Source organism: Vigna unguiculata, chromosome 9, assembly GCF_037176805.1.
Source record: "Vigna unguiculata cultivar grain cowpea cultivar isolate G323 ecotype 2 chromosome 9, ASM3717680v1, whole genome shotgun sequence".
Classification (NCBI taxonomy): Eukaryota; Viridiplantae; Streptophyta; class Magnoliopsida; order Fabales; family Fabaceae; genus Vigna; species Vigna unguiculata.
The window spans coordinates 22,344,391-22,488,569 of NC_140800.1; the positions used below are offsets into that span (position 1 = coordinate 22,344,391).

Sequence of the window (144,179 nt, forward strand, 5' to 3'; positions counted from 1 at the left end):
AGCTAAACATGGATGACCTTCGGTTAAACACTTTGTATAATAAACTTCCTTTCCTATTCCAAATCTAGATAGCCAGGCTCTGAATACCAAATGATGTGAATCCACAGGATTCGATTCGTTTGACTGATCTATCATTGTTGGAATGCTAACAAGCAAGAAATTTGAGAAATTATTTAAAACGAGAAAATGGAAACATAAAAGAAGATGGAACGGAAATTGATAGACATCACACTTCCAAGAATGGAAGATAAGCCTAAGAGTTGAAACACACAATGGGATAAAGGACCTTTGATTAAACTCATGGATTCTTGAATCACTCAAGAACTTAGGAGAATCATTCTCACTAAGATAGATGAGATAAAACTCGTTTATTTTCTGAATAAAACTCAGCTTACCTTCATTGATGAAAATGGTTCAACTTATATAGGAGCTTTAACCATCAGAATTACAAAACACACATAAATTTCAATATCATCCCGCTTAAAGCTATTAATTAATGATCCACTCAAGCTAATAACGATCCGCTACTTAATGGTTGATTGTAACTGAATTTAAGGCTACCAAAAGTCATCCACAAACTTTGAGCAAAGGTCCTCTTGATCTTCCAAAGGTTGGTTCTTAAGTTGGCATATGGACCCTTATTTCAACTTGAAGATAAAGCAAAACTAAAGCCCATTAATTGGTTAAGCACAAACACAATTTGGTCAGCCAATTTTACAAAGCATTGGGCCCTTATTTAAATAAAAGAAACTGCATCAACACGTCGCATTAGTCATCCTCCATTTGACCCATATGCAATTCACATCATACCCTCCTTCTTCGAGAAGATTTGTCCCGAATCTTAAGACACAGTTTTGATGTAAGTTTATTATGATCTTGTGAAGGACTTCTAGTTTTTCACAAGTTGAAACTTATTCTCTTCTTCCAGAATCAAATTGAACTTGATATTTGTTACTTTCCAACGGTTGCAATCCGTCGATAACATTTCTTGGCAACAGTACCCCACCTTGATATGTAACAATAAATAGTTCCATGCATTGTGTTTGACGAATTTGCTTCTTATCGACGGACCAAATGCATAATAAAGCACTATGAACAAACTTCCTTTTTAAACATGGAAGTTCGTGTGTTTCATTCACATGCATATCCTTTTGTTCGTGTAAAATGACATCACAAACTGTAGAAGAAAAAACATTGACGAATAAACTTTCTCTAGTTCCATTTCTTTTTTCTTTATTTTCCCTCCCTGCTGCAGTTTATATTACTTCTTTTTCTATTCTTTCTTTTTCTGTTTTCTCCTTCAGCCTACGTTGATCCTTACTGACATGTCTTGGTGTCATAAATTTCTACTTCTGTTGATGTCCCTCACGCTCAAATAAAGGGAACGTTCATCAAGATGGAGTGTTTTAAAACGAAGCCATGCCCATCCCAAATGAAGATGACAAGAGTCCATTGGAACAATATAACATAATACTTCTTTCACACATTGCCATGTACTGAATTTGATCCATGCTTGGTCCAGATGAAAGGTTGCTGGTAACTGGAGTTTCTCCACCAATCTTTGGCTCACAACATTGCTTTCGCTTCCGTAATCGAATGCAGCTAAACATGGATGACCTTCGGTTAAACACTTTGTATAATAAACTTCCTTTCCTATTCCAAATCTAGATAGCCAGGCTCTTAATACCAAATGATGTGAATCCACAGGATTCGATTCGTTTGACTGATCTATCATTGTTGGAATGCTAACAAGCAAGAAATTTGAGAAATTATTTAAAACGAGAAAATGGAAACATAAAAGAAGATGGAACGGAAATTGATAGACATCACACTTCAAAGAATGGAAGATAAGCCTAAGAGTTGAAACACACAAAGGGATAAAGGACCTTTGATTAAACTCATGGATTCTTGAATCACTCAAGAACTTAGGAGAATCATTCTCACTAAGATAGATGAGATAAAACTCGTTTATTTTCTGAATAAAACTCAGCTTACCTTCATTGATGAAAATGGTTCAACTTATATAGGAGCTTTAACCATCAGAATTACAAAACACACATAAATTTCAATATCATCCCGCTTAAAGTTATTAATTAATGATCCACTCAAGCTAATAACGATCCGCTACTTAATGGTTGATTGTAACTGAATTTAAGGCTACCAAAAGTCATCCACAAACTTTGAGCAAAGGTCCTCTTTATCTTCCAAAGGTTGGTTCTTAAGTTGGCATATGGACCCTTATTTCAACTTGAAGATAAAGCAAAACTAAAGCCCATTAATTGGTTAAGCACAAACACAATTTGGTCAGCCAATTTTACAAAGCATTGGGCCCTTATTTAAATAAAAGAAACTGCATCAACACGTCGCATTAGTCATCCTCCATTTGACCCATATGCAATTCACATCATACCCTCCTTCTTCGAGAAGATTTGTCCCGAATCTTAAGACACTAGTTTTGATGTAAGTTTATTATGATCTTGTGAAGGACTTCTAGTTTTTCACAAGTTGAAACTTATTCTCTTCTTCCAGGATCAAATTCAACTTGATATTTGTTACTTTCCAACGGTTGCAATCCGTCGATAACATTTCTTGGCAACAGTACCCCACCTTGATATGTAACAATAAATAGTTCCATGCATTGTGTTTGACGAATTTGCTTCTTATCGACGGACCAAATGCATAATAAAGCACTATGAACAAACTTCCTTTTTAAACATGGAAGTTCGTGTGTTTCATTCACATGCATATCCTTTTGTTCGTGTAAAATGACATCACAAACTGTAGAAGAAAAAACATTGACGAATAAACTTTCTCTAGTTCCATTTCTTTTTTCTTTATTTTCCCTCCCTGCTGCAGTTTATCTTACTTCTTTTTCTATTCTTTCTTTTTCTGTTTTCTCCTTCAGCCTACGTTCATCCTTACTGACATGTCTTGGTGTCATAAATTTCTACTTCTGTTGATGTCCCTCACGCCTCAAATAAAGGGAACGTTCATCAAGATGGAGTGTTTTAAAACGAAGCCATGCCCATCCCAAATGAAGATGACAAGAGTCCATTGGAACAATATAACATAATACTTCTTTCACACATTGCCATGTACTGAATTTGATCCATGCTTGGTCCAGATGAAAGGTTGCTGGTAACTGGAGTTTCTCCACCAATCTTTGGCTCACAACATTGCTTTCGCTTCCGTAATCGAATGCAGCTAAACATGGATGACCTTCGGTTAAACACTTTGTATAATAAACTTCCTTTCCTATTCCAAATCTAGATAGCCAGGCTCTGAATACCAAATGATGTGAATCCACAGGATTCGATTCGTTTGACTGATCTATCATTGTTGGAATGCTAACAAGCAAGAAATTTGAGAAATTATTTAAAACGAGAAAATGGAAACATAAAAGAAGATGGAACGGAAATTGATAGACATCACACTTCCAAGAATGGAAGATAAGCCTAAGAGTTGAAACACACAATGGGATAAAGGACCTTTGATTAAACTCATGGATTCTTGAATCACTCAAGAACTTAGGAGAATCATTCTCACTAAGATAGATGAGATAAAACTCGTTTATTTTCTGAATAAAACTCAGCTTACCTTCATTGATGAAAATGGTTCAACTTATATAGGAGCTTTAACCATCAGAATTACAAAACACACATAAATTTCAATATCATCCCGCTTAAAGCTATTAATTAATGATCCACTCAAGCTAATAACGATCCGCTACTTAATGGTTGATTGTAACTGAATTTAAGGCTACCAAAAGTCATCCACAAACTTTGAGCAAAGGTCCTCTTGATCTTCCAAAGGTTGGTTCTTAAGTTGGCATATGGACCCTTATTTCAACTTGAAGATAAAGCAAAACTAAAGCCCATTAATTGGTTAAGCACAAACACAATTTGGTCAGCCAATTTTACAAAGCATTGGGCCCTTATTTAAATAAAAGAAACTGCATCAACACGTCGCATTAGTCATCCTCCATTTGACCCATATGCAATTCACATCATACCCTCCTTCTTCGAGAAGATTTGTCCCGAATCTTAAGACACAGTTTTGATGTAAGTTTATTATGATCTTGTGAAGGACTTCTAGTTTTTCACAAGTTGAAACTTATTCTCTTCTTCCAGAATCAAATTGAACTTGATATTTGTTACTTTCCAACGGTTGCAATCCGTCGATAACATTTCTTGGCAACAGTACCCCACCTTGATATGTAACAATAAATAGTTCCATGCATTGTGTTTGACGAATTTGCTTCTTATCGACGGACCAAATGCATAATAAAGCACTATGAACAAACTTCCTTTTTAAACATGGAAGTTCGTGTGTTTCATTCACATGCATATCCTTTTGTTCGTGTAAAATGACATCACAAACTGTAGAAGAAAAAACATTGACGAATAAACTTTCTCTAGTTCCATTTCTTTTTTCTTTATTTTCCCTCCCTGCTGCAGTTTATATTACTTCTTTTTCTATTCTTTCTTTTTCTGTTTTCTCCTTCAGCCTACGTTGATCCTTACTGACATGTCTTGGTGTCATAAATTTCTACTTCTGTTGATGTCCCTCACGCTCAAATAAAGGGAACGTTCATCAAGATGGAGTGTTTTAAAACGAAGCCATGCCCATCCCAAATGAAGATGACAAGAGTCCATGGGAGCAATATAACATAATACTTCTTTCACACATTGCCATGTACTGAATTTGATCCATGCTTGATCCAGATGAAAGGTTGATGGTAACTGGAGTTTCTCCACCAATCTTTGGCTCACAACATTGTTTTCGCTTCCGTAATGGAATGCAACTAAACATGGATGGCCTTCGGTTAAACACTTTGTATAATAAACTTCCTTTCCTATTCCAAATCTAGATAGCCAGACTCTGAATACCAAATGATGTTAATCCACAGGGTTCGATTCGTTTGACTAGTCTATCATTGTTTGAATGCAAACAAGGAAGAAATTTGAGAAATTATTTAAAACGAGAAAATGGAAACATAAAAGAAGATGGAACGGATATTGATAGACATCACACTTCCAAGAATGGAAGATAAGCCTAAGAGTTGAAACACACAAAGGGATAAAGGACCTTTGATTAAACTCATGGATTCTTAAATCAATCAAGAACTTAGGAGAATCACTCTGACTAAGATAGATGAGATGAAACTCGTTTATTTTCTGAATAAAACTCAGCTTGCCTTCATTGATGAAAATGGTTCAACTTATATAGGAGCTTTAACCATCAGAATTATAAAAGACACATAAATTTCAATATCATCCCGCTTAAAGCTATTAATTAATGATCCACTCAAGCTAATAAGGATCCGCTACTTAATGGTTGATTGTAACTGAATTTAAGGCTACAAAAAGTCATCCATAAACATTGAGCAAAGGTCCTCTTGATCTTCCAAAGGTTGGTTCTTAAGTTGGCATATGGACCCTTATTTCAACTTGAAGATAAAGCAAAACTAAAGCCCATTAATTGGTTAAGCACAAACACAATTTGGTCAGCCAATTTTACAAAGCATTGGGCCCTTATTTAAATAAAAGAAACTGCATCAACACGTCGCATTAGTCATCCTCCATTTGACCCATATGCAATTCACATCATACCCTCCTTCTTCGAGAAGATTTGTCTCGAATCTTAAGACACTAGTTTTGATGTAAGTTTATTATGATCTAGTGAAGGACTTTTAGTTTTGAACAAGTTGAAACTTATTCTCTTCTTCCAGTATCAAATTCAACTTGATATTTGTTACTTTCCAACGGTTGTAATCCGTCGATAACATTTCTTGGCAACAGTACCCCACCTTGATATGTAACAATAAATAATTACATGAATTGTGTTTGACGAATTTGCTTCTTATCGACGGACCAAATGCATAATAAAGCACTATGAACAAGCTTCCTTTTTAAACATGGAAGTTGGTGTGTTTCATTCACATGCTTATCCTTTTGTTCCTGTAAAATGACATCACAAACTGTAGAAGAAAAAACATTGATGAATAAACTTTCTCTAGTTCCATTTCTTTTTTCTTTATTTTCCCTCCCTTCTACAGTGTATATTACTTCTTTTTCTATTTTTTCTTTTTCCGTTTTCTCCTTCAGCCTACGTTGATCCTTACTGACTTGTCTTGGTGTCATAAATTTCTACTTCTTTTGATGTCCCTCATGCCTCAAATAAAGGGAACGTTCATCAAGATGAAGTGTTTTAAAACGAAGCCATGCCCATCCCAAATGAAGATGACAAGAGTGCATGGGAGCAATATAACATAATACTTCTTTCACGCATTGCCATGTACTAAATTTTATCCATGCTTGATCCAGATGAAAGGTTGCTGGTAACTGGAGTTTCTCAACCAATCTTTGGCTCACAACATTGTTTTCGCTTCCGTAATCGAATGCAACTAAACATGGATGGCCTTCGGTTAAACACTTTGTATAATAAACTTCCTTTCGTATTCCAAATCTAGATAGCCAGACTCTGAATACCAAATGATGTTAATCCACAAGGTTCGATTCGTTTGACTGGTCTATCATTGTTTGAATGCAAACAAGGAAGAAATTTGAGAAATTATTTAAAACGAGAAAATGGAAACATAAAAGAAGATGGAACGGATATTGATAGACATCACACTTCCAAGAATGGAAGATAAGCCTAAGAGTTGAAACACACAAAGGGATAAAGGACCTTTGATTAAACTCATGGATTCTTAAATCAATCAAGAACTTAGGAGAATCACTCTGACTAAGATAGATGAGATGAAACTCGTTTATTTTCTGAATAAAACTCAGCTTGCCTTCATTGATGAAAATGGTTCAACTTATATAGGAGCTTTAACCATCAGAATTATAAAAGACACATAAATTTCAATATCATCCCGCTTAAAGCTATTAATTAATGATCGACTCAAGCTAATTACGATCCGCTACTTAATGGTTGATTGTAACTGAATTTAAGGCTACCAAAAGTCATCCACAAACTTTGAGCAAAGGTCCTCTTGATCTTCCAAAGGTTGGTTCTTAAGTTGGCATATGGACCTTTATTTCAACTTGAAGATAAAGCAAAACTAAAGCCCATTAATTGGTTAAGCACAAACACAATTTGGTCAGCTAATTTTACAAAGCATTAGGCCCTTATTTAAATAAAAGAAACTGCATCAACAAGGCGCATTAGTCATCCTCCATTTGACCGATATCCAATTCACATCATACCCTCCTTCTTCGAGAAGATTTGTCCCGAATCTTAAGACACTAGTTTTGTTGTAAGTTTATTATGATCTAGTGAAGGACTTTTAGTTTTTCACAAGTTGAAACTTATTCTATTCTTCCAGGATCAAATTCAACTTGATATTTGTTACTTTCCAATGTTTGCAATCCGTCGATAACATTTCTTGGCAACAGTACCCCACCTTGATATGTAACAAGAAATAATTCCATGCATTGTGTTTAACAAATTTGCTTCTTATCGATGGACCAAATGCATAATAAAGCACTATGAACAGGCTTACTTTTTAAACATGGAATTTGGTGTGTTTCATTCACATGCTTATCCTATTGTTCCTATAAAATGACATCACAAACTGTAGAAGAAAAAACATTGACGAATAAACTTTCTTTAGTTCCATTTCTTTTTTCTTTATTTTTCCTCCCTTCTGTAGTTTATATTACTTCTTTTTCTATTCTTTCTTTTTCTGTTTTCTCCTTCAGCCTACGTTGATCCTTACTGACTTGTCTTGGTTTCATAAATTTCTACTTCTTTTGATGTCCCTCATGCCTCAAATAAAGGGAACGTTCATCAAGATGAAGTGTTTTAAAACGAAGCCATGCCCATCCCAAATGAAGATGACAATAGTCCATGGGAGCAATATAACATAATACTTCTTTCACACATTGCCATGTACTAAATTTTATCCATGCTTGATCCAGATGAAAGGTTGCTGGTAACTGGAGTTTCTCAACCAATCTTTGGCTCACAACATTGTTTTCGCTTCCGTAATCGAATGCAACTAAACATGGATGGCCTTCGGTTAAACACTTTGTATAATAAACTTCCTTTCCTATTCCAAATCTAGATAGCCAGACTCTGAATACCAAATGATGTTAATCCACAGGGTTCGATTCGTTTGACTAGTCTATCATTGTTTGAATGCAAACAAGGAAGAAATTTGAGAAATTATTTAAAACGAGGAAATGGAAACATAAAAGAAGATGGAATGGATATTGATAGACATCACACTTCCAAGAATGGAAGATAAGCCTAAGAGTTGAAACACACAAAGGGATAAAGGACCTTTGATTAAACTCATGGATTCTTGAATCAATCAAGAACTTAGGAGAATCACTCTGACTAAGATAGATGAGATGAAACTCGTTTATTTTCTGAATAAAACTCAGCTTGCCTTCATTGATGAAAATGGTTCAACTTATATAGGAGCTTTAACCATCAGAATTATAAAAGACACATAAATTTCAATATCATCCCGCTTAAAGCTATTAATTAATGATCCACTCAAGCTAATTACGATCCGCTACTTAATGGTTGATTGTAACTGAATTTAAGGCTACCAAAAGTCATCCACAAACTTTGAGCAAAGGTCCTCTTGATCTTCCAAAGGTTGGTTCTTAAGTTGGCATATGGACCCTTATTTCAACTTGAAGATAAAGCAAAACTAAAGCCCATTAATTGGTTAAGCACAAACACAATTTGGTCAGCCAATTTTACAAAGCATTGGGCCCTTATTTAAATAAAAGAAATTGCATCAACACGGCGCATTAGTCATCCTCCAATTGACCCATATGCAATTCACATCATACCCTCCTTCTTCGAGAAGAATTGTTCCGAATCTTAAGACACTAGTTTTGATGTAAGTTTATTATGATCTAGTGAAGGACTTTTAGTTTTTCACAAATTAAAACTTATTCTCTTCTTCCAGGATCAAATTCAACTTGATATTTGTTACTTTCCAATGTTTGCAATCCGTCGATAACATTTCTTGGCAACAGTACCCCACCTTGATATGTAACAATAAATAATTCCATGCATTGTGTTTAACGAATTTGCTTCTTATCGACGGACCAAATGCATAATAAAGCACTATGAACAGGCTTACTTTTTAAACATGGAAGTTGGTGTGTTTCATTCACATGCTTATCCTTTTGTTCCTGTGAAATGACATCACAAACTGTAGAAGAAAAAACATTGACGAATAAACTTTCTCTAGTTCCATTTCTTTTTTCTTTATTTTCCCTTCCTTCTGCAGTTTATATTACTTCTTTTTCTATTCTTTCTTTTTCTGTTTTCTCCTTCAGCCTACGTTGATCCTTACTGACTTGTCTTGGTGTCATAAATTTCTACTTCTTTTGATGTCCCTCATGCCTCAACTAAAGGGAACGCTCATCAAGATGGAGTGTTTTAAAACGAAGTTATGCCCATCCTAAAAGAAGATGACAAGAGTCCATGGGAGCAATATCACATAATACTTCTTTCACATATTGCCATGAACTGAATTTGATCCAGATGAAAGGTTGCTGGTAACTGGGGTTTCTCCACAAATCTTTGCCTCACAACATTGTTTTCACTTCTGTAATCGAATGCAACGAAAAATGGATGGCCTTCAGTTAAACACTTTGTATAATAAACTTCCTTTCCTATTCCAAATCTAGATAGCCCGGCTCTTAATACCAAATGATGTGAATCCACAGGGTTCGACTCGTTTGACACATCTATCGTTGTTGGAATGCTAACAAGCAAGAAATTTGAGAAATTATTTAAAACGAGAAAATGGAAACATAAAAGAAGATGGAACGGAAATTGATAGACATCACACTTCCAAGAATGGAAGATAAGCCTAAGAGTTGAAACACACAAAGGGATAAAGGACCTTTGATTAAACTCATGGATTATTCAATCACTCAAAAACTTAGCAGAATCGCTCTGACTAAGATAGATGAGATGAAACTCGTTTATTTTCTGAATAAAACTCAGCTTGCCTTCATTGATGAAAATGGTTCATCTTATATAGAAGCTTTAACCATCAGAATTACAAAAGACACATAAATTTCAATATCATCCCGCCTAAAGCTATTAATTAATGATCCACTCAAGCTAATAACGATCCGCTACTTAATGGTTGATTGTAACTGAATTTAAGGATACCAAAAGTCACCCACAAACTTTGAGCAAAGATCCTCTTGATCTTCCAAAGGTTGGTTCTTAAGTTGGCATATGGACCCTTATTTCAACTTGAAGATAAAGCAAAACTAAAGCCCATTAATTGGTTAAGCACAAACACAATTTGGTCAGCCAATTTTACAAAGCATTGGGCCCTTACTGAAATAAAAGAAACTGCATCAACACGGCGCATTAGTCATCCTCCATTTGACCCATATGCAATTCACATCATACCCTCCTTCTTCGAGAAGATTTGTCCCGAATCTTAAGACACTAGTTTTGATGTAAGTTTATTATGATCTAGTGAAGGACTTTTAGTTTTTCACAACTTGAAACTTATTCTCTTCTTCCAGGATCAAATTCAAATTGATATTTGTCACTTTCCAATGGTTGTAATCCGTCGATAACATTTCTTGGCAACAGTACCCCACCTTGATATGTAACAATAAATAATTCCATGCATTGTGTTTGACGAATTTGCTTCTTATCGACGGACCAAATGGATAATAAAGCACTATGAACAAGCTTCCCTTTTAAACATGGAAGTTGGTGTGTTTCATTCACATGCTTATCCTTTTGTTCCTGTGAAATGACATCACAAACTGTAGAAGAAAAAACATTGACGAATAAACTTTCTCTAGTTCCATTTCTTTTTTCTTTATTTTCCCTTCCTTCTGCAGTTTTTATTACTTCTTTTTCAATTCTTTCTTTTTCTATTTTCTCCTTCAGCCTACGTTGATCCTTACTGACTTGTCTTGAAGTCATAAATTTCTATCTTTTGATGTCCCTCATGCCTCAAACAAAGGGAACGTTCATCAAGATGAGTGTTTTAAAATGAAGCCATGCCCATCCCAAAAGAAGATGACAAGAGTCTATGGGAGCAATATCACATAATACTTCTTTCACACATTGCCATGTACTGAATTTGATCCATGCTTGATCCAGATGAAAGGTTGCTGGTAACTGGAGTTTCTCCACCAATCTTTGGCTCACAACATTGTTTGCGCTTCCGTAATCGAATGCAACAAAACGTGGATGGCCTTCGGTTAAACACTTTGTATAATAAACTTCCTTTCCTATTCCAAATCTAGATAGCCCGGCTCTTAATACCAAAGGATGGGAATCCACATGGTTCGACTCGTTGGACACATCTATCATTGTTTGAATGCTAACAAGCAAGAAATTTGGGAAATTATATAAAATGAGAAAATGGAAACATAAAAGAAGATGGAACGGAAATTGATAGACATCACACTTCCAAGAATGGAAGATAAGCCTAAGAGTTGAAACACACAAAGGGATAAAGGACCTTTGATTAAACTCATGGATTCTTGAATCACTCAAGAACTTAGGAGAATCACTCTCACTAAGATAGATAAGATGAAACTCGTTAATTTTCTGAATAAAACTCAGCTTGCCTTCATTGATGAAAATGGTTCATCTTATATAGAAGCTTTAACCATCAGAATTACAAAAGACATATAAATTTCAATATCATCCCGCCTAAAGCTATTAATTAATGATCCACTCAAGCTAATAACGATCCGTTACTTAATGGTTGATTGTAACTGAATTTAAGGCTACCAAAAGTCATCCACAACCTTTGAGCAAAGATCCTCTTGATCTTCCAAACGTTGGTTCTTAAGTTGGCATATGGACCCTTATTTCAACTTGAAGATAAAGCAAAACTAAAGCCCATTAATTGGTTAAGCACAAACACAATTTGGTCAGCCAATTTTACAAAGCATTGGGCCCTTCTTTAAATAAAAGAAACTGCATCAACACGGCGCATTAGTCATCCTCCATTTGACCCATATGCAATTCACATCATACCCTCCTTCTTCGAGAAGATTTGTCCCGAATCTTAAGACACTAGTTTTGATGTAAGTTTATTATGATCTAGTGAAGGACTTTTAGTTTTTCACAACTTGAAACTTATTCTCTTCTTCCAGGATCAAATTCAAATTGATATTTGTTACTTTCCAATGGTTGTAATCCGTCGATAACATTTCTTGGCAACAGTACCCCACCTTGATATGTAACAATAAATAATTCCATGCATTGTGTTTGACGAATTTGCTTCTTATCGACGGACCAAATGGATAATAAAGCACTATGAACAAGCTTCCCTTTTAAACATGGAAGTTGGTGTGTTTCATTCACATGCTTATCCTTTTGTTCCTGTGAAATGACATCACAAACTGTAGAAGAAAAAACATTGACGAATAAACTTTCTCTAGTTCCATTTCTTTTTTCTTTATTTTCCCTTCCTTCTGCAGTTTTTATTACTTCTTTTTCAATTCTTTCTTTTTCTATTTTCTCCTTCAGCATACGTTGATCCTTACTGACTTGTCTTGAAGTCATAAATTTCTATCTTTTGATGTCCCTCATGCCTCAAACAAAGGGAACGTTCATCAAGATGAGTGTTTTAAAATGAAGCCATGCCCATCCCAAAAGAAGATGACAAGAGTCTATGGGAGCAATATCACATAATACTTCTTTCACACATTGCCATGTACTGAATTTGATCCATGCTTGATCCAGATGAAAGGTTGCTGGTAACTGGAGTTTCTCCACCAATCTTTGGCTCACAACATTGTTTGCGCTTCCGTAATCGAATGCAACAAAACGTGGATGGCCTTCGGTTAAACACTTTGTATAATAAACTTCCTTTCCTATTCCAAATCTAGATAGCCCGGCTCTTAATACCAAAGGATGGGAATCCACATGGTTCGACTCGTTGGACACATCTATCATTGTTTGAATGCTAACAAGCAAGAAATTTGGGAAATTATATAAAATGAGAAAATGGAAACATAAAAGAAGATGGAACGGAAATTGATAGACATCACACTTCCAAGAATGGAAGATAAGCCTAAGAGTTGAAACACACAAAGGGATAAAGGACCTTTGATTAAACTCATGGATTCTTGAATCACTCAAGAACTTAGGAGAATCACTCTCACTAAGATAGATAAGATGAAACTCGTTAATTTTCTGAATAAAACTCAGCTTGCCTTCATTGATGAAAATGGTTCATCTTATATAGAAGCTTTAACCATCAGAATTACAAAAGACATATAAATTTCAATATCATCCCGCCTAAAGCTATTAATTAATGATCCACTCAAGCTAAGAACGATCCGCTACTTAATGGTTGATTGCAACTGAATTTAAGGCTACCAAAAGTCATCCACAAACCTTGACCAAAGGTCCTCTTGATCTTCCAAAGGTTGGTTCTTAAGTTGGCATATGGACCCTTATTTCAACTTGAAGATAAAGCAAAACTAAAGCCCATTAATTGGTTAAGCACAAACACAATTTGGTCAGCCAATTTTACAAGGCATTGGGCCCTTATTTAAATAAAAGAAACTGCATCAACACGGCGCATTAGTCATCCTCCATTTGACCCATATGCAATTCACATCATACCCTCCTTCTTCGAGAAGATTTGTCCCGAATCTTAAGACACTAGTTTTGATGTAAGTTTATTATGATCTAGTGAAGGACTTTTAGTTTTTCACAAGTTGAAACTTATTCTCTTCTTCCAGGATCAAATTCAACTTGATATTTGTTACTTTCCAATGGTTGCAATCCGTCCATAACATTTCTTGGCAACAGTACCCCACCTTGATATGTAACAATAAATAATTCCATACATTGTGTTTGACGAATTTGCTTCTTATCGACGGACCAAATGCATAATAAAGCACTATGAACAAGCTTCCTTTTTAAACATGGAAGTTGGTGTGTTTCATTCACATGCTTATGCTTTTCTTCCTGTGAAATGACATCACAAACTGTAGAAGAAAAAACATTGACGAATAAACTTTCTCTAGTTCCATTTCTTTTTTCTTTATTTTCTCTTCCTTCTGCAATTTATATTCTTTTTCTATTCTTTCTTTTTCTGTTTTCGCCTTCAGCCTACGTTGATCCTTACTGACTTGTCTTGGTGTCATAAATTTCTACTTCTTTTGATGTCCCTCATGCCTCAAATAAAGGGAATGTTCATCAAGATGGAGTGTTTTAAAACGAAGCCATGCCCATCCCAAAACAAGATGACAAGAGTCCATGGGAGCAATGTCACATAATACTTCTTTCACACATTGCCATGTACTGAATTTGATCCATGCTTGATCTAGATGAAAGGTTGCTGGTAACTGGAGTTTTTCCACCAATCTTTGGCTCAAAACATTGTTTTCGCTTCCGTAATCGAATGCAACGAAACATGGATGGCCTTTGGTTAAACACTTTGTATAATAAACTTCCTTTCCTATTCCAAATCTAGATAGCCCGGCTCTTAATACCAAATGATGTGAATCCACAGGGTTCGACTCGTTTGACACATCTATCATTGTTGGAATGCTAAGAAGCAAGAAATTTGAGAAATTATTTAAAACAAGAAAATGGAAACATAAAAGAAGATGGAACGGAAATTGATAGACATCACACTTCCAAGAATGGAAGATAAGCCTAAGAGTTGAAACACACAAAGGGATAAAGGACCTTTGATTAAACTCATGGATTCTTGAATCACTCAAGAACTTAGGAGAATCACTCTCACTAAGATAGATAAGATGAAACTCGTTAATTTTCTGAATAAAACTCAGCTTGCCTTCATTGATGAAAATGGTTCATCTTATATAGAAGCTTTAACCATCATAATTACAAAAGACACATAAATTTCAATATCATCCCGCCTAAAGCTATTAATTAATGATCCACTCAAGCTAATAACGATCCCCTACTTAATGGTTGATTGTAACTGAATTTAAGGCTACCGAAAGTCATCCACAACCTTTGAGCAAAGGTCCTCTTGATCTTCCAAAGGTTGGTTCATAAGTTGGCATATGGACCCTTATTTTAACTTGAAGATAAAGCAAAACTAAAGCCCATTAATTGGTTAAGTACAAACACAATTTGGTCAGCCAATTTTACAAAGCATTGGGCGCTTATTTAAATAAAAGAAACTGCATCAACACGGCGCATTAGTCATCCTCCATTTGACCCATATGCAATTCACATCATACGCTCCTTCTTCGAGAAGATTTGTCCCGAATCTTAAGACACTAGTTTTGATGTAAGTTTATTATGATCTAGTGACGGACTTTTAGTTTTTCACAAGTTGAAACTTATTCTCTTCTTCCAGGATCAAATTCAACTTGATATTTGTTACTTTCCAATGGTTGCAATCCGTCGATAACGTTTCTTGGCAACAGTACCCCATCTTGATATGTAACAATAAATAATTCCAAGCATTGTGTTTGACGAATTTGCTTCTTATCGATGGACCAAATGCATAATAAAGCATTATGAACAAGCTTCCTTTTTAAACATGAAAGTTGGTGTGTTTCATTCACATGCTTATGCTTTTGTTCCTGTGAAATGACATCACAAACTGTAGAAGAAAAAACATTGACGAATAAACTTTCTCTAGTTCCATTTCTTTTTTCTTTATTTTCCCTTCCTTCTGCAGTTTATATTACTTCTTTTTCTATTCTTTCTTTTTCTGTTTTCTCCTTCAGCCTACGTTGATCCTTACTGACTTGTCTTGGTGTCATAAATTTCTACTTCTTTTGATGTCCCTCATGCCTCAAATAAAGGGAACGTTCATCAAGATGAAGTGTTTTAAAACGAAGCCATGCCCCTCCCAAAAGAAGATGACAAGAGTCCATGGGAGCAATATCACATAATACTTCTTTCACACCTTACCATGTACTGAATTTGATCCATGCTTGATCCAGATGAAAGGTTGCTGGTAATTGGAGTTTCTCCACCAATCTTTGGCTCACAACATTGTTTTCGCTTCTGTAATCGAATGCAACGAAACATGGATGGCCTTCAATTAAACACTTTGTATAATAAACTTCCTTTCCTATTCCAAATCTAGATAGCCTGGCTCTTAATACCAAATGATGTGAATCCACAGGGTTCGACTCGTTTGACACATCTATCATTGTTGGAATGCTAAGAAGCAAGAAATTTGAGAAATTATTTAAAACGAGAAAATGGAAACATAAAAGAAGATGGAACGGAAATTGATAGACATCACACTTCCAAGAATGGAAGATAAGCCTAAGAGTTGAAACACACAATGATGAAGGACCATCTCAGATTTGGGGATGAATTTCGTCTTGGACAGGAATGGTATGAACCCTAAAACGAAAAGGGAAAAATGGAAGACGTCGATTTGGGGGTTTTCGGAACGGGAGGAAATCACGCCACTTGGAGGAGGTTCCAAGATAAGTGAAGAAGATCCGCTACTTTGAATCGGAGATTGAAAGATAAGGATCGGTGGTTCTGAGGAGAACCTCGAGACTTGAGAGAAAACTCAAATTTTCATATAACTCAAATCTGCCAACAAAAGTGTCTCACAAGGGTTTATATACTATGGGCCGAAACACCAAAAGGCCCAACACAACTAAAGGTCCAATAAAGCCCAAACAAAAACATTACAAAAATTATAAAAGAGTTCCTATTCTATGATTTGAAGCTAATCCGAGATCGCTCTCTAAAGGTATTGGGCATGATTCCATCAACTGCTTTGACGATCGTGAGCCACGCCTCCATCATTGCCTCCAGGTTGGAGAAAATTCGACCTCGAATTTTAGCGTTTTATTACCTACAACCAAACACACATACATAAGTGTTGAAAGCTCACAAAACCTGAATAGTCTAAAGATAAAAATAAAGTGCTTTCTAAAAAAAATGTGATTGAAATCGTGGGAAAGGTCCATCTCTTATTATCAAGGTGGTTGGAGATTGTCCTCCAGGATCAAAGATAAACCTGCAGAACGTATCAAAGAGTTTCAACACAACTATACTATTCACAATGAAACACAAGGGAAAATAAGCCATAGTAATCATAATAGAAAAAGAGTGTCCTTGAAATCTCGTAGGATTTTCAGGATAGGACAAACACACTAGCAGATGATTAAAGTCAGCTTCATGTGTTGCCCATGTTGTTGTTGCCCTTTCTATCATCTTTTCCTCACTCCATTGCTTATGCCATTGCTCCTTAATGTATAAGTCTTCCCTAGGCATTAAGACCAAAAGAGAGGGGTTAGTAAGTGTTCCCAATGAAAATGAAAAATCATGGTGTGAATGGGAATAATAATTTAACGCATTATCATCCCCCTTTAAGGATTTCATCCCAACCATGCATGTCAAGGGTGTGACGAGAGACTCTTTCTCGTGTTTCTCTTTTTGTTCTTCTTCTTCCTTTGCTCTTTGTTCTTTCTCTTCTCGCTCTTGTAGCTCTTGCTCTTTTCTTTCTCTAAGCTCTTTCATCTTTTGTTTTCTTTCTCTCATCTCTAGCTCCTTTCTTTCTCTATGCTTTTTCTTCTCTTGCTCTCTTAGCTCTTTCTCCTTTCTCTCTTTTAGCTCTTTTTCCTTTTTCAACTCTCTCTCTTGTCTTGCCTTTTCCCACTCCCTTTCTGCTTGTTGCTCTTGTCTGACTTCGAGCTTTTGCCTAACACCCCTTTTCACCTCTTTCAAGTATACAATGTAATCTTGGAGATCTTGAAGATTCAGGTACTTTGCGTTCCAATTAGGACATTGATAATTTTCATGTCCATATCCTTCACACTTGGTGCACCTAATAGCACTTGTTTGGTTGCTTGGCAATGATCCTCTATCTTCATGGTGCTCCCTTCTAAGATTCCCAAGTTTGTTATTCAACCTCATAATTCTGGACACAATGAAGTTGATATCTTCTATCAAGGTTGAACGTGTATGGAACGTTCTGGAGTGCCCAGAGTTTCTAACTCCTGTAGTGAAAGAGAGGAAACAAGAACTAACACAAAACACAGTAAGTGGTTAGCAAAAGAACGTAGATGAAGTTATCAAATGGTCCTCACCACTCCTTAATCAACATGTTCTCAAGGAACCGAGGTCTATAATCCACAGGTCAGCCAAGGGTCTTGTACGTCTTCTCGGGGCCGGTCTTCTCTCGTCAAAGGGGGCTTGAGGGCGGCGCAGGAGACCTGCAAAAGACACTCCGATGCCTAAGTCAGCACTGGTGATGTCAGGTTTCAGGGAATAATTAATGCGTAATGAATGCATGGGATAGTGTGCTATTTATACCTTTTTACCTGTGGGTCCTACCTGGGATGGGCTTTCTGGCCCGATATTCCTTTTTTAGCCATTCTTGGATCTAGTGTAAAAGGGGAGGATTTACCAAGGGGTCCTTCATGTCCTTCAGGTGTTGGCGGCGTCCGGTACTCGGCCATGAGATGCGTAAAGGGGGGCTTTCTTTTGGGAGGGTGCCTTTCGCGTGGAAATCGGCTGTCGGGCTTCGGCTTCCCGGCCACGTGGTTTGACAGGGGGTGTGGAGCTAGATGAGGGCCGTGTTGTCCATACGGAGGGGTTCTTGTGTGGTAAGCGGCTCTGCGTGGTAGACGGCCATCACGCTCTCTGATGGTCGTCTCTCTGATGGCTGCCTGGTTCTGTGCGAAGGCGACTGTGGTAGGCGGCCATCGTGCTCTCTGATGGCCGTCTCTCTGATGGCTGCCTGGTTCTGTGCGAAGGCGACTGTGTGGTAGGCGGCCATCGTGCTCTTTGATGGCCGTCTACTTGGGTATGGTTGGGACATCAGCCTCCCAGTCTAGAGGCCAGAAGTGACGTGTAGACTATGCAAATTTCATTTGTGGTTCTTGGCCGTGTACCATACTAGCCTCCCAGTCTAGAGGCAAGAAGTGACGTGTAGACTATGCAAATTTCATTTGTGGTTCTTGGCCGTGTACCATACTAGCCTCCCAGTCTAGAGGCAAGAAGTGACGTGTAGACAATGGCCGTGTTGTTGTGATAATTGGGCCGGTATCTTTGAAGAGGTGCCAGGGGGTGGTACTGTTTGATCTGACGTTTGGTCAGGAGTTAGGTGAGGTGAAAAGACGTGACTGTTGGGTAGCCTGCTGGTGTCAGAGTTGGCTTTTCGAGGAGATTTTTGGTGGCTGGGCCTTGGGCCTTTGGGGGGTTTGGTGGTAGGTGAAGGGTTTTGACTAATGTTCTTTAAATAGGAGTGGATTCGTTGGTCATTTTCATCGCTCTTCGCTTCTGGTTTCGTTGTGGTTGCTGTGTTGTTGCTTTGCCGCTTGCTGGTGTTCGCGTGCCATCTTCTGTTTGACCAGTTTTGAGGTATGTCGACTACGTCTTCTAGTGGTTCGAATGACGGTGATTCGGGTGCGAGCTTTGGTGGGCTAAGGTTAGAGTTCTTGAGTTCGTCGGAGACGTTGCACATCGAAGTTGAACGGGAGGTGCGTGAAGATCCGGCTAACGAGCATGCGGAATCGCTCTGGCCGAGAAGGGGTGAGTACGAGTGGGTGGCTGAGGGGGTGAGGTCGTGCTCTTCGAAGTATCGTTGGTCTAGGTTGCTTAGGTCGTGGATGAATAGCATCTATCTGTTTGAAAGGGGGGCGGACCCTAGTATGGTGGCTATTGAGAGGGTGAGTGCTGTGGAGGCCGTGTGTCATGGTCGCGAGGGGTTGGAAGGTGATTTTTTCTATATGTACGCATGTATGTTTACAAAGCTTCATGTTCGGTTGCCGTTGGATGATTTTACGATGGGGGTTCTACGGCTGTTAAACGTTGCGCCGACGCAATTGCATCCTAACAGTTGGGGGAGTTTGCAAGCTTTCCGGTTGATTTGTAAGGCGCTTTATCTGACACCGACTCCCAAGAGTTTCCTGTACTTTTACATCACGCGTCCGAGGGACCCGCTGTCTTGGGTATCTTTGGTTGGCAGGTCGAAAATTAGTTTGTTGGATGGTTTCACGCAGTCGTTTAAGAGATTTAAGGATGGGTTCTTTCGAGTGCGGGTGCTGCCTGCCGGGAGGCGGGTATATTATGATGACGAGGGGCGGCCCAGGTTTCCTTTCTATTGGACGAGTGCGCCGGCGCGTAGGGATGCATTGTCGAAGGAGGCTTTGGATATGGATAGCCGGAGGGTGGTAGAGGTGTTGGAGACGTTGCCGGTTAGGGTGCCGGGGAAGTGGGTTGTTTGCTGTTATTTGACGGACAATCCTGGCCGTGACTTATATGGTATGTTGATTTATTGTTGTTGGTTTTGTGTTGGACTAATCTGAAAAATTTTCCTTTGTGCAGGTGTGATGGCGCACCATGCGAAAAAGGTTGGTGGAGAAGTGGACTTATTTGCCAAGATCAGAGACCAGATGGCGAACGCCGCGAAGGGGGAGGGGCAGTCGCAGGCTCCGAACCTCGTTGGCCCGGTTGTGGATACTTATCAACCTCCTGTTGCCAAGAGACCGGCTCCTTCTAAGATGAACGGGGTTGGGAAGGATCGTAAGAGGCTGAGGGCTCTTGCGAAGACCGGGGGTGTTGGGTCCAGTGGGTCGAGTAACCCTGATCTTGGCGGCTTTGAGAAAGTGAAGATTCAAATGAGGAAGGGTGTGGAGCTCAAACTGAGTGACGAGGAGGTGGCCGTCGTGGAGGCTGCTGACCCAGGGCTGACTATGCGGGCCATGAGCGAGTACTTGGCACGGGGTATGGTGTTGAGTCGGCGGGTGGCGACTTTGCTGCAGGGTGAGCTGGCTGCGGGTGATAAGAAAAAGTTGGCTGAGGAGGTTGCTTCGTTGAAGGTGCAAAGGGATCGCGAGCAGGCGGCTTGGGCGGATGAGAAAACGAGGCTGGAGGCTGAGGTGAAGAAATTGAAGGGGAGTGTTGCGGGTTTGGAGAAAAAATTGAAAGCTAAGCAAATGGAGTTGGATGGGGTGAACGCCGCCAAGGAAGCTGCTGCTGAGGAAGCCGCTAGTGAAGTTTTTGGTCTGCAGCAGGCCGTGTATAATGAACATGTGAACGGTTTCCAGAAGGCTTTGAGGCAAGCCGAGTTCTTGTATCGGGAGGTGTCTGTGACCGACTGCCGTTTTAACGTAAATCTGGATGTGTACGATGGTCGTATGCTGGACGTTGCGGAGATTAGCCGACTCAAGGCTGAGAAGGAGGCGGCCACTATTGCAAATGAAGATACATTGGTGACGACTCCAGCGGCCACCATGGTTGATGAGGGGGTGGAGCAGGTGGAGGTTGCTGATGAGGAAGCCGATGGCGTGGAGGGGGACGCGGCGGGCGACGAGGTGGATGAAGTTGAAGAGTGACATTGGTGTAGATATTGGGGGCGAGGACGCCGAAATTTGTTTAGTTCTTTTTTGTATGTCCATGTGGGGACTAACTTGTTTTTGTCGGTGTGTTGCCGGTTTGTTTGGAGGGCGAATGTGCCTGTATTGAACTTTGTTATTATTGTAATTATATTTGGAAATTTATGGAAATGGTGGTGTTATCATATATTTTGTTTTTAAATCTGTCAATTTTAATTTCTCGCATACCAGAATGTTTAACTTTCGTGCGTAGCGGCATGTGGTTATTAAGTTCGTCTAGCGGTATTTTGGAGTAGGGGCTAGGGGTTTATGTATTCGACCAGCAACACTTAATTGGTAGGAGTTAAGTTATTCGACCAGCGACACTTATAGCAGTGGCTGGGGGTTTACTTATTCGACCAGCGGTACTTAGAGCAGTGATTGAGAGTTTACTTATTCGACCAGCGGCACTTAGGGCAGCGGCTGGGAGTTAATTTATTCGATCAGCGGCACTTAGAGCAGTGGCTGGGTTAATTTATTCGACCAGCGGCACTTAGAGCAGTGGCTGGGTTAATTTATTCGACCAGCGGCACTTAGAGCAGTGGCTGGGAGTTAATTTATTCGACCAGCGGCACTTAGAGCAGTGGTTGGGAGTTAATTTATTCGACCAGCGGCACTTAGAGCAGTGGCTGGGTTAATTTATTCGACCAGCGGCACTTAGAGCAGTGGCTGGGAGTTAATTTATTCGACCAACGGCACTTAGAGCAGTGGCTGGGTTAATTTATTCGACCAGCGGCACTTAGAGCAGTGGCTGGGAGTTAATTTATTCGACCAGCGGCACTTAGAGCAGTGGCTGGGAGTTAATCTGTTCGACCAGCGGCACTTAGAGCAGTGGCTGGGTTAATTTATTCGACCAGCGGCACTTAGAGCAGTGGCTGGGAGCTATGGTGAATAGAGATGCATAAACTTGTATTTCATTGATGGGTGATGCCTCATTAAAACCTTCCCAGCCAAAACCCTCCTTAGGGAAAAAATGCCGGGTTAGGAAAGAGTACATCAGATTACAAGCGTTGTTCAGCTAAAATAGAATTTGAGGTGAGAGATGTTCCAAGTGTTGGGAAGCGGCTCTCCGGATAGTTTTTCCAGGCGATAGGCTCCCTTGCCGACCTCTTTAAGTACTCGGAAGGGTCCTTCCCAGTTGGGTGAGAACTTGCCTTCGTGCTTGCGGGCTTTGCTAGCCATTCTCCATACGAGGTCTCCTTTGTGCAAAGAACGTGGTTTCAGCTTGGAGTTGTACCTTCTTGCTGCCCTCAATTTGGTCGCCAAGTCCCGGATTCGTGCCTTTTCCCTTGTCTCGTAAAGGAGGTCGACGTGTGTGGCCATGCAGTCGGCGTTTATCTGTGCGTCGTGGTGTTGTTGCCGGATTGAGGGTTCCCCGATTTCCACTGGTATGACAGCGTCTGTTCCGTAGACTAGAGTATACGGTGCTTCGTGAGTCGAAGACTGGGGGGTGCACCTATAAGCCCATAGCACTTCGAGTAGTTCTTCTGGCCACTTGCCTTTGGCTCCGTCTAAGCGTTTCTTTAATTGCCCGAGGATGACCTTGTTAGCGGCCTCAGCCTGGCCGTTGGTTTGAGGGTGTTCGACAGAGCTCGTTATGTGGGTAATGTTCAGGTTGCGGTAGAAGTCAGCGAGGCCCTTGTCTATGAACTGGCGGTCGTTGTCGGTTATGATTGTGTGAGGGATTCCATAGCGGCAGATGATGTTTTTCCAAACGAAGCGCTGAACTTGGTTGGCTGTGATGGTGGCTAATGGCTCTGCTTCGATCCACTTGGAAAAATAGTCGACCGCGACAAGAAGGAACTTGACTTGGCCTTTCCCTGCTGCAAAAGGGCCGATTATGTCCATTCCCCATTTTGAGAATGGCCATGGTGAGGAGACGTGGTGCAGTTCTTCCTGGTGCATGTGTGTAATCGGCCCGTGCTTTTGGCATTGGACGCATTTTTGGACGTACGTGGTGCAGTCTTCTTCCATTGTGGGCCAGTAATATCCGGCGCGTAGTATCCTGGCGGCCATGGTTTTGGGTCCTGAGTGGTAGCCGCAGATGCCTTGGTGTATTTCTTGGATGACATAGTCGACCTTTTCCTTAGTTACGCACTTGAGCAAGGGCTTGCTGAAACCTCTTCTGAATAGTTCGCCCCCAATTAGTGTGTATCGTGCCGCTTTCCGCACCCACCCCTTTTCTTCGTTTGGCGGGATGACCCCTGTTTCTAGGTATCTGATGAAAGGCTCCATCCAAGTGTTGGTGGTAGTAATGTTTAAGCACTGGCTTTGTTGCTCAATGGAGGGTGCGGTTATGGTGTGTTGGAGGAGGGATTTGTAACGACCTTTCTTTTTGGTACTAGCGAGCTTTGAGAGGATGTCTGCCGGGTATTTTCGCTTCGTGGGACGTGTTGAATTTGGAAAGTGTCGAAGTGCTCAGCCAGGGAGATTACCATGTGGTAGTATTGTGCGAGGGTGGGATCTTTGATTTGGTACTCACCGTTGAGGTGTCCTACGGTGAGTTTTGAGTCTGTCTTGCATAGGAGTTTACGTGCGCCAACGTCTTGTGCTAAATTGAGGCCGGCAATGATGGCCTCGTATTTAGCTTGATTGTTGGATGTTTTGAAGGTGAAACGTAGAGATTGCTCTATGAGGACGTTGCCGGGTCCTTCCAGTACTATGCCGGCGCCGGCCCCTAGCGGGTTTGAGGAGCCGTCTACGTGCATGGTCCACCAGGTGTCACAAGGGGCTTGCTCTTGCAGGTCATTGGTGAAGTCTGCCAGGCATTGTGCTCGGATGGGTCCATGTGGTTCGTAGCGGATCGTAAATTCTGACAGTTCGATGGCCCAGGAGGATAGCCGACCGGCTAAATCGGGTTTTTGTAGGATCTTTTGTATGGGATGGTCCGTTCTGATGATGATCGTGTGTGATTGGAAGTACGGTCGTAGGCGACGCGCCGCTGTTATAATTGCGAGGGCTACTTTCTCTACCATCTGATATCGCGTTTCTGGGTCTTGGAGGATGCGGCTCGTAAAGTATATTGGATGTTGGGTGTTGCCCCTTTCTTGGACGAGTGCAGAGCTGATGGCGTTTTCGAACGCGGCTATGTACATAACAAGGGGGAGGGAGAGATCGGGTTTGGTTAAAACCGGGGGGGTGATGAGGAGTTGTTTCAGAGTGTTGAAATTTTGCTCGCAGTTATCATCCCAAGTAAACTTTGTCGACTTTCTTAGGAGTTGGATCATTGGTTTGATCTTGTCTGCCAACTTGGGGAGGAAGCGCGAGATGGCGGTTAGTCTACCCACTAATCGCTGCACCTCCTTGACATTCGCGGGGCTTCTCATGTCGATGATGGTTTGACATTTTTCAGGGTTGGCCTCGATTCCTCGCTGCGTGAGCATGAAGCCCAGGAATTTCCCGCCGTCTACTCCGAATGTGCATTTTTCAGGGTTGAGCCTGATGTTGTAGGTGCGCAGGGCTTTGAAGACTTGCGCTAGGTCCGAGGAGTGTTGTTGTGCGTTGGGGGACTTGACGATGATGTCGTCGACGTATACCTCTACCGTCTTGCCCAGGAGTGGCTGGAAGACTCTGTCCATCAAGCGTTGGTATGTAGCGCCGGCGTTTTTGAGACCAAAGGGCATGACTTTGTAGTAAAGGTTGGCTTCTTCGGTTATGAACGCGGTTTTGATTTTGTGTTCATCAGCCATGGGTATCTGGTTATAGCCGGAGTACGCGTCTAAGAAGCTCAGTAGGGCGTGTCCTGCGGCCCCATCAACGAGTCTGTCGATGCTAGGTAATGGGTAAGCGTCCCGGGGGCAGGCCTTGTTCAGGTCTGTGTAATCTACACACATACGCCACTTTCCACTGGGTTTCTAGACCAGCACCACGTTGGCGAGCCAAGTTGTGTACTGGGCTTCACCGACAAAACCGGCCTGTTTTAGTTTTTCGGCCTCTGCCATAGCTGCTTGTCTTCTACTTTCTCCGAGCTTCCTTTTTTTCTGCGAGATGGGTTTTGCGTTAGGGAAAACGGATAGCCGGTGGGCGGCTATCCTAGGGTGAACGCCGGGGAGGTCGGCTGCTGACCAGGCGAAGAGGTCGGCATTCTATCTGAGAACTTGCTCTATGTGATCTACCTCTTCTTCGGGAAGGGAAGTTCCAACCTGGAGGAAGTGGCCTTGTTGTTCGAGTGGGAGCTGCCTTGTTTCGCCCACGGGTTCGAGGCGTGTTTCGGAGTTTAGTCTGGGGTCCAGGTCATCGCCATACAGAGTGGGGTGGGCTTGGGATTGTTCAATGTTGTGGGTTGTCAAGGGTGGGAGTGGGAGTTTCAGGCTTGCCATGTAGCATTCTCTGGCTGCGCGCTGGTCGCCATGTACTGTGATGATGTCGCCTTCCGGGGATGGAAACTTCATTACAAGGTGTGGGGTGGATACTATGGCGCCCAGCGCGTTGATGGATGGACGGCCAAGGAGGATGTTGTAGGACGTGTGGGCGTCGACGACCAAGTAGCGAATGGGGATGGTTTTGGTCTGCCTTCCTTCTTCGAATGTTGTGTGAAGGTCGATGTACCCTTTGGTGGGGACTCTCTCGCCTGAGAATCCGTATATGGGCTCATTGTGGGGGGTTAGGTCAGCGAGGGGTATCTGCATCTTGTTGAATGTTTTCCAATACAAGATGTCCACGGAGCTTCCCTGATCAATGAGAACCTTCTTTATCGTGAAGCTTTCGACTTCCACAGTTATGACCATGGGGTCGTCTTGGTTGGGGTCGGTACCCTGAAAGTCAGAGTCCGAAAAAGTGATGGGCGGCATTCTTCTTTGCGTTCGGTTGGATATTACGTGTATTTGTTGGACGGCCCGCAGGTGCCTCTTCCTCGATGAAGAGGATCTTCCTCCTCCTGTGAATCCTCCTGATATCGTTTTGATCGTTCCTCGTAGGGGGGGTCTGTCATCCGCTCGTCGCGGCTGCGGCTGCGGTGGTTCCCTTTGTTCCGCGTTCTGTGCCCTGGCTGGCTCTCTCCTGGGCTCTCGGCGTTCGGCTCGTTGGTCATTGCGTCGCTCGGTCCTCCTGTTATCGTTCCTGTCGTAACGGGGTCTGGGTGGACCCACCCCAACTTCCCTTATATAGTGCCTTAGATGTCCAGCTCGGATGAGTTCTTCGATTTTGTCTCGTAGGGTGTCGCATTCGTCGGTGGTGTGGCCATTGTTGCGGTGGCAGTGACAATACTTGCTCAAATCCGCGTTGGGCGGGTTTTGATACTTCTTGGGTGGGGGGAGGAGCTCCGCTTGCAGGACTTCATCGAGTATACGGGACCGGGGTGCGTTGAGGGGGGCATAGTTTGAGAATTTTGCTGGTCTGCGTTCTGAGGGACGGTTATGGTCCCGTGGAACGGGTTCTTTGTTGGTCCTTTTGGTCTCTGTCCGCGCTGGGGCGGGTTGGGCATTGTTCTGGTAACGCCTCATGTCTTCAACCCTTATGAACATGGCCGCTCTCTTGCAAAGTTCCTGCATACTCAAGGGGGGGCGCATTGCCAACTCGTCGGCGAAAGGTCCCGGCCTGAGGGAGGTCATCATGTACATCAAGATGAGGTTAGGGGTGAGGTCCTTGATCTTCATGGCAATGGCCCCGAACCTATCAATGAAAACTCGTAGGGGTTCTCCTTCTTCTTGTCTGAGGTTGAGGAGGGCGATTGTGGTTAGATCATGCCGTCTGCTTGTGTCAAACTGCGTGGTGAAGGTAGAGGTGAGTGTAGCGAAGGAGTCGATGGTGTAGGGGGGGAGGCTCATGAACCATTCTAGAGCTGATCCCCTGAGGGCTACTGAGAATGATTTGCATAATACTGCATCATCAGTGGAGTACAAGCTTATTTGATTGGTATAGATGGATACAAATTCGTCTGGGTCCGTGGTTCCGTCGTAGGTGACTGTTGGTGCCTTCCATTTATGGGGTAGAGGTGTCTCCGTTATCCCGTCCACGAAGGGGTGGCGGCGATTTCTTCTGGAGGCGAAGGAGCTATAATTGCCGCCCAGGGTTGGAGCGGTGGGCCTGTATTCGCTCTCGTCCTCAGTAGGATGGGCGTCGAGTTTTGAATAGGGAGGGGGGTCATTTTTCGACTGAGGGGGGGCCTCCATCCTCAAATATGGGGGGTTTGGCTCCCCAGTCGCTTTGTCTGTTTCAATTCTCCGCCTAAGGCGGGAGTTTTCTTCCCTTAGTGCTTGCATCTCTTCCGCATTTCTCTTTTTGTACTCCGCGAACTCCTCCTGCATCCTGGCTTGAGCTTCTAGGATGCGTGATACCTCCGAGGCGGGGCCGGCGTCGCCAACCTCCACAGTCGGCACCAAGGGGGGGACCTCTGTTCTGCTTCGCGTGGACACCATCTCGCTTCTGGGGTTTACCTTGGATCTGTGAAATACTCTTCGGCTCCACGGTGGGCGCCAATTGTTCTCAAGGAACCGAGGTCTGTAATCCACAGGTTAGCCAAGGGTCTTGTACGTCTTCTCGGGGCCGGTCTTCTCTCGTCAAAGGGGGCTTGAGGGCGGCGCAGGAGACCTGCAAAAGACACTCCGATGCCTAAGTCAGCACTGGTGATGTCAGGTTTCAGGGAATAATTAATGCGTAATGAATGCATGGGATAGTGTGCTATTTATACCTTTTTACCTGTGGGTCCTACCTGGGATGGGCTTTCTGGCCCAATATTCCTTTTTTAGCCATTCCTGGATCTAGTGTAAAAGGGGTCCTTCATGTCCTTCAGGTGTTGGCGGCGTCCGGTACTCGGCCATGAGATGCGTAAAGGGGGGCTTTCTTTTGGGAGGGTGCCTTTCGCGTGGAAATCGGTTGTCGGGCTTCGGCTTCCCGGCCACGTGGTTTGACAGGGGGTGTGGAGCTAGATGAGGGTCGTGTTGTCCATACGGAGGGGTTCTTGTGTGGTAAGCGGCTCTGCGTGGTAGACGGCCATCGCGCTCTCTGATGGCCGTCTCTCTGATGGCTGCCTGGTTCTGTGCGAAGGCGACTGTGGTAGGCGGCCATCGTGCTCTCTGATGGCCGTCTCTCTGATGGCTGCCTGGTTCTGTGCGAAGGCGACTGTGTGGTAGGCGGCCATCGTGCTCTCTGATGGCCGTCTACTTGGGTATGGTTGGGACACAACATATTTTAAGCACTCAACTATAAGTCCATGTGAGGAAATTAGGTGTATGTGCACTAAACCAAATAATTCATTGCGCCGTTCTTGATGCAATTCGCATTAACGCACGACATGAGCCAACCAAATTCAACCAAACATAGGGTCATCCTAGATAAACATGAGCTGCAACCGCTTGAAACACTCTAAATTGTGCACTGAAAGGAGTCCAAGCTGCTTCACCAAATTGCCCGAATCACTTTGCTTCTAACATAAAAACGCTGCACTACAGTACCCCGCTTTGGCCACTCAACCACACCTCCAAACTTCCACAATCTGCTGCTTCTGGATGACCAAAGACCGCCCAATCACACCCCAAACAGCCCTAAAAAAAGTGTAGCAGCAATGTGGACATTCAAATAAGGACACAAATTGAATTTTCCTCTGAGATAATTTCACAAACATGTGGGCTGCATTTGTTTAAATCACACGCACAAAACACAAGGATAACACCAAAGGTTATGACTTAGAACACCAAGAGAAACCCACAACACCAAAAAGACTAGAGGCAAAAGTTTTCTTGAATTCAATCTCTGAATTATATCATGCTAATTACTCCCATGCTAGACAAGTTTTACCGAAATGCCATTGAGCCCCAAACTGACTTCTGTTTCCGTACCGTTCATTGAGTCAACATATCCTAGCCAGACCAACATAACTTGCAGCCCAAAAGCAACACTCTCATCAACCCAATTAAATTTGGTCAGCATCCTAAATGTGTTTCATGACCAACTGCGCAAGAATTTGTTTGTTGGAGCAAGAATGCGCAAGAATGACCCATTCGAATTTAGGTGCAAGATTTACGAGACGAAGACTACGAACATGAAGCCATCAATAGATGATGAATGAGAACAAAACGAAGAACGATGACAAAACCCGAAGACGAATGAGAGTTGCGAACAAACTAATGCAACATGACAATTTTTGGAACCACAAACTAGAAATTCCGAAACCAATCTTGAAAGAACAACTAACCGAGCTCTGATTACCAGATGATGAAGGACCGTCTCGGATTTGGGGATGAATTTCGTCTTGGACAGGAATGGTATGAATCCTAAAACGAAAAGGGAAAAATGGAAGACGTCGATTTGGGGGTTTTCGGAACGGGAGGAAATCACGCCACTTGGAGGAGGTTCCAAGATAAGTGAGGAAGATCTGCCACGTTGAATCGGAGATTCAAAGATAAAGATCGGTGGTTCTGAGGAGAACCTCGAGACTTGAGAGAAAACTCAAATTTTCATATAACTCAAATCTGCCAACAAAAGTGTCTCACAAGGGCTTATATACTATGGGCCGAAACACCCAAAGGCCCAACACAACTAAAGGTCCAATAAAGCCCAAACAAAAACATTACAAAAATTATAAAAGAGTTCCTATTCTATGATTTGAAGCTAATCCGAGATCACTCTCTAAAGGTATTGGGCATGATTCCATCAACTACTCTGACGATCCTAAGCCACGCCTCCATTTGACCCATATGCAATTCACATCATACCCTCCTTCTTCGAGAAGATTTGTCCCGAATCTTAAGACATTAGTTTTGATGTAAGTTTATTATGATCTAGTGAAGGACTTTTAGTTTTTCACAAGTTGAAACTTATTCTCCTCTTCCAGGATCAAATTCAACTTGATATTTGTTACTTTCCAATGGTTGCAATCCGTCGATAACATTTCTTGGCAACAGTACCCCACCTTGATATGTAACAATAAATAATTCCATGCATTGTGTTTGACGAATTTGCTTCTTATCGGCGGACCAAATGCATAATAAAGCACTATGAACAAGCTTCCTTTTTAAACATGGAAGTTGGTGTGTTTCATTCACATGCTTATGCTTTTGTTCCTGTGAACTGACATCACAAACCGTAGAAGAAAAAAACATTGACGAATAAACTTTCTCTAGTTCCACTTCTTTTTTCTTTATTTTCCCTTCCTTCTGCAGTTTATATTACTTCTTTTTCTGTTTTCTCCTTCAGCCTACGTTGATCCTTACTGACTCTTCTTGGTGTCATAAATTTCTACTTCTTTTGATGTCCCTCATGCCTCAATTAAAGGGAACGTTCATCAAGATGGAGTGTTTTAAAACGAAGTCATGCCCATCCCAAAAGAAGATGACAAGAGTCCATGGGAGCAATATCACATAATACTTCTTTCACACATTGCCATGTACTGAATTTGATCCATGCTTGATCCAGATGAAAGGTTGCTGGTAACTGGAGTTTCTCCACCAATCTTTGGCTCACAACATTGTTTTCGCTTCCGTAATCGAATGCAATGAAACATGGATGGCCTTCGGTTCAACACTTTGTATAATAAACTTCCTTTCCTATTCCAAATCTAGATAGCCCGACTCTTAATACCAAATGATGTGAATGCACAGGGTTCGACTCGTTTGACACATCTATCATTGATGGAATGCTCACAAGCAAGAAATTTGAGAAATTATTTAAAACGAGAAAATGGAAACATAAAAGAAGATGGAACGAAAATTGATAGACATCACACTTCCAAGAATGGAAGATAAGCCTAAGAGTTGAAACACACAAAGGGATAAAGGACCTTTGATTAAACTCATGGATTCTTGAATCACTCAAGAACTTAGGAAAATCACTCTCACTAAGATGGATGAGATGATACTCGTTTATTTTCTGAATAAAACTCAACTTGCCTTCATTCATGAAAATGGTTCATCTTATATAGAAGCTTTAACCATCAGAATTACAAAAGAGACATAAATTTCAATATCATCCCGCCTAAAGCTATTAATTAATGATCCACTCAAACTAATAACGATCTGCTACTTAATGGTTGATTGTAACTGAATTTAAGGCTACCAAAAGTCATCCACAACCTTTGAGCAAAGGTTCTCTTGATCTTCCAAAGGTTGGTTCTTAAGTCGGCATATGGACCCTTATTTCAACTTGAAGATAAAGCAAAACTAAAGCCCATTAATTGGTTAAGTACAAACACAATTTGGTCAGCCAATTTTACAAAGCATTGGGCGCTTATTTAAATGAAAGAAACTGCACCAACACGGCGCATTAGTCATCCTCCATTTGACCCATATGCAATTCACATCACACCCTCCTTCTTCGAGAAGATTTGTCCCGAATCTTAAGACACTAGTTTTGATGTAAGTTTATTATGATCTAATGAAGGACTTTTATTTTTTCACAAGTTGAAACTAATTCTCTTCTTCCAAGATCAAATTCAACTTGATATTTTTTACTTTCCAATGGTTGCAATCCGTCGATAAAATTTCTTGGCAACAGTACCCCACCTTGATATGTAACAATAAATAATTCCATGCATTGTGTTTGACAAATTTGCTTCTTATCGACGGACCAAATGCATAATAAAGCACTATGAACAAGCTTCCTTTTTAAACATGGAAGTTGGTGTGTTTCATTGACATGCTTTTCCTTTTGTTCTTGTAAAATGACATCACAAACTGTAGAAGAAAAAACATTGACGAATAAACTTTCTCTAGTTCCATTTCTTTTTCTTTATTTTCCCTTCCTTCTGCTGTTTATATTACTTCTTTTTCTATTCTTTCTTTTTCTGGTTTCTCCTTCAGCCTACGTTGATCCTTACTGACTTGTCTTGGTGTCATAAATTTCTACTTCTTTTGATGTCCCTCATGCCTCAAATAAAGGGAACGTTCATCAAGATGGAGTGTTTTAAAAGAAGCCATGCCCATCCCAAATGAAGATGACAAGAGTCCATGGGAGCAATATCACATAATACTTCTTTCACACATTGCCATGTACTGAATTTGATCCATGCTTGATCCAGATGAAAGGTTGCTGGTAACTGGAGTTTCTCCACCAATCTTTGGCTCACAACATTGTTTTCGCTTCCGTAATCGAATACAACTAAACATGGATGGCCTTCGGTTAAACACTTTGTATAATAAACTTCCTTTCCTATTCCAAATCTAGATAGCCAGGCTCTTAATACCAAATGATGTGAATCCACAGGGTTCGATTCGTTTGACTGATCTATCATTGTTGGAATGCTAACAAGCAAGAAATTTGAGAAATTATTTAAAATGAGAAAATGGAGACATAAAAGAAGATGTAACGGAAATTGATAGACATCACACTTCCAAGAATGGAAGATAAACCTAAGAGTTGAAACACACAAAGGGATAAAGGACCTTTGATTAAACTCATGGATTCTTGAATCACTCAAGAACTTAGGAGAATCACTCTCACTAAGATAGATGAGATAAAACTCGATTATTTTCTGAATAATACTCAGCTTGCCTTCAATGATGAAAATGGTTCAACTTATATAGGAGCTTTAACCATCAGAATTACGAACGACACATTAATTTCAATATCATCCCGCTTAAAGTAATTAACTAATGATCCACTAAAGCTAACAACGATCCGCTACTTAATGGTTGATTGTAACTGAATTTAAGGCTACCAACAGCCATCCACAAACTTTGAGCAAAGGTCCTCTTGATCTTCCAAAGGTTGGTTCTCAAGTTGGCATATGGACCCTTATTTCAACTTGAGGATAAAGCAAAACTAAAGGCCATTAATTGGTTAAGCACAAACACAATTTGGTCAGCCAATTTTACAAAGCCTTGGGCCCTTATTTAAATAAAAGAAACTACACCAACACGGCGCACTAGTCATCCTCCATTCGACCCATATGCAATTAACATCACACCCTCCTTCTTCGAGAAGATTTGTCCCGAATCTTAAGACACTTGTTTTGATGTAAGTTTATTATGATCTTGTGAAGGACTTTTATTTTTTCACAAGTTGAAACTTATTCTCTTCTTCCAGGATCAAATTCAACTTGATATTTGTTACTTTCCAATGGTTGCAATCCGTCGATAACAATTCTTGGCAACAGTACCCCACCTTGATATGTAACAATAAATAATTCCATGCATTGTGTATGACGAATTTGCTTCTTATCGACAGACCAAATGCATAATAAAGAACTATGAACAAGCTTCCTTTTTAAACATGGAAGTTGGTGTGTTTCATTAACATGCTTATCCTTTTGTTCCTGTAAAATGACATCACAAACTGTAGAAGAAAAAACATTGACGAATAAAATTTCTCTAGTTCCATTTCTTTTTCTTTATTTTTCGTTCCTTCTGTCGTTTATATTACTTCTTTTTCTATTCTTTCTTTTTCTGGTTTCTCCATCAGCATACGTTGATCCTTACTGACTTGTCTTGGTGTCATAAATTTCTACTTCTTTTGATGTTCCTCATGCCTCAAATAAAGGGAACGTTCATCAAGATGGAGTGTTTTAAAAGAAGCCATGCCCATCCCAAATGAAGATCACAAGAGTCCATGGCAGCAATATCACATAATACTTCATTCACACATTGCCATGTACTGAATTTGATCCATGCTTGATCCAGATGAAAGGTTGCTGGTAATTGGAGTTTCTCCACCAATCTTTGGCTCACAACATTGCTTTCGCTTCCGTAATCGAATGCAACGAAACATGGATGGCCTTCGGTTAAACACTTTGTATAATAAACTTCGTTTCCTATTCCAAATCTAGATAGCCAGGCTCTTAATACCAAATGATGTGAATCCACAGGGTACAATTTGTTTGACTGATCTAGCATTGTTGGAATGCTAACAAGCAAGGAATTTGAGAAATTATTTAAAATGAGAAAATGGAAACATAAAAGAAGATGGAACAGAAATTGATAGACATCACACTTCTAAGAATGGAAGATAAGCCTAAGAGTTGAAACACACAAAGGGATAAAGGACATCTGATTAAACTTATGGATTCTTGAATCACTCAAGAACTTAGGAGAATCACTCTCACTAAGATAAATGAGATAAAACTCGTTTATTTTCTGAATAAAACTCAGGTTGCCTTCATTGATGAAAATGGTTCAACTGATATAGGAGCTTTAACCATCAGAATTACAAAAGACACATAAATTTCAATATCAACCCGCTTAAAGCTATTTATTAATGATCCACTCAAGCTAATAACGATCCGCTACTTAATGGTTGATTGTAACTGAATTTAAGGCTACCAAAAGCCATCCACAAACTTTGAGCAAAGGTCCTCTTGATGTTCCAAAGGTTGGTTCTTAAGTTGGCATATGGACCCTTATTTCAACTTGAGGATAAAGCAAAACTAAAGGCCATTAATTGGTTAAGCACAAACACAATTTGGTCAGCCAATTTTACAAAGCTTTGGACCCTTATTTAAATAAAAGAAACTGCATCAACACGGCGCATTAGTCATCCTCCATTTGACCCATATGCAACTCACATCATACCCTCCTTCTTCGAGAAGATTTGTCCCGAATCTTAAGACACTAGTTTTGATGTAAGTTTATTATGATCTTGTGAAGGACTTTTATTATTTCACAAGTTGAAACTAATTCTCTTCTTCCAGGATCAAATTCAACTTGATATTTGTTACTTTCCAATGGTTGCAATCCGTCGATAACAATTCTTGGCAACAGTACCCCACCTTGATATGTAACAATAAATAATTCCATGCACTGTGTTTGACGAATTTGCTTCTTATCGACGGACCAAATGCATAATAAAGCACTATGAACAAGCTTCCTTTTTAAACATGGAAGTTGGTGTGTTTCATTCACATGCTTATCCTTTTGTTCCTGTAAAATGACATCACAAACTGTAGAAGAAAAAACATTGACGAATAAACTTTCTCTAGTTCCATTTCTTTTTCTTTATTTTCCCTTCCTTCTGCCATTTATATTACTTCTTTTTCTATTCTTTCTTTTACTGGTTTCTCCTTCAGCCTATGTTGATCCTTACTGACTTGTCTTGGTGTCATCAATTTCTACTTCTTTTGATGTCCCTCATGCCTCAAATAAAGGGAACGTTCATCAAGATGGAGTGTTTTAAAGCGAAGCCATGCCCATCCCAAATGAAGATGACAAGAGTCCATGGGAGCAATATCACATAATACTTCTTTCACACATTGCCATGTACCGAATTTGATCCATGCTTGATCCAGATGAAAGGTTGCTGGTAACTGGAGTTTCTCCACCAATCTTTGGCTCACAACATTGTTTTCGCTTCCGTAATCGAATACAACTAAACATGGATGGCCTTCGGTTAAACACTTTGTATAATAAACTTTGTTTCCTATTCCAAATCTAGATAGCCAGGCTCTTAATACCAAATGATGTGAATCCACAGGGTACAATTTGTTAGACTGATCTATCATTGTTGGAATGCTAACAAGCAAGAAATTTGAGAAATTATTTAAAATGAGAAAATGGAAACATAAAAGAAGATGGAGCAGAAATTGATAGACATCACACTTTTAAAAATGGAAGATAAGCGTAAGAGTTGAAACACACAAAGGGATAAAGGACATTTGATTAATCTCATGGATTCCTGAATCACTCAAGAACTTAGGAGAATCACTCTCACTAAGATAAATGAGATAAAACTCGTTTATTTTCTGAATAAAACTCAGGTTGCCTTCATTAATGAAAATGGTTCAACTGATATAGGAGCTTTAACCATCACAATAACAAAAGACACATAAATTTCAATATCATCCCTCTTAAAGCTATTAATTAATGATCCACTCAAGCTAATAACGATCCACTACTTAATGGTTGATTGTAACTGAATTTAAGGCTACCAAAAGTCATCCACAAAGTTTGAGCAAAGGTCCTCTTGATCTTCCAAAGGTTGGTTCTTAAGTTGGCATATGGACCCTTATTTCAACTTGAGGATAAAGCAAAACTAAAGGCCATTAATTGGTTAAGCACAAACACAATTTGGTCAGCCAAGCTAATAACGATCCGCTACTTAATGGTTGATTGTAACTGAATTTAAGGCTACCAAAAGTCATCCACAAACTTTGAGCAAAGGTCCTCTTGATCTTCCAAAGGTTGGTTCTTAAGTTGGCATATGGACCCTTATTTCAACTTGAGGATAAAGCAAAACTAAAGGCCATTAATTGGTTAAGAACAAACACAATTTGGTCAGCCAATTTTACAAAGCATTGGACCCTTATTTAAATAAAAGAAACTGCATCAACACGGCGCATTAGTCATCCTCCATTTGACCCATATGCAACTCACATCATACCCTCCTTCTTCGAGAAGATTTGTCCCGAATCTTAAGACACTAGTTTTGATGTAAGTTTATTATGATCTTGTGAAGGACTTTTATTTTTTCACAAGTTGAAACTAATTCTCTTCTTCCAGGATCAAATTCAACTTGATATTTGTTACTTTCCAATGGTTGCAATCCGTCGATAACAATTCTTGGCAACAGTACCCCACCTTGATATGTAACAATAAATAATTCCATGCACTGTGTTTGACGAATTTGCTTCTTATCGACGGACCAAATGCATAATAAAGAACTATGAACAAGCTTCCTTTTTAAACATGGAAGTTAGTGTGTTTCATTCACATGCTTATCCTTTTGTTCCTGTAAAATGACATCACAAACTGTAGAAGAAAAAACATTGACGAATAAACTTTCTCTAGTTCCATTTCTTTTTCTTTATTTTCCCCTCCTTTTGCCATTTATATTACTTCTTTTTCTATTCTTTCTTTTTCTGGTTTTTCCATCAGCATACGTTGATCCTTACTGACTTGTCTTGGTGTCATAAATTTCTACTTCTTTTGATGTCCCTCATGCCTCAAATAAAGGGAACGTTCATCAAGATGGAGTGTTTTAAAACGAATCCATGCCCATCCCAAAAGAAGATGACAAGAGTCCATGGGAGCAATATCACATAATACTTCTTTCACACATTGCCATGTACCGAATTTGATCCATGCTTGATCCAGATGAAATGTTGCTGGTAACTGGAGTTTCTCCACCAATCTTTGGCTCACAACATTGTTTTCGCTTCCGTAATCGAATGCAACTGACCATGGATGGCCTTCGGTTAAACACTTTGTATAATAAACTTCCTTTCCTATTCCAAATCTAGATAGCCAGGCTCTGAATAGCAAATGATGTGAATCCACAGGGTTCGATTCGTTTGACTAAACTATCATTGTTAGAATGCTAACAAGCAAGAAATTTGAGAAATTATTTAAAACGAGAAAACGGAAACATAAAAGAAGATGGAACAGAAATTGATAGACATCACACTTCCAAGAATGGAAGATAAGCCTAAGAGTTGAAACACACAAAGGGATAAAGGACCTTTGATTCAACTCATGGATTCTTGAATCACTCAAGAACTTAGGAGAATCACTCTCACTAGGATAGATGAGATAAAACTCGTTTATTTTCTGAATAAAACTCAGCTTGCCTTCATTGATGGCAATGGTTCAACTTATATAGGAGCTTTAACCATCACAATAACAAAAGACACATAAATTTCAATATCATCCCGCTTAAAGCTATTAATTAATGATCCACTCAAGCTAATAACGATCCGCTACTTAATGGTTGATTGTAACTGAATTTAAGGCTACCAAAAGTCATCCACAAACTTTGAGCAAAGGTCCTCTTGATCTTCCAAAGGTTGGTTCTTAAGTTGGCATATGGACCCTTATTTCAACTTGAGGATAAAGCAAAACTAAAGGCCATTAATTGGTTAAGCACAAACACAATTTGGTCAGCCAATTTTACAAAGCATTGGACCCTTATTTAAATAAAAGAAACTGCATCAACACGGCGCATTAGTCATCCTCCATTTGACCCATAGGCAATTCACATCATACCCTCCTTCTTCGAGAAGATTTGTCCCGAATCTTAAGACACTAGTTTTAATGTAAGTTTATGATGATGTTGTGAAGGACTTTTATTTTTTCACAAGTTGAAACTAATTCTCTTCTTCCAGGATCAAATTCAACTTGATATTTGTTACTTTCCAATGGTTGCAATCCGTCGATAACATTTCTTGGCAACAGTACCCCACCTTGATATGTAACAATAAATAATTCCATGCATTGTGTTTGACAAATTTGCTTCTTATCGAAGGACCAAATGCATAATAAAGCACTATGAACATGCTTCCTTTCTAAACATGGAAGTTGGTATGTTTCATTCACATGCTTATCCTTTTGTTCCTGTAAATTGACATCACAAACTGTAGAAGAAAAAACATTGACGAATAAACTTTCTCTAGTTCCATTTCCTTTTCTTTATTTTCCCTTCCTTCTGCCGTTTATATTACTTCTTTTTCTGTTTTCTCCTCAGCCTACGTTGATCCTTACTGACTTGTCTTGGTGTCATAAATTTCTCCTTCTTTTGGTGTCCCTCATGCCTCAAATAAAGGGAACGTTCATCAAGATGGAGTGTTTTAAAACGAAGTCATGCCCATCCCAAAAGAAGATGACAAGAGTCCATGGGAGCAATATCACATAATACTTCATTCACACATTGCCATGTACCGAATTTGATCCATGCTTGATCCAGATGAAAGGTTGTTGGTAACTGGAGTTTCTCCACCAATCTTTGTCTCACAACATTGTTTTCACTTCCGTAATCGAATGCAACTGAACATGGATGGCCTTCGGTTAAACACTTTGTATAATAAACTTCCTTTCCTATTCCAAATCTAGATAGCCACGCTCTTAATACCAAATGATGTGAATCCACAGGGTTCGATTCGTTTGACTGATCTATCATTGTTGGAATGCTAACAGGCAAGAAATTTGAGAAATTATTTACAACGAGAAAATGGAAACATAAAAGAAGATGGAACAGAAATTGATAGACATCACACTTCCAAGAATGGAAGATAAGCCTAAGAGTTGAAACACACAAAGGGATAAAGGACCTTTGATTAAACTCATGGATTCTTGAATCACTCAAGAACTTAGGAGAATCACTCTCACTAGGATAGATGAGATAAAACTCGTTTATTTTCTGAATAAAACTCAGCTTGCCTTCATTGATGGCAATGGTTCAACTTATATAGGAGCTTTAACCATCACAATAACAAAAGACACATAAATTACAATATCATCCCGCTTAAAGCTATTAATTAATGATCCACTCAAGCTAATAACGATCCGCTACTTAATGGTTGATTGTAACTGAATTTAAGGCTACCAAAAGTCATCCACAAACTTTGAGCAAAGGTCCTCTTGATCTTCCAAACGTTGGTTCTAAAGTTGGCATATGGACCCTTATTTCAACTTGAAGATAAAGCAAAACTAAAGCCCATTCATTGGTTAAACACAAACACAATTTGGTCAGCCAATTTTACAAAGCATTGGACCCTTATTTAAATAAAAGAAACTGCATCAACACGGCGCATTAGTCATCCTCCATTTGACCCATAGGCAATTCACATCATACCCTCCTTCTTCGAGAAGATTTGTCCCGAATCTTAAGACACTAGTTTTAATGTAAGTTTATGATGATGTTGTGAAGGACTTTTATTTTTTCACAAGTTGAAACTAATTCTCTTCTTCCAGGATCAAATTCAACTTGATATTTGTTACTTTCCAATGGTTGCAATCCGTCGATAACATTTCTTGGCAACAGTACCCCACCTTGATATGTAACAATAAATAATTCCATGCATTGTGTTTGACAAATTTGCTTCTTATCGAAGGACCAAATGCATAATAAAGCACTATGAACATGCTTCCTTTCTAAACATGGAAGTTGGTGTGTTTCATTCACATGCTTATCCTTTTGTTCCTGTAAATTGACATCACAAACTGTAGAAGAAAAAACATTGACGAATAAACTTTCTCTAGTTCCATTTCCTTTTCTTTATTTTCCCTTCCTTCTGCCGTTTATATTACTTCTTTTTCTGTTTTCTCCTCAGCCTACGTTGATCCTTACTGACTTGTCTTGGTGTCATAAATTTCTCCTTCTTTTGGTGTCCCTCATGCCTCAAATAAAGGGAACGTTCATCAAGATGGAGTGTTTTAAAACGAAGTCATGCCCATCCCAAAAGAAGATGACAAGAGTCCATGGGAGAAATATCACATAATACTTCATTCACACATTGCCATGTACCGAATTTGATCCATGCTTGATCCAGATGAAAGGTTGTTGGTAACTGGAGTTTCTCCACCAATCTTTGTCTCACAACATTGTTTTCACTTCCGTAATCGAATGCAACTGAACATGGATGGCCTTCGGTTAAACACTTTGTATAATAAACTTCCTTTCCTATTCCAAATCTAGATAGCCACGCTCTTAATACCAAATGATGTGAATCCACAGGGTTCGATTCGTTTGACTGATCTATCATTGTTGGAATGCTAACAGGCAAGAAATTTGAGAAATTATTTACAACGAGAAAATGGAAACATAAAAGAAGATGGAACAGAAATTGATAGACATCACACTTCCAAGAATGGAAGATAAGCCTAAGAGTTGAAACACACAAAGGGATAAAGGACCTTTGATTAAACTCATGGATTCTTGAATCACTCAAGAACTTAGGAGAATCACTCTCACTAGGATAGATGAGATAAAACTCGTTTATTTTCTGAATAAAACTCAGCTTGCCTTCATTGATGGCAATGGTTCAACTTATATAGGAGCTTTAACCATCACAATAACAAAAGACACATAAATTACAATATCATCCCGCTTAAAGCTATTAATTAATGATCCACTCAAGCTAATAACGATCCGCTACTTAATGGTTGATTGTAACTGAATTTAAGGCTACCAAAAGTCATCCACAAACTTTGAGCAAAGGTCCTCTTGATCTTCCAAAGGTTGGTTCTAAAGTTGGCATATGGACCCTTATTTCAACTTGAAGATAAAGCAAAACTAAAGCCCATTCATTGGTTAAACACAAACACAATTTGGTCAGCCAATTTTACAAAGCATTGGACCCTTATTTAAATAAAAGAAACTGCATCAACACGGCGCATTAGTCATCCTCCATTTGACCCATAGGCAATTCACATCATACCCTCCTTCTTCGAGAAGATTTGTCCCGAATCTTAAGACACTAGTTTTAATGTAAGTTTATGATGATGTTGTGAAGGACTTTTATTTTTTCACAAGTTGAAACTAATTCTCTTCTTCCAGGATCAAATTCAACTTGATATTTGTTACTTTCCAATGGTTGGAATCCGTCGATAACATTTCTTGGCAACAGTACCCCACCTTGATATGTAACAATAAATAATTCCATGCATTGTGTTTGACAAATTTGCTTCTTATCGAATGACCAAATGCATAATAAAGCACTATGAACATGCTTCCTTTTTAAACATGGAAGTTGGTGTGTTTCATTCACATGCTTATCCTTTTGTTCCTGTAAATTGACATCACAAACTGTAGAAGAAAAAACATTGACGAATAAACTTTCTCTAGTTCCATTTCCTTTTCTTTATTTTCCCTTCCTTCTGCCGTTTATATTACTTTTTTTTCTGATTTCTCCTCAGCCTACGTTGATCCTTACTGACTTGTCTTGGTGTCATAAATTTCTCCTTCTTTTGGTGTCCCTCATGCCTCAAATAAAGGGAACGTTCATCAAGATGGAGTGTTTTAAAACGAAGTCATGCCCATCCCAAAAGAAGATGACAAGAGTCCATGGGAGCAATATCACATAATACTTCTTTCACACATTCCCATGTACCGAATTTGATCCAGATGAAAGGTTGTTGGTAACTGGAGTTTCTCCACTAATCTTTGGCTCACAACATTGTTTTCACTTCCGTAATCGAATGCAACTGAACATGGATGGCCTTCGGTTAAACACTTTGTATAATAAACTTCCTTTCCTATTCCAAATCTAGATAGCCACGCTCTTAATACCAAATGATGTGAATCCACAGGGTTCGATTCGTTTGACTGATCTATCATTGTTGGAATGCTAACAAGCAAGAAATTTGATAAATTATTTACAACGAGAAAATGGAAACATAAAAGAAGATGGAACAGAAATTGATAGACATCACACTTCCAAGAATGGAAGATAAGCCTAAGAGTTGAAACACACAAAGGGATAAAGGACCTTTGATTAAACTCATGGATTCTTGAATCACTCAAGAACTTAGGAGAATCACTCTCACTAGGATAGATGAGATAAAACTCGTTTATTTTCTGAATAAAACTCAGCTTGCCTTCATTGATGGCAATGGTTCAACTTATATAGGAGCTTTAACCATCACAATAACAAAAGACACATAAATTTCAATATCATCCCGCATAAAGCTATTAATTAATGATCCACTCAAGCTAATAACGATCCGCTACTTAATGGTTGATTGTAACTGAATTTAAGGCTACCAAAAGTCATCCACAAACTTTGAGCAAAGGTCCTCTTGATCTTCCAAAGGTTGGTTCTTAAGTTGGCATATGGACCCTTATTTCAACTTGAGGATAAAGCAAAACTAAAGGCCATTAATTGGTTAAGCACAAACACAATTTGGTCAGCCAATTTTACAAAGCATTGGACCCTTATTTAAATAAAAGAAACTGCATCAACACGGCGCATTAGTCATCCTCCATTTGACCCATAGGCAATTCACATCATACCCTCCTTCTTCGAGAAGATTTGTCCCGAATCTTAAGACACTAGTTTTAATGTAAGTTTATGATGATGTTGTGAAGGACTTTTATTTTTTCACAAGTTGAAACTAATTCTCTTCTTCCAGGATCAAATTCAACTTGATATTTGTTACTTTCCAATGGTTGCAATCCGTCGATAACATTTCTTGGCAACAGTACCCCACCTTGATATGTAACAATAAATAATTCCATGCATTGTGTTTGACAAATTTGCTTCTTATCGAAGGACCAAATGCATAATAAAGCACTATGAACATGCTTCCTTTCTAAACATGGAAGTTGGTGTGTTTCATTCACATGCTTATCCTTTTGTTCCTGTAAATTGACATCACAAACTGTAGAAGAAAAAACATTGACGAATAAACTTTCTCTAGTTCCATTTCCTTTTCTTTATTTTCCCTTCCTTCTGCCGTTTATATTACTTCTTTTTCTGTTTTCTCCTCAGCCTACGTTGATCCTTACTGACTTGTCTTGGTGTCATAAATTTCTCCTTCTTTTGGTGTCCCTCATGCCTCAAATAAAGGGAACGTTCATCAAGATGGAGTGTTTTAAAACGAAGTCATGCCCATCCCAAAAGAAGATGACAAGAGTCCATGGGAGAAATATCACATAATACTTCATTCACACATTGCCATGTACCGAATTTGATCCATGCTTGATCCAGATGAAAGGTTGTTGGTAACTGGAGTTTCTCCACCAATCTTTGTCTCACAACATTGTTTTCACTTCCGTAATCGAATGCAACTGAACATGGATGGCCTTCGGTTAAACACTTTGTATAATAAACTTCCTTTCCTATTCCAAATCTAGATAGCCACGCTCTTAATACCAAATGATGTGAATCCACAGGGTTCGATTCGTTTGACTGATCTATCATTGTTGGAATGCTAACAGGCAAGAAATTTGAGAAATTATTTACAACGAGAAAATGGAAACATAAAAGAAGATGGAACAGAAATTGATAGACATCACACTTCCAAGAATGGAAGATAAGCCTAAGAGTTGAAACACACAAAGGGATAAAGGACCTTTGATTAAACTCATGGATTCTTGAATCACTCAAGAACTTAGGAGAATCACTCTCACTAGGATAGATGAGATAAAACTCGTTTATTTTCTGAATAAAACTCAGCTTGCCTTCATTGATGGCAATGGTTCAACTTATATAGGAGCTTTAACCATCACAATAACAAAAGACACATAAATTACAATATCATCCCGCTTAAAGCTATTAATTAATGATCCACTCAAGCTAATAACGATCCGCTACTTAATGGTTGATTGTAACTGAATTTAAGGCTACCAAAAGTCATCCACAAACTTTGAGCAAAGGTCCTCTTGATCTTCCAAAGGTTGGTTCTAAAGTTGGCATATGGACCCTTATTTCAACTTGAAGATAAAGCAAAACTAAAGCCCATTCATTGGTTAAACACAAACACAATTTGGTCAGCCAATTTTACAAAGCATTGGACCCTTATTTAAATAAAAGAAACTGCATCAACACGGCGCATTAGTCATCCTCCATTTGACCCATAGGCAATTCACATCATACCCTCCTTCTTCGAGAAGATTTGTCCCGAATCTTAAGACACTAGTTTTAATGTAAGTTTATGATGATGTTGTGAAGGACTTTTATTTTTTCACAAGTTGAAACTAATTCTCTTCTTCCAGGATCAAATTCAACTTGATATTTGTTACTTTCCAATGGTTGGAATCCGTCGATAACATTTCTTGGCAACAGTACCCCACCTTGATATGTAACAATAAATAATTCCATGCATTGTGTTTGACAAATTTGCTTCTTATCGAATGACCAAATGCATAATAAAGCACTATGAACATGCTTCCTTTTTAAACATGGAAGTTGGTGTGTTTCATTCACATGCTTATCCTTTTGTTCCTGTAAATTGACATCACAAACTGTAGAAGAAAAAACATTGACGAATAAACTTTCTCTAGTTCCATTTCCTTTTCTTTATTTTCCCTTCCTTCTGCCGTTTATATTACTTCTTTTTCTGATTTCTCCTCAGCCTACGTTGATCCTTACTGACTTGTCTTGGTGTCATAAATTTCTCCTTCTTTTGGTGTCCCTCATGCCTCAAATAAAGGGAACGTTCATCAAGATGGAGTGTTTTAAAACGAAGTCATGCCCATCCCAAAAGAAGATGACAAGAGTCCATGGGAGCAATATCACATAATACTTCTTTCACACATTCCCATGTACCGAATTTGATCCAGATGAAAGGTTGTTGGTAACTGGAGTTTCTCCACTAATCTTTGGCTCACAACATTGTTTTCACTTCCGTAATCGAATGCAACTGAACATGGATGGCCTTCGGTTAAACACTTTGTATAATAAACTTCCTTTCCTATTCCAAATCTAGATAGCCACGCTCTTAATACCAAATGATGTGAATCCACAGGGTTCGATTCGTTTGACTGATCTATCATTGTTGGAATGCTAACAAGCAAGAAATTTGATAAATTATTTACAACGAGAAAATGGAAACATAAAAGAAGATGGAACAGAAATTGATAGACATCACACTTCCAAGAATGGAAGATAAGCCTAAGAGTTGAAACACACAAAGGGATAAAGGACCTTTGATTAAACTCATGGATTCTTGAATCACTCAAGAACTTAGGAGAATCACTCTCACTAGGATAGATGAGATAAAACTCGTTTATTTTCTGAATAAAACTCAGCTTGCCTTCATTGATGGCAATGGTTCAACTTATATAGGAGCTTTAACCATCACAATAACAAAAGACACATAAATTTCAATATCATCCCGCTTAAAGCTATTAATTAATGATCCACTCAAGCTAATAACGATCCGCTACTTAATGGTTGATTGTAACTGAATTTAAGGCTACCAAAAGTCATCCACAAACTTTGAGCAAAGGTCCTCTTGATCTTCCAAAGGTTGGTTCTTAAGTTGGCATATGGACCCTTATTTCAACTTGAGGATAAAGCAAAACTAAAGGCCATTAATTGGTTAAGCACAAACACAATTTGGTCAGCCAATTTTACAAAGCATTGGACCCTTATTTAAATAAAAGAAACTGCATCAACACGGCGCATTAGTCATCCTCCATTTGACCCATAGGCAATTCACATCATACCCTCCTTCTTCGAGAAGATTTGTCCCGAATCTTAAGACACTAGTTTTAATGTAAGTTTATGATGATGTTGTGAAGGACTTTTATTTTTTCACAAGTTGAAACTAATTCTCTTCTTCCAGGATCAAATTCAACTTGATATTTGTTACTTTCCAATGGTTGCAATCCGTCGATAACATTTCTTGGCAACAGTACCCCACCTTGATATGTAACAATAAATAATTCCATGCATTGTGTTTGACAAATTTGCTTCTTATCGAAGGACCAAATGCATAATAAAGCACTATGAACATGCTTCCTTTTTAAACATGGAAGTTGGTGTGTTTCATTCACATGCTTATCCTTTTGTTCCTGTAAAATGACATCACAAACTGTAGAAGAAAAAACATTGACGAATAAACTTTCTCTAGTTCCATTTCCTTTTCTTTATTTTCCCTTCCTTCTGCCGTTTATATTACTTCTTTTTCTGTTTTCTCCTCAGCCTACGTTGATCCTTACTGACTTGTCTTGGTGTCATAAATTTCTACTTCTTTTGGTGTCCCTCATGCCTTAAATAAAGGGAACGTTCATCAAGATGGAGTGTTGTAAAACGAAGTCATGCCCATCCCAAAAGAAGATGACAAGAGTCTATGGGAGCAATATCACATAATACTTCTTTCACACATTCCCATGTACCGAATTTGATCCAGATGAAAGGTTGTTGGTAACTGGAGTTTCTCCACTAATCTTTGGCTCACAACATTATTTTCACTTCCGTAATCGAATGCAACTGAACATGGATGGCCTTCGGTTAAACACTTTGTATAATAAACTTCCTTTCCTATTCCAAATCTAGATAGCCACGCTCTTAATACCAAATGATGTGAATCCACAGGGTTCGATTCGTTTGACTGATCTATCATTGTTGGAATGCTAACAAGCAAGAAATTTGATAAATTATTTAAACGAGAAAATGGAAACATAAAAGAAGATGGAACAGAAATTGATAGACATCACACTTCCAAGAATGGAAGATAAGCCTAAGAGTTGAAACACACAAAGGGATAAAGGACCTTTGATTAAACTCATGGATTCTTGAATCACTCAAGAACTTAGGAGAATCACTCTCACTAAGATAGATGAGATAAAACTCGTTTATTTTCTAAATAAAACTCATTTGCCTTCATTGATGAAAATGGTTCAACTTATATAGGAGCTTTAACCATCAGAATTACAAAAGACACATAAATTTCAATATCATCCCGCTTAAAGCTATTAATTAATGATCCACTCAAGCTAATAACGATCCGCTACTTAATGGTTGATTGTAACTGAATTTAAGGCTACCAAAAGTCATCCACAAACTTTGAGCAAAGGTCCACTTGATCTTCCAAAGGTTGGTTCTTAAGTTGGCATATGGACCCTTATTTCAACTTGAAGATAAAGCAAAACTAAAGCCCATTCATTGGTTAAACATAAACACAATTTGGTCAGCCAATTTTACGAAGCATTGGACCCTTATTTAAATAAAAGAAACTGCATCAACACGGCGCATTAGTCATCCTCCATTTGACCCATAGGCAATTCACATCATACCCTCCTTCTTCGAGAAGATTTGTCCCGAATCTTAAGACACTAGTTTTAATGTAAGTTTATGATGATGTTGTGAAGGACTTTTATTTTTTCACAAGTTGAAACTAATTCTCTTCTTCCAGGATCAAATTCAACTTGATATTTGTTACTTTCCAATGGTTGCAATCCGTCGATAACATTTCTTGGCAACAGTACCCCACCTTGATATGTAACAATAAATAATTCCATGCATTGTGTTTGACGAATTTGCTTCTTATCGACGGACCAAATGGATAATAAAACACCATGAACAAGTTTCCTTTTTAAACATGCAAGTTGGTGTGTTTCATTCACATGCTTATCCTTTTGTTCCTACAAAATGACATCACAAACTGTAGAAGAAAAAACATTGACGAATAAACTTTCTCTAGTTCCATTTCCTTTTCTTTATTTTCCCTTCCTTCTGCCGTTTATATTACTTCTTTTTCTGTTTTCTCCTCAGCCTACGTTGATCCTTACTGACTTGTCTTGATGTCATAAATTTCTACTTCTTTTGGTGTCCCTCATGCCTTGAATAAAGGGAACGTTCATCAAGATGGAGTGTTTTAAAACGAAGTCATGCCCATCCCAAAAGAAGATGACAAGAGTCCATGGGAGCAATATCACATAATACTTCTTTCACACATTCCCATGTACCGAATTTGATCCATGCTTGATCCAGATGAAAGGTTGTTGGTAACTGGAGTTTCTCCACCAATCTTTGGCTCACAACATTGTTTTCACTTCCGTAATCGAATGCAACTGAACATGGATGGCCTTCGGTTAAACACTTTGTATAATATACTTCCTTTCCTATTCCAAATCTAGATAGCCACGCTCTTAATACCAAATGATGTGAATCCACAGGGTTCGATTCGTTTGACTGATCTATCATTGTTGGAATGCTAACAAGCAAGAAATTTGATAAATTATTTACAACGAGAAAATGGAAACATAAAAGAAGATGGAACAGAAATTGATAGACATCACACTTCCAAGAATGGAAGATAAGCCTAAGAGTTGAAACACACAAAGGGATAAAGGACCTTTGATTAAACTCATGGATTCTTGAATCACTCAAGAACTTAGGAGAATCACTCTCACTAAGATAGATGAGATAAAACTCGTTTATTTTCTGAATAAAACTCATTTGCCTTCATTGATGAAAATGGTTCAACTTATATAGGAGCTTTAACCATCAGAATTACAAAAGACACATAAATTTCAATATCATCCCGCTTAAAGCTATTAATTAATGATCCACTCAAGCTAATAACGATCCGCTACTTAATGGTTGATTGTAACTGAATTTAAGGCTACCAAAAGTCATCCACAAACTTTGAGCAAAGGTCCTCTTGATCTTCCAAAGGTTGGTTCTTTAGTTGGCATATGGACCCTTATTTTAACTTGAAGAGAAAGCAAAACTAAAGTCCATTAATTGGTTAAGCACAAACACAATTTGGTCAGCCAATTTTACAAAGCATTGGACCCTTATTTAAATAAAAGAAACTGCATCAACACGACGCATTAGTCATCCTCCATTTGACCCATATGCAACTCACATCATACCCTCCTTCTGCGAGAAGATTTGTCCCGAATCTTAAGACACTAGTTTTGATTTAAGTTTATTATGATCTTGTGAAGGACTTTTATTTTTTCACAAGTTGAAACTAATTCTCTTCTTCCAGGTTCAAATTCAACTTGATATTTGTTACTTTCCAAAGGTTGCAATCCGTCGATAACATTTCTTGGCAACAGTACCCCACCTTGATATGTAAAAATAAATAATTCCATGCATTGTGTTTGACGAATTTGCTTCTTATCGACGGACCAAATGGATAATAAAGCACTATGAACAAGCTTCCTTTTTAAACATGGAAGTTGGTGTGTTTCATTCACATGCTTATCCTTTTGTTCCTGTGAAATGACATCACAAACTGTAGAAGAAAAAACATTGACGAATAAACTTTCTCTAGTTCCATTTCTTTTTCTTTATTTTCCCTTCCTTCTGTCGTTTATATTACTTCTTTTTGTATTCTTTCTTTTTCTGGTTTCTCCTTCAGCCTACGTTGATCCTTACTGACTTGTCTTGGTGTCATAAATTTCTACTTCTTTTGATGTCCCTCATGCCTCAAATAAAGGGAACGTTCATCAAGATGGAGTGTTTTAAAACGAAGCTATGCCCATCCCAAATGAAGATGACAAGAGTCCATGGGAGCAATATCACATAATACTTCTTTCACACATTGCCATGTACTGAATTTGATCCACGCTTGATCCAGATGAAAGGTTGCTGGTAACTGGAGTTTCTCCCCCAATCTTTGGCTCACAACATTGTTTTCGCTTCCCTAATCGAATGCAACGAAACATGAATGGCCTTCGGTTAAAAACTTTGTATAATAAACTTCCTTTCCAATTCCAAATCTAGATAGCCAGGCTCTTAATACCAAATGATGTGAATCCATAGGGTTCGATTCGTTTGACTGATCTATCATTGTTGGAATGCTAACAAGCAAAAAATTTGAGAAATTATTTAAAATCAGAAAATGGAAACATAAAAGAAGATGGAACGAAAATTGATAGACATCACACTTCCAAGAATGGAAGATAAGCCTAAGAGTTGAAACACACAAAGGGATAAAGGACCTTTGATTAAACTCATGGATTCTTGAATCACTCAAGAACTTGGAGAATCACTCTCACTAAGATAGATGAGATAAAACTCGTTTATTTTCTGAATAAAACTCAGCTTGCCTTCATTGATGAAAATGGTTCAACTTATATAGGAGCTTTAAGCATCAGAATTACAAAAGACACAAAAATTTCAATATCATCCCGCTTAAAGCTATTAATTAATGATCCACTCAAGCTAATAACGATCTGCTACTTAATGGTTGATTGTAACTGAATTTAAGGATACCAAAAGTCATCTACAAAATTTGAGCAAAGGTCCTCTTGATCTTCCAAAGGTTGGTTCTTAAGTTGGCATATGGACCCTTAATTCAACTTGAGGATAAAGCAAAACTAAAGCCCATTAATTGGTTAAGCACAAACACAATTTGGTAAGCCAATTTTACAAAGCCTTGGGCCCTTATTTAAATAAAAGAAACTGCATCAACACGACGCATTAGTCATCCTCCATTTGACCCATATACAATTCACATCATACCCTCCTTCTTCGAGAAGATTTGTCCCGAATCTTAAGACACTAGTTTTGATGTAAGTTTATTATGATCTTGTGAAGGACTTTTATTTTTTCACAAGTTGAAACTAATTCTCTTCTTCCAGGATCAAATTCAACTTGATATTTGTTACTTTTCAATGGTTGCAATCCGTCGATAACATTTCTTGGCAACAGTACCCCACCTTGATATGTAATAATAAATAATTCAATGCATTGTGTTTGACAAATTTGTTGCTTATAGAAGGACCAAATGCATAATAAAGCACTATGAACAAGCTTCCTTTTTAAATATGGAAGTTGTTGTGTTTCATTCACATGCTTATCCTTTTGTTCCTGTAAAATGACATCACAAACTGTAGAAGAAAAAACATTGACGAATAAACTTTCTCTAGTTCCATTTCTTTTTCTTTATTTTCCCTTCCTTCTGCCGTTTATATTACTTCTTTTTGTATTCTTTCTTTTTCTGGTTTCTCCTTTAGCCTACGTTGATCCTTACTGACTTGTCTTGGTGTCATAAATTTCTACTTCTTTTGATGTCCCTCATGCCTCAAATAAAGGGAACGTTCATCAAGATGAAGTGTTTTAAAACGAAGCCATGCCCATCCCAAAAGAAGATGACTAGAGTCCATGGGAGCAATATCACGTAATACATCTTTCACACATTGCCATGTACTGAATTTGATCCATGCTTGATCCAGATGAAAGGTTGCTGGTAACTGGAGTTTCTCCACCTATCTTTGGCTCACAACATTGTTTTCGCTTCCGTAATCGAATGCAACTAAACATGGATGGACTTCGGTTAAACACTTTGTATAATAAACTTCCTTTCCTATTCCAAATCTAGATAGTCAGGCTCTTAATACCAAATGATGTGAATCCACAGGGTTCAATTCATTTGACTGATCTATCATTGTTGGAGTGCTAACAAGAAGGAAATTTGAGAAATTATTTAAAATGAGAAAATGGAAACATAAAAGAATATGGAACGGAAATTGATAGACATCACACTGCCAAGAATGGAAGATAAGCCTAAGAGTTGAAACACACAAAGGGATAAAGGACCTTTGATTAAACTCATGGATTCATGAATCACTCAAGAACTTAGGAGAATCACTCTCACTAAGATAGATGAGATAAAACTCGTTTATTTTCTGAATAAAAGTCAGCTTGCCTTCATTGATGAAAATGGTTCAACTTATATAGGAGCTTTAACCATCAGAATTACAAAAGACACATAAATTTCAATATCATCCCGCTTAAAGCTATTAATTAATGATCCACTCAAGCTAATAACGATCCCCTACATAATGGTTGATTGTAACTAAATTTAAGGCTACCAAAAGTCATCCACAAACATTGAGCAAAGGTCCTCTTGATCTTCCAAAGGTTGGTTCTTAAGTTGGCATATGGACCCTTATTTCAACTTGAGGATAAAGTAAAACTAAAGCCCATTAATTGGTTAAGCACACAAACAAAATTCGGTCAGCCAATTTTACAAAGCCTTGAGCCCTTATTTAAATAAAAGAAACTGTATCAACACGACGCATTAGTCATCCTCCATTTGACCCATATGCAATTCAAATCATACCCTCCTTCTTCGAGAAGATTTGTCCCGAATCTTAAGACACTAGTTTGGATGTAAGTGTATTATGATCTTGTGAAGGACTTTTATTTTTTCACAAGTTGAAACTAATTCTCTTCTTCCAGGATCAAATTCAACTTGATATTTGTTACTTTCCAATGGTTGCAATCCGTCGATAACATTTCTTGGCAACAGTACCCCACCTTGATATGTAACAATAAATAATTCCATGCAATGTGTTTGACGAATTTGATTCTTATCGACGGACCAAATGCATAATAAAGCACTATGAACAAGCTTCCTTTTTAAATATGGAAGTTGGTGTGTTTCATTCACATACTTATCCTTTTGTTGCTGTAAAATGACATCACAAACTGTAGAAGAAAAAACATTGACGAATAAACTTTCTCTAGTTCCATTTCTTTTTCTTTATTTTCCCTTCCTTCTGCCGTTTATATTACTTCTTTTTCTCTTCTTTCTTTTTTTGGTTTCTCCTTCAGCCTACGTTGATCCTTACTGACTTGTCTTGGTGTCATAAATTTCTACTTCTTTTGATGTCCCTCATGCCTCAAATAAAGGGAACGTTCATCAAGATGGAGTGTTTTAAAACGAAGCAATGCCCATCCCAAATGAAGATGACAAGAGTCCATGGGAGCAATATCACATAATACTTCTTTCACACATTGCCATGTACTGAATTTGATCCATGGTTGATCCAGATGAAAGGTTGCTGGTAACTGGAGTTTCTCCACCAATCTTTGGCTCACAACATTATTTTCGCTTCCGTAATCGAATGCAACTAAACATGGATGGACTTCGGTTAAACACTTTGTATAATAAACTTCCTTTCCTATTCCAAATCTAGATAGTCAGGCTCTTAATACCAAATGATGTGAATCCACAGGGTTCGATTTGTTTGACTGGTCTATCATTGTTGGAGTGCTAACAAGCAAGAAATTTGAGAAATTATTTAAAACGAGAAAATGGAAACATAAAAGAATATGGAACGAAAATTGATAGACATCACACTTCCAAGAATGGAAGATAAGCCTAAGAGTTGAAACACACAAAGGGATAAAGGACCTTTGATTAAACTCATGGACTCTTGAATCACTCAAGAACTTAGGAGAATGACTCTCACTAAGATAGATGAGATAAAACTCGTTTATTTTCTGAATAAAGCTCAGCTTGCCTTCATTGATGAAAATGGTTCAACTTATATAGGAGCTTTAACCATCAGAATTACAAAAGACATATAAATTTCAATATCATCCCGCTTAAAACTATTATTTAATGATCCACTCAAGCTAATAACGAACCGCTACTTAATGGTTGATTGTAACTGAATTTAAGGCTACCAAAAGTCATCCACAAACTTTGAGCAAAGGTCCTCTTGATCTTCCAAAGGTTGGTTCTTAAGTTGACATATGGACTCTTATTTCAACTTGAAGATAAAGCAAAACTATAGTCCATTAATTGGTTAAGCACAAACACAATTTGGTCAGCCAATTTTACAAAGCATTGGGCCCTTATTTAAATAAAAGAAACTATTAATAAATTTAATTATCATCCCGCTTAAAGCTATTAATTAATGATCCACTCAAGCTAATAATGATCCGCTACTTAATGGTTGATTGTAACTGAATTTAAGGATACCAAAAGTCATCCACAAACTTCGAGCAAAGGTCTTCTTGATCTTCCAAAGGTTGGTTCTTAAGTTGGCATATGAACTCTTATTTCAACTTGAAGATAAAGCAAAACTAAAGTCCATTAATTGGTTAAGCACAAACACAATTTGGTCAGCCAATTTTACAAAGCATAGGGCCCTTATTTAAATAAAAGAAACTGCATCAACACGGCACATTAGTCATCCTCCATTTGACCCATATGCAATTCACATCATACCCTCCTTCTTCGAGAAGATTTGTCCCGAATCTTAAGACACTAGTTTTGATGTAAGTTTGTTATGATCTTGTGAAGGACTTTTATTTTTTCACAAGTTGAAACTAATTCTCTTCTTCCAGGATCAAATTCAACTTGATATTTGTTACTTTCCAATGGTTGCAATCCGTCGATAACATTTCTTGGCAACAGTACCCCACCTTTATATGTAACAATAAATAATTCCATGCAATGTGTTTGACGAATTTGATTCTTATCGACGGACCAAATGCATAATAAAGCACTATGAACAAGCTTCCTTTTTAAATATGGAAGTTGGTGTGTTTCATTCACATGCTTATCCTTTTGTTCCTGTAAAATGACATCACAAACTGTAGAAGAAAAAACATTGACGAATAAACTTTCTCTAGTTCCATTTCTTTTTCTTTATTTTCCCTTCCTTCTGCCGTTTATATTACTTCTTTTTCTCTTCTTTCTTTTTTTGGTTTCTCCTTCAGCCTACGTTGATCCTTACTGACTTGTCTTGGTGTCAGAAATTTCTACTTCTTTTGATGTCCCTCATGCCTCAAATAAGGGGAACGTTCATCAAGATGGAGTGTTTTAAAACGAAGCCATGCCCATCCCAAAAGTAGATGACAAGAGTCCACGGGAGCAATATCACATTATACTTCTTTCACACATTGCCATGTACTGAATTTGATCCATGCTTGATCTAGATGAAAGGTTGCTGGTAACTGCAGTTTCTCCACCAATCTTTGGCTCACAATATTGTTTTCGCTTCCGTAATCGAATGCAACTAAACATGGATGGCCTTCGGTTAAACACTTTGTATAATAAACTTCCTTTCCTATTCCAAATCTAGATAGGCAGGCTCATAATACCAAATGATGTGAATCCACAGGGTTCAATTCATTTGACTGATCTATCATTGTTGGAGTGCTAAAAAGAAGGAAATTTGAGAAATTATTTAAAACGAGAAAATGGAAACATAAAAGAATATGGAACGGAAATTGATAGACATCACTCTTCCAAGAATGGAAGATAAGCCTAAGAGTTGAAACACACAAAGGGATAAAGGACCTTTGATTAAACTCATGGTTTCTTGAATCACTCAAGAACTTAGGAGAATCACTCTCACTAAGATAGATGAGATAAAACTCGTTTATTTTCTGAATAAAACACAACTTGCCTTCATTGATGAAAAAGGTTCAACTTATATAGGAGCTTTAACCATCAGAATTAGAAAAGACACATAAATTTCAATATCATCCCGCTTAAAGCTATTAATTAATGATCCACACAAGCTAATAACGATCCGCTACTTAATGGTTGATTGTAACTGAATTTAAGGCTACCAAAAGCCATCCACAAACTTTTGGCAAAGGTTCTCTTGATCATCCAAAGGTTGGTTCTTAAGTTGGCATATGGACCCTTATTTCAACTTGAAGATAAAGCAAAACTAAAGCCCATTAATTGGTTAAGCACACAACCAAAATTTGGTCAGCCAATTTTACAAAGCCTTGAGCCCTTATTTAAATAAAAGAAACTGTATCAACACGACGCATTAGTCATCCTCCATTTGACCCATATGCAATTCAAATCATACCCTCCTTCTTCGAGAAAATTTGTCCCGAATCTTAAGACACTAGTTTGGATGTAAGTGTATTATGATCTTGTGAAGGACTTTTATTTTTTCACAAGTTGAAACTAATTCTCTTCTTCCAGTATCAAATTCTTCTTGATATTTGTTACTTTCCAATGGTTGCAATCCGTCGATAACATTTCCTGGCAACAGTACCCCACCTTGATATGTAACAATAAGTAATTCCATGCATTGTGTTTGACGAATTTGATTCTTATCGACGGACCAAATGCATGATAAAGCACTATGAACAAGCTTTCATTCGAAACATGGAAGTTCGTGTGTTTCATTCACATGCTTATCCTTTTGTTCCTGTAAAATGACATCACAAACTGTAGAAGAAAACACATTGACGAATAAAATTACTCTAGTTCCATTTCTTTTTCGTTATTTTCCCTTCCTTCTGCCGTTTATATTACTTCTTTTTCTATTCTTTCTTTTTCTGTTTTCTCCTTCAGCCTACGTTGATCCTTACTGACTTGTCTCGGTGTCATAAATTTCTACTTCTTTTGATGTCCCTCGTGCCTCAAATAAAGAGAACGTTCATCAAGATGGAGTGTTTTAAAACGAAGCCATGCCCATCCTAAAAGAAGATGACAAGAGTCCATGGGAGCAATATCACATAATACTTCTTTCACACATTGCCATGTACTGAATTTGATCCATGCTTGATCCAGATGAAAGGTTGCTGGTAACTGGAGTTTCTCCACCATTCTTTGGATCACAACATTGTTTTCGCTTCCGTAATCGAATGCAACTAAACATGGATGGCCTTCGATTAAACACTTTGTATAATAAACTTCCTTCCTATTCGAAATCTAGATAGCCAGGCTCTGAATACCAAACGATGTGAATCCATAAGGTTCGATTCGTTTGACTGATCTATCATTGTTGGAAGTCTAACAAGCAAGAAATTTGAGAAATTATTTAAAACGAGAAAATGGAAACATAAAAGAAGATGGAACGAAAATTGATAGACATCACACTTCCAAGAATGGAAGATAAGCCTAAGAGTTGAAACACACAAAGGGATAAAGGACCTTTGATTAAACTCATGGATTCTTGAATCGCTCAAGAACTTAGGAGAATCACTCTCACTAAGATAGATGAGATAAAACTCGTTTATTTTCTGAATAAAACTCAGCTTGCCTTCATTGATGAAAATGGTTCAACTTATATAGGAGCTTTAACCATCAGAATTACAAAAGACAAATAAATTTCAATATCATCCCGCTTAAAGCTATTAATTAATGATCCACTCAAGCTAATAACGATCCGCTACTTAATGGTTGAATGTAACTGAATTTAAGGCTACCAAAAGTCATCGACAAACTTTGAGCAAAGGTCCTCTTGATCTTCCAAAGGTTGGTTCTTAAGTTGGCATATGGACTCTTATTTCAACTTGAAGATAAAGCAAAACTAAAGCCCATTAATTGGTTAAGCACAAACACAATTTGGTCAGCCAATTTTACATAGCATTGGGCCCTTATTTAAATAAAAGAAACTACTAATAAATTTCAATATCATCCCGCTTAAAGCTATTAATTAATGATCCACTCAAGCTAATAACGATCCGCTACTTAATGGTTGATTGTAACTGAATTTAAGGATACCAAAAGTCATCCACAAACTTTGAGCAAAGGTCCTCTTGATCTTCCAAAGGTTGGTTCTTAAGTTGGCATATGAACTCTTATTTCAACTTGAAGATAAAGCAAAACTAAAGTCCATTAATTGGTTAAGCACAAACACAATTTGGTCAGCCAATTTTACAAAGCATTGGGCCCTTATTTAAATAAAAGAAACTGCATCAACACGGCGCATTAGTCATCCTCCATTTGACCCATATGCAATTCACATCATACCCTCCTTCTTCGAGAAGATTTGTCCCGAATCTTAAGACACTAGTTTTGATGTAAGTTTATTATGATCTTGTGAAGGACTTTTATTTTTTCACATGTTGAAACTAATTCTCTTCTTCCAGTATCAAATTCAACTTGATATTTGTTACTTTCCAATGGTTGCAATCCGTCGATAACATATCTTGGCAACAGTACCCCACCTTGATATGTAAAAATAATTCCATGCATTGTGTTTGACGAATTTGATTCTTAGCGACGGACCAAATGCAAACACAATTTGGTCAGCCAATTTTACAAAGCATTGGGCCCTTATTTAAATAAAAGAAACTGCATCAACACGGCGCATTAGTCATCCTCCATTTGACCCATATGCAATTCACATCATACCCTCCTTCTTCGAGAAGATTTGTCCCGTATCTTAAGACACTAGTTTTGATGTAAGTTTATTATGATCTTGTGAAGGACTTTTATTTTTTCACATGTTGAAACTAATTCTCTTTATTTTCTCCTTCAGCCTACGTTGATCCTTACTGACTTGTCTTGGTGTCATAAATTTCTACTTCCTTTGATGTCCCTCATGCCTCAAATAAAGGGAACGTTCATCAAGATGGAGTGTTTTAAAACGAAGCCATGCCCATCCCAAATGAGGATGACAAGAGTCCATGGGAGCAATATCACATAATACTTCTTTCACACATTGCCATGTACTGAATTTGATCCACGCTTGATCAAGATGAAAGGTTGCTGGTAATTGGAGTTTCTGCACCAATCTTTGGCTCACAACATTGTTTTCGCTTCCGTAATCGAATGCAACTAAACATGGATGGTCTTCGTTTAAACACTTTGTATAATAAACTTTCATTCCTATTGCAAATCTAGATAGCCAGGCACTGAATACAAAATGATGTGAATCCACAGGGTTCGATTCGTTTGACTGATCTATCATTGTTGGAATGCTAACAAGCAAGAAATTTGAGAAATTATTTAAAACGAGAAAATGGAAACATAAAAGAAGATGGAACGGAAATTGATAGACATCACACTTCCAAGAATGGAAGATATGCCTAAGAGTTGAAACACACAGAGGGATAAAGGACCTTCGATTAAACTCATGGATTCTTGAATCACTCAAGAACTTAGGGGAATCACTCTCACTAAGATAGATGAGATAAAACTCGTTTATTTTTTGAATAAAACTCAGCTTGCCTTCATTGATGAAAATGGTTCAACTTATATAGGAGCTTTAACCATCAGAATTACAAAAGACACATAAATTTCAATATCATCCCGCTTAAAGCTATTAATTAATGATCCACTCGAGCTAATAACGAGCCACTACTTAATGGTTGATTGTAACTGAATTTAAGGCTACCAAAAGTCATCCACAAACTTTGAGCAAAGGTCCTCTTGATCTTCCAAAGGTTGGTTCTTAAGTTGGCATATGGACCCTTATTTCAACTTGAAGATAAAGCAAAACTAAAGCCCATTAATTAGTTAAGCACAAACACAATTTGGTCAACCAATTTTACAAAGCATTGGGCCATTATTTAAATAAAAGAAACTGCATCAACATGACGCATTAGTCATCCTCAATTTGACCCATATGCAATTCACATCATACCCTCCTTCTTCGAGAAGATTTGTCCCGAATCTTAAGACACTAGTTTTAATGTAAGTTTATTATGATCTTGTGAAGGACTTTTATTTTTTCACAAGTTGAAACTAATTCTCTTCTTCCAGGATCAAATTCCACTTGATATTTGTTACTTTCCAATGGTTGCAATCCGTCGATAACATTTCTTGGCAACAGTACCCCACCTTGATATGTAACAATAAATAATTCCATGCATTGTTTTTGACGAATTCGCTTCTTATCGACGGACCAAATGCATAACAAAGTACTATGAACAAGCTTCCTTTTTAAAGATGGAAGTTGGTGTGTTTCCTTCACATGCTTATCCTTTTGTTCTTGTAAAATGGCATCACAAACTGTAGAAGAAAAAACATTGACAAAAAAAGTTTTCATCATAGTTCCATTTCTTTTTCTTTATTTTCCCTTCCTTCTGCAGTTTATATTACTTCTTTTTCTATTCTTTCTTTTTCTGTTTTCTCCTTCAGCCTACGTTGATCCTTACTGACTTGTCTTGGTGTCATAAATTTCTACTTCTTTTGACGTCCCTCATGCCTCAAATAAAGGGAACGTTCATCAAGATGAAGTGTTTTAAAACGAAGCCATGCCCATCCCAAATGAAGATGACAAGAGTCCATGGGAGCAATATCACATAATACGTCTTTCACACATTGCCATGCACTGAATTTGATCCATGCTTGATCCAGATGAAAGATTGCTGGTAACTGGAGTTTCTCCACCAATCTTTGGCTCATCATATTGTTTTCGCTTCCGTAATCGAATGCAACTAAACATGGATGGCCTTCGCTTAAACACTTTGTATAATAAACTTCCTTTCCTATTCCAAATCTAGATAGCCAGGCATTGATTACCAAATGATGTGAATCCACAGGGTTCGATTCGTTTGACTGATCTATCGTTGTTGGAATGCTAACAAGCAAGAAATTTGAGAAATTATTTAAAACGAGAAAATGGAAACATAAAAGAAGATGGAACAGAAATTGATAGACATCGCACTTCCAAGAATGGAAGATAAGCCTAAGAGTTGAAACACACAAAGGGATAAAGGACCTTTGATTAAACTCATGGATTCTTCAATCACTCAACAACTTAGGAGAATCACTCTCTGTAAGATAGATGAGATAAAACTCGTTTATTTTCTGAATATAACTCAGCTTGCCTTCATTGATTAAAATGGTTCAACTTATATAGGAGCTTTAAGCATCAGAATTTCAAAAGACACATAAATTTCAATATCATCCCGCTTAAAGCTATTAATTAATGATCCACTCAAGCTAATAACGATCCGCTACTTAATGGTTGATTGTAACTGAATTTAAGGCTACCAAAAGTCATCCACAAACTTTGAGCAAAGGTCCTCTTGATCTTCCAAAGGTTGGTTCTTAAGTTGGCATATGGACCCTTATTTCAACTTGAAGATAAAGCAAAACTAAAGCCCATTAATTGGTTAAGCACAAACACAATTTGGTCAACCAATTTTACAAAGCATTGGGCCATTATTTAAATAAAAGAAACTGCATCAACACGACGCATTAGTCATCCTCAATTTGACCCATATGCAATTCACATCATACCCTCCTTCTTTGAGAAGATTTGTCCCGAATCTTAAGACACTAGTTTTAATGTAAGTTTATTATGATCTTGTGAAGGACTTTTATTTTTTCACAAGTTGAAACTAATTCTCTTCTTCCAGGATCAAATTCCACTTGATATTTGTTACTTTCCAATGGTTGCAATCCGTCGATAACATTTCTTGGCAACAGTACCCCACCTTGATATGTAACAATAAATAATTCCATGCATTGTTTTTGACGAATTCGCTTCTTATCGACGGACCAAATGCATAACAAAGTACTATGAACAAGCTTCCTTTTTAAAGATGGAAGTTGGTGTGTTTCCTTCACATGCTTATCCTTTTGTTCTTGTAAAATGGCATCACAAACTGTAGAAGAAAAAACATTGACAAAAAAAGTTTTCATCATAGTTCCATTTCTTTTTCTTTATTTTCCCTTCCTTCTGCAGTTTATATTACTTCTATTTCTATTCTTTCTTTTTCTGTTTTCTCCTTCAGCCTACGTTGATCCTTACTGACTTGTCTTGGTGTCATAAATTTCTACTTCTTTTGATGTCCCTCATGCCTCAAATAAAGGGAACGTTCATCAAGATGAAGTGTTTTAAAACGAAGCCAAGCCCATCCCAAATGAAGATGACAAGAGTCCATGGGAGCAATATCACATAATACTTCTTTCACACATTGCCATGCACTGAATTTGATCCATGCTTGATCCAGATGAAAGGTTGCTGGTAACTGGAGTTTCTCCACCAATCTTTGGCTCATCATATTGTTTTCGCTTCCGTAATCGAATGCAACTAAACATGGATGGCCTTCGCTTAAACACTTTGTATAATAAACTTCCTTTCCTATTCCAAATCTAGATAGCCAGGCATTGAATACCAAATGATGTGAATCCACAGGGTTCGATTCGTTTGACTGATCTATCGTTGTTGGAATGCTAACAAGCAAGAAATTTGAGAAATTATTTAAAACGAGAAAATGGAAACATAAAAGAAGATGGAACAGAAATTGATAGACATCGCACTTCCAAGAATGGAAGATAAGCCTAAGAGTTGAAACACACAAAGGGATAAAGGACCTTTGATTAAACTCATGGATTCTTCAATCACTCAACAACTTAGGAGAATCACTCTCTGTAAGATAGATGAGATAAAACTCGTTTATTTTCTGAATATAACTCAGCTTGCCTTCATTGATTAAAATGGTTCAACTTATATAGGAGCTTTAAGCATCAGAATTTCAAAAGACACATAAATTTCAATATCATCCCGCTTAAAGCTATTAATTAATGATCCACTCAAGCTAATAACGATCCGCTACTTAATGGTTGATTGTAACTGAATTTAAGGCTACCAAAAGTCATCCACAAACTTTGAGCAAAGGTCCTCTTGATCTTCCAAAGGTTGGTTCTTAAGTTGGCATATGGACCCTTATTTCAACTTGAAGATAAAGCAAAACTAAAGCCCATTAATTGGTTAAGCACAAACACAATTTGGTCAACCAATTTTACAAAGCATTGGGCCATTATTTAAATAAAAGAAACTGCATCAACACGACGCATTAGTCATCCTCAATTTGACCCATATGCAATTCACATCATACCCTCCTTCTTCGAGAAGATTTGTCCCGAATCTTAAGACACTAGTTTTAATGTAAGTTTATTATGATCTTGTGAAGGACTTTTATTTTTTCACAAGTTGAAACTAATTCTCTTCTTCCAGGATCAAATTCCACTTGATATTTGTTACTTTCCAATGGTTGCAATCCGTCGATAACATTTCTTGGCAACAGTACCCCACCTTGATATGTAACAATAAATAATTCCATGCATTGTTTTTGACGAATTCGCTTCTTATCGACGGACCAAATGCATAACAAAGTACTATGAACAAGCTTCCTTTTTAAAGATGGAAGTTGGTGTGTTTCCTTCACATGCTTATCCTTTTGTTCTTGTAAAATGGCATCACAAACTGTAGAAGAAAAAACATTGACAAAAAAAGTTTTCATCATAGTTCCATTTCTTTTTCTTTATTTTCCCTTCCTTCTGCAGTTTATATTACTTCTTTTTCTATTCTTTCTTTTTCTGTTTTCTCCTTCAGCCTACGTTGATCCTTACTGACTTGTCTTGGTGTCATAAATTTCTACTTCTTTTGATGTCCCTCATGCCTCAAATAAAGGGAACGTTCATCAAGATGAAGTGTTTTAAAACGAAGCCATGCCCATCCCAAATGAAGATGACAAGAGTCCATGGGAGCAATATCACATAATACTTCTTTCACACATTGCCATGCACTGAATTTGATCCATGCTTGATCCAGATGAAAGATTGCTGGTAACTGGAGTTTCTCCACCAATCTTTGGCTCATCATATTGTTTTCGCTTCCGTAATCGAATGCAACTAAACATGGATGGCCTTCGCTTAAACACTTTGTATAATAAACTTCCTTTCCTATTCCAAATCTAGATAGCCAGGCATTGATTACCAAATGATGTGAATCCACAGGGTTCGATTCGTTTGACTGATCTATCGTTGTTGGAATGCTAACAAGCAAGAAATTTGAGAAATTATTTAAAACGAGAAAATGGAAACATAAAAGAAGATGGAACGGAAATTGATAAACATCACACTTCCAAGAATGGAGGATAAGCCTAATAGTTGAAACACACAAAGGGATAAAGGACCTTTGATTAAACTCATGGATTCTTGAATCACTCAAGAACTTAGGAGAATCACTCTCACTAAGATAGATGAGATAAAACTCGTTTATTTTCTGAATAAAACTCAGCTTGCCTTCATTGATGAAAATGGTTCAACTTATATAGGAGCTTTAACCATCAGAATTACAAAAGACACATAAATTTCAATATCATCCCGCTTAAAGCTATTAATTAATGATCCACTCGAGCTAATAACGATCCGCTACTTAATGGTTGATTGTAACTGAATTTAGGGCTACCAAAAGTCATCCACAAACTTTGAGCAAAGGTCCTCTTGATCTTCCAAAGGTTGGTTCTTACGTTGGCATATGGACCCTTATTTCAACTTGAAGATAAAGCAAAACTAAAGCCCATTAATTGGTTAAGCACAAACACAATTTGGTCAGCCAATTTTACAAAGCATTGGGCCCTTATTTAAATAAAAGAAACTGCATCAACACGGCGCATTAGTCATCCTCCATTTGACCCATATGCAATTCACATCATACCCTCCTTCTTCGAGAAGATTTGTCCCGAATCTTAAGACACTAGTTTTGATGTAAGTTTATTATGATCTTGTGAGGGACTTTTAGTTTTTCACAAGTTGAAACTTATTCTCCTCTTCCAGGATCAAATTCAACTTGATATTTGTTACTTTCCAATGGTTGCAATCCGTCGATAACATTTCTTGGCAACAGTACCCCACCTTGATATGTAACAATAAATAATTCCATGCATTGTGTTTGACGAATTTGCTTCTTATCGACGGGCCAAATGGATAATAAAGCACTATGAACAAGCTTCCTTTTTAAACATGGAAGTTGGTGTGTTTCATTCACATGCTTATCCTTTTGTTCCTGTAAAATGACATCACAAACTGTAGAAGAAAAAACATTGACGAATAAACTTTCTCTAGTTCCATTTCTTTTTTCTTTATTTTCCCTTCCTTCTACAGTTTATATTACTTCTTTTTCTATTATTTCTTTTTCTGTTTTCTCCTTCAGCCTACGTTGATCCTTACTGACTTGTCTTGGTGTCATAAATTTGAACTTCTGTTGATGTCCCTCATGCCTCAAATAAAGGGAACGTTCATCAAGACGGAGTGTTTTAAAACGAAGCCATGCCCATCCCAAATGAAAATGACAAGAGTCCAAGGGAGCAATATAACATAATACTTCTTTCACACATTGCCATGTACTGAATTTGATCCATGCTTGATCCAGATGAAAGGTTGCTGGTAACTGGAGTTTCTCCACCAATATTTGGCTCACAACATTGTTTTCGCTTCCGTAATCGAATGCAGCTAAACATGGATGGCCTTCAGTTAAACACTTTGTATAATAAACTTCCTTTCCTATTCCAAATCTAGACAACCAGGCTCTGAATACCAAATGATGTGAATCCACAGGGTTCGATTCGTTTGACTGATCTATCATTGTTGGAATGCTAACAAGCAAGAAATTTGAGAAATTATTTAAAACGAGAAAATGGAAACATAAAAGAAGATGGAACGGAAATTGATAGACATCACACTTCCAAGAATGGAGGATAAGCCTAATAGTTGGAACACACAAAGGGATAAAGGACCTTTGATTAAACTCATGGATTCTTGAATCACTCAAGAACTTAGGAGAATCACTCTCACTAAGATAGATGAGATAAAACTCGTTTATTTTCTGAATAAAACTCAGCTTGCCTTCATTGATGAAAATGGTTCAACTTATATAGGAGCTTTAACCATCAGAATTACAAAAGACACATAAATTTCAATATCATCCCGCTTAAAGCTATTAATTAATGATCCACTCGAGCTAATAACGATCCGCTACTTAATGGTTGATTGTAACTGAATTTAGGGCTACCAAAAGTCATCCACAAACTTTGAGCAAAGGTCCTCTTGATCTTCCAAAGGTTGGTTCTTACGTTGGCATATGGACCCTTATTTCAACTTGAAGATAAAGCAAAACTAAAGCCCATTAATTGGTTAAGCACAAACACAATTTGGTCAGCCAATTTTACAAAGCATTGGGCCCTTATTTAAATAAAAGAAACTGCATCAACACGGCGCATTAGTCATCCTCCATTTGACCCATATGCAATTCACATCATACCCTCCTTCTTCGAGAAGATTTGTCCCGAATCTTAAGACACTAGTTTTGATGTAAGTTTATTATGATCTTGTGAGGGACTTTTAGTTTTTCACAAGTTGAAACTTATTCTCCTCTTCCAGGATCAAATTCAACTTGATATTTGTTACTTTCCAATGGTTGCAATCCGTCGATAACATTTCTTGGCAACAGTACCCCACCTTGATATGTAACAATAAATAATTCCATGCATTGTGTTTGACGAATTTGCTTCTTATCGACGGGCCAAATGGATAATAAAGCACTATGAACAAGCTTCCTTTTTAAACATGGAAGTTGGTGTGTTTCATTCACATGCTTATCCTTTTGTTCCTGTAAAATGACATCACAAACTGTAGAAGAAAAAACATTGACGAATAAACTTTCTCTAGTTCCATTTCTTTTTTCTTTATTTTCCCTTCCTTCTACAGTTTATATTACTTCTTTTTCTATTATTTCTTTTTCTGTTTTCTCCTTCAGCCTACGTTGATCCTTACTGACTTGTCTTGGTGTCATAAATTTGAACTTCTGTTGATGTCCCTCATGCCTCAAATAAAGGGAACGTTCATCAAGACGGAGTGTTTTAAAACGAAGCCATGCCCATCCCAAATGAAAATGACAAGAGTCCATGGGAGCAATATAACATAATACTTCTTTCACACATTGCCATGTACTGAATTTGATCCATGCTTGATCCAGATGAAAGGTTGCTGGTAACTGGAGTTTCTCCACCAATATTTGGCTCACAACATTGTTTTCGCTTCCGTAATCGAATGCAGCTAAACATGGATGGCCTTCAGTTAAACACTTTGTATAATAAACTTCCTTTCCTATTCCAAATCTAGACAGCCAGGCTCTGAATACCAAATGATGTGAATCCACAGGGTTCGATTCGTTTGACTGATCTATCATTGTTGGAATGCTAACAAGCAAGAAATTTGAGAAATTATTTAAAACGAGAAAATGGAAACATAAAAGAAGATGGAACGGAAATTGATAGACATCACACTTCCAAGAATGGAAGATAAGCCTAATAGTTGAAACACACAAAGGGATAAAGGACCTTTGATTAAACTCGTGGATTCTTGAATCACTCAAGAACTTAGGAGAATCACTCTCACTAAGATAGATGAGATAAAACTCATTTATTTTCTGAATAAAACTCAGCTTGCCTTCACTGATGAAAACGATTCAACTTATATAGGAGCTTTAACCATCAGAATTACAAAAGACACATAAATTTCAATATCATCCCGCTTAAAGCTATTAATTAATGATCCACTCAAGCTAATAACGATCCGCTACTTAATGGTTGATTGTAACTGAATTTAAGGCTACCAAAAGTCATCCACAAACTTTGAGCAAAGGTCCTCCTGATCTTCCAAAGGTTGGTTCTTAAGTTGGCTTATGGACCCTTATTTCAACTTGAAGATAAAGCAAAACTAAAGCCCATTAATTGGTTAAGCACAAACACAATTTGGTCAGCCAATTTTACAAAGCATTGGGCCCTTATTTAAATAAAAGAAACTGCATCAACACGGCGCATTAGTCATCCTCCATTTGACCCATATGCAATTCACATCATACCCTCCTTCTTCGAGAAGATTTGTCCCGAATCTTAAGACACTAGTTTTGATGTAAGTTTATTATGATCTTGTGAGGGACTTTTAGTTTTTCACAAGTTGAAACTTATTCTCCTCTTCCAGGATCAAATTCGACTTGATATTTGTTACTTTCCAATGGTTGCAATCCGTCGATAACATTTCTTGGCAACAGTACCCCACCTTGATATGTAACAATAACTAATTCCATGCATTGTGTTTGACGAATTTGCTTCTTATCGACGGGCCAAATGGATAATAAAGCACTATGAACAAGCTTCCTTTTTAAACATGGAAGTTGGTGTGTTTCATTCACATGCTTATCCTTTTGTTCCTGTAAAATGACATCACAAACTGTAGAAGAAAAAACATTGACGAATAAACTTTCTCTAGTTCCATTTCTTTTTTCTTTATTTTCCCTTCCTTCTGCAGTTTATGTTACTTCTTTTTCTATTCTTTCTTTTTCTGTTTCCTCCTTCAGCCTACGTTGATCCTTACTGACTTGTCTTGGTGTCATAAATTTGTACTTCTGTTGATGTCCCTCATGCCTCAAATTAAGGGAACGTTCATCAAGACGGAGTGTTTTAAAACGAAGCCATGCCCATCCCAAATGAAGATTACAAGAGTCCGTGGGAGCAATATAACATAATACTTCTTTCACACATTGCCATCTACTGAATTTGATCCATGCTTGATCCAGATGAAAGGTTGCTGGTAACTGGAGTTTCTCCACCAATATTTGGCTCACAACATTGTTTTCGCTTCCGTAATCGAATCCAACTAATCATGGATGGCCTTCGGTTAAACACTTTGTATAATAAACTTCCTTTCCTATTCCAAATCTAGATAGCCAGGCTCTGAATACCAAATGATGTGAATCCACAGGGTTCGATTCGTTTGACTGATCTATCATTGTTGGAATGCTAACAAGCAAGAAATTTGAGAAATTATTTAAAACGAGAAAATGGAAACATAAAAGAAGATGCAACGGAAATTGATAGACATCACACTTCCAAGAATGGAAGATAAGCCTAATAGTTGAGACACACAAAGAGATAAAGGACCTTTGATTAAACTCGTGGATTCTTGAATCACTCAAGAACTTAGGAGAATCACTCTCACTAAGATAGATGAGATAAAACTCGTTTATTTTCTGAATAAAACTCAGCTTGCCTTCATTGATGAAAACGGTTCAACTTATATAGGAGCTTTAACCATCAGAATTACAAAAGACACATAAATTTCAATATCATCCCGCTTAAAGCTATTAATTAATGATCCACTCAAGCTAATAACGATCCGCTACTTAATGGTTGATTGTAACTGAATTTAAGGCTACCAAAACTCATCCACAAACTTTGAGCAAAGGTCCTCCAAATCTTCCAAAGGTTGGTTCTTAAGTTGGCTTATGGACCCTTATTTCAACTTGAAGATAAAGTAAAACTAAAGACCATTAATTGGTTAAGCACAAACACAATTTGGTCAGCCAATTTTACAAAGCATTGGGCCCTTATTTAAATAAAAGAAACTGCATCAACACGGCGCATTAGTCATCCTCCATTTGACCCATATGCAATTCACATCATACCCTCCTTCTTCGAGAAGATTTGTCCCGAATCTTAAGACACTAGTTTTGATGTAAGTTTATTATGATCTTGTGAAGGACTTTTAGTTTTTCACAAGTTGAAACTTATTCTCTTCTTCCAGGATCAAATTCAACTTGATATTTGTTACTTTCCAATGGTTGCAATCCATCGATAACATTTCTTGGCAACAATACCCCACCTTGATATGTAACAATAAATAATTCCATGCATTGTGTTTGACGAATTTGCTTCATATCGACAGACCAAATGGATAATAAAGCACTATGAACAAGCTTCCTTTTTAAACATGGAAGTTGGTGTGTTTCATTCACATGCTTATCCTTTTGTTCCTGTAAAATGACATCACAAACTGTAGAAGAAAAAACATTGACGAATAAACTTTCTCTAGTTCCATTTCTTTTTTCCTTATTTTCCCTTCCTTCTGCAGTTTATATTACTTCTTTTTCTATTCTTTCTTTTTCTGTTTCTTCCTTCAGCCTACGTTGATCCTTACTGACTTGTCTTGGTGTCATAAATTTGTACTTCTGTTGATGTCCCTAATGCCTCAAATTAAGGAAACGTTCATCAAGACGGAGTGTTTTAAAACGAAGCCATGCCCATCCCAAATGAAGATGACAAGAGTCCATGGGAGCAATATAACATAATACTTCTTTCACACATTACCATGTACTGAATTTGATCCATGCTTGATACAGATGAAAGGTTGCTGGTAACTGGAGTTTCTCCACCAATCTTTGGCTCACAACATTGTTTTCGCTTCCGTAATCGAATGCAGCTAAACATGGATGGCCTTCGGTTAAACACTTTGTATAATAAACTTCCTTTCCTATTCCAAATCTAGATAGCCAGGCTCTGAATACCAAATGATGTGAATCCACAAGGTTCGATTCGTTTGACTGATCTATCATTGTTGGAATGCTAACAATCAAGAAATTTGAGAAATTATTTAAAACGAGAAAATGGAAACATAAAAAAGAAAATGAAACGGAAATTGATAGACATCACACTTCCAAGAATGGAAGATAAGCCTAATAGTTAAAACACACAAAGGGATAAAGGACCTTGGATTAAACTCGTGGATTCTTGAATCACTCAAGAACTTAGGAGAATCACTCTCACTAAGATAGATGAGATAAAACTCGTTTATTTTCTGAATAAAACTCAGCTTGCCTTCATTGATGAGAACGGTTCAACTTATATAGGAGCTTTAACCATCAGAATTACAAAAGACACATAAATTTCAATATCATCCCGCTTAAAGCTATTAATTAATGATCCACTCAAGCTAATAACGATCCGCTACTTAATGGTTGATTGTGACTGAATTTAAGGCTACCAAAACTCATCCACAAACTTTGAGCAAAGGTCCTCCAAATCTTCCAAAGGTTGGTTCTTAAGTTGGCTTATGGACCCTTATTTCAACTTGAAGATAAAGTAAAACTAAAGACCATTAATTGGTTAAGCACAAACACAATTTGGTCAGCCAATTTTACAAAGCATTGGGCCCTTATTTAAATAAAAGAAACTGCATCAACACGGTGCAATAGTCATCCTCCATTTGACCCATATGCAATTCACATCATACCCTCCTTCTTCGAGAAGATTTGTCCCGAATCTTAAGACACTAGCTTTGATGTAAGTTTATTATGATCTTGTGAAGGACTTTTAGTTTTTCACAAGTTGAAACTTATTATCTTCTTCCAGGATCAAATTCAACTTGATATTTGTTACTTTCCAATGGTTGGAATCCGTCGATAACATTTCTTGGCAACAGTACCCCACCTTGATATGTAACAATAAATAATTCCATGCATTGTGTTTGACGAATTTGCTTCATATCGACAGACCAAATGGATAATAAAGCACTATGAACAAGCTTCCTTTTTAAACATGGAAGTTGGTGTGTTTCATTCACATGCTTATCCTTTTGTTCCTGTAAAATGACATCACAAACTGTAGAAGAAAAAACATTGACGAATAAACTTTCTCTAGTTCCATTTCTTTTTTCTTTATTTTCCCTTCCTTTTGCAGTTTATATTACTTCTTTTTCTATTCTTTCTTTTTCTGTTTCCTCCTTCAGCCTACGTTGATCCTTACTGACTTGTCTTGGTGTCATAAATTTGTACTTCTATTGATGTCCCTCATGCCTCAAATTAAGGGAACGTTCATCAAGACGGAGTGTTTTAAAACGAAGTCATGCCCATCCCAAATGAAGATTACAAGAGTCCGTGGGAGCAATATAACATAATACTTCTTTCACACATTGCCATGTACTGAATTTGATCCATGCTTGATCCGGATGAAAGGTTGCTGGTAACTGGAGTTTCTCCACCAATCTTTGGCTCACAACATTGTTTTCGCTTCCGTAATCGAATCCAACTAATCATGGATGGCCTTCGGTTAAACACTTTGTATAATAAACTTCCTTTCCTATTCCAAATCTTGATAGCCAGGCTTTGAATACGAAATGATATGAATCCACAGGGTTCGATTCGTTTGACTGATCTCTCATTGTTGGAATGCTAACAAGCAAGAAATTTGAGAAATTATTTAAAACGAGAAAATGGAAACATAAAAAAGAAGATGAAACGAAAATTGATAGACATCACACTTCCAAGAATGGAAGATAAGCCTAAGAATTGAAAAACACAAAGGGATAAAGGACCTTTGATGAAACTCATGGATTCTTGAATCACTCAAGATCTTAGGAGAATCACTCTCACTAAGATAGATGAGGTAAAACTCGTTTATTTTCTGAATAAAACTCAGCTTGCCTTCATTGATGAAAATGATTCAACTTATATAGGAGCTTTAACCATCAGAATTACAAAAGACACATAAATTTCAATATCATCTCGCTTAAAGCTATTAATTAATGATCCACTCAAGCTAATAACGATCGGCTACTTAATGGTTGATTGTAACTGAATTTAAGGCTACCAAAAGTCATCCACAAACTTTGAGCAAAGGTCCTCCTGATCTTCCAAAGGTTGGTTCTTAAGTTGGCATATGGACCCTTATTTCAACTTGAAGATAAAGCAAAACTAAAGCCCATTAATTGGTTAAGCACAAACACAATTTGGTCAGCCAATTTTACAAAGCATTGGGCCCTTATTTAAATAAAAGAAACCGCATCCACACGGCGCATTAGTCATCCTCCATTTGACCCATATGCAATTCACATCAAACCCTCCTTCTTCGAGAAGATTTGTTCCGAATCTTAAGACACTAGTTTTGATGTAAGTTTATTATGATCTTGTGAAGGACATTTAGTTTTTCACAAGTTGAAACTTATTCTCTTCTTCCAGGATTAAATTCAACTTGATATTTGTTACTTTCCAATGGTTGCAATCCGTCGATAACATTTCTTGGCAACAGTACCCCACCTTGATATGTAACAATAAATAATTCCATGCATTGTGTTTGACGAATTTGCTTGTTATCGACGGACCAAATGCATAATAAACCACTATGAACAAGCTTCCTTTTTAAACATGGAAGTTGGTGTGTTTCATTCACATGCTTATCCTTTTGTTCCTGTAAAATGACATCACAAACTGTAGAAGAAAAAACTTTGACGAATAAACTTTCTCTAGTTCCATTTCTTTTTTCTTTATTTTCCCTCCCTTCTGCAGTTTATATTACTTCTTTTTCTATTCTTTCTTTTTCTGTTTTCTCCTTCAGCCTACGTTGATCAGTACTGACTTGTCTTGGTGTCATAAATTTCTACTTCTGTTGATGTCCCTCATGCCTCAAATTAAGGGAACGTTCATCAAGATGGAGTGTTTTAAAACGAAGCCATGCCCATCCCAAATGAAGATGACAAGAGTCCCTGGGAGCAATATAACATAATACTTCTTTCACACATTGCCATGTACTGAATTTGATCCATGCTTGATCTAGATGAAAGGTTGCTGGTAACTGGAGTTTGTCCACCAATCTTTGGCTCACAACATTGTTTTCACTTCTGTAATCGAATGCAGCTAAACATGGATGGCCTTCGGTTAAACACTTTGTATAATAAACTTCCTTTCCTATTCCAAATCTTGATAGCCAGGCTCTGAATACGAAATGATGTGAATCCACAGGGTTCGATTCGTTTGACTGATCTCTCATTGTTGGAATGCTAACAAGCAAGAAATTTGAGAAATTATTTAAAACGAGAAAATGGAAACATAAAAAAGAAGATGAAACGAAAATTGATAGACATCACACTTCCAAGAATGGAAGATAAGCCTAAGAATTGAAAAACACAAAGGGATAAAGGACCTTTGATGAAACTCGTGGATTCTTGAATCACTCAAGATCTTAGGAGAATCACTCTCACTAAGATAGATGAGATAAAACTCGATTATTTTCTGAATAAAACTCAGCTTGCCTTCATTGATGAAAATGGGTCAACTTATATAGGAGCTTTAACCATCAGAATTACAAAGGACACATAAATTTCAATATCATCCCGCTTAAAGCTATTAATTAATGACCCACTCAAGCTAATAACGATCCGCTACTTAATGGTTGATTGTAACTGAATTTAAGGCTACCAAAAGTCATCCACAAACTTTGAGCAAAGGTCCTCTTGATCTTCCAAAGGTTGCTTAAGTTGGCATATGGACCCTTATTTCAACTTGAAGATAAAGCAAAACTAAAGCCCATTAATTGGTTAAGGACAAACACAATTTGGTTAGCCAATTTTACAATGCATTGGGCCCTTATTTAAATAAAAGAAACTGCATCAACACGACGCATTAGTCATCCTCCATTTGACCCATATGCAATTCACATCATACCCTCCTTCATCGAGAAGATTTATCCCGAATCTTAAGACACTAGTTTTGATGTAAGTTTATTATGATCTTGTGAAGGACTTTTAGTTTTTCACAAGTTGAAACTTATTCTCTTCTTCCAGGATCAAATTCAACTTGATATTTGTTACTTTCCAATGGTTGCAATCCGTCGATAACATTTCTTGGCAACAGTACCCCACCTTTATATGTAACAATAAATAATTCCATGCATTGTGTTTGACGAATTTGATTCTTATCGACGGACCAAATGCATAATAAAGCACTATGAACACGCTTCCTTTTTAAACATCGAAGTTGGTGTGTTTCATTCACATGCTTATCCTTTTGTTCCTGTAAAATGACATCACAAACTCTAGAAGAAAAAACATTGACGAATAAACTTTCTCTAGTTCCATTTCTTTTTTTATTATTTTCTCTCCCTTCTGCAGTTTATATTACTTCTTTTTCTATTCTTTCTTTTTCTGTTTTCTCCTTCAGCCTACGTTGATCCTTACGGACTTGTCTTGGTGTCTTAAATTTCTACTTCTGTTGATGTCCCTCAGGCCTCAAATAAAGGGAACGTTCATCAAGATGGAGTGTTTTAAAACGAAGCCATGCCCATCCCAAATGAAGATGACAAGAGTCCATGGGAGCAATATCACATGATACTTCTTTCACACATTGCCATGTACTGAATTTGATCCATGCTTGATCCAGATGAAAGGTTGCTGGTAATTGGAGTTTCTCCACCAATCTTTGGCTCACAACATTGTTTTCGCTTCCGTAATCGAATGCAGCTAAACATGGATGGCCTTCGGTTAAACACTTTGTATAATAAACTTCCTTTCCTATTCCAAATCTAGATAGCGAGGCTCTGAATACCAAATGATGTGAATCCACAGGGTTCGATTCGTTTGACTGATCTATCATTGTTGGAATGCTAACAAGCAAGAAATTTGAGAAATTATTTAAAACGAGAAAACGGAAACATAAAAGAAGATGGAACGAAAATTGATAGACATCACACTTCCAAGACTGGAATATAAGCCTAAGAGTTGAAACACACAAAGGGATAAAGGACCTTTGGTTAAACTCATGGATTCTTGAATCACTCAAGAACTTAGGAGAATCACTCTCACTAAGATAGATGAGATAAAATCGATTATTTTCTGAATAAAACTCAGCTTGCCTTCATTGATGAAAATGGGTCAACTTATATAGGAGCTTTAACCATCAGAATTACAAAGGACACATAAATTTCAATATCATCCCGCTTAAAGCTATTCATTAAAGATCCACTCAAGCTAATAACGATCCGCTACTTAATGGTTGAATGTAACTGAATTTAAGGCTACCAAAAGTCATCCACAAACTCCGAGCAAAGGTCCTCTTGATCTTCCAAAGGTTGGTTCTTAAGTTGGTATATGGACCCTTATTTCAACTTGAAGATAAAGCAAAACTAAAGCCCATTAAATGCTTAAGCACAAACACAATTTGGTTAGCCAATTTTACAAAGCATTGGGCCCTTATTTAAATAAAAGAAACTGCATCAACACGGCGCATTAGTCATCCTCCATTTGACCCATATGCAATTCACATCATACCCTCCTTCTACGAGAAGATTTGTCCCGAATCTTAAGACACTAGTTTTGATGTAAGTTTATTATGATCTTATGAAGGACTTTTATTTTTTCACAAGTTGAAACTAATTCTCTTCTTCCAGGATCAAATTCAACTTGATATTGGTTACTTTCCAATGGTTGCAATCCGTGGATAACATTTCTTGGCAACAGTACCCCACCTTGATATGTAACCATAAATAATTCCATGCATTGTGTTTGACGAATTTGCTTCTTATCGACGGACAAAATGCATAATAAAGCACTATGAACAAGCTTCCTTTTTAAACATGGAAGTTGGTGTGTTTCATTCACATGCTTTTCCTTTTGTTCCTGTAAAATGACATCACAAGCTGTAGAAGAAAAAACATTGACGAATAAACTTTCTCCAGTTCCATTTCTTTTTCTTTATTTTCCCTTCCTTCTACCGTTTATATTACTTCTTTTTCTATTCTTTCTTTTTCTGTTTTCTCCTTCAGCCTACGTTGATCCTTACTCACTTGTCTCGGTGTCATAAATTTCTACTTCTTTTGATGTCCCTCATCCCTCAAATAAAGGGAACGTTCATCAAGATGGAGTGTTTTAAAACAAAGCCATGCCCATCCCAAATGAAGATGACAAGAGTCCATGTGAGAAATATAACATAATACTTCTTTCACACATTGCCATGTATTGAATTTGATCCATGCTTGATCCAGATGAAAGGTTGCTGGTAACTGGAGTTTCTCCACCAATCTTTGGCTCACAACATTGTTTTCGCTTACGTAATCGAATGCAACTAAACATGGATGGCCTTCGATGAAACACTTTGTATAATAAACTTCCTTTCCTATTCCAAATCTAGATAGCCATGCTCTGAATACCAGATAATGGAAATCCACAGGGTTCGATTCGTTTGACTGATCTATCATTGTTGGAATGCTAACAAGCGAGAAATTTGAGAAATTATTTAAAACGAGAAAATGGAAACATAAAAGAAGATGGAACGGAAATTGATAGACATCACACTTCAAAGAATGGAAGATAAGCCTAAGAGTTGAAACACACAAAGGGATAAAGGACCTTTAATTAAACTCATGGATTCTTGAATCACTCAAGAACTTAGGAGAATCACTCTCACTAAGATAGATGAGATAAAACTCGTTTAATTTTCTAAATAAAACTCAGCTTGCCTTCATTGACGAAAACGGTTCAAGTTATATAGGAGTTTTAACCATCAGAATTACAAAAGACACATAAATTTCAATATCTTCCCGCTTAAAGCTAATTATTAATGATCCACTCAAGCTAATAACGATCCGCTACTTAATGGTTGATTGTAACTGAATTTAAGGCTACCAAAAGTCATCCACCTACTTTGAGCAAAGGTCCTCTTGATCTTCCAAAGGTTGGTTGTTAAGTTGGCATATGGACCCTTATTTCAACTTGAAGATAAAGCAAAACTAAAGCCCATTAATTGGTTAAGCACAAACCAAATTTGGTCAGCCAATTTTACAAAGCAATGGGCCCTTTTTTAAATAAAAGAAACTGCATCAACACGGCGCATTTGTCATCCTCCATTTGACCCATATGCAATTCACATCATACTCTCCTTCTTCAAGAAGTGATGAAGGATTATCTTGTTCCTTTTAAGATGATTGAATATGGTGTGAGTTGATTAAGAAAGCTAAGTGAAATCCCCACTGGACATTAAGATAGCAAGCTATCTAGATGTGAAGGTTCCTTTCACAAAGCTCAAGAGAAGAAGATGATGGGTTGATTCAATACAAAAAGGAAATGGAAAGCACATAAACCATAGAAAACCAAGAACAATTAAAGGAAGAAAAAAACATAAAATGGAAAGGAAAGAAATGGTAAAAATGTGAGAAGCACGCCACTACAAGGCTAGGCTAGAAGCCATGGAAACCTTGAAGATGAGTGGATGTGTGCCGCCACTTGCTATGCAAGATAAGGCTTAAAAGTATTCACTCCCTAGGGAGGAAACTCTCACAAATGGTTGAGACACAAGAGTGTTTTTACTTCAAAATCTTCAACCCTTTTACATGTTTAGGAGCACCCCTTATATAGAAGAGTTTAGGGGCCTCTAAGCAAACAAAAGATACCTATGGATGTCTCTACAAAAACTAACCCTAGCTTCTAGAAACTAGGTCAAATAAGGTTACAAAAATGAGAGACAAAAGAGCCAACTATGGTGTTTGCAAGGCTAATTTCGTTCTAGCACAAAAGGAGACAAAGAATGTGTCTCATATGTCTCCAAAAAGTGGCCAAAGTGTGCTAAAAACAAAGGAGACCAAAGGTACATAGGTACACTTGCTTCATGCCTTTTACTTTATGCTTTATGCCTTTGCTTTACTCTCTCCTCCACATCATTTATGCTCCCCAATCACCATGCACCACCTAGCATTGCTTTCTTACTCCTAATTAACCTACAAAGTAAATAAACATAGATTAGCATGTTGGCTTAAGTCAAGTCAACTATAGTCAACAAGTCAAACCTAGTCAAAGGTCAACAAGTCAACTAAAGTTGATTCAACTAAGTCAACTTAGGGAATCAAAAATAACAAACACAAATGAAAGGGATGAAGGATTAGTGAACTTCCTTTCTAAACATGCTTAGGCTTCTTAAGCATGTGCCTCCATTCTTGGTTGGGGTCAATCCTTCATCAAGAAGATTTGTCCCGAATCTTAAGACACTTGTTTTGAAGTAAGTTTATTATCATCTGGTAAAGGACTTTTAGTTTTTCACAAGTTGAAACTTATTCACTTCTTCCAGGATCAAATTCAACTTGATATTTGTTACTTTCCAATGGTTGCAATTCGTCGATAACATTTTTTGGCAACAGTACCCCACCTTGATATGTAACAATAAATAATTCCATGCATTGTGTTTGACGAATTTGCTTCTTATCGACGGACCAAATGCATAATAAAGCACTATGAACAAGCTTCCTTTTTAAACATGGAAGTTGGTGTGTTTCATTCACATGCTTATCCTTTTGTTCCTGTAAAATGACATCACAAGCTGTAGAAGAAAAAACATTGACGAATAAACTTTCTCTAGTTCCATTTATTTTTCTTTATTTTCCCTTCCTTCTGCAGTTTATATTACTTCTTTTTCTATTCTTTCTTTTTCTGTTTTCTCCTTCAGCGTACGTTGATCCTTACTCACTTGTCTCGGTGTCATAAATTTCTACTTCTTTTGATGTCCCTCATGCCTCAAATAAAGGGAACGTTCATCAAGATGGAGTGTTTTAAAACGAAACCATGCCCATCCCAAATGAAGATGACAAGAGTCCATGGGAGAAATATAACATAATACTTCTTTCACACATTGCCATGTACTGAATTTGATCCATGCATGATCCATAAGAAAGGTTGCTGGTAACTGGAGTTTCTCCACCAATCTTTGGCTCACAACATTGTTTTCGCTTCCGTAATCGAATGCAACTAAACATGGATGGCCTTCGATGAAACACTTTGTATAATAAACTTCCTTTCCTATTCCAAATCTAGATAGCCATGCTTTGAATACCAGATAATGTGAATCCACAGGGTTCGATTCGTTTGACTGATCTATCATTGTTGGAATGCTAACAAGCAAGAAATTTGAGAAATTATTTAAAACGAGAACATGGAAACATAAAAGAAGATGGAACGGAAATTGATAGACATCACACTTCAAAGAATGGAAGATAAGCCTAAGAGTTGAAACACACAAAGGGATAAAGGACCTTTGATTAAACTCATGGATTCTTGAATCACTCAAGAACTTAGGAGAATCACTCTCACTAAGATAGATGAGATAAAACTCGTTTAATTTTCTAAATAAAACTCAGCTTGCCTTCTTTGACGAAAACGATTCAACTTATATAGGAGCTTTAACCATCAGAATTACAAAAGACACATAAATTTCAATATCATCCCGCTTAAAGCTATTCATTAATGATCCACTCAAGCTAATAACGATCCGCTACTTAATGGTTGATTGTAACTGAATTTAAGGCTACCAAAAGTCATCCACCTACTTTGAGCAAAGGTCCTCTTGATCTTCCAAAGGTTGGTTCTTAAGTTGGCATATGGACCCTTATTTCAACTTGAAGATAAAGCAAAACTAAAGCCCATTAATTCGTTAAGCACAAACACAATTTGGTCAGCCAATTTTACAAAGCATTTGATGAAGGATTATCTTGTTCCTTTTTAAGAATATTGAATATGGTGTGAGTTGATTAAGAAAGCTAAGTGAAATCCCCACTGGACATTAAGATAGCAAGCTATCTATATGTGAAGGTTCCTTTCACAAAGCTCAAGAGAAGAAGATGATGGATTGATTCAAAATGAAAAGGAAATGGAAAGCACATAAACCATAGAAAACCAAGAACAATTAAAGGAAGAAGAAAACATAAAATGGAAAGGAAAGAAATGGTAAAAATGTGAGAAGCACGCCACTACAAGGCTAGGCTAGAAGCCATGACAACCTTGAAGATGAGTGGATGTGTGCCGCCACTTGCTATGCAAGATAAGGCTTAAAAGTTTCACTCCCAAGGGAGGAAACTCTCACAAATGGTTGAGACACAAGAGTGTTTTTACTTCAAAATGTTCAACCCTTGTACAAGTGTTAGAGGTCCCCTTAAATAGACAAGTCTAGGGGCCCCTTAGCAAAACAACTAAGTTAAAGGATTACAAAAGAAACCTAGCATGTTCTAGAAAGTAGGTCATCCTAGGGTGCACATGGGTGAATTTTCGTCCAAGCCATCTAGGTGGCAAGTCTTCATGGCCAAGGCTCCCAAAGGAAGGTTCTAGAACATTCTAGAAGACTTGGTGTCCAAGGCATGTGGGCCTCCTCTTTCTAGATGCTTCTAGAAAGTCTTATTCCTTCTCTCTCTTCCTTAGGACGCCAAATGTCTCCTATGTGGTCCTCCTCCTTTCTTATTCCTACAAAAGCAATTTAAGGAATTTATTAGCATGTTGGTTTAAGGTTAAGCTAATCTTTTGAGTCAACAAGTCAACCCAAAGTCAAGGTCAACAAGTCAACTCAAAAATAGTCAACCAAGCCAACTTAAAGGAATTTTAAACTAAAGAAAATAAAAGCAAAGGAAGGGATCAAGGAACTCCCTTTCTTCTAAGCATGTGCCATGGGCCATCATCCTTGGTAGTGATCAATCCTTTATCATTCTCCCCTTGTTGGAGAGAATTTGACCTCAAATTCTTGAAGTCTTTGTTGATGGAGCTTGACTTGAGTTGATGAGAACTTTCTTCATCTTTAATGATTTGATCCCTAGTCTTGGAGATGCCCTCTTTCTTTTTAATGCCACTCTCCTTTTCTTGCTTGTGTTTTTGTTCATCTCTCTTTGTTTGGGAAGAGAATGAAGAGTGGTGTTGCACCTCTTGCTTTGAAAAACTCTTTTTGTAGGCAAGTAACTCCTTGGTGAAAGCTTGCCCCTTTTCTTTTTCTTTTTCATCTTTTATTTTATTTTTGTCCTCATTTTCTTGTGGAGGTGGGAGAGGTAGGATTGTGAACTTCTTTCCTAGGGAGGAGAAAACATAAGTGTTTGCATGGCCATCATAAACAACTTTTCTATCAAATTGCCATGGCCTACCTAGCAAAATATGGTTGGCTTCCATAGGCACAATGTCACATAATACCTCATCCTTAAAATTGCCAATTGAAAAGTTAATGAGGACTTGTTTAGTTACTTTTATTTCTTCTTCCTTAAGCCATGATAGGTTGTAGGGTTTGACATGAGGAATTGTTTTCAAGCCAAACTTGTCCACCACTCTTGGGCTAGCCATATTTACACAACTTCCACTATCTATGATGAAGTGACATATCTTGTCATTGATAAGGCACCCTCCATGAAAAAGGTTTTGTCTTTGAGATGGATCAAGTTCTTTGGGAACTTGCCCTAGTTGGCGCCTTACCATTAACAATCCACTTTCAAAGGGTTTAGTCCTTTCAATTGAAGAAGTGTGGGAAGAAGTATTTTGGGGAAAAAGGGAAGAAAAATGTTCACTCTCATCATCACTCTTCTTTAAGATCATTGTCTTCTTGATTGGGCAATTCAAAGCAATGTGTTTATACCCCAAACATTTAAAACATTTAATGGAACTTGATCTTTGAGAAGTGGAATGGTGAGTGGGACCACTTGGTAACTTATTTTTACTTGATGGTGCTTGGTGAGACTTAGAAGGAAATTTATCATGTTTCTCTTTAGCTTTTCCCTTCCATGAGTGACTATAGTAGTGGTTGGGTGAGTAACTCTTCCTTGCCCTATTCTTTCTTTTCAAATGAGTTTCAATCCTAAGAGCAAGTGTGAAAACATTTTGAAGAGTGGAGTACTCATACAACTCTACTTGGTCTTGTATGTCTCTCCTAAGACCATTCACAAACCTTTTCATTTTTTCTTTGTTAGTTTCCCTTATTCTAACCCTAAACATTTGAGACTCTAATTCTTTAAAGTACTCACTCACACACATAGGACCTTGGTGAAGCCTTTGGAGCTTCAAAAGAAGTTCCTTCCTATAGGAGGGAGGAACAAATCTAGCGCGCATAAGAGTTTTAATGTCCATCCAAGAAGTCGCGGGTGGCCCTTGGTCATAATTTTTACAAACTTTATGCCACCAAGTTTTGGCATACTCAAAAAATCCTAACACTACTAGATCAACTTGTGTTTGATCCTTTACATGATTTTCATTGAAAATTTGATCAACTTTAGCTTCCCAATCAAGGAAGATTTTGGGATCACTTCCTCCATAGAACTTAGGAATCTTTGGAGTTTGCTTCTCTTGTGATGGGTTGCGCCTAAAATGCCCTCTTTTCCTAGCCCCTCTTTCTTGCTCTTTAGCTTCAAGCCTTTGAATGTGCTCTTGGATTCTTAGGTCACTTTGCTCCTTGTCTTTTCTCAATTGTTCAAAGGCCTCCTTCCTAGACAACTCCAAATCCCGAAGAAATCTCATCAATGTATTGTTTTTGTTTGGTGTAGGTGCATTTGATGAACTTGCCATGATTCCTACAACAAAAACACTCAAATCCGAGACAAAATAAATGAATTAGGGGTTAGACAACATGAAAACCGAGACCAATTCCAACCCAAAATGTGACCCAAGTGTTTACATCACTCTCCCAAAGTAACAAGGCAAGGCTACACTCAAAGCTCCTCCAAGGAGTGAAATGCTTTCAAAGTTTTTGGAAACCTTTTCAAGACAAGTTCAAGTGGCTTGGCCACTACACTCAAAAGAAAGCAAAGGAAGAAAACTACTAAGACAAAACAAAGAACCTAAAGACAAGCAATAAAAGTACTTAAGCCAAGAAAGCTAAACTCTAAGGAAAGGATATCAAGGTGACAAAACTTTAAATCAAAACAAGCAAGAAAAGCACATGAAAAGACTCTATTGGAAAAATACTTGAACTATGCATCACCAAGTCTCAAATCGTGCATACACCAAGAAAGATCATAACCAAGTTTTAAGCATGAAACTAATTAGCCAATATCACCCAACACCCAAATATGAAAACTAGTACCATAACACTTAGTAGAAACACAGTTTTGGTTCATCAAAGAGCCATATTTCTCTCGGTAAGATTGTAAAAGTGTACAAAAATTTTTCTTCTTTCAAAAACTAGTTTCACAAAATGATGAGAAAGGTGTTTTGGGTGGCTTGGACACTTAGTTCCCAAATTTTTAGGCCAAAAATCAAGTTCAAGGAGCATACATCAAACAAGACATAAGGTGAATGCAATAATCAAATACTTAGAATAACAAGAACAAGAAAACTTCAAGCTAACATATGACATATGACTCAAGCAAAAGTTAGGCACATTTAAAGACTCAAACATGTAGCTATCATGCATTTAAACTTTTGGAAATGAAGGTCAATGATTAAGCACACAAAGACATGTTATCCAACAACATTTAGGAGTAAGAAGAGTAACAAAAACAGTAGCCAAAACTGCCCAACATAACCTGAAAAACGTTGATTCGCGGTGATCTTGGCAGCTCTGACCTTTGCTTACTATTTTAATCATAACTCTCTCCACAGAACTCCAAATGCATTGGTTCTTTTTTTGTTAAAAACTAGACTAACAGAGCTTTCTTTTGACATCAAGAACGTAATTTTTGGACAACTGAGCAGGTGCAGTGTAATCTTTTAAAACCGTGAACAGTTTCTGCCAACATTGTTTTTATGTGGACCACTCAAGATAGCTACACAAGACAAGGTTAGAACATGAAAACACCATATTCAAGGACAACCAAAGCTCTAGATACCAAATGATGAAGGATTATCTTGTTCCTTTTTAAGAATATTGAATATGGTGTGAGTTGATTAAGAAAGCTAAGTGAAATCCCCACTGGACATTAAGATAGCAAGCTATCTATATGTGAAGGTTCCTTTCACAAAGCTCAAGAGAAGAAGATGATGGATTGATTCAAAATGAAAAGGAAATGGAAAGCACATAAACCATAGAAAACCAAGAACAATTAAAAGAAGGAGAAAACATAAAATGGAAAGGAAAGAAATGGTAAAAATGTGAGAAGCACGCCACTACAAGGCTAGGCTAGAAGCCATGACAACCTTGAAGATGAGTGGATGTGTGCCGCCACTTGCTATGCAAGATAAGGCTTAAAAGTTTCACTCCCAAGGGAGGAAACTCTCACAAATGGTTGAGACACAAGAGTGTTTTTACTTCAAAATGTTCAACCCTTGTACAAGTGTTAGAGGTCCCCTTAAATAGACAAGTCTAGGGGCCCCTTAGCAAAACAACTAAGTTAAAGGATTACAAAAGAAACCTAGCATGTTCTAGAAAGTAGGTCATCCTAGGGTGCACATGGGTGAATTTTCGTCCAAGCCATCTAGGTGGCAAGTCTTCATGGCCAAGGCTCCCAAAGGAAGGTTCTAGAACATTCTAGAAGACTTGGTGTCCAAGGCATGTGGGCCTCCTCTTTCTAGATGCTTCTAGAAAGTCTTATTCCTTCTCTCTCTTCCTTAGGACGCCAAATGTCTCCTATGTGGTCCTCCTCCTTTCTTATTCCTACAAAAGCAATTTAAGGAATTTATTAGCATGTTGGTTTAAGGTTAAGCTAATCTTTTGAGTCAACAAGTCAACCCAAAGTCAAGGTCAACAAGTCAACTCAAAAATAGTCAACCAAGCCAACTTAAAGGAATTTTAAACTAAAGAAAATAAAAGCAAAGGAAGGGATCAAGGAACTCCCTTTCTTCTAAGCATGTGCCATGGGCCATCATCCTTGGTAGTGATCAATCCTTTATCATTCTCCCCTTGTTGGAGAGAATTTGACCTCAAATTCTTGAAGTCTTTGTTGATGGAGCTTGACTTGAGTTGATGAGAACTTTCTTCATCTTTAATGATTTGATCCCTAGTCTTGGAGATGCCCTCTTTCTTTTTAATGCCACTCTCCTTTTCTTGCTTGTGTTTTTGTTCATCTCTCTTTGTTTGGGAAGAGAATGAAGAGTGGTGTTGCACCTCTTGCTTTGAAAAACTCTTTTTGTAGGCAAGTAACTCCTTGGTGAAAGCTTGCCCCTTTTCTTTTTCTTTTTCATCTTTTATTTTATTTTTGTCCTCATTTTCTTGTGGAGGTGGGAGAGGTAGGATTGTGAACTTCTTTCCTAGGGAGGAGAAAACATAAGTGTTTGCATGGCCATCATAAACAACTTTTCTATCAAATTGCCATGGCCTACCTAGCAAAATATGGTTGGCTTCCATAGGCACAATGTCACATAATACCTCATCCTTAAAATTGCCAATTGAAAAGTTAATGAGGACTTGTTTAGTTACTTTTATTTCTTCTTCCTTAAGCCATGATAGGTTGTAGGGTTTGACATGAGGAATTGTTTTCAAGCCAAACTTGTCCACCACTCTTGGGCTAGCCATATTTACACAACTTCCACTATCTATGATGAAGTGACATATCTTGTCATTGATAAGGCACCCTCCATGAAAAAGGTTTTGTCTTTGAGATGGATCAAGTTCTTTGGGAACTTGCCCTAGTTGGCGCCTTACCATTAACAATCCACTTTCAAAGGGTTTAGTCCTTTCAATTGAAGAAGTGTGGGAAGAAGTATTTTGGGGAAAAAGGGAAGAAAAATGTTCACTCTCATCATCACTCTTCTTTAAGATCATTGTCTTCTTGATTGGGCAATTCAAAGCAATGTGTTTATACCCCAAACATTTAAAACATTTAATGGAACTTGATCTTTGAGAAGTGGAATGGTGAGTGTGACCACTTGGTAACTTATTTTTACTTGATGGTGCTTGATGAGACTTAGAAGGAAATTTATCATGTTTCTCTTTAGCTTTTCCCTTCCATGAGTGACTATAGTAGTGGTTGGGTGAGTAACTCTTCCTTGCCCTATTCTTTCTTTTCAAATGAGTTTCAATCCTAAGAGCAAGTGTGAAAACATTTTGAAGAGTGGAGTACTCATACAACTCTACTTGGTCTTGTATGTCTCTCCTAAGACCATTCACAAACCTTTTCATTTTTTCTTTGTTAGTTTCTCTTATTCTAACCCTAAACATTTGAGACTCTAATTCTTTAAAGTACTCACTCACACACATAGGACCTTGGTGTGTTTCATTCACATGCTTATCCTTTTGTTCCTGTAAAATGACATCACACGCTGTAGAAGAAAAAACATTGACGAATAAACTTTCTCTAGTTCCATTTCTTTTTCTTTGTTTTCCCTTCCTTCTGTAGTTTATACTACTTCTTTTTCTATTCTTTCTTTTTCGGTTTTCTCCTTTAGCCTACGTTGATCCTTACTCACTTGTCTCGGTGTCATAAATGTCTACTTCTTTTGATGTCCCTCATGCCTCAAATAAAGGGAACGTTCATCAAGATGGAGTGTTTTAGAACGAAGCCATGCCCATCCCAAATGAAGATGACAAGAGTCCATGGGAGCAATATCACACAATACTTCTTTCACACATTGCCATGTACTGAATTTCATCCATGCTTGATCCAGATGAAAGGTTATTGGTAACTGGAGTTTTTCCACCAATCTTTGGCTCACAACATTCTTTTCGCTTCCGTAATCGAATGCAGCTAAACATGGATGGCCTTCGGTTAAACACTTTGTATAATAAACTTCCTTTCCTATTCCAAATCTAGATAGCCAGGCTCTGAATACCAAATGATGTGAATCCACAAGGTTCGATTCATTTGACTGATCTATCATTGTTGGAATGCTAACAAGCAAGAAATTTGAGAAATTATTTAAAACGAGAAAATGGAAACATAAAAGAAGATGGAACGGAAATTGATAGACATCACACTTCCAAGAATGGAAGATAAGCCTAAGAGTTGAAACACACAAAGGGATAAAGGACCTTTGATTAAACTCATGGATTCTTGAATCACTCAAGAACTTAGGAGAATCACTCTCACTAAGATAGATGAGATAAAACTTGTTTATTTTCTGAATAAAACTCAGCTTGCCTTCATTGATGAAAACGGTTCAACTTATGTAGGAGCTTTAACCATCAGAATTACAAAAGACACATAAATTTCAATATCATCCCGCTTAAAGCTATTCATTAATGATCCACTCAAGCTAATAACGATCCGCTACTTAATGGTTGATTGTAACTGAATTTAAGGCTACCAAAAGTCATCCACCTACTTTGAGCAAAGGTCCTCTTGATCTTCCAAAGGTTGGTTCTTAAGTTGGCATATGGACCCTTATTTCAACTTGAAGATAAAGCAAAACTAAAGCCCATTAATTGGTTAAGCACAAACACAATTTGGTCAGCCAATTTTACAAAGCATTGGGCCCTTATTTAAATAAAAGAAACTGCATCAACACGGTGCATTAGTCATCCTCCATTTGATCCACATGCAATTCACATCATACCCTCCTTCTTCGAGAAGATTTGTCCCGAATCTTAAGACACTTGTTTTGATGTAAGTTTATTATGATCTGGTGAAGGACTTTTAGTTTTTTCACAAGTTGAAACTTATTCACTTCTTCCAGGATCAAATTCAACTTGATATTTGTTACTTTCCAATGGTTGCAATCCGTCGATAACATTTCTTGGCAACAGTACCCCACCTTGATATGTAACAATAAATAATTCCATGCATTGTGTTTGACGAATTTGCTTCTTATCGACGGACCAAATGCATAATAAAGCACTATGAACAAGCTTCCTTCTTAAACATGGAAGTTGGTGTGTTTCATTCACATGCTTATCCTTTTGTTCCTCTAAAATGACATCACAAGCTGTAGAAGAAAAAACATTGACGAATAAACTTTCTCTAGTTCCATTTCTTTTTCTTTGTTTTCCCTTCCTTCTGTAGTTTATACTACTTCTTTTTCTATTCTTTCTTTTTCGGTTTTCTCCTTTAGCCTACGTTGATCCTTACTCACTTGTCTCGGTGTCATAAATGTCTACTTCTTTTGATGTCCCTCATGCCTCAAATAAAGGGAACGTTCATCAAGATGGAGTGTTTTAGAACGAAGCCATGCCCATCCCAAATGAAGATGACAAGAGTCCATGGGAGCAATATCACACAATACTTCTTTCACACATTGCCATGTACTGAATTTCATCCATGCTTGATCCAGATGAAAGGTTGTTGGTAACTGGAGTTTTTCCACCAATCTTTGGCTCACAACATTCTTTTCGCTTCCGTAATCGAATGCAGCTAAACATGGATGGCCTTCGGTTAAACACTTTGTATAATAAACTTCCTTTCCTATTCCAAATCTAGATAGCCAGGCTCTGAATACCAAATGATGTGAATCCACAAGGTTCGATTCATTTGACTGATCTATCATTGTTGGAATGCTAACAAGCAAGAAATTTGAGAAATTATTTAAAACGAGAAAATGGAAACATAAAAGAAGATGGAACGGAAATTGATAGACATCACACTTCCAAGAATGGAAGATAAGCCTAAGAGTTGAAACACACAAAGGGATAAAGGACCTTTGATTAAACTCATGGATTCTTGAATCACTCAAGAACTTAGGAGAATCACTCTCACTAAGATAGATGAGATAAAACTTGTTTATTTTCTGAATAAAACTCAGCTTGCCTTCATTGATGAAAACGGTTCAACTTATGTAGGAGCTTTAACCATCAGAATTACAAAAGACACATAAATTTCAATATCATCCCGCTTAAAGCTATTCATTAATGATCCACTCAAGCTAATAACGATCCGCTACTTAATGGTTGATTGTAACTGAATTTAAGGCTACCAAAAGTCATCCACCTACTTTGAGCAAAGGTCCTCTTGATCTTCCAAAGGTTGGTTCTTAAGTTGGCATATGGACCCTTATTTCAACTTGAAGATAAAGCAAAACTAAAGCCCATTAATTGGTTAAGCACAAACACAATTTGGTCAGCCAATTTTACAAAGCATTGGGCCCTTATTTAAATAAAAGAAACTGCATCAACACGGTGCATTAGTCATCCTCCATTTGATCCACATGCAATTCACATCATACCCTCCTTCTTCGAGAAGATTTGTCCCGAATCTTAAGACACTTGTTTTGATGTAAGTTTATTATGATCTGGTGAAGGACTTTTAGTTTTTTCACAAGTTGAAACTTATTCACTTCTTTCAGGATCAAATTCAACTTGATATTTGTTACTTTCCAATGGTTGCAATCCGTCGATAACATTTCTTGGCAACAGTACCCCACCTTGATATGTAACAATAAATAATTCCATGCATTGTGTTTGACGAATTTGCTTCTTATCGACGGACCAAATGCATAATAAAGCACTATGAACAAGCTTCCTTCTTAAACATGGAAGTTGGTGTGTTTCATTCACATGCTTATCCTTTTGTTCCTCTAAAATGACATCACAAGCTGTAGAAGAAAAAACATTGACGAATAAACTTTCTCTAGTTCCATTTCTTTTTCTTTGTTTTCCCTTCCTTCTGTAGTTTATACTACTTCTTTTTCTATTCTTTCTTTTTCGGTTTTCTCCTTTAGCCTACGTTGATCCTTACTCACTTGTCTCGGTGTCATAAATGTCTACTTCTTTTGATGTCCCTCATGCCTCAAATAAAGGGAACGTTCATCAAGATGGAGTGTTTTAAAACGAAGCCATGCCCATCCCAAATGAAGATGACAAGAGTCCATGGGAGCAATATCACACAATACTTCTTTCACACATTGCCATGTACTGAATTTGATCCATGCTTGATCCAGATGAAAGGTTGTTGGTAACTGGAGTTTTTCCACCAATCTTTGGCTCACAACATTCTTTTCGCTTCCGTAACCGAATGCAGCTAAACATGGATGGCCTTCGGTTAAACACTTTGTATAATAAACTTCCTTTCCTATTCCAAATCTAGATAGCCAGGCTCTGAATACCAAATGATGTGAATCCACAAGTTTCGATTCATTTGACTGATCTATCATTGTTGGAATGCTAACAAGCAAGAAATTTGAGAAATTATTTAAAACGAGAAAATGGAAACATAAAAGAAGATGGAACGGAAATTGATAGACATCACACTTCCAAGAATGGAAGATAAGCCTAAGAGTTGAAACACACAAAGGGATAAAGGACCTTTGATTAAACTCATGGATTCTTGAATCACTCAAGAACTTAGGAGAATCACTCTCACTAAGATAGATGAGATAAAACTTGTTTATTTTCTGAATAAAACTCAGCTTGCCTTCATTGATGAAAACGGTTCAACTTATGTAGGAGCTTTAACCATCAGAATTACAAAAGACACATAAATTTCAATATCATCCCGCTTAAAGCTATTCATTAATGATCCACTCAAGCTAATAACGATCCGCTACTTAATGGTTGATTGTAACTGAATTTAAGGCTACCAAAAGTCATCCACCTACTTTGAGCAAAGGTCCTCTTGATCTTCCAAAGGTTGGTTCTTAAGTTGGCATATGGACCCTTATTTCAACTTGAAGATAAAGCAAAACTAAAGCCCATTAATTGGTTAAGCACAAACACAATTTGGTCAGCCAATTTTACAAAGCATTGGGCCCTTATTTAAATAAAAGAAACTGCATCAACACGGTGCATTAGTCATCCTCCATTTGATCCACATGCAATTCACATCATACCCTCCTTCTTCGAGAAGATTTGTCCCGAATCTTAAGACACTTGTTTTGATGTAAGTTTATTATGATCTGGTGAAGGACTTTTAGTTTTTTCACAAGTTGAAACTTATTCACTTCTTCCAGGATCAAATTCAACTTGATATTTGTTACTTTCCAATGGTTGCAATCCGTCGATAACATTTCTTGGCAACAGTACCCCACCTTGATATGTAACAATAAATAATTCCATGCATTGTGTTTGACGAATTTGCTTCTTATCGACGGACCAAATGCATAATAAAGCACTATGAACAAGCTTCCTTCTTAAACATGGAAGTTGGTGTGTTTCATTCACATGCTTATCCTTTTGTTCCTCTAAAATGACATCACAAGCTGTAGAAGAAAAAACATTGACGAATAAACTTTCTCTAGTTCCATTTCTTTTTCTTTGTTTTCCCTTCCTTCTGCAGTTTATACTACTTCTTTTTCTATTCTTTCTTTTTCGGTTTTCTCCTTTAGCCTACGTTGATCCTTACTCACTTGTCTCGGTGTCATAAATGTCTACTTCTTTTGATGTCCCTCATGCCTCAAATAAAGGGAACGTTCATCAAGATGGAGTGTTTTAAAACGAAGCCATGCCCATCCCAAATGAAGATGACAAGAGTCCATGGGAGCAATATCACACAATACTTCTTTCACACATTGCCATGTACTGAATTTGATCCATGCTTGATCCAGATGAAAGGTTGTTGGTAACTGGAGTTTTTCCACCAATCTTTGGCTCACAACATTCTTTTCGCTTCCGTAATCGAATGCAGCTAAACATGGATGGCCTTCGGTTAAACACTTTGTATAATAAACTTCCTTTCCTATTCCAAATCTAGATAGCCAGGCTCTGAATACCAAATGATGTGAATCCACAGGGTTCGGTTCGTTTGACTGATCTATCATTGTTGGAATGCTAACAAGCAAGAAATTTGAGAAATTATTTAAAACGAGAAAATGGAAACATAAAAGAAGATGGAACGGAAATTGATAGACATCACACTTCCAAGAATGGAAGATAAGCCTAAGAGTTGAAACACACAAAGGGATAAAGGACCTTTGATTAAACTCATGGATTCTTGAATCACTCAAGAACTTAGGAGAATCACTCTCACTAAGATAGATGAGATAAAACTCGTTTATTTTCTGAATAAAACTCAGCTTGTCTTCATTGATGAAAACGGTTCAACTTATATAGGAGCTTTAACCATCAGAATTACAAAAGACACATAAATTTCAATATCATCCCGCTTAAAGCTATTCATTAATGATCCACTCAAGCTAATAACGATCCGCTACTTAATGGTTGATTGTAACTGAATTTAAGGCTACCAAAAGTCATCCACCTACTTTGAGCAAAGGTCCTCTTGATCTTCCAAAGGTTGGTTCTTAAGTTGGCATATGGACCCTTATTTCAACTTGAAGATAAAGCAAAACTAAAGCCCATTAATTGGTTAAGCACAAACACAATTTGGTCAGCCAATTTTACAAAGCATTGGGCCCTTATTTAAATAAAAGAAACTGCATCAACACGGTGCATTAGTCATCCTCCATTTGATCCACATGCAATTCACATCATACCCTCCTTCTTCGAGAAGATTTGTCCCGAATCTTAAGACACTTGTTTTGATGTAAGTTTATTATGATCTGGTGAAGGACTTTTAGTTTTTTCACAAGTTGAAACTTATTCACTTCTTTCAGGATCAAATTCAACTTGATATTTGTTACTTTCCAATGGTTGCAATCCGTCGATAACATTTCTTGGCAACAGTACCCCACCTTGATATGTAACAATAAATAATTCCATGCATTGTGTTTGACGAATTTGCTTCTTATCGACGGACCAAATGCATAATAAAGCACTATGAACAAGCTTCCTTCTTAAACATGGAAGTTGGTGTGTTTCATTCACATGCTTATCCTTTTGTTCCTCTAAAATGACATCACAAGCTGTAGAAGAAAAAACATTGACGAATAAACTTTCTCTAGTTCCATTTCTTTTTCTTTGTTTTCCCTTCCTTCTGTAGTTTATACTACTTCTTTTTCTATTCTTTCTTTTTCGGTTTTCTCCTTTAGCCTACGTTGATCCTTACTCACTTGTCTCGGTGTCATAAATGTCTACTTCTTTTGATGTCCCTCATGCCTCAAATAAAGGGAACGTTCATCAAGATGGAGTGTTTTAAAACGAAGCCATGCCCATCCCAAATGAAGATGACAAGAGTCCATGGGAGCAATATCACACAATACTTCTTTCACACATTGCCATGTACTGAATTTGATCCATGCTTGATCCAGATGAAAGGTTGTTGGTAACTGGAGTTTTTCCACCAATCTTTGGCTCACAACATTCTTTTCGCTTCCGTAACCGAATGCAGCTAAACATGGATGGCCTTCGGTTAAACACTTTGTATAATAAACTTCCTTTCCTATTCCAAATCTAGATAGCCAGGCTCTGAATACCAAATGATGTGAATCCACAAGTTTCGATTCATTTGACTGATCTATCATTGTTGGAATGCTAACAAGCAAGAAATTTGAGAAATTATTTAAAACGAGAAAATGGAAACATAAAAGAAGATGGAACGGAAATTGATAGACATCACACTTCCAAGAATGGAAGATAAGCCTAAGAGTTGAAACACACAAAGGGATAAAGGACCTTTGATTAAACTCATGGATTCTTGAATCACTCAAGAACTTAGGAGAATCACTCTCACTAAGATAGATGAGATAAAACTTGTTTATTTTCTGAATAAAACTCAGCTTGCCTTCATTGATGAAAACGGTTCAACTTATGTAGGAGCTTTAACCATCAGAATTACAAAAGACACATAAATTTCAATATCATCCCGCTTAAAGCTATTCATTAATGATCCACTCAAGCTAATAACGATCCGCTACTTAATGGTTGATTGTAACTGAATTTAAGGCTACCAAAAGTCATCCACCTACTTTGAGCAAAGGTCCTCTTGATCTTCCAAAGGTTGGTTCTTAAGTTGGCATATGGACCCTTATTTCAACTTGAAGATAAAGCAAAACTAAAGCCCATTAATTGGTTAAGCACAAACACAATTTGGTCAGCCAATTTTACAAAGCATTGGGCCCTTATTTAAATAAAAGAAACTGCATCAACACGGTGCATTAGTCATCCTCCATTTGATCCACATGCAATTCACATCATACCCTCCTTCTTCGAGAAGATTTGTCCCGAATCTTAAGACACTTGTTTTGATGTAAGTTTATTATGATCTGGTGAAGGACTTTTAGTTTTTTCACAAGTTGAAACTTATTCACTTCTTCCAGGATCAAATTCAACTTGATATTTGTTACTTTCCAATGGTTGCAATCCGTCGATAACATTTCTTGGCAACAGTACCCCACCTTGATATGTAACAATAAATAATTCCATGCATTGTGTTTGACGAATTTGCTTCTTATCGACGGACCAAATGCATAATAAAGCACTATGAACAAGCTTCCTTCTTAAACATGGAAGTTGGTGTGTTTCATTCACATGCTTATCCTTTTGTTCCTCTAAAATGACATCACAAGCTGTAGAAGAAAAAACATTGACGAATAAACTTTCTCTAGTTCCATTTCTTTTTCTTTGTTTTCCCTTCCTTCTGCAGTTTATACTACTTCTTTTTCTATTCTTTCTTTTTCGGTTTTCTCCTTTAGCCTACGTTGATCCTTACTCACTTGTCTCGGTGTCATAAATGTCTACTTCTTTTGATGTCCCTCATGCCTCAAATAAAGGGAACGTTCATCAAGATGGAGTGTTTTAAAACGAAGCCATGCCCATCCCAAATGAAGATGACAAGAGTCCATGGGAGCAATATCACACAATACTTCTTTCACACATTGCCATGTACTGAATTTGATCCATGCTTGATCCAGATGAAAGGTTGTTGGTAACTGGAGTTTTTCCACCAATCTTTGGCTCACAACATTCTTTTCGCTTCCGTAATCGAATGCAGCTAAACATGGATGGCCTTCGGTTAAACACTTTGTATAATAAACTTCCTTTCCTATTCCAAATCTAGATAGCCAGGCTCTGAATACCAAATGATGTGAATCCACAGGGTTCGGTTCGTTTGACTGATCTATCATTGTTGGAATGCTAACAAGCAAGAAATTTGAGAAATTATTTAAAACGAGAAAATGGAAACATAAAAGAAGATGGAACGGAAATTGATAGACATCACACTTCCAAGAATGGAAGATAACCCTAAGAGTTGAAACACACAAAGGGATAAAGGACCTTTGATTAAACTCATGGATTCTTGAATCACTCAAGAACTTAGGAGAATCACTCTCACTAAGATAGATGAGATAAAACTCGTTTATTTTCTGAATAAAACTCAGCTTGTCTTCATTGATGAAAACGGTTCAACTTATATAGGAGCTTTAACCATCAGAATTACAAAAGACACATAAATTTCAATATCATCCCGCTTAAAGCTATTCATTAATGATCCACTCAAGCTAATAACGATCCGCTACTTAATGGTTGATTGTAACTGAATTTAAGGCTACCAAAAGTCATCCACCTACTTTGAGCAAAGGTCCTCTTGATCTTCCATAGGTTGGTTCTTAAGTTGGCATATGGACCCTTATTTCAACTTGAAGATAAAGCAAAACTAAAGCCCATTAATTGGTTAAGCACAAACACAATTTGGTCAGCCAATTTTACAAAGCATTGGGCCCTTATTTAAATAAAAGAAACTGCATCAACACGGCGCATTAGTCATCCTCCATTTGACCCATATGCAATTCACATCATACCCTCCTTCTTCGAGAAGATTTGTCCCGAATCTTAAGACACTTGTTTTGATGTAAGTTTATTATGATCTGGTGAAGGACTTTTAGTTTTTCACAAGTTGAAACTTATTCTCTTCTTCCAGGATCAAATTCAACTTGATATTTGTTACTTTCCAATGGTTGCAATCCGTCGATAACATTTCTTGGCAACAGTACCCCACCTTGATATGTAACAATAAATAATTCCATGCATTGTGTTTGACGAATTTGCTTCTTATCGACGGACCAAATGCATAATAAAGCACTATGAACAAGCTTCCTTTTTAAACATGGAAGTTGGTGTGCTTCATTCACATGCTTATCCTTTTGTTCCTGTAAAATGACATCACAAACTGTAGAAGAAAAACCATTGACGAATAAACATTCTCTAGTTCCATTGCTTTTTCTTTATTTTGCCTTCCTTCTGCAGTTTATATTACTTCTTTTTCTATTCTTTCTTTTTCTGTTTTCTCCTTCATCCTACGTTGATCCTTACTCACTTGTCTCGGTGTCATAAATGTCTACTTCTTTTGATGTCCCTCATGCCTCAAATAAAGGGAACGTTCATCAAGATGGAGTGTTTTAAAACGAAGCCATGCCCATCCCAAATGAAGATGACAAGAGTCCATGGGAGCAATATCACATAATACTTCTTTCACACATTGCCATGTACTGAATTTGATCCATGCTTGATCCAGATGAAAGGTTGCTGGTAATTGGAGTTTCTCCACCAATCTTTGGCTCGCAACATTGTTTTCGCTTCCGTAATCGAATGCAGCTAAACATGGATGGCCTTCGGTTAAACACTTTGTATAATAAACTTCCTTTCCTATTCCAAATCTAGATAGCCAGGCTCTGAATACCAAATGATGTGAATCCACAGGGTTCGATTCGTTTGACTGATCTATCATTGTTGGAATGCTAACAAGCAAGAAATTTGAGAAATTATTTAAAACGAGAAAATGGAAACATAAAAGAAGATGGAACGGAAATTGATAGACATCACACTTCCAAGAATGGAAGATAAGCCTAAGAGTTGAAACACACAAAGGGATAAAGGACCTTTGATTAAACTCATGGATTCTTGAATCACTCAAGAACTTAGGAGAATCACTCTCACTAAGATAGATGAGATAAAACTCGTTTATTTTCTGAATAAAACTCAGCTTGCCTTCATTGATGAAAACGGTTCAACTTATATAGGAGCTTTAACCATCAGAATTACAAAAGACACATAAATTTCAATATCATCCCGCTTAAAGCTATTCATTAATGATCCACTCAAGCTAATAACGATCCGCTACTTAATGGTTGATTGTAACTGAATTTAAGGCTACCAAAAGTCATCCACCTACTTTGAGCAAAGGTCCTCTTGATCTTCCATAGGTTGGTTCTTAAGTTGGCATATGGACCCTTATTTCAACTTGAAGATAAAGCAAAACTAAAGCCCATTAATTGGTTAAGCACAAACACAATTTGGTCAGCCAATTTTACAAAGCATTGGGCCCTTATTTAAATAAAAGAAACTGCATCAACACGGCGCATTAGTCATCCTCCATTTGACCCATATGCAATTCACATCATACCCTCCTTCTTCGAGAAGATTTGTCCCGAATCTTAAGACACTTGTTTTGATGTAAGTTTATTATGATCTGGTGAAGGACTTTTAGTTTTTCACAAGTTGAAACTTATTCTCTTCTTCCAGGATCAAATTCAACTTGATATTTGTTACTTTCCAATGGTTGCAATCCGTCGATAACATTTCTTGGCAACAGTACCCCACCTTGATATGTAACAATAAATAATTCCATGCATTGTGTTTGACGAATTTGCTTCTTATCGACGGACCAAATGCATAATAAAGCACTATGAACAAGCTTCCTTTTTAAACATGGAAGTTGGTGTGCTTCATTCACATGCTTATCCTTTTGTTCCTGTAAAATGACATCACAAACTGTAGAAGAAAAACCATTGACGAATAAACATTCTCTAGTTCCATTGCTTTTTCTTTATTTTGCCTTCCTTCTGCAGTTTATATTACTTCTTTTTCTATTCTTTCTTTTTCTGTTTTCTCCTTCATCCTACGTTGATCCTTACTCACTTGTCTCGGTGTCATAAATGTCTACTTCTTTTGATGTCCCTCATGCCTCAAATAAAGGGAACGTTCATCAAGATGGAGTGTTTTAAAACGAAGCCATGCCCATCCCAAATGAAGATGACAAGAGTCCATGGGAGCAATATCACATAATACTTCTTTCACACATTGCCATGTACTGAATTTGATCCATGCTTGATCCAGATGAAAGGTTGCTGGTAATTGGAGTTTCTCCACCAATCTTTGGCTCGCAACATTGTTTTCGCTTCCGTAATCGAATGCAGCTAAACATGGATGGCCTTCGGTTAAACACTTTGTATAATAAACTTCCTTTCCTATTCCAAATCTAGATAGCCAGGCTCTGAATACCAAATGATGTGAATCCACAGGGTTCGATTCGTTTGACTGATCTATCATTGTTGGAATGCTAACAAGCAAGAAATTTGAGAAATTATTTAAAACGAGAAAATGGAAACATAAAAGAAGATGGAACGGAAATTGATAGACATCACACTTCCAAGAATGGAAGATAAGCCTAAGAGTTGAAACACACAAAGGGATAAAGGACCTTTGATTAAACTCATGGATTCTTGAATCACTCAAGAACTTAGGAGAATCACTCTCACTAAGATAGATGAGATAAAACTCGTTTATTTTCTGAATAAAACTCAGCTTGCCTTCATTGATGAAAACGGTTCAACTTATATAGGAGCTTTAACCATCAGAATTACAAAAGACACATAAATTTCAATATCATCCCGCTTAAAGCTATTCATTAATGATCCACTCAAGCTAATAACGATCCGCTACTTAATGGTTGATTGTAACTGAATTTAAGGCTACCAAAAGTCATCCACCTACTTTGAGCAAAGGTCCTCTTGATCTTCCATAGGTTGGTTCTTAAGTTGGCATATGGACCCTTATTTCAACTTGAAGATAAAGCAAAACTAAAGCCCATTAATTGGTTAAGCACAAACACAATTTGGTCAGCCAATTTTACAAAGCATTGGGCCCTTATTTAAATAAAAGAAACTGCATCAACACGGCGCATTAGTCATCCTCCATTTGACCCATATGCAATTCACATCATACCCTCCTTCTTCGAGAAGATTTGTCCCGAATCTTAAGACACTTGTTTTGATGTAAGTTTATTATGATCTGGTGAAGGACTTTTAGTTTTTCACAAGTTGAAACTTATTCTCTTCTTCCAGGATCAAATTCAACTTGATATTTGTTACTTTCCAATGGTTGCAATCCGTCGATAACATTTCTTGGCAACAGTACCCCACCTTGATATGTAACAATAAATAATTCCATGCATTGTGTTTGACGAATTTGCTTCTTATCGACGGACCAAATGCATAATAAAGCACTATGAACAAGCTTCCTTTTTAAACATGGAAGTTGGTGTGCTTCATTCACATGCTTATCCTTTTGTTCCTGTAAAATGACATCACAAACTGTAGAAGAAAAACCATTGACGAATAAACATTCTCTAGTTCCATTGCTTTTTCTTTATTTTGCCTTCCTTCTGCAGTTTATATTACTTCTTTTTCTATTCTTTCTTTTTCTGTTTTCTCCTTCATCCTACGTTGATCCTTACTCACTTGTCTCGGTGTCATAAATGTCTACTTCTTTTGATGTCCCTCATGCCTCAAATAAAGGGAACGTTCATCAAGATGGAGTGTTTTAAAACGAAGCCATGCCCATCCCAAATGAAGATGACAAGAGTCCATGGGAGCAATATCACATAATACTTCTTTCACACATTGCCATGTACTGAATTTGATCCATGCTTGATCCAGATGAAAGGTTGCTGGTAATTGGAGTTTCTCCACCAATCTTTGGCTCGCAACATTGTTTTCGCTTCCGTAATCGAATGCAGCTAAACATGGATGGCCTTCGGTTAAACACTTTGTATAATAAACTTCCTTTCCTATTCCAAATCTAGATAGCCAGGCTCTGAATACCAAATGATGTGAATCCACAGGGTTCGATTCGTTTGTCTGATCTATCATTGTTGGAATGCTAACAAGCAAGAAATTTGAGAAATTATTTAAAACGAGAAAATGGAAACATAAAAGAAGATGGAACGAAAATTGATAGACATCACACTTCCAAGAATGGAAGATAAGCCTAAGAGTTGAAACACACAAAGGGATAAAGGACCTTTGATTAAACTCATGGATTCTTGAATCACTCAAGAACTTAGGAGAATCACTCTCACTAAGATAGATGAGATAAAACTCGTTTATTTTCTAAATAAAACTCAGCTTGCCTTCATTGATGAAAATGGTTCAACTTATATAGGAGCTTTAACCATCAGAATTACAAAAGACACATAAATTTCAATATCATCCCGCTTAAAGCTATTCATTAATGATCCACTCAAGCTAATAACGATCCGCTACTTAATGGTTGATTGTAACTGAATTTAAGGCTACCAAAAGTCATCCACCTACTTTGAGCAAAGGTCCTCTTGATCTTCCATAGGTTGGTTCTTAAGTTGGCATATGGACCCTTATTTCAACTTGAAGATAAAGCAAAACTAAAGCCCATTAATTGGTTAAGCACAAACACAATTTGGTCAGCCAATTTTACAAAGCATTGGGCCCTTATTTAAATAAAAGAAACTGCATCAACACGGCGCATTAGTCATCCTCCATTTGACCCATATGCAATTCACATCATACCCTCCTTCTTCGAGAAGATTTGTCCCGAATCTTAAGACACTTGTTTTGATGTAAGATTATTATGATTTGGTGAAGGACTTTTAGTTTTTCACAAGTTGAAACTTATTCTCTTCTTCCAGGATCAAATTCAACTTGATATTTGTTACTTTCCAATGATTGCAATCCGTCGATAACATTTCTTGGCAACAGTACCCCACCTTGATATGTAACAATAAATAATTCCATGTATTGTGTTTGACGAATTTGCTTCTTTTCGACGGACCAAATGCATAATACAGCACTATGAACATGCTTCCTTTTTAAACATGGAAGTTGGTGTGTTTCATTCACATGCGTATCCTTTTGTTCCTGTAAAATGACATCACAAACTGTAGAAGAAAAACCATTGACGAATAAACTTTCTCTAGTTGCATTTCTTTTTCTTTATTTTTCCTTCCTTCTGCAGTTTATATTACTTCTTTTTCTATTCTTTCTTTTTCTGTTTTCTCCTTCATCCTACGTTGATCCTTACTCACTTGTCTCGGTGTCATAAATGTCTACTTCTTTTGATGTCCCTCATGCCTCAAATAAAGGGAACGTTCATCAAGATGGAATGTTTTAAAACAAAGCCATGCCCATCCCAAATGAAGATGACAAGAGTTCGTGGGAGCAATATCACATAATACTTCTTTCACACATTGCCATGTACTGAACTTGATCCATGCTTAATCCAGATGAAACGTTGCTGGTAACTAGAGTTTCTCCACCAATCTTTGGCTCACAATATTGTTTTCGCTTCCGTAATCGAATGCAACTAAACATGGATGGTCTTCGATTAAACACTTTGTATAATAAACTTCCTTTCCTATTCCAAATCTAGATAGCCAGGCTCTGAATACCAAATGATGTGAATCCACAGGGTTCGATTCGTTTGACTATCATTGTTGGAATGCTAACAAGCAAGAAATTTGACAAATTATTTAAAACGGGAAAATGGAAACATAACACAAGATGGAACAGAAATTGATAGACATCACACATCAAAGAATGGAAGATAAGCCTAAGAGTTGAAACACACAAAGGGATAAAGGACCTTTGATTAAACTCATGGATTCTTGAATCACTCAAGAACTTAGGAGAATCACTCTCACTAAGATAAATGAGATAAAACTCGTTTATTTTCTTAATAAAACTCAGCTTGCCTTCATTGATGAAAACGGTTCAACTTATATAGGAGCTTTAACCATCAGAATTAAAAAATACACATAAATTTCAATATCATCCCGCTTAAAGCTATTAATTAATGATCCACTCAAGCTAATAACGATCCGCTACTTAATGGTTGATTGTAACTGAATTTAAGGCTACCAAAAGTAATCCACCTACTTTGAGCAAAGGTCCTCTTGATCTTCCAAAGGTTGGTTCTTAAGTTGGCATATGGACCCTTATTTCAACTTGAAGATAAAGCAAAACTAAAGCCCATTAATTGGTTAAGCACAAACACAATTTGGTCAGCCAATTTTACAAAGCATTGGGCCCTTATTTAAATAAAAGAAACTACATCAACACGGCGCATTAGTCATCCTCCATTTGACCCATATGCAATTCACATCATACCCTCCTTCTTCGAGAAGATTTGTCCCGAATCTTAAGACACTTGTTTTGATGTAAGTTTATTATGATCTGGTGAAGGACTTTTAGTTTTTCACAAGTTGAAACTTATTCTCTTCTTCCAGGATCAAATTCAACTTGATATTTGTTACTTTCCAATGGTTGCAATCCGTCGATAACATTTCTTGGCAACAGTACCACACCTTGATATGTAACAATAAATAATTCCATGCATTGTGTTTGACGAATTTGCTTCTTATCGACGGACCAAATGCATAATAAAGCACTATGAACAAGTTCCTTTTTAAACATGGAAGTTGGTGTGTTTCATTCACATGCTTAACCTTTGTTTCCTGTAAAATGACATCACAAACTATAGAAGATAAAACATTGACAAATAAACTTTCTCTAGTTCCATTTCTTTTTCTTTATTTTCCCTTCCTCCTACAGTTTATATTACTTCTTTTTCTATTCTTTCTTTTTTTTGTTTTCTCCTTCAGCCTACGTTGATCCTTACTGACTTGTCTCGGTGTCATAAATTTCTTCTTCTTTTGATGTCCCTCATGCCTCAAATAAAGGGAACGTTCATCAAGATGGAGTGTTTTAAAACAGAGCCATGCCCATCCCAAATGAAGATGACAAGGGTCCGTGGGAGTAATATCACATAATACTTCTTTCACACATTGCCATGTACTGAACTTGATCCATGCTTAATCCAGATGAAAGGTTGCTGGTAACTGGAGTTTCTCCACCAATCTTTGGCTCACAACATTGTTTTCGCTTCCGTAATCGAATGCAACTAAACATGGATGGCCTTCGATTAAACACTTTGTATAATAAACTTCCTTTCCTATTCCAAATCTAGATAGCCAGGCTCTGAATACCAAATGATGTGAATCCACAGGGTTCGATTCGTTTGACTGATCTATCATTGTTGGAATGCTAACAAGCAAGAAATTTGACAAATTATTTAAAACGGGAAAATGGAAACATAACACAAGATGGAACAGAAATTGATAGACATCACACTTCAAAGAATGGAAGATAAGCCTAAGAATTGAAACACACAAAGGGATAAAGGACCTTTGATTAAACTCATGGATTCTTGAATCACTCAAGAACTTAGGAGAATCACTCTCACTAAGATAAATGAGATAAAACTCGTTTATTTTCTTAATAAAACTCAGCTTGCCTTCATTGATGAAAACGGTTCAACTTATATAGGAGCTTTAACCATCAGAATTAAAAAATACACATAAATTTCAATATCATCCCGCTTAAAGCTATTAATTAATGATCCACTCAAGCTAATAACGATCCGCTACTTAATGGTTGATTGTAACTGAATTTAAGGCTACCAAAAGTAATCCACCTACTTTGAGCAAAGGTCCTCTTGATCTTCCAAAGGTTGGTTCTTAAGTTGGCATATGGACCCTTATTTCAACTTGAAGATAAAGCAAAACTAAAGCCCATTAATTGGTTAAGCACAAAGACAATTTGGTCAGCCAATTTTACAAAGCATTGGGCCCTTATTTAAATAAAAGAAACTACATCAACACGGCGCCTTAGTCATCCTCCATTTGACCCATATGCAATTCACATCATACCCTCCTTCTTCGAGAAGATTTGTCCCGAATCTTAAGACACTTGTTTTGATGTAAGTTTATTATGATCTGGTGAAGGACTTTTAGTTTTTCACAAGTTGAAACTTATTCTCTTCTTCCAGGATCAAATTCAACTTGATATTTGTTACTTTCCAATCGTTGCAATCCGTCGATAACATTTTTTGGCAACAGTACCCCACCTTGATATGTAACAATAAATAATTCCATGCATTGTGTTTGACGAATTTGCTTCTTATCGATGGGCAAAATGCATAATAAAGCACTATGAACAAGCTTCCTTTTTAAGCATGGAAGTTGGTGTGTTTTATTCACATGCTTATCCTTTTGTTCCTGTAAAATGACATCACAAACTATAGAAGAAAAAATATTGACGAATGAACTTTCCCTAGTTCCATTTCTTTTTTCTTTATTTTCCCTTCCTTCTGTAGTTTATATTACTTCTTTTTCTATTCTTTCTCATTTTGTTTTCTCCTTCAGCCTACATTGATCCTTACCGACTTGTCTCAGTGTCTTAAATTTCTACTTCTTTTGATGTCCCTCATGCCTCAAATAAAGGGAAAGTTCATCAAGAAGGAGTGTTTTAAAGCGAAGCCATGCCCATCCCAAAAGAAGATGACAAGAGTCCATGGGAGCAATATCACATAATACTTCTTTCACACATTGCCATGTTCTGAACTTGATCCATGCTTAATCCAGATGAAACGTTGCTGGTAACTAGAGTTTCTCCACCAATCTTTGGCTCACAACATTGTTTTCGCTTCCGTAATCGAATGCAACTAAACATGGATGGTCTTCGATTAAACACTTTGTATAATAAACTTCCTTTCCTATTCCAAATCTAGATAGCCAGGCTCTGAATACCAAATGATGTGAATCCACAGGGTTCGATTCGTTTGTCTGATCTATCATTGTTGGAATGCTAACAAGCAAGAAATTTGAGAAATTATTTAAAACGAGAAAATGGAAACATAAAAGAAGATGGAACGAAAATTGATAGACATCACACTTCCAAGAATGGAAGATAAGCCTAAGAGTTGAAACACACAAAGGGATAAAGGACCTTTGATTAAACTCATGGATTCTTGAATCACTCAAGAACTTAGGAGAATCACTCTCACTAAGATAGATGAGATAAAACTCGTTTATTTTCTAAATAAAACTCAGCTTGCCTTCATTGATGAAAATGGTTCAACTTATATAGGAGCTTTAACCATCAGAATTACAAAAGACACATAAATTTCAATATCATCCCGCTTAAAGCTATTCATTAATGATCCACTCAAGCTAATAACGATCCGCTACTTAATGGTTGATTGTAACTGAATTTAAGGCTACCAAAAGTCATCCACCTACTTTGAGCAAAGGTCCTCTTGATCTTCCAAAGGTTGGTTCTTAAGTTGGCATATGGACCCTTATTTCAACTTGAAGATAAAGCAAAACTAAAGCCCATTAATTGGTTAAGCACAAAGACAATTTGGTCAGCCAATTTTACAAAGCATTGGGCCCTTATTTAAATAAAAGAAACTACATCAACACGGCGCCTTAGTCATCCTCCATTTGACCCATATGCAATTCACATCATACCCTCCTTCTTCGAGAAGATTTGTCCCGAATCTTAAGACACTTGTTTTGATGTAAGTTTATTATGATCTGGTGAATGACTTTTAGTTTTTCACAAGTTGAAACTTATTCTCTTCTTCCAGGATCAAATTCAACTTGATATTTGTTACTTTCCAATGGTTGCAATCCGTCATTAACATTTCTTGGCAACAGTACCACACCTTGATATGTAACAATAAATAATTCCATGCATTGTGTTTGACGAATTTGCTTCTTATCTACGGACCAAATGCATAATAAAGCACTATGAACAAGTTCCTTTTTAAACATGGAAGTTGGTGTGTTTCATTCACATGCTTAACCTTTGTTTCCTGTAAAATGACATCACAAACTATAGAAGATAAAACATTGACGAATAAACTTTCTCTAGTTCCATTTCTTTTTCTTTATTTTCCCTTCCTCCTACAGTTTATATTACTTCTTTTTCTATTCTTTCTTTTTTTTGTTTTCTCCTTCAGCCTACGTTGATCCTTACTGACTTGTCTCGGTGTCATAAATTTCTTCTTCTTTTGATGTCCCTCATGCCTCAAATAAAGGGAACGTTCATCAAGATGGAGTGTTTTAAAACAGAGCCATGCCCATCCCAAATGAAGATGACAAGAGTCCGTGGGAGTAATATCACATAATACTTCTTTCACACATTGCCATGTACTGAATTTGATCCATGATTGATCCAGATGAAATTGCCATGTACTGAATTTGATCCAGATGAAAGGTTGCTGGTAACTGGAGTTTCTCCACCAATCTTTGGCTCACAACATTGTTTTCGCTTCCGTAATCTAATGCAACTAAACATGGATGGCCTTCGATTAAACACTTTGTATAATAAACTTCCTTTCCTATTCCAAATCTAGATAGCCAGGCTTTGAATACCAAATGATGTGAATCCACAGGGTTCGATTCGTTTGACTGATCTATCATTGTTGGAATGCTAACAAGCAAGAAATTTGAGAAATTATTTAAAACGAGAAAATGGAAACATAAAAGAAGATGGAACGGAAATTGATAGACATCACACTTCCAAGAATGGAAGATAAGCCTAAGAGTTGAAACACACAGAGGGATAAAGGACCTTTGATTAAGTTGTACCAATGTGGTGAGTTCAAGATTAGTGTCAAAAATGAACATGGACACTAAACCACATCCTAGGCCATACAAACTTCAATGGCTTAGTGAAGGAGAAGAAGTCCAAGTAAAACAGCAAGCTGAAGTCTCTTTCTCCATTGGGAAATATGAAGATAAGATCTTATGTGATGTGGTTCCCATGGAGGCTAGCCATATTCTTTTGGGAAGACCGTGGCAGTATGACATTAAAGCCATTCATGATGGTTTCACTAACAAAATCTCTTTCATGTATCAAGATAAAAAAGTGGTCCTCAAACCCTTGTCTCCTAAAGAGGTGTGTGAGGATCAAATAAAAATGAGAGAAAAGTTAGCAAATGAGAGAAAGAGTGAAACACTTGAAAGGAAAAAGAAAAAGAGTGAAACACTTGACAGGAAAATGAGAGAAAATGAAACATTTGAGGGTAAGCAAGTTTATTTAGCAAGAGAAAGAGAGGTAAGAAGGGTGCTTTGTGCAAGACAGCCCCTCTACTTATTGTTTTGTCAAAATCAAATTTCAAATTCTGACCAATTTGGCAAATTTGAATTGCCCTCTAGTATTGAGTCCCTTTTGCAGGATTATAAAGATGTGTCTCCAGCAAGTGTCCCTGATGGTTTGCCACCTTTGAGAGGAATTGAGCATCACATTGATCTCATTCCAGGAGCTGCTTTGCCCAATAGGCCAGCTTATAGGAGCAACCCACAAGAGACCAAAGAGATTGAAAAACAAGTTACTGAACTCATGAGTAAAGGTTGGGTGAGGGATAGCATGAGTCCATGTGCTGTACCTGTGATTTTGGTGCCCAAAAAGGATGGCTCATGGAGGATGTGTTCTGATTGTAGAGCAATAAACAACATCACCATCAAGTATAGGCATCCAATTCCAAGGTTAGATGATCTTCTTGATGAACTTTATGGTGCATGTGTGTTTTCTAAAATTGATCTTAAAAGTGGCTATAATCAGATTAGGATTAGAGAAGGTGATGAATGGAAAACTGCTTTTAAAACTAAATATGGATTGTATGAGTGGTTGGTTATGCCCTTTGGTTTGACAAATGCACCTAGTACTTTTATGCGGTTAATGAACCATGTTTTAAGAGAGTTTATTGGTAAATTTGTTGTGGTGTACTTTGATGATATTCTGATCTATAGCACCAGTCTTGAGTTGCATGTTGAGCATTTGCAATCTGTTTTGGTTGTTCTTAGAAAAGAAAAATTGTATGCCAATTTGGAAAAATGCATCTTTTATTCTGATCATGTGGTGTTTTTGGGTTTTGTTGTGAGTGTTAAAGGTGTACAAGTTGATGCGGAAAAGGTCAAGGCCATCCAAGAATGGCCTACACCTAAGACTGTCAGTGAGGTGAGGGGTTTTCATGGTTTAGCAAGTTTTTACAAGAGATTTGTTAAGGATTTTAGTACCCTGGTTGCACCTCTAAATGAAATTGTTAAAAAGAATGTGGGTTTTAAATGGGGAGAGAAACAAGAGAAGGCCTTTGCTTCCCTCAAGCATAAGCTAACTAATGCACCTATTCTTGCCATGCCTAATTTTGCAAAATCTTTTGAAATTGAGTGTGATACATCAAATGTGGGTATTGGGGCTGTTTTGCTGCAAGATGGACATCCCATTGCTTATTTTAGTGAAAAGTTAAGTGGGGCTGCCCTTAACTATTCTACTTATGATAAGGAATTATATGCTTTGGTTAGAGCTTTAAAGACTTGGCAACACTATTTGTTACCCAAAGAATTTGTCATTCACAGTGATCATGAGTCCTTGAAATACTTGAAAGGACAAGGTAAGCTTAATAAGAGGCATGCTAAATGGGTAGAGTTTTTGGAGCAATTTCTGTACGTAATCAAGTATAAAAAGGGGAAAGGAAATATAGTGGCTGATGCACTTTCTAGGAGGCATGCATTGCTTTCTATGCTTGAAACTAAACTGTTTGGTCTTGAATCTTTGAAAGACATGTACAAGGATGATGCAAATTTTGTTGAAATATATGCTGCATGTGAAAAGTTTTCTGAAAATGGTTACTATAGGCATAATGGATTCTTGTTTAAATCAAATAAATTGTGTGTGCCTAAGTGTTCCATTAGAGAGTTGCTTGTGACTGAATCACATGAAGGAGGTTTGATGGGTCATTCTGGGGTTCAAAAGACTTTGGAAATTTTGCAAGAGCACTTCTTTTGGCCTCATATGAAACGTGATGTACATAAGTTTTGTGATCACTGCATTGTGTGTAAAAAAGCTAAATCTAAGGTGAAGCCTCATGGATTATATACTCCTTTACCTGTTCCTGAATATCCTTGGACTGACATTTCAATGGACTTTGTTATGGGGCTTCCTAAAACAAAGAATGGAAAGGATTCTGTCTTTGTTGTTGTTGACAGATTTTCTAAAATGGCACACTTCATACCTTGCAAGAAGGTGGATGATGCTTGTCATGTGGCTGACTTATTTTTCAAGGAAATAGTAAGACTTCATGGACTACCAAGGAGCATTGTGAGTGATAGGGATACAAAATTCCTTAGTCACTTTTGGAGGACCTTGTGGGGTAAGATTGGTACTAAATTGTTATTTTCTACTACTTGTCACCCACAAACTGATGGTCAAACTGAGGTAGTCAATAGAACTTTAGGCACATTACTTAGGACTGTTATAAAGAAAAATCTTAAGTCTTGGGAAGCATGTTTGCCTCATGTTGAGTTTGCTTATAATAGGGCTGTCCATAGCACAACTAATTATTCACCTTTTGAGATTGTATATGGATTTAACCCTTTAACTCCTCTTGATTTGCTACCTATGCCTAACATTTCCATGTTTAAGCATAAAGAAGCACAGGCTAAAGCTGACTATGTGAAGAAGTTACATGAGCAAGTAAGGGGTCAAATTGAAAAGAAAAACGAAAGCTATGCAAGGCAAGCTAACAAAGGTAGAAAGAAGGTTGGCTTCCAACCTGGAGATTGAGTTTGGGTGCACATGAGAAAGGAAAGGTTTCCAGAACAAAGAAAATCAAAGCTTCAACCAAGGGGAAATGGTCCATTCCAAGTGCTTGAAAGAATAAATGATAATGCTTACAAAATTGATCTGCCTGGTGAGTATAATGTTAGTTCCACATTCAATGTGTCTGACTTATCCCTTTTTGATGTAGAGGGAGAATCTGATTTGAGGACAAATCCTTCTCAAGAGGGAGAGAATGATGGAGGTGTGACAATGAGCAAAGACAAGGATCCACTTGAAGAACTTGGAGGACCTATGACAAGGTCTAGAGCAAAGAAAGACAAAAGTTGTAAATTGCGTCGTGGCCCAAATGGAAGAGGACTAACGCGCCAGATTAATGCAGTTTCTTTTATTTAAATAAAGGCCCATTTGACATCTTAAGAACCATCCTTGGAAGACTAAGAAGACCTTGCTGAATAATTTTGGATGACTTTTTGGCTGCCCCAATTTCAGTTATAATTAGCCATTAGGTAGTGGACAATTATTAGCTTGATTGATTTATTATTAGCACTAGTGGGATATAATGACAATTAATGGTCTTTTTGTAACCCTAATGGCTAAAGCCTCTATTTAAGCTGAACCATTTCTTATCAATGAAATCAAGTTAAGTTTTGTTCAGAAATTCAATTTTATATCTAATAGTGAGAGTGATTCTCCTAGTTCTTGAGTGATTCAAGAACCCTTGGCTGTATCAAAGGATTTTGCCATCCTTTGTGTGTTGCCTCCTTTGGAAAGAGCGATTCTTTCCTTCCACTTTTAGATTCACCCTTTATTACTTTCTTCTTCACCCAATTTTCAAAAGAATATCTAATTCTGCACACAAAACATCTCGTGGTCATAACTGGTTCTAACCCTAAAAGAAAAAAAAATCCTAAGTCAGCCCTTGTGCAATGAGATTCATATCATCATGGATTCTTGAATCACTCAAGAACTTAGGAGAATCACTCTCACAAAGATAGATGAGATAAAACTCGTTTATTTTCTGAATAAAACTCAGCTTGCGTTCATTGATGAAAATGGTTCAACTTATATAGGAGCTTTAACCATCAGAATTACAAAAGACATATAAATTTCAATATCATCCCGCTTAAAGCTATTAATAAATGATCCACTCAAGCTAATAACGACCCGCTACTTAATGGTTGATTGTAACTGAATTTAAGGCTACCAAAACTCATCCACAAACTTTGAGCAAAGGTCCTCTTGATCTTCCAAAGGTTGGTTCTTAAGTAGGGCATATGGACCCTTATTTCAACTTGAAGATAAAGCAAAACTGAAGCCCATTAATTGGTTAAGCACAAACACAATTTGGTCAGCCAATTTTACAAAGCATTGGGCCCTTATTTAAATAAAAGAAACTGCATCATTACGGCGCATTAGTCATCCTCCATTTGACCCATATGCAATTCACATCATACCCTCCTTCTTCGAGAAGATTTGTCCCGAATCTTAAGACACTAGTTTTAATGTAAGTTTATTATGATCTTGTAAAGGACTTTTATTTTTTCACAAGTTGAAACTAATTCTCTTCTTCCAGAATCAAATTCAACTTGATATTTGTTACTTTCCAATGGTTGCAATCCGTCGATAGCATTTCTTGGCAACAGTACCCCACCTTGATATGTAACAATAAATAATTCCATGCATTGTGTTTGACGAATTTGCTTCTTATCGACGGACCAAATGCATAAAAAAGCACTATGAACAAGCTTCCTTTTTAAACATGGAAGTTGGTGTGTTTCATTCACATGCTTATCCTTTTGTTCCTGTAAAATGACATCACAAACTGTACAAGAAAAAACATTGACGAATAAACTTTCTCTAGTTCCATTTCTTTTTCTTTATTTTCCCTTCCTTCTGCAGTTTATATTACTTCTTTTTCTATTCTTTCTTTTTCTGTTTTCTCCTTCAGCCTACGTTGATCCTTACTGACTTGTCTTGGTGTCATAAATTTCTACTTCTTTTGATGTCCCTCATGCCTCAAATAAAGGGAACGTTCATCAAGATGGAGTGTTTTAAAACGAATCCATGCCCATCCCAAATGAAGATGACAAGAGTCCATGGGAGCAATAAATATCACATAATACTTCTTTCACACATTGCCATGTACTGAATTTGATCCATGCTTGATCCAGATGAAAGGTTGCTGGTAACTGGACTTTCTCCACCAATCTTTGGCTCACAACATTGTTTTCGCTTCCGTAATTGAATGCAACTAAACATGGATGGCGTTCGGTTAAACACTTTGTATAATACACTTCCTTTCCTATTCCAAATCTAGATAGCCAGGCTCTGAATACCAAATGATGTGAGTCCACAGGGTTCGATTCATTTGACTGATCTATCATTGTTGGAATGCTAGCAAGCAAGAAATTTGAGAAATTATTTAAAACGAGAAAATGGAAACATAAAAGAAGATGGAACGGAAATTGATAGACATCACACTTCCGAGAATGGAAGATAAGCCTAAGAGTTGAAACACTCAATGGGATAAAGGACCTTTGATTAAACTCATGGATTCTTGAACCACTCAAGAACTTAGGAGAATCACTCTCACTAAGATAGATGAGATAAAACTCGTTTATTTTCTGAATAAAGCTCAGCTTGCCTTCATTGATGAAATGGTTCAACTTAAATAGGAGCTTTAACCATCTGAATTACAAAAGACACATAAAATTCAATATCATCCCGCTTAAAGCCATTAATTAATGATCCACTCAAGCTAATAACGATCTGCTACTTAATGGTTGATTGTAACTGAATTTAAGGCTACCAAAAGTCATCCACAAACTTTGAGCAAAGTTCCTCTTGATCTTCCAAAGGTTGGTTCTTAATTTGGCATATGGACCCTTATTTCAACTTGAAGATACAGCAAAACTAAAGCCCATTAATTGGTTAAGCACAAACACAATTTGGTCAGCCAATTTTACAAAGCATTGGGCCCTTATTTAAATAAAAGAAACTGCATCATCACGGTGCATTAGTCATCCTCCATTTGACCCATATGCAATTCACATCATACCCTGCTTCTTCGAGAAGATTTGTCCCGAATCTTAAGACACTAGTTTTAATGTAAGTTTATTATGATCTTGTAAAGGACTTTTATTTTTTCACAAGTTGAAACTAATTCTCTTCTTCCAGGATCAAATTCAACTTGATATTTGTTACTTTCCAATGGTTGCAATCCGTCGATAGCATTTCTTGGCAACAGTACCCCACCTTGATATGTAACAATAAATAATTCCATGCATTGTGTTTGACGAATTTGCTTCTTATCGACGGACCAAATGCATAAAAAAGCACTATGAACAAGCTTCCTTTTTAAACATGGAAGTTGGTGTGTTTCATTCACATGCTTATCCTTTTGTTCCTGTAAAATGACATCACAAACTGTACAAGAAAAAACATTGATGAATAAACTTTCTCTAGTTCCATTTCTTTTTCTTTATTTTCCCTTCCTTCTGCAGTTTATATTACTTCTTTTTCTATTCTTTCTTTTTCTGTTTTCTCCTTCAGCCTACGTTGATCCTTACTGACTTGTCTTGGTGTCATAAATTTCTACTTCTTTTGATGTCCCTCATGCCTCAAATAAAGGGAACGTTCATCAAGATGAAGTGTTTTAAAACGAAGCCATGCCCATCCCAAATGAAGATGACAAGGGTCCATGGGAGCAATAAATATCACATAATACTTCTTTCACACATTGCCATGTACTGAATTTGATCCATGCTTGATCCAGATGAAAGGTTGCTGGTAACTGGAGTTTCTCCACAAATCTTTGGCTCACAACATTTTTCGCTTCCGTAATCGAATCCAACTAAACATGGATGGCGTTCGGTTAAACACTTTGTAGAATACACTTCCTTTCCTATTCCAAATCTAGATAGCCAAGCTCTGAATACCAAATGATGTGAATCCACAAGGTTCGATTCGTTTGACTGATCTATCATTGTTGGAATGCTAGCAAGCAAGAAATTTGAGAAATTATTTAAAACGAGAAAATGGAAACATAAAAGAAGATGGAACGGAAATTGATAGACATCACACTTCCAAGAATGGAAGATAAGCCTAAGAGTTGAAACACTCAATGGGATAAAGGACCTTTGATTAAACTCATGGATTCTTGAACCACTCAAGAACTTAGGAGAATCACTCTCACTAAGATAGATGAGATAAAACTCGTTTATTTTCTGAATAAAACTCAGCTTGCCTTCATTGATCAAAATGGTTCAACTTATATAGGAGCTTTAACCATCTGAATTACAAAAGACACATAAAATTCAATATCATCCCGCTTAAAGCCATTAATTAATGATCCACTCAAGCTAATAACGATCTGCTACTTAATGGTTGATTGTAACTGAATTTAAGGCTACCAAAAGTCATCCACAAACTTTGAGCAAAGGTCCTCTTGATCTTCCAAAGGTTGGTTCTTAATTTGGCATATGGACCCTTATTTCAACTTGAAGATAAAGCAAAACTAAAGCCCATTAATTGGTTAAGCACAAACACAATTTGGTCAGCCAATTTTACAAAGCATTGGGCCCTTATTTAAATAAAAGAAACTGCATCATCACGGCGCATTAGTCATCCTCCATTTGACCCATATGCAATTCACATCATACTCTGCTTCTTCGAGAAGATTTGTCCCGAATCTTAAGACACTAGTTTTAATGTAAGTTTATTATGATCTTGAGAAGGACTTTTATTTTTTCACAAGTTGAAACTAATTCTCTTCTTCCAGGATCAAATTCAACTTGATATTTGTTACTTTCCAATGGTTGCAATCCGTCGATAGCATTTCTTGGCAACAGTACCCCACCTTGATATGTAACAATAAATAATTCCATGTTGTGTTTGACGAATTTGCTTCTTATCGACGGACCAAATGCATAAAAAAGCACTATGAACAAGCTTCCTTTTTAAACATGGAAGTTGGTGTGTTTCATTCACATGCTTATCCTTTTGTTCCTGTAAAATCACATCACAAACTGTACAAGAAAAAACATTGACGAATAAACTTTCTCTAGTTCCATTTCTTTTTCTTTATTTTCCCTTCCTTCTGCAGTTTATATTACTTCTTTTTCTATTCTTTCTTTTTCTGTTTTCTCCTTCAGCCTACGTTGATCCTTACTGACTTGTCTTGGTGTCATAAATTTCTACTTCTTTTGATGTCCCTCATGCCTCAAATAAAGGGAACGTTCATCAAGATGAAGTGTTTTAAAACGAAGCCATGCCCATCCCAAATGAAGATGACAAGGGTCCATGGGAGCAATAAATATCACATAATACTTCTTTCACACATTGCCATGTACTGAATTTGATCCATGCTTGATCCAGATGAAAGGTTGCTGGTAACTAGAGTTTCTCCACAAATCTTTGGCTCACAACATTTTTCGCTTCCGTAATCGAATCCAACTAAACATGGATGGCGTTCGGTTAAACACTTTATAGAATACACTTCCTTTCCTATTCCAAATCTAGATAGCCAATCTCTGAATACCAAATGATGTGAATCCACAAGGTTCGATTCGTTTGACTGATCTATCATTGTTGGAATGCTAGCAAGCAAGAAATTTGAGAAATTATTTAAAACGAGAAAATGGAAACATAAAAGAAGATGGAACGGAAATTGATAGACATCACACTTCCAAGAATGGAAGATAAGCCTAAGAGTTGAAACACTCAATGGGATAAAGGACCTTTGATTAAACTCATGGATTCTTGAACCACTCAAGAACTTAGGAGAATCACTCTCACTAAGATAGATGAGATAAAACTCGTTTATTTTCTGAATAAAGCTCAGCTTGCCTTCATTGATGAAAATGGTTCAACTTAAATAGGAGCTTTAACCATCTGAATTACAAAAGACACATAAAATTCAATATCATCCCGCTTAAAGCCATTAATTAATGATCCACTCAAGCTAATAACGATCTGCTACTTAATGGTTGATTGTAACTGAATTTAAGGCTACCAAAAGTCATCCACAAACTTTGAGCAAAGTTCCTCTTGATCTTCCAAAGGTTGGTTCTTAATTGGCATATGGACCCTTATTTCAACTTGAAGATACAGCAAAACTAAAGCCCATTAATTGGTTAAGCACAAACACAATTTGGTCAGCCAATTTTACAAAGCATTGGGCCCTTATTTAAATAAAAGAAACTGCATCATCACGGCGCATTAGTCATCCTCCATTTGACCCATATGCAATTCACATCATACCCTGCTTCTTCGAGAAGATTTGTCCCGAATCTTAAGACACTAGTTTTAATGTAAGTTTATTATGATCTTGAGAAGGACTTTTATTTTTTCACAAGGTGAAACTAATTCTCTTCTTCCAGGATCAAATTCAACTTGATATTTGTTACTTTCCAATGGTTGCAATCTGTGGATAGCATTTCTTGGCAACAGTACCCCACCTTGATATGTAACAATAAATAATTCCATGTATTGTGTTTGACGAATTTGCTTCTTATCGACGGACCAAATGCATAAAAAAGCACTATGAACAAGCTTCCTTTTTAAACATGGAAGTTGGTGTGTTTCATTCACATGCTTATCCTTTTGTTCCTGTAAAATGACATCACAAACTGTAGAAGAAAAAACATTGACGAATAAACTTTCTCTAGTTCCATTTCTTTTTCTTTATTTTCCCTTCCTTCTGCAGTTTATATTACTTCTTTTTCTATTCTTTCTTTTTCTGTTTTCTCCTTCAGCCTACGTTGATCCTTACTGACTTGTCTTGGTGTCATAAATTTCTACTTCTTTTGATGTCCCTCATGCCTCAAATAAAGGGAACGTTCATCAAGATGAAGTGTTTTAAAACGAAGCCATGCCCATCCCAAATGAAGATGACAAGGGTCCATGGGAGCAATAAATATCACATAATACTTCTTTCACACATTGCCATGTACTGAATTTGATCCATGCTTGATCCAGATGAAAGGTTGCTGGTAACTGGAGTTTCTCCACAAATCTTTGGCTCACAACATTTTTCGCTTCCGTAATCGAATCCAACTAAACATGGATGGCGTTCGGTTAAACACTTTGTAGAATACACTTCCTTTCCTATTCCAAATCTAGATAGCCAAGCTCTGAATACCAAATGATGTGAATCCACAAGGTTCGATTCGTTTGACTGATCTATCATTGTTGGAATGCTAGCAAGCAAGAAATTTGAGAAATTATTTAAAACGAGAAAATGGAAACATAAAAGAAGATGGAACGGAAATTGATAGACATCACACTTCCAAGAATGGAAGATAAGCCTAAGAGTTGAAACACTCAATGGGATAAAGGACCTTTGATTAAACTCATGGATTCTTGAACCACTCAAGAACTTAGGAGAATCACTCTCACTAAGATAGATGAGATAAAACTCGTTTATTTTCTGAATAAAACTCAGCTTGCCTTCATTGATCAAAATGGTTCAACTTATATAGGAGCTTTAACCATCTGAATTACAAAAGACACATAAAATTCAATATCATCCCGCTTAAAGCCATTAATTAATGATCCACTCAAGCTAATAACGATCTGCTACTTAATGGTTGATTGTAACTGAATTTAAGGCTACCAAAAGTCATCCACAAACTTTGAGCAAAGGTCCTCTTGATCTTCCAAAGGTTGGTTCTTAATTTGGCATATGGACCCTTATTTCAACTTGAAGATAAAGCAAAACTAAAGCCCATTAATTGGTTAAGCACAAACACAATTTGGTCAGCCAATTTTACAAAGCATTGGGCCCTTATTTAAATAAAAGAAACTGCATCATCACGGCGCATTAGTCATCCTCCATTTGACCCATATGCAATTCACATCATACTCTGCTTCTTCGAGAAGATTTGTCCCGAATCTTAAGACACTAGTTTTAATGTAAGTTTATTATGATCTTGAGAAGGACTTTTATTTTTTCACAAGTTGAAACTAATTCTCTTCTTCCAGGATCAAATTCAACTTGATATTTGTTACTTTCCAATGGTTGCAATCCGTCGATAGCATTTCTTGGCAACAGTACCCCACCTTGATATGTAACAATAAATAATTCCATGTTGTGTTTGACGAATTTGCTTCTTATCGACGGACCAAATGCATAAAAAAGCACTATGAACAAGCTTCCTTTTTAAACATGGAAGTTGGTGTGTTTCATTCACATGCTTATCCTTTTGTTCCTGTAAAATGACATCACAAACTGTAGAAGAAAAAACATTGACGAATAAACTTTCTCTAGTTCCATTTCTTTTTCTTTATTTTCCCTTCCTTCTGCAGTTTATATTACTTCTTTTTCTATTCTTTCTTTTTCTGTTTTCTCCTTCAGCCTACGTTGATCCTTACTGACTTGTCTTGGTGTCATAAATTTCTACTTCTTTTGATGTCCCTCATGCCTCAAATAAAGGGAACGTTCATCAAGATGAAGTGTTTTAAAACGAAGCCATGCCCATCCCAAATGAAGATGACAAGGGTCCATGGGAGCAATAAATATCACATAATACTTCTTTCACACATTGCCATGTACTGAATTTGATCCATGCTTGATCCAGATGAAAGGTTGCTGGTAACTGGAGTTTCTCCACAAATCTTTGGCTCACAACATTTTTCGCTTCCGTAATCGAATCCAACTAAACATGGATGGCGTTCGGTTAAACACTTTGTAGAATACACTTCCTTTCCTATTCCAAATCTAGATAGCCAAGCTCTGAATACCAAATGATGTGAATCCACAAGGTTCGATTCGTTTGACTGATCTATCATTGTTGGAATGCTAGCAAGCAAGAAATTTGAGAAATTATTTAAAACGAGAAAATGGAAACATAAAAGAAGATGGAACGGAAATTGATAGACATCACACTTCCAAGAATGGAAGATAAGCCTAAGAGTTGAAACACTCAATGGGATAAAGGACCTTTGATTAAACTCATGGATTCTTGAACCACTCAAGAACTTAGGAGAATCACTCTCACTAAGATAGATGAGATAAAACTCGTTTATTTTCTGAATAAAACTCAGCTTGCCTTCATTGATCAAAATGGTTCAACTTATATAGGAGCTTTAACCATCTGAATTACAAAAGACACATAAAATTCAATATCATCCCGCTTAAAGCCATTAATTAATGATCCACTCAAGCTAATAACGATCTGCTACTTAATGGTTGATTGTAACTGAATTTAAGGCTACCAAAAGTCATCCACAAACTTTGAGCAAAGGTCCTCTTGATCTTCCAAAGGTTGGTTCTTAATTTGGCATATGGACCCTTATTTCAACTTGAAGATAAAGCAAAACTAAAGCCCATTAATTGGTTAAGCACAAACACAATTTGGTCAGCCAATTTTACAAAGCATTGGGCCCTTATTTAAATAAAAGAAACTGCATCATCACGGCGCATTAGTCATCCTCCATTTGACCCATATGCAATTCACATCATACTCTGCTTCTTCGAGAAGATTTGTCCCGAATCTTAAGACACTAGTTTTAATGTAAGTTTATTATGATCTTGAGAAGGACTTTTATTTTTTCACAAGTTGAAACTAATTCTCTTCTTCCAGGATCAAATTCAACTTGATATTTGTTACTTTCCAATGGTTGCAATCCGTCGATAGCATTTCTTGGCAACAGTACCCCACCTTGATATGTAACAATAAATAATTCCATGTTGTGTTTGACGAATTTGCTTCTTATCGACGGACCAAATGCATAAAAAAGCACTATGAACAAGCTTCCTTTTTAAACATGGAAGTTGGTGTGTTTCATTCACATGCTTATCCTTTTGTTCCTGTAAAATCACATCACAAACTGTACAAGAAAAAACATTGACGAATAAACTTTCTCTAGTTCCATTTCTTTTTCTTTATTTTCCCTTCCTTCTGCAGTTTATATTACTTCTTTTTCTATTCTTTCTTTTTCTGTTTTCTCCTTCAGCCTACGTTGATCCTTACTGACTTGTCTTGGTGTCATAAATTTCTACTTCTTTTGATGTCCCTCATGCCTCAAATAAAGGGAACGTTCATCAAGATGAAGTGTTTTAAAACGAAGCCATGCCCATCCCAAATGAAGATGACAAGGGTCCATGGGAGCAATAAATATCACATAATACTTCTTTCACACATTGCCATGTACTGAATTTGATCCATGCTTGATCCAGATGAAAGGTTGCTGGTAACTGGAGTTTCTCCACAAATCTTTGGCTCACAACATTTTTCGCTTCCGTAATCGAATCCAACTAAACATGGATGGCGTTCGGTTAAACACTTTGTAGAATACACTTCCTTTCCTATTCCAAATCTAGATAGCCAAGCTCTGAATACCAAATGATGTGAATCCATAAGGTTCGATTCGTTTGACTGATCTATCATTGTTGGAATGCTAGCAAGCAAGAAATTTGAGAAATTATTTAAAACGAGAAAATGGAAACATAAAAGAAGATGGAACGGAAATTGATAGACATCACACTTCCAAGAATGGAAGATAAGCCTAAGAGTTGAAACACTCAATGGGATAAAGGACCTTTGATTAAACTCATGGATTCTTGAACCACTCAAGAACTTAGGAGAATCACTCTCACTAAGATAGATGAGATAAAACTCGTTTATTTTCTGAATAAAACTCAGCTTGCCTTCATTGATCAAAATGGTTCAACTTATATAGGAGCTTTAACCATCTGAATTACAAAAGACACATAAAATTCAATATCATCCCGCTTAAAGCCATTAATTAATGATCCACTCAAGCTAATAACGATCTGCTACTTAATGGTTGATTGTAACTGAATTTAAGGCTACCAAAAGTCATCCACAAACTTTGAGCAAAGGTCCTCTTGATCTTCCAAAGGTTGGTTCTTAATTTGGCATATGGACCCTTATTTCAACTTGAAGATAAAGCAAAACTAAAGCCCATTAATTGGTTAAGCACAAACACAATTTGGTCAGCCAATTTTACAAAGCATTGGGCCCTTATTTAAATAAAAGAAACTGCATCATCACGGCGCATTAGTCATCCTCCATTTGACCCATATGCAATTCACATCATACTCTGCTTCTTCGAGAAGATTTGTCCCGAATCTTAAGACACTAGTTTTAATGTAAGTTTATTATGATCTTGAGAAGGACTTTTATTTTTTCACAAGTTGAAACTAATTCTCTTCTTCCAGGATCAAATTCAACTTGATATTTGTTACTTTCCAATGGTTGCAATCCGTCGATAGCATTTCTTGGCAACAGTACCCCACCTTGATATGTAACAATAAATAATTCCATGTTGTGTTTGACGAATTTGCTTCTTATCGACGGACCAAATGCATAAAAAAGCACTATGAACAAGCTTCCTTTTTAAACATGGAAGTTGGTGTGTTTCATTCACATGCTTATCCTTTTGTTCCTGTAAAATCACATCACAAACTGTACAAGAAAAAACATTGACGAATAAACTTTCTCTAGTTCCATTTCTTTTTCTTTATTTTCCCTTCCTTCTGCAGTTTATATTACTTCTTTTTCTATTCTTTCTTTTTCTGTTTTCTCCTTCAGCTTACGTTGATCCTTACTGACTTGTCTTGGTGTCATAAATTTCTACTTCTTTTGATGTCCCTCATGCCTCAAATAAAGGGAACGTTCATCAAGATGAAGTGTTTTAAAACGAAGCCATGCCCATCCCAAATGAAGATGACAAGGGTCCATGGGAGCAATAAATATCACATAATACTTCTTTCACACATTGCCATGTACTGAATTTGATCCATGCTTGATCCAGATGAAAGGTTGCTGGTAACTGGAGTTTCTCCACAAATCTTTGGCTCACAACATTTTTCGCTTCCGTAATCGAATCCAACTAAACATGGATGGCGTTCGGTTAAACACTTTGTAGAATACACTTCCTTTCCTATTCCAAATCTAGATAGCCAATCTCTGAATACCAAATGATGTGAATCCACAAGGTTCGATTCGTTTGACTGATCTATCATTGTTGGAATGCTAGCAAGCAAGAAATTTGAGAAATTATTTAAAACGAGAAAATGGAAACATAAAAGAAGATGGAACGGAAATTGATAGACATCACACTTCCAAGAATGGAAGATAAGCCTAAGAGTTGAAACACTCAATGGGATAAAGGACCTTTGATTAAACTCATGGATTCTTGAACCACTCAAGAACTTAGGAGAATCACTCTCACTAAGATAGATGAGATAAAACTCGTTTATTTTCTGAATAAAGCTCAGCTTGCCTTCATTGATGAAAATGGTTCAACTTAAATAGGAGCTTTAACCATCTGAATTACAAAAGACACATAAAATTCAATATCATTCCGCTTAAAGCCATTAATTAATGATCCACTCAAGCTAATAACGATCTGCTACTTAATGGTTGATTGTAACTGAATTTAAGGCTACCAAAAGTCATCCACAAACTTTGAGCAAAGTTCCTCTTGATCTTCCAAAGGTTGGTTCTTAATTTGGCATATGGACCCTTATTTCAACTTGAAGATACAGCAAAACTAAAGCCCATTAATTGGTTAAGCACAAACACAATTTGGTCAGCCAATTTTACAAAGCATTGGGCCCTTATTTAAATAAAAGAAACTGCATCATCACGGTGCATTAGTCATCCTCCATTTGACCCATATGCAATTCACATCATACCCTGCTTCTTCGAGAAGATTTGTCCCGAATCTTAAGACACTAGTTTTAATGTAAGTTTATTATGATCTTGTAAAGGACTTTTATTTTTTCACAAGTTGAAACTAATTCTCTTCTTCCAGGATCAAATTCAACTTGATATTTGTTACTTTCCAATGGTTGCAATCCGTCGATAGCATTTCTTGGCAACAGTACCCCACCTTGATATGTAACAATAAATAATTCCATGCATTGTGTTTGACGAATTTGCTTCTTATCGACGGACCAAATGCATAAAAAAGCACTATGAACAAGCTTCCTTTTTAAACATGGAAGTTGGTGTGTTTCATTCACATGCTTATCCTTTTGTTCCTGTAAAATGACATCACAAACTGTACAAGAAAAAACATTGATGAATAAACTTTCTCTAGTTCCATTTCTTTTTCTTTATTTTCCCTTCCTTCTGCAGTTTATATTACTTCTTTTTCTATTCTTTCTTTTTCTGTTTTCTCCTTCAGCCTACGTTGATCCTTACTGACTTGTCTTGGTGTCATAAATTTCTACTTCTTTTGATGTCCCACATGCCTCAAATAAAGGGAACGTTCATCAAGATGGAGTGTTTTAAAACGAATCCATGCCCATCCCAAATGAAGATGACAAGAGTCCATGGGAGCAATAAATATCACATAATACTTCTTTCACACATTGCCATGTACTGAATTTGATCCATGCTTGATCCAGATGAAAGGTTGCTGGTAACTGGAGTTTCTCCACCAATCTTTGGCTCACAACATTGTTTTCGCTTCCGTAATTGAATGCAACTAAACATGGATGGCGTTCGGTTAAACACTTTGTAGAATACACTTCCTTTCCTATTCCAAATCTAGATAGCCAATCTCTGAATACCAAATGATGTGAATCCACAAGGTTCGATTCGTTTGACTGATCTATCATTTTTGGAATGCTAGCAAGCAAAAAATTTGAGAAATTATTTAAAACGAGAAAATGGAAACATAAAAGAAGATGGAACGGAAATTGATAGACATCACACTTCCAAGAATGGAAGATAAGCCTAAGAGTTGAAACACTCAATGGGATAAAGGACCTTTGATTAAACTCATGGATTCTTGAACCACTCAAGAACTTAGGAGAATCACTCTCACTAAGATAGATGAGATAAAACTCGTTTATTTTCTGAATAAAACTCAGCTTGCCTTCATTGATCAAAATGGTTCAACTTATATAGGAGCTTTAACCATCTGAATTACAAAAGACACATAAAATTCAATATCATCCCGCTTAAAGCCATTAATTAATGATCCACTCAAGCTAATAACGATCTGCTACTTAATGGTTGATTGTAACTGAATTTAAGGCTACCAAAAGTCATCCACAAACTTTGAGCAAAGGTCCTCTTGATCTTCCAAAGGTTGGTTCTTAATTTGGCATATGGACCCTTATTTCAACTTGAAGATAAAGCAAAACTAAAGCCCATTAATTGGTTAAGCACAAACACAATTTGGTCAGCCAATTTTACAAAGCATTGGGCCCTTATTTAAATAAAAGAAACTGCATCATCACGGTGCATTAGTCATCCTCCATTTGACCCATATGCAATTCACATCATACCCTGCTTCTTCGAGAAGATTTGTCCCGAATCTTAAGACACTAGTTTTAATGTAAGTTTATTATGATCTTGTAAAGGACTTTTATTTTTTCACAAGTTGAAACTAATTCTCTTCTTCCAGGATCAAATTCAACTTGATATTTGTTACTTTCCAATGGTTGCAATCCGTCGATAGCATTTCTTGGCAACAGTACCCCACCTTGATATGTAACAATAAATAATTCCATGCATTGTGTTTGACGAATTTGCTTCTTATCGACGGACCAAATGCATAAAAAAGCACTATGAACAAGCTTCCTTTTTAAACATGGAAGTTGGTGTGTTTCATTCACATGCTTATCCTTTTGTTCCTGTAAAATGACATCACAAACTGTACAAGAAAAAACATTGATGAATAAACTTTCTCTAGTTCCATTTCTTTTTCTTTATTTTCCCTTCCTTCTGCAGTTTATATTACTTCTTTTTCTATTCTTTCTTTTTCTGTTTTCTCCTTCAGCCTACGTTGATCCTTACTGACTTGTCTTGGTGTCATAAATTTCTACTTCTTTTGATGTCCCTCATGCCTCAAATAAAGGGAACGTTCATCAAGATGGAGTGTTTTAAAACGAATCCATGCCCATCCCAAATGAAGATGACAAGAGTCCATGGGAGCAATAAATATCACATAATACTTCTTTCACACATTGCCATGTACTGAATTTGATCCATGCTTGATCCAGATGAAAGGTTGCTGGTAACTGGAGTTTCTCCACAAATCTTTGGCTCACAACATTGTTTTCGCTTCCGTAATTGAATGCAACTAAACATGGATGGCGTTCGGTTAAACACTTTGTAGAATACACTTCCTTTCCTATTCCAAATCTAGATAGCCAATCTCTGAATACCAAATGATGTGAATCCACAAGGTTCGATTCGTTTGACTGATCTATCATTGTTGGAATGCTAGCAAGCAAGAAATTTGAGAAATTATTTAAAACGAGAAAATGGAAACATAAAAGAAGATGGAACGGAAATTGATAGACATCACACTTCCAAGAATGGAAGATAAGCCTAAGAGTTGAAACACTCAATGGGATAAAGGACCTTTGATTAAACTCATGGATTCTTGAACCACTCAAGAACTTAGGAGAATCACTCTCACTAAGATAGATGAGATAAAACTCGTTTATTTTCTGAATAAAGCTCAGCTTGCCTTCATTGATGAAAATGGTTCAACTTAAATAGGAGCTTTAACCATCTGAATTACAAAAGACACATAAAATTCAATATCATCCCGCTTAAAGCCATTAATTAATGATCCACTCAAGCTAATAACGATCTGCTACTTAATGGTTGATTGTAACTGAATTTAAGGCTACCAAAAGTCATCCACAAACTTTGAGGAAAGTTCCTCTTGATCTTCCAAAGGTTGGTTCTTAATTTGGCATATGGACCCTTATTTCAACTTGAAGATACAGCAAAACTAAAGCCCATTAATTGGTTAAGCACAAACACAATTTGGTCAGCCAATTTTACAAAGCATTGGGCCCTTATTTAAATAAAAGAAACTGCATCATCACGGCGCATTAGTCATCCTCCATTTGACCCATATGCAATTCACATCATACCCTGCTTCTTCGAGAAGATTTGTCCCGAATCTTAAGACACTAGTTTTAATGTTAGTTTATTATGATCTTGAGAAGGACTTTTATTTTTTCACAAGGTGAAACTAATTCTCTTCTTCCAGGATCAAATTCAACTTGATATTTGTTACTTTCCAATGGTTGCAATCTGTGGATAGCATTTCTTGGCAACAGTACCCCACCTTGATATGTAACAATAAATAATTCCATGTATTGTGTTTGACGAATTTGCTTCTTATCGACGGACCAAATGCATAAAAAAGCACTATGAACAAGCTTCCTTTTTAAACATGGAAGTTGGTGTGTTTCATTCACATGCTTATCCTTTTGTTCCTGTAAAATGACATCACAAACTGTACAAGAAAAAACATTGATGAATAAACTTTCTCTAGTTCCATTTCTTTTTCTTTATTTTCCCTTCCTTCTGCAGTTTATATTACTTCTTTTTCTATTCTTTCTTTTTCTGTTTTCTCCTTCAGCCTACGTTGATCCTTACTGACTTGTCTTGGTGTCATAAATTTCTACTTCTTTTGATGTCCCACATGCCTCAAATAAAGGGAACGTTCATCAAGATGGAGTGTTTTAAAACGAATCCATGCCCATCCCAAATGAAGATGACAAGAGTCCATGGGAGCAATAAATATCACATAATACTTCTTTCACACATTGCCATGTACTGAATTTGATCCATGCTTGATCCAGATGAAAGGTTGCTGGTAACTGGAGTTTCTCCACCAATCTTTGGCTCACAACATTGTTTTCGCTTCCGTAATTGAATGCAACTAAACATGGATGGCGTTCGGTTAAACACTTTGTAGAATACACTTCCTTTCCTATTCCAAATCTAGATAGCCAATCTCTGAATACCAAATGATGTGAATCCACAAGGTTCGATTCGTTTGACTGATCTATCATTTTTGGAATGCTAGCAAGCAAAAAATTTGAGAAATTATTTAAAACGAGAAAATGGAAACATAAAAGAAGATGGAACGGAAATTGATAGACATCACACTTCCAAGAATGGAAGATAAGCCTAAGAGTTGAAACACTCAATGGGATAAAGGACCTTTGATTAAACTCATGGATTCTTGAACCACTCAAGAACTTAGGAGAATCACTCTCACTAAGATAGATGAGATAAAACTCGTTTATTTTCTGAATAAAACTCAGCTTGCCTTCATTGATCAAAATGGTTCAACTTATATAGGAGCTTTAACCATCTGAATTACAAAAGACACATAAAATTCAATATCATCCCGCTTAAAGCCATTAATTAATGATCCACTCAAGCTAATAACGATCTGCTACTTAATGGTTGATTGTAACTGAATTTAAGGCTACCAAAAGTCATCCACAAACTTTGAGCAAAGGTCCTCTTGATCTTCCAAAGGTTGGTTCTTAATTTGGCATATGGACCCTTATTTCAACTTGAAGATAAAGCAAAACTAAAGCCCATTAATTGGTTAAGCACAAACACAATTTGGTCAGCCAATTTTACAAAGCATTGGGCCCTTATTTAAATAAAAGAAACTGCATCATCACGGTGCATTAGTCATCCTCCATTTGACCCATATGCAATTCACATCATACCCTGCTTCTTCGAGAAGATTTGTCCCGAATCTTAAGACACTAGTTTTAATGTAAGTTTATTATGATCTTGTAAAGGACTTTTATTTTTTCACAAGTTGAAACTAATTCTCTTCTTCCAGGATCAAATTCAACTTGATATTTGTTACTTTCCAATGGTTGCAATCCGTCGATAGCATTTCTTGGCAACAGTACCCCACCTTGATATGTAACAATAAATAATTCCATGCATTGTGTTTGACGAATTTGCTTCTTATCGACGGACCAAATGCATAAAAAAGCACTATGAACAAGCTTCCTTTTTAAACATGGAAGTTGGTGTGTTTCATTCACATGCTTATCCTTTTGTTCCTGTAAAATGACATCACAAACTGTACAAGAAAAAACATTGATGAATAAACTTTCTCTAGTTCCATTTCTTTTTCTTTATTTTCCCTTCCTTCTGCAGTTTATATTACTTCTTTTTCTATTCTTTCTTTTTCTGTTTTCTCCTTCAGCCTACGTTGATCCTTACTGACTTGTCTTGGTGTCATAAATTTCTACTTCTTTTGATGTCCCTCATGCCTCAAATAAAGGGAACGTTCATCAAGATGGAGTGTTTTAAAACGAATCCATGCCCATCCCAAATGAAGATGACAAGAGTCCATGGGAGCAATAAATATCACATAATACTTCTTTCACACATTGCCATGTACTGAATTTGATCCATGCTTGATCCAGATGAAAGGTTGCTGGTAACTGGAGTTTCTCCACCAATCTTTGGCTCACAACATTGTTTTCGCTTCCGTAATTGAATGCAACTAAACATGGATGGCGTTCGGTTAAACACTTTGTAGAATACACTTCCTTTCCTATTCCAAATCTAGATAGCCAATCTCTGAATACCAAATGATGTGAATCCACAAGGTTCGATTCGTTTGACTGATCTATCATTGTTGGAATGCTAGCAAGCAAGAAATTTGAGAAATTATTTAAAACGAGAAAATGGAAACATAAAAGAAGATGGAACGGAAATTGATAGACATCACACTTCCAAGAATGGAAGATAAGCCTAAGAGTTGAAACACTCAATGGGATAAAGGACCTTTGATTAAACTCATGGATTCTTGAACCACTCAAGAACTTAGGAGAATCACTCTCACTAAGATAGATGAGATAAAACTCGTTTATTTTCTGAATAAAGCTCAGCTTGCCTTCATTGATGAAAATGGTTCAACTTAAATAGGAGCTTTAACCATCTGAATTACAAAAGACACATAAAATTCAATATCATCCCGCTTAAAGCCATTAATTAATGATCCACTCAAGCTAATAACGATCTGCTACTTAATGGTTGATTGTAACTGAATTTAAGGCTACCAAAAGTCATCCACAAACTTTGAGCAAAGTTCCTCTTGATCTTCCAAAGGTTGGTTCTTAATTTGGCATATGGACCCTTATTTCAACTTGAAGATACAGCAAAACTAAAGCCCATTAATTGGTTAAGCACAAACACAATTTGGTCAGCCAATTTTACAAAGCATTGGGCCCTTATTTAAATAAAAGAAACTGCATCATCACGGCGCATTAGTCATCCTCCATTTGACCCATATGCAATTCACATCATACCCTGCTTCTTCGAGAAGATTTGTCCCGAATCTTAAGACACTAGTTTTAATGTAAGTTTATTATGATCTTGAGAAGGACTTTTATTTTTTCACAAGGTGAAACTAATTCTCTTCTTCCAGGATCAAATTCAACTTGATATTTGTTACTTTCCAATGGTTGCAATCTGTGGATAGCATTTCTTGGCAACAGTACCCCACCTTGATATGTAACAATAAATAATTCCATGTATTGTGTTTGACGAATTTGCTTCTTATCGACGGACCAAATGCATAAAAAAGCACTATGAACAAGCTTCCTTTTTAAACATGGAAGTTGGTGTGTTTCATTCACATGCTTATCCTTTTGTTCCTGTAAAATGACATCACAAACTGTAGAAGAAAAAACATTGACGACTAAACTTTCTCTAGTTCCATTTCTTTTTCTTTATTTTCCCTTCCTTCTGCAGTTTATATTACTTCTTTTTCTATTCTTTCTTTTTCTGTTTTCTCCTTCAGCCTACGTTGATCCTTACTGACTTGTCTTGGTGTCATAAATTTCTACTTCTTTTGATGTCCCTCATGCCTCAAATAAAGGGAACGTTCATCAAGATGGAGCGTTTTAAAACGAATCCATGCCCATCCCAAATGAAGATGACAAGAGTCCATGGGAGCAATAAATATCACATAATACTTCTTTCACACATTGCCATGTACTGAATTTGATCCATGCTTGATCCAGATGAAAGGTTGCTGGTAACTGGAGTTTCTCCACAAATCTTTGGCTCACAACATTGTTTTCGCTTCCGTAATTGAATGCAACTAAACATGGATGGCGTTCGGTTAAACATTTTGTATAATAAACTTCCTTTCCTATTCCAAATCTAGATAGCCAGGCTCTGAATACCAAATGATGTGAGTCCACAGGGTTCGATTCATTTGACTGATCTATCATTTTTGGAATGCTAGCAAGCAAAAAATTTGAGAAATTATTTAAAACGAGAAAATGGAAACATAAAAGAAGATGGAACGGAAATTGATAGACATCACACTTCCAAGAATGGAAGATAAGCCTAAGAGTTGAAACACTCAATGGGATAAAGGACCTTTGATTAAACTCATGGATTCTTGAACCACTCAAGAACTTAGGAGAATCACTCTCACTAAGATAGATGAGATAAAACTCGTTTATTTTCTGAATAAAACTCAGCTTGCCTTCATTGATCAAAATGGTTCAACTTATATAGGAGCTTTAACCATCTGAATTACAAAAGACACATAAAATTCAATATCATCCCGCTTAAAGCCATTAATTAATGATCCACTCAAGCTAATAACGATCTGCTACTTAATGGTTGATTGTAACTGAATTTAAGGCTACCAAAAGTCATCCACAAACTTTGAGCAAAGGTCCTCTTGATCTTCCAAAGGTTGGTTCTTAATTTGGCATATGGACCCTTATTTCAACTTGAAGATAAAGCAAAACTAAAGCCCATTAATTGGTTAAGCACAAACACAATTTGGTCAGCCAATTTTACAAAGCATTGGGCCCTTATTTAAATAAAAGAAACTGCATCATCACGGTGCATTAGTCATCCTCCATTTGACCCATATGCAATTCACATCATACCCTGCTTCTTCGAGAAGATTTGTCCCGAATCTTAAGACACTAGTTTTAATGTAAGTTTATTATGATCTTGTAAAGGACTTTTATTTTTTCACAAGTTGAAACTAATTCTCTTCTTCCAGGATCAAATTCAACTTGATATTTGTTACTTTCCAATGGTTGCAATCCGTCGATAGCATTTCTTGGCAACAGTACCCCACCTTGATATGTAACAATAAATAATTCCATGCATTGTGTTTGACGAATTTGCTTCTTATCGACGGACCAAATGCATAAAAAAGCACTATGAACAAGCTTCCTTTTTAAACATGGAAGTTGGTGTGTTTCATTCACATGCTTATCCTTTTGTTCCTGTAAAATGACATCACAAACTGTAGAAGAAAAAACATTGACGAATAAACTTTCTCTAGTTCCATTTCTTTTTCTTTATTTTCCCTTCCTTCTGCAGTTTATATTACTTCTTTTTCTATTCTTTCTTTTTCTGTTTTCTCCTTCAGCCTACGTTGATCCTTACTGACTTGTCTTGGTGTCATAAATTTCTACTTCTTTTGATGTCCCTCATGCCTCAAATAAAGGGAACGTTCATCAAGATGGAGCGTCTTAAAACGAATCCATGCCCATCCCAAATGAAGATGACAAGAGTCCATGGGAGCAATAAATATCACATAATACTTCTTTCACACATTGCCATGTACTGAATTTGATCCATGCTTGATCCAGATGAAAGGTTGCTAGTAACTGGAGTTTCTCCACAAATCTTTGGCTCACAACATTGTTTTCGCTTCCGTAATTGAATGCAACTAAACATGGATGGCGTTCGGTTAAACATTTTGTATAATAAACTTCCTTTCCTATTCCAAATCTAGATAGCCAGGCTCTGAATACCAAATGATGTGAGTCCACAGGGTTCGATTCATTTGACTGATCTATCATTTTTGGAATGCTAGCAAGCAAAAAATTTGAGAAATTATTTAAAACGAGAAAATGGAAACATAAAAGAAGATGGAACGGAAATTGATAGACATCACACTTCCAAGAATGGAAGATAAGCCTAAGAGTTGAAACACTCAATGGGATAAAGGACCTTTGATTAAACTCATGGATTCTTGAACCACTCAAGAACTTAGGAGAATCACTCTCACTAAGATAGATGAGATAAAACTCGTTTATTTTCTGAATAAAACTCAGCTTGCCTTCATTGATCAAAATGGTTCAACTTATATAGGAGCTTTAACCATCTGAATTACAAAAGACACATAAAATTCAATATCATCCCGCTTAAAGCCATTAATTAATGATCCACTCAAGCTAATAACGATCTGCTACTTAATGGTTGATTGTAACTGAATTTAAGGCTACCAAAAGTCATCCACAAACTTTGAGCAAAGGTCCTCTTGATCTTCCAAAGGTTGGTTCTTAATTTGGCATATGGACCCTTATTTCAACTTGAAGATAAAGCAAAACTAAAGCCCATTAATTGGTTAAGCACAAACACAATTTGGTCAGCCAATTTTACAAAGCATTGGGCCCTTATTTAAATAAAAGAAACTGCATCATCACGGTGCATTAGTCATCCTCCATTTGACCCATATGCAATTCACATCATACCCTGCTTCTTCGAGAAGATTTGTCCCGAATCTTAAGACACTAGTTTTAATGTAAGTTTATTATGATCTTGTAAAGGACTTTTATTTTTTCACAAGTTGAAACTAATTCTCTTCTTCCAGGATCAAATTCAACTTGATATTTGTTACTTTCCAATGGTTGCAATCCGTCGATAGCATTTCTTGGCAACAGTACCCCACCTTGATATGTAACAATAAATAATTCCATGCATTGTGTTTGACGAATTTGCTTCTTATCGACGGACCAAATGCATAAAAAAGCACTATGAACAAGCTTCCTTTTTAAACATGGAAGTTGGTGTGTTTCATTCACATGCTTATCCTTTTGTTCCTGTAAAATGACATCACAAACTGTAGAAGAAAAAACATTGACGAATAAACTTTCTCTAGTTCCATTTCTTTTTCTTTATTTCCCTTCCTTCTGCAGTTTATATTACTTCTTTTTCTATTCTTTCTTTTTCTGTTTTCTCCTTCAGCCTACGTTGATCCTTACTGACTTGTCTTGGTGTCATAAATTTCTACTTCTTTTGATGTCCCTCATGCCTCAAATAAAGGGAACGTTCATCAAGATGGAGTGTTTTAAAACGAATCCATGCCCATCCCAAATGAAGATGACAAGAGTCCATGGGAGCAATAAATATCACATAATACTTCTTTCACACATTGCCATGTACTGAATTTGATCCATGCTTGATCCAGATGAAAGGTTGCTGGTAACTGGAGTTTCTCCACAAATCTTTGGCTCACAACATTGTTTTCGCTTCCGTAATTGAATGCAACTAAACATGGATGGCGTTCGGTTAAACACTTTGTATAATAAACTTCCTTTCCTATTCCAAATCTAGATAGCCAGGCTCTAAAACCAAATGATGTGAATCCACAAGGTTCGATTCGTTTGACTGATCTATCATTGTTGGAATGCTAGCAAGCAAGAAATTTGAGAAATTATTTAAAATGAGAAAATGGAAACATAAAAGAAGATGGAACGGAAATTGATAGACATCACACTTCCAAGAATGGAAGATAAGCCTAAGAGTTGAAACACTCAATGGGATAAAGGACCTTTGATTAAACTCATGGATTCTTGAACCACTCAAGAACTTAGGAGAATCACTCTCACTAAGATAGATGAGATAAAACTCGTTTATTTTCTGAATAAAGCTCAGCTTCCCTTCATTGATGAAAATGGTTCAACTTAAATAGGAGCTTTAACCATCTGAATTACAAAAGACACATAAAATTCAATATCATCCCGCTTAAAGCCATTAATTAATGATCCACTCAAGCTAATAACGATCTGCTACTTAATGGTTGATTGTAACTGAATTTAAGGCTACCAAAAGTCATCCACAAACTTTGAGCAAAGTTCCTCTTGATCTTCCAAAGGTTTGTTCTTAATTTGGCATATGGACCCTTATTTCAACTTGAAGATACAGCAAAACTAAAGCCCATTAATTGGTTAAGCACAAACACAATTTGGTCAGCCAATTTTACAAAGCATTGGGCCCTTATTTAAATAAAAGAAACTGCATCATCACGGTGCATTAGTCATCCTCCATTTGACCCATATGCAATTCACATCATACCCTGCTTCTTCGAGAAGATTTGTCCCGAATCTTAAGACACTAGTTTTAATGTAAGTTTATTATGATCTTGAGAAGGACTTTTATTTTTTCACAAGTTGAAACTAATTCTCTTCTTCCAGGATCAAATTCAACTTGATATTTGTTACTTTCCAATGGTTGCAATCCGTCGATAGCATTTCTTGGCAACAGTACCCCACCTTGATATGTAACAATAAATAATTCCATGTATTGTGTTTGACGAATTTGCTTCTTATCGACGGACCAAATGCATAAAAAAGCACTATGAACAAGCTTCCTTTTTAAACATGGAAGTTGGTGTGTTTCATTCACATGCTTATCCTTTTGTTCCTGTAAAATGACATCACAAACTGTAGAAGAAAAAACATTGACGAATAAACTTTCTCTAGTTCCATTTCTTTTTCTTTATTTTCCCTTCCTTCTGCAGTTTATATTACTTCTTTTTCTATTCTTTCTTTTTCTGTTTTCTCCTTCAGCCTACGTTGATCCTTACTGACTTGTCTTGGTGTCATAAATTTCTACTTCTTTTGATGTCCCTCATGCCTCAAATAAAGGGAACGTTCATCAAGATGAAGTGTTTTAAAACGAAGCCATGCCCATCCCAAATGAAGATGACAAGGGTCCATGGGAGCAATAAATATCACATAATACTTCTTTCACACATTGCCATGTACTGAATTTGATCCATGCTTGATCCAGATGAAAGGTTGCTGGTAACTGGAGTTTCTCCACAAATCTTTGGCTCACAACATTTTTCGCTTCCGTAATCGAATCCAACTAAACATGGATGGCGTTCGGTTAAACACTTTGTAGAATACACTTCCTTTCCTATTCCAAATCTAGATAGCCAAGCTCTGAATACCAAATGATGTGAATCCACAAGGTTCGATTCGTTTGACTGATCTATCATTGTTGGAATGCTAGCAAGCAAGAAATTTGAGAAATTATTTAAAATGAGAAAATGGAAACATAAAAGAAGATGGAACGGAAATTGATAGACATCACACTTCCAAGAATGGAAGATAAGCCTTAGAGTTGAAACACTCAATGGGATAAAGGACCTTTGATTAAACTCATGGATTCTTGAACCACTCAAGAACTTAGGAGAATCACTCTCACTAAGATAGATGAGATAAAACTCGTTTATTTTCTGAATAAAGCTCAGCTTGCCTTCATTGATGAAAATGGTTCAACTTAAATAGGAGCTTTAACCATCTGAATTACAAAAGACACATAAAATTCAATATCATCCCGCTTAAAGCCATTAATTAATGATCCACTCAAGCTAATAACGATCTGCTACTTAATGGTTGATTGTAACTGAATTTAAGGCTACCAAAAGTCATCCACAAACTTTGAGCAAAGTTCCTCTTGATCTTCCAAAGGTTGGTTCTTAATTTGGCATATGGACCCTTATTTCAACTTGAAGATACAGCAAAACTAAAGCCCATTAATTGGTTAAGCACAAACACAATTTGGTCAGCCAATTTTACAAAGCATTGGGCCCTTATTTAAATAAAAGAAACTGCATCATCACGGTGCATTAGTCATCCTCCATTTGACCCATATGCAATTCACATCATACCCTGCTTCTTCGAGAAGATTTGTCCCGAATCTTAAGACACTAGTTTTAATGTAAGTTTATTATGATCTTGAGAAGGACTTTTATTTTTTCACAAGGTGAAACTAATTCTCTTCTTCCAGGATCAAATTCAACTTGATATTTGTTACTTTCCAATGGTTGCAATCCGTCGATAGCATTTCTTGGCAACAGTACCCCACCTTGATATGTAACAATAAATAATTCCATGTATTGTGTTTGACGAATTTGCTTCTTATCGACGGACCAAATGCATAAAAAAGCACTATGAACAAGCTTCCTTTTTAAACATGGAAGTTGGTGTGTTTCATTCACATGCTTATCCTTTTGTTCCTGTAAAATGACATCACAAACTGTAGAAGAAAAAACATTGACGAATAAACTTTCTCTAGTTCCATTTCTTTTTCTTTATTTTCCCTTCCTTCTGCAGTTTATATTACTTCTTTTTCTATTCTTTCTTTTTCTGTTTTCTCCTTCAGCCTACGTTGATCCTTACTGACTTGTCTTGGTGTCATAAATTTCTACTTCTTTTGATGTCCCTCATGCCTCAAATAAAGGGAACGTTCATCAAGATGAAGTGTTTTAAAACGAAGCCATGCCCATCCCAAATGAAGATGACAAGGGTCCATGGGAGCAATAAATATCACATAATACTTCTTTCACACATTGCCATGTACTGAATTTGATCCATGCTTGATCCAGATGAAAGGTTGCTGGTAACTGGAGTTTCTCCACAAATCTTTGGCTCACAACATTTTTCGCTTCCGTAATCGAATCCAACTAAACATGGATGGCGTTCGGTTAAACACTTTGTAGAATACACTTCCTTTCCTATTGCAAATCTAGATAGCCAAGCTCTGAATACCAAATGATGTGAATCCACAGGGTTCGATTCGTTTGACTGATCTATCATTGTTGGAATGCTAGCAAGCAAGAAATTTGAGAAATTATTTAAAACGAGAAAATGGAAACATAAAAGAAGATGGAACGGAAATTGATAGACATCACACTTCCAGGAATGGAAGATAAGCCTAAGAGTTTAAACACTCAATGGGATAAAGGACCTTTGATTAAACTCATGGATTCTTGAATCACTCAAGAACTTAGGAGAATCACTCTCACTAAGATAGATGAGGTAAACTCGTTTATTTTCTGAAGAAAACTCAGCTTGCCTTCATTGATGAAAATGGTTCAACTTAAATAGGAGCTCTAACCATCTGAATTACAAAAGACACATAAAATTCAATATCATCCCTCTTAAAGCCATTAATTAATGATCCACTCAAGCTAATAACGATCCGCTACTTAATGGTTGATTGTAACTGAATTTAAGGCTACCAAAAGTCATCCACAAACTTTGAGCAAAGGTCTTCTTGATCTTCCAAAGGTTGGTTCTTAATTTGGCATATGGACCCCTATTTCAACTTGAAGATAAAGCAAAACTAAAGCCCATTAATTGGTTAAGCACAAACACAATTTGGTCAGCCAATTTTACAAAGCATTGGGCCCTTATTTAGATAAAAGAAACGGCATCATCACGGCGCATTAGTCATCCTCCATTTGACCCATATGCAATTCACATCATACCCTCCTTCTTTGAGAAGATTTGTCCCGAATCTTAAGACACTAGTTTTAATGTAAGTTTATTATGATCTTGTGAAGGACTTTTATTTTTTCACAAGTTGAAACTAATTCTCTTCTTCCAGGATCAAATTCAACTTGATATTTGTTACTTTCCAATGGTTGCAATCCGTCGATAACATTTCTTGGCAACAGTACCCCACCTTTATATGTAACAATAAATAATTCCATGCATTGTGTTTGACGAATTTGCTTCTTATCGACGGACCAAATGCATAATAAAGCACTATGAACAAGCTTCCTTTTTAAACATGGAAGTTGGTGTGTTTCATTCGCATGTTTATCCTTTTATTCCTGTAAAATGACATCACAAACTATAGAAGAAAAAACATTGACGAATAAACTTTCTCTAGTTCCATTTCTTTTTCTTTATTTTCCCTTCTTTCTGCAGTTTATATTACTTCTTTTTCTATTCTTTCTTTTTCTGTTTTCTCCTTCAGCCTACGTTGATCCTTACTAACTTGTCTTGGTGTCATAAATTTCTACTTCTTTTGATGTCCCTCCTGCCTCAAATATAGGGAACGTTTATCAAGATGGAGTGTTTTAAAACGAAGCCATGCCCATCCCAAAGGAAGATGACAAGAGTCCATGGGAGCAATATCACATAATACTTCTTTCACACCTTGCCTTGATCCATGCTTGATCCAGATGAAAGGTTGCTGGTAACTGGAGTTTCTCCACCAATCTTTGGCTCATAACATTTTTCGCTTCCGTAATCGAATGCAACTAAACATGGATGGCGTTCGGTTAAACACTTTGTATAATAAACTTCCTTTCCTATTCCAAATCTAGATAGCGAGGCTCTGAATACCAAATGATGTGAATCCACAGGGTTCGATTCGTTTGACTGATCTATCATTGTTGGAATGCTAACAAGCAAGAAATTTGAGAAATTATTTAAAACGAGAAAACGGAAACATAAAAGAAGATGGAACGGAAATTGATAGACATCACACTTCCAAGAATGGAAGATAAGCCTAAGAGTTGAAACACTCAATGGGATAAAGGACCTTTGATTAAACTCATGGATTCTTGAATCACTCAAGAACTTAGGAGAATCACTTTCACTAAGATAGATGAGATAAAACTCGTTTATTTTCTGAATAAAACTCAGCTTGCCTTCATTGATGAAAATGGTTCAACTTATATAGGAGCTTTAACCATCTGAATTAAAAAAGACACATAAAATTCAATATCATCCCGCTTAAAACCATTAATTAATGATCCACTCAAGCTAATAACGATCTGCTACTTAATGGTTGATTGTAACTGAATTTAAGGCTACCAAAAGTCATCCCAAACTTTGAGCAAAGGTCCTCTTGATCTTCCAAAGGTTGGTTCTTAATTTGGCATATGGACCCTTATTTCAACTTGAAGATACAGCAAAACTAAGGCCAATTAATTGGTTAAGCACAAACACAATTTGGTCAGCCAATTTTACAAAGCATTGGGCCCTTATTTAAATAAAAGAAACTGCATCATCACGGCACATTAGTCATCCTCCATTTGACCCATATGCAATTCACATCATACCCTCCTTCTTCGAGAAGATTTGTCCCGAATCTTAAGACACTAGTTTTAATGTAAGTTTATTATGATCTTGTGAAGGACTTTTATTTTTTCACAAGTTGAAACTAATTCTCTTCTTCCAGGATCAAATTCAACTTGATATTTGTTACTTTCCAATGGTTGCAATCCGTCGATAACATTTCTTGGCAACAGTACCCCACCTTGATATGTAACAATAAATAATTCCATGCATTGTGTTTGACGAATTTGCTTCTTATTGACGGACCAAATGCATAATAAAGCACTATGAACAAGCTTCCTTCTTAAACATGGAAGTTGGTGTGATTCATTCACATGCTTATCCTTTTGTTCCTGTAAAATGACATCACAAACTGTACAAGAAAAAACATTGACGAATAAACTTTCTCTAGTTCCATTTCTTTTTCTTTATTTTCCCTTCCTTCTGCAGTTTATATTACTTCTTTTTCTATTCTTTCTTTTTCTGTTTTCTCCTTCAGCCTACGTTGATCCTTACTGACTTGTCTTGGTGTCATAAATTTCTACTTCTTTTGATGTCCCTCATGCCTCAAATAAAGGGAACGTTCATCAAGATGAAGTGTTTTAAAACGAAGTCGTGCCCATCCCAAATGAAGATGACAAGAGTCCATGGGAGCAATATCACATAATACTTCTTTCACACATTGCCATGTACTGAATTTGATCCATGCTTGATCCAGATGAAAGGTTGCTGGTAACTGGAGTTTCTCCACCAATCTTTGGCTCACAACATCATTTTCGCTTCCGTAATCGAATGCAACTAAACATGGATGGCGTTCGGTTAAACACTTTGTATAATAAACTTCCTTTCCTATTCCAAATCTAGATAGCCAAGCTCTGAATACCAAATGATGTGAATCCACAAGGTTCGATTCGTTTGACTGATCTATCATTGTTGAAATGCTAGCAAGCAAGAAATTTGAGAAATTATTTAAAATGAGAAAATGGAAACTTAAAAGAAGATGGAACAGAAATTGATAGACATCACACTCCCAAGAATGGAAGATAAGCCTAAGAGTTGAAACACTCAATGGGATAAAGGACCTTTGATTAAACTCATGGATTCTTGAACCACTCAAGAACTTAGGAGAATCACTCTCACTAAGATAGATGAGATAAAACTCGTTTATTTTCTGAATAAAGCTCAGCTTGCCTTCATTGATGAAAATGGTTCAACTTAAATAGGAGCTTTAACCATCTGAATTACAAAAGACACATAAAATTCAATATCATCCCGCTTAAAGCCATTAATTAATGATCCACTCAAGCTAATAACGATCTGCTACTTAATGGTTGATTGTAACTGAATTTAAGGCTACCAAAAGTCATCCACAAACTTTGAGCAAAGGTCCTCTTGATCTTCCAAAGGTTGGTTCTTAATTTGGCATATGGACCCTTATTTCAACTTGAAGATAAAGCAAAACTAAAGCCCATTAATTGGTTAAGCACAAAAACAATTTGGTCAGCCAATTTTACAAAGCATTGGGCCCATATTTAAATAAAAGAAACTGCATCATCACGGCGCATTAGTCATCCTCCATTTGACCCATATGCAATTCACATCATACCCTCCTTCTTCGAGAAGATTTGTCCCGAATCTTAAGACACTAGTTTTAATGTAAGTTTATTATGATCTTGTGAAGGACTTTTATTTTTTCACAAGTTGAAACTAATTCTCTTCTTCCAGGATCAAATTCAACTTGATATTTGTTACTTTCCAATGGTTGCAATCCGTCGATAGCATTTCTTGCCAACAGTACCCCACCTTGATATGTAACAATAAATAATTCCATGCATTGTGTTTGACGAATTTGCTTCTTATTGACGGACCAAATGCATAATAAAGCACTATGAACAAGCTTCCTTCTTAAACATGGAAGTTGGTGTGTTTCATTCACATGCTTATCCTTTTGTTCCTGTAAAATGACATCACAAACTGTAGAAGAAAAAACATTGATGAATAAACTTTCTCTAGTTCCATTTCTTTATCTTTATTTTCCCTTCCTTCTGCAGTTTATATTACTTCTTTTTCTATTCTTTCTTTTTCTGTTTTCTCCTTCAGCCTACGTTGATCCTTACTGACTTGTCTTGGTGTCATAAATTTCTACTTCTTTTGATGTCCCTTATGCCTCAAATAAAGGGAACGTTCATCAAGATGGAGTGTTTTAAAACGAAGCCATGCCCATCCCAAATGAAGATGACAAGAGTCCATGGGAGCAATATCACATAATACTTCTTTCACACATTGCCATGTACTGAATTTGATCCATGCTTGATCCAGATGAAAGGTTGCTGGTAACTGGAGTTTCTCCACCAATCTTTGGCTCACAACATCATTTTCGCTTCCGTAATCGAATGCAACTAAACATGGATGGCGTTCGGTTAAACACTTTGTATAATAAACTTCCTTTCCTATTCCAAATCTAGATAGCCAAGCTCTGAATACCAAATGATGTGAATCCACAAGGTTCGATTCGTTTGACTGATCTATCATTGTTGAAATGCTAGCAAGCAAAAAATTTGAGAAATTATTTAAAACGAGAAAATGGAAACTTAAAAGAAGATGGAACGGAAATTGATAGACATCACACTTCCAAGAATGGAAGATAAGCCTAAGAGTTGAAACACTCAATGGGATAAAGGACCTTTGATTAAACTCATGGATTCTTGAACCACTCAAGAACTTAGGAGAATCACTCTCACTAAGATAGATGAGATAAAACTCGTTTATTTTCTGAATAAAACTCAGCTTGCCTTCATTGATGAAAATGGTTCAACTTATATAGGAGCTTTAACCATCTGAATTACAAAAGACGCATAAAAGTCAATATCATCCCGCTTAAAGCCATTAATTAAAGATGCACTCAAGCTAATAACGATCTGCTACTTAATGGTTGATTGTAACAGAATTTAAGGCTACCAAAAGTCATCCACAAACTTTGAGCAAAGGTCCTCTTGATCTTCCAAAGGTTGGTTCTTAATTTGGCATATAGACCCTTATTTGAACTTGAAGATAAAGCAAAACTAAGGCCAATTAATTGGTTAAGCACAAACACAATTTGGTCAGCCAATTTTACAAAGCATTGGGCCCTTATTTAAATAAAAGAAACTGCATCATCACGGCGCATTAGTCATCCTCCATTTGACCCATATGCAATTCACATCACACCCTCCTTCTTCGAGAAGATTTGTCCCGAATCTTAAGACACTAGTTTTCATGTAAGTTTATTATGATCTTGTGAAGGACTTTTATTTTTTCACAAGTTGAAACTAATTCTCTTGTTCCAGGATCAAATTCAACTTGATATTTGTTACTTTCCAATGTTTGCAATCCGTCGATTACATTTCTTGGCAACAGTACCCCACCTTGATATGTAACAATAAATAATTCCATGCATTGTGTTTGACGAATTTGCTTCTTATCGACGGACCAAATGCATAAAAAAGCACTATGCACAAGCTTCCTTTTTAAACATGGAAGTTGGTGTGTTTCATTCACATGCTTATCCTTTTGTTCCTTTAAAATGACATCACAAACTGTAGAAGAAAAAACATTGATGAATACACTTTCTCTAGTTCCATTTCTTTTTCTTTATTTTCCATTCCTTCTACAGTTTATATTACTTCTTTTTCTATTGTTTCTTTTTCTGTTTTCTCCTTCAGCCTACGTTGATGCTTACTGACTTGTCTTGGTGTCATAAATTTCTACTTCTTTTGATGTCCCTCATGCCTCAAATAAAGGGAACGTTCATCAAGATGGAGTGTTTTAAAACGGAGCCATGCCCATCCCAAATGAAGATGACAAGAGTCCATGGGAGCAATATCACATAATACTTCTATCACACATTGCCATGTACTGAATTTGATCCACGCTTGATCCAGATGAAAGGTTGCTGGTAACTGGAGTTTCTCCACCAATCTTTGGCTCACAACATTGTTTTCGCTTCCGTAATCGAATGAAACTAAACATGGATGGCGTTCGGTTAAACACTTTGTATAATAAACTTCCTTTCCTATTCCAAATCTAGATAGCCAGGCTCTGAATACCAAATGATGTGAATCCACAGGGTTCGATTCGTTTGACTAATCTATCATTGTTGGAATGCGAACAAGCAAGAAATTTGAGAAATTATTTAAAACGAGAAAATGGAACGAAAATTGATAGACATCACGCGTCCAAGAATGGAAGCTAAGCCTAAGAATTGAAACACTCAATGGGATAAAGGACCTTTGATTAAACTCATGGATTCTTTAATCACTCAAGAACTTAGGAGAATCACTCTCACTAAGATAGATGAGATAAAACTCGTTTATTTTCTGAGTAAAAATCAGCTTGCCTTCATTGATGAAAATGGTTCAACTTATATAGGAGCTTTAACCATGATATCATGCCGCTTAAAGCCATTAATTAATGATCCACTCAATCTAATAACGATCCGCTACTTAATGGTTGATTGTAACTGAATTTAAGGCTACCAAAAGTCATCCACAAACTTTGAGCAAAGGTCCTCTTGATCTTCCAATGGTTGGTGCTTAAGTTGGCATATGGACCCTTATTTCAACTTGAAGATAAAGCAAAACTAAAGCCCATTAATTGGTTAAGCACAAACACAATTTGGTCAACCAATTTTACAAAGCATTGGGCCCTTATTTATATAAAAGAAACTGCATCATCACGGCGCATTAGTCATCCTCCATTTGACCCATATGCAATTCACATCATACCCTCCGTCTTCGAGAAGATTTGTCCCGAATCTTAGGACACTAGTTTTAATGTAAGTTTATTATGATCTTGTGAAGGACTTTTATTTTTTCACAAGTTGAAACTAATTCTCTTCTTCCAGGATCAAATTCAACTTGATATTTGTTACTTTCCAATGGTTGCAATCCGTCGATAACATTTCTTGGCAACAGTACCCCACATTGATATGTAACAATAAATAATTCCATGCATTGTGTTTGACGAATTTGCTTCTTATCGACGGACCAAATGCATAATAAAGCACTATGCACAAGCTTCCTTTTTAAACATGGAAGTTGGTGTGTTTCATTCACATGCTTATCCTTTTGTTCCTTTAAAATGACATCACAAACTGTAGAAGAAAAAACATTGATGAATACACTTTCTCTAGTTCCATTTCTTTTTCTTTATTTTCCATTCCTTCTACAGTTTATATTACTTCTTTTTCTATTGTTTCTTTTTCTGTTTTCTCCTTCAGCCTACGTTGATGCTTACTGACTTGTCTTGGTGTCATAAATTTCTACTTCTTTTGATGTCCCTCATGCCTCAAATAAAGGGAACGTTCATCAAGATGGAGTGTTTTAAAACGGAGCCTTGCCCATCCCAAATGAAGATGACAAGAGTCCATGGGAGCAATATCACATAATACTTCTTTCACACATTACCATGTACTGAATTTGATCCATGCTTGATCCAGATGAAAGGTTGCTGGTAACTAGAGTTTCTCCACCAATCTTTGGCTCATAACATTGTTTTCGCTTCCGTAATCGAATGCAACTAAACATGGATGGCGTTCGGTTAAACACTTTGTATAATAAACTTCCTTTCCTATTCCAAATCTAGATAGCCAGGCTCTGAATACCAAATGATGTGAATCCACAGGGTTCGATTCGTTTGACTGATCTATCATTGTTGGAATGCTAACAAGCAAGAAATTTGAAAAATTATTTAAAACGAGAAAATGGAACGAAAATTGATAGACATCACACTTCCAAGAATGGAAGATAAGCCTAAGAATTGAAACACTCAATGGGATAAAGGACCTTTGATTAAACTCATGGATTCTTGAATCACTCAAGAACTTAGGAGAATCACTCTCACTAAGATTGATGAGATAAAACTCGTTTATTTTCTGAATAAAAATCAGCTTGCCTTCATTGATGAAAATGGTTCAACTTATATAGGAGCTTTAACCATCTGAATTACAAACGACACATAAAATTCAATACCATCCCGTTTAAAGCCATTAATTAATGATCCACTCAAGCTAATAACGATCTGCTACTTAATGGTTGATTGTAACTGAATTTAAGGCTACCAAAAGTCATCCACACACTTTGAGCAAAAGTCCTCTTGATCTTCCAGAGGTTGGTTCTTAATTTGGCATATGGACCCTTATTTCAACTTGAAGATAAAGCAAAACTAAAGCCCATTAATTGGTTAAGCACAAACACAATTTGGTCAGCCAATTTTACAAAGCATTGGGCCCTTATTTAAATAAAAGAAACTGCATCATCACGGCGCATTAGTCATCCTCCATTTGACCCATATGCAATTCACATCATACCCTCCTTCTTCGAGAAGATTTGTCCCGAATCTTAAGACACTAGTTTTAATGTAAGTTTATTATGATCTTGTGAAGGACTT

The 144,179-nt window shown here is 37.0% G+C and overlaps 1 protein-coding gene across 1 annotated transcript; it reads left to right on the plus strand.

Annotated features, from left to right (window-relative positions):
• The first annotated feature begins 20,279 nt into the window (after positions 1-20,279).
• LOC146883686 (uncharacterized) lies at positions 20,280-21,284 on the plus strand. Its single transcript, XM_085666702.1, has one exon. The coding sequence runs from the start codon at positions 20,280-20,282 to the stop codon at positions 21,282-21,284; it is 1,005 nt and encodes a 334-aa protein (XP_085522828.1).
• Positions 21,285-144,179: the final 122,895 nt, after the last annotated feature.

What these genes read in the sequence shown, in the direction of transcription:
- LOC146883686 (XM_085666702.1), top strand. Translation starts at nt 20,280, where the DNA reads ATGGCGCACCATGCGAAAAAGGTTGGTGGAGAAGTGGACTTATTTGCC.